General features: G+C 39.7%; 1 protein-coding gene across 4 annotated transcripts; it reads right to left on the reverse strand.

Annotated features, from left to right (window-relative positions):
- Nucleotides 1-16,605: 16,605 nt before the first annotated feature.
- TASP1 (taspase 1) lies at nt 16,606-95,357 on the reverse strand. Of its 4 annotated transcripts, none has more exons than XM_027748044.2 (14): nt 95,298-95,357; nt 92,045-92,262; nt 90,332-90,399; nt 88,976-89,044; nt 81,328-81,448; nt 80,068-80,152; nt 74,409-74,473; nt 64,053-64,159; nt 57,118-57,237; nt 56,109-56,187; nt 41,601-41,711; nt 31,191-31,301; nt 27,438-27,511; nt 16,606-18,087 (listed from the first exon to the last, which is right to left on the reverse strand). In XM_027748044.2, the coding sequence occupies exons 2-14, from the start codon at nt 92,187-92,189 to the stop codon at nt 17,992-17,994; spliced, it is 1,251 nt and encodes a 416-aa protein (XP_027603845.1). In that variant the 5' UTR covers nt 92,190-92,262; nt 95,298-95,357; the 3' UTR covers nt 16,606-17,991. The 4 variants fall into 4 exon arrangements, with proteins under 4 accessions (XP_027603845.1, XP_027603842.1, XP_027603843.1 ...); XM_027748041.2 differs by having other exon boundaries at nt 74,394-74,473; XM_027748042.2 differs by lacking the exon at nt 95,298-95,357 and adding an exon at nt 94,866-94,952 and having other exon boundaries at nt 74,394-74,473.
- Between the last annotated feature and the right edge of the window lie 8,893 nt (nt 95,358-104,250).

The following is a 104,250-nucleotide window of genomic DNA, read 5'->3' on the forward strand; positions in this document are numbered from 1 at the left end:
CATCCCTGAGCCTGGAGCAGAATGAGGATGTGGCACCTAATGGAGCTCTGATCACTAATCCAGCCTAAATCTCCCTCATAGGTGCTGGAGAATATCTGACTTACACCAGCCATGGATTTAGCCCAGGACTGCAAATCCTAAGTAATACTCATCCCAGCTTTGCACTTCTTCTGGAAAAGAGCCGTGAATCACTGAAGTGGAGCCTTGCAGAGGAAATCCTCAGCCACAACAAAAAGATTTCATGCTTTATCTCCCCCTCTCAAGTATTTTAGCAGACAGACGGAGGATTTTCCTCCCAGTGACAACAATAACTACGCTCATTGAAGAAAAATATGTGGAACAGGAAGACCTGCATTCCTTGTGTGAAAAATAAGAGTGGTCTGTGCCAACTGCATTTTTCAGGAACAGCTCATCCATATGAAGAAATGGCTGCTGTGATAGTGTCCGGACCAGCGAGGCCAACGGTAACGTGCTGCATAACTGACAGATGGCAAAAGCAGAGAGAAAAACATGGCTTGGTCTTTGTTTATTCCTAAGTTTCCATTACTAATATTCCTCTTCGATTCACATTTGAATGACTTGCGTCTTCCCTGCTCCCACTGCTTTGTGCAGCAATTGTGTCTCATTCCTGAATGCATCGTTCCCAAAAGCTTTGTTAGTTTGTGTTCTAGAGTCCCCTTGAAATCACCCCGATGTCTTGGGCTCTTCAGGGCATGGATTTGGAAAGCTTGAAGTTGTTTAGGTGTGTGCTTAATTTCATCTGTCCCTAAATTAATTCAGCTTGCCCAAAGGATGTGGCTTAAATGCAGTCTGGTAGTCCAGACAAGACCTCTATTGGATTTGATGATGATAAGTAGTATTAATAATTATTATAATTACTTATAATTATTACTTTTAAGAGAGAATTTAAAGAGGGTAATAAAGAGCTGGGAATATTTGTTAATCTCTTCTAGAGGGGGAAAAGACTGACAAGGACATCAGCCTCACATATGAGGTAAGGAACGCCCAGATTTTACAAAATCAGGTAGTTAAAAAGCAAGGAGAACACATTTCCCACTCTCTACCTGACCACTGTCACCTTCTGATCAGGAGCCCATGGATGTTTCCCAATTCCAGACCTCCTGATGGCACCGGTGCTTCTCTCACATCCAGTGGTTCTGCTCAAGTCATCCATGGCTGTGACAGCAAAGGGCAGCGCCTCCTTTAGACAAGGGTGCCGTGACTTGTTCCCATCGTGCTGGATCTGCAGGACACATAGGGCAAAACCAAAGGTAGAAGAAGAGAGAAGAGACATCCAAGTGTAAAGTGTTGGGATGCAGTGGAGGAGTGGCAGCACAGGGGCTGTGCACATCATCCCGTGGCCGGGATCTCCCGGGACCATGGAGGAGGCATCCGGCGCCAGCTGAAGGAGCAGGGGCTGAGCTGTGCCAGTCTCACCGTGTAAAAACACTCAGCTCCCTTTCAGCCATTAAAATGAATGAAGAGCAAGACTGTTTGGATAAACATCAGCCAAAAGAAACCTTGGAGGCAGTTAGAAAGCTACTGCTTCATACAATATAGACCACGTTTCCAAACACAAATATTACATTTGGCAGAGACACTCCTTTGCTTCATGAGTTATGTTGCACTTTTTGTTATGTTTAAGTTTGTGCAAGAGGTATAAATAGCTGGGCTGGTATTAAATGAGCTTTTTTTTTTTTTTTTTTTTTTTTTTTTTTTCCAAAATTTCAAAATGGTCTCAGCTCTTCGTGGAACAAACACACACTATATTCTTGTGCCTGAATTTTTGTTGCTAATTACAGAAAGCACCATGCAACTGAAAAACAATGTTGGAGAGCCAGACATGAAAAATACATCTTTCCTTTATGAAGTCATTTTTTCAGCGAGCTGTCTGGAGGAGGGCATCTGGATCACCAGATAATTTACTTGTGTGCATACATGCTTAGTGGGCTCACAAAGCAATCAGTCTCAGCCCCAAGTCCCCGCTGAGGGAGACTGAGACAGAGGGACCTAGTTGTGGTTTTTGGTCACAACTGCTTTGGTTGATGCTGTATTCCCCAAAAGCAGAGATAGCAGGCAGTCCTGACTATGGACCTGTAGACACAAGATAACACTTTCTACTCCAGCTCCTGTAGCAAACCGCAGTGGCCATCCATGCCTCTCCACCTCATCATGAGAAGATACCACAACCTGGAGACCAAAAGGCACCCTAAGCCCATTTTGGGTGAATTCAGGCAGAGACACACCTGGGGTTGGAAACAAAATTCTTCAGTGAGAGGAGCGAGTTGCTCTAGGTGGTTATTCATCCCAAACTCAAACACAACCACATACTGATCACCAGAACATGATATGCTGGAGGCCAAAAGGCACTTTTATTTGCTCTTCGATAAATCTGAGTGTGCACAAACATGAGAGCACAGCAGGGCCCTCACTAGCCAGATCCCCCACTTAGAGATCCCAGCCATGGCCAGGAACTGACACTGTTTCTTTATCAACATGATGGCAATGTCTACCTGGTTTAACCAATTCCTACATGAATGGATAAAAAAGTTACTTTTAAAGATGGATATATAGTGAACTACCCAACAAGGATGCCAAATAAAATGACTGTCTAAGACAAATCAGAGAGAGGAGTGCAAATACAGCATTAATTTAGTGTTGCAGCTTCAGACAGCACAAAGGGTTGTCTATTCCCACTGAAAGTAATATTTGTTTTCATTAAAAAAATTACTAAATATTCCCAAGTATTTTTAAGTGTTACAAGACCACCATACCAATAGAGCAGACATCACCTGAAAATAGGAGATCAGTGCTTGATGATTAAACTTTCTGCAGTCCATAGATGTTGGAACAGCATTAAGTCAAATACTCAAAGTACAAAATGAAACACAAAGCCATTTTCTCCTCTAAGACCTCATGTTTTTGCTGATGGCCAGACCCTCTCACCAGGAGCAGATGAGTGTGCATTGCAGCATGTGTTTATAAATAGCTCATTGACTATTCTTCTGGTTATTTCCACTTGTACCAATATAGGGAAAAATATTGGTCACCACTGATTCAGTGGCTGATGGAACAGAGTAAGAATTACTTTTAAAACCCCACAGAAATGTTGGTAATTTTAGCTCCTGACAGCACTCTCTGGGACTTGTTGAGCATTTCAGGAAGTGTCTGACCAGTAATAGTCATCCTACAGCACTGTGGCCAATCTCAAGTGAAAGGCCACCACTCACCTCATAATCAATGGTTCTTGAACTCATTTTCAGCTCACATTTTTGGCTGTGAGAAGCAGCCTGTTTTTCAGCCAACATGATAATCCCCAGAAAATATACTTAGAAAGAGCTGACTTAGACTTATTTACCTCTTACTCTGTGTACTCATTTTCCACGAAAACAGCATCTCCCAAAACAAAGGTGTGGGACAAAGCAAACATGCTGTGAACTAGAGAAGAGCCATTCCCTGTATTTGCTTGCTGCTATTCCTCACTTGGAAAAATGTGTATTTTTAACACCACAGAATTAGTACAGGGTGGTGAGCCTTAAGCTGTCAGTAGAGGCTGCCAAATGAGCCAGTGTCCCTTGTGTTGGTGAGTAAACAGGGGTTACAAGGGCTGAACAAACAAACAAACAGAGTGGGCAGGGGTGTCTTGGACTCCTGCATACGTCAATGGTGTAGGAGTCAAGAGAAACCCTGTGCTATTTTCTCTCTGCTTTCACACCAGACACTGATACAGGTGTCTGAGGTCCTTATTTGGACTGGTGAGATCAGCTTAGTTACCTGTTTTGCTGGGGTTAAACCCATCCAAAGATCATCCCACTTGCATTAGTACTGAAGCAGCACAACATGAAGGAAATTCGGCCTCTGGATGAATTACTCTGGTCAGTGAGATTCCTCTACAATCCAGGCAGACGTAGGCCCATCAGAGCAGCAAAATGTATTAGCACAGTTTCATACTTCTTAACAAGTGTTGCTTGCATGGAGCTGGAGCTGGGAGTCCTCCTGTCCAACCATGGGCACAGTCAGACAAACCTGGCTGAATTTTATCAACGAACCAGTGTACAATCCACAGACCACCCTGTATGAATGGTGTAAGTTCTGTGCCTGCCCACGCACGGTGACTCCGAATATTCTCTTCTCAATAACTTCCCTGGGAAGTTAAATGCAAATCAGTCTTGTGCCACCTCTCTGACGGTGGCCTTGCCAGCTGAGCTCAGACAAACCTCCCTGCATTCATATGGAGAAATAAAAATGCCAGCCTTCAGCTCCTTCCTCCAACCTGCCCACAAAAAGCCTACCAGAATTTCTGCTAAAATTAAAACCTTACTCATGCATAAAGGAGGGGAAAAAAGGAGACTGAGGAAAACACACCACAATGTACATAGACTTGGCAAACACCAGCCTTGGTTTCTGCGTGGGGAACAGGACAGCCCAGCCAGGGTAAGTCCCTGGGCAATCTTACAGCTATATTTATGGTTGTTGTGATTCTGCTGAAGAGTTTGTTTTCCCACTCACACAATATTCCACACCTTCTTACTCCATCTTCACCCCAAATCCAAGACTGTGCATTTACTTTGAAGGTTGATCCCAAGGCCTGTTTCTTCTCCCTGGCTAAGACAGTTCTGTTAAGAAAGATTAATGCCTTAAATACACTTTGTCTTTGCTTTTTATATTTACTGTGGACTTAAGAGATTAAAGCTCTTTATTCAGATTTTTTAAAGCGTAAAAGCATCATTGTATTAAATACACCCATCCAAAGAAATAACTGCTTTCACTGGCATACTGTTACCATAAAATCTCTGTGAATGACCTACAGTACTGCTGACTGAGATTCTCACACAGGCAACAAGGATAAAGAGTATGCCATGCAGAGGGATGTATCTTTTTTAAGTCATGATCTAAAAGTAGAAGAAAAGCAACAAACTGTTTTTTGTTGACATCCTGAGGTTTTTCTCCCCCCTTCTCTGTGTAAAATAAACAGATGAAATCAGCCCATAGCCTCCTTCCATCACAAAGTGGATCCACAGTCAAGAAATAGATGTGGGACTCTCATTCCCTCATGTTTGCAGGGGCACGATGTTTGTTTTCCAAGGGGAGGGAGCTTCCCTCCCCCCCCCCCCCCCCCCCCCCCCCCCCCGTCCCATGCACAGACATTCCTCTGGCCATGCACTCGTGGGTACCATCACTCCTGCACCTCTAACTGGCTGCAGATTGTGCCTAACCTGAGGAGGACTAGGAGGTTTTGCCTGGAGTGGTTCCATTGGGAAGCTCTGCTGCCTGCCCAGGTGGGCCTATTGAGGAGTTTGAAAAATGTTTCCCTGCATAACTCATTATTCAACCAAAGCCAAGCACTCACCTTCTTTATCCTCCTGAACACTGTTCCTGCTCCTGCACCAGGGACACGGGTTTATTTGGGTTACTTGAGTTTAGTGATCTGCCAAAAAGCTCCCAAAAGTCCTGCATTTTGTGGAGGCTGACAGTCCTACGCAAACACGGGAGCTGCACGGCCGAGCCAGGGATGGGCATCAACCCCTGGGATGCCTGACAGCCCCTCACGTTTCCTGCACTTCCTACCATCCCATGGCACCACGTGGCTCCAAACTCCAGCATGTTCATGAGTCAGGGACATTTCTAGGGGAGAGCACAGAGAGTATGAGGCAGCTGTGATTTAGCTGGTGAGGAAGCAGTGATTTATAATAACATTTGAAGCAGGCCATTAAATATGACCCCCTCATTGCAAACCCCATGCTGAGCAAGATATTTTCTTGTAAATGATTTACCAGCAAGCTTTTCATACTTTTGCCTAGTAGGTTTTCCATAACCCAAGTCAGGCTCTCTCACATTTCCCAAGCCCTGATAGTAGCTTTGCTTCAAACTGTGAAGTCATCTCAAGGCTGCTGCAAATTGGTTGGGACAGCTCAGCAAAGAGGCAGAATTTGGGGCTGTTTGTGGGACACAGGTGCTTTCTCTGCCCCAGTTCTGTGACAAGACATATAAAAAAATCCCAGGAGGTTATTCTTGGGGCACCAAGCTAACTTCTGTTCAGTTTTCTCTGTCTGCCCTTGCTGGATCTCAGTGGATGATCTGCCATTGCCAGATCCCATCTGCCTTGAAAAGCTCAGGAAGGATTTCTGCTGAGGGCTGCTGTTCTTCCCGGGATGGCTGTACCCACACTCCATCCAGGGCAACTCACACCGTGCCAGAGGGCAGCACTGTGGGCAGCAGGTCAAAGAAGGTGATTCTGCCCCTCTGCTTTTCACTGGTGAAACCCTACCTGGAGTGTTGTATCCAGCTCTGGGATCCTCAACACAAGGAATGATATAGACTTGTTGGACAGGAGGATGTAAAGATGATCAGAAGGCTGAAGCACCTCTCCTATGGGGACAGGCTGAGAGAATTGGGATTGTTCAGCCTGGAAAAGATAAGGTTCCAGGGAGACCTTTTAGCACCTTCCAGTACCTGAAGAGAAGTTCTGAGAAAGAGAGGGACAAACTTTGTAGTAGAGCCTGCTATGATAGGACAGGGGATAATGGTTTTAAACTGAAGGAGGGTTTATTTAGATTAGACACAAGGAAGAAATTTTTTACAATGAAGGTGGTGAGGCACTGGCACAGGTTGCCCAGAGAAGCTGTGGATGCCCCATCCTTGGAAACATTCAAGGTCAGGTTGGATGGGGCTTTAAGCAACCTGATCTAATAGAAGATGTCTCCACTCACTGCAGAGGGGTCAGACTAGATGAGCTTTAAAGATCCCTTCCAAACCAAATCATTCTATGATTCCGTGATAACAGAGCACATGGAGGTGTTCTCCTTGGTGGGGAAACCTAAAATCCTGCTTGCCCATCCTCCTCTGGGAGTGGCCATCATCAACATGACTCACTAGATACACCTTTCCCAGAGAAATCTGGGAAACTGAAGCAAGCGCCGCAGTGTTCATATCCCACTTTTTCCATCATGAGTAAGTTATACTCAAGTCCTTCTGAGAGACATTTATAGTTTTGCAACCTCCCATCGTCCAATCCAAACTCCCACTGAAGTCCATGGAAGCAATCTATCTTGTGTTATGTCAGCTCTGGGCCAGGCTTCAGTCTCCAAAGGACAATCACAGCTGAAGATAAGCAAACAAGCTACACAGTTTTGTTTGGTTTTGCCTTTTAAGTATAATTTTTCATCTGTGTAACTAGAACTGTTCCTTCACAAATGAGGCTGGATCATATTGCATGCCGCATTAGAGAGCATGAGAAACAAAATGTTTGCATTTATTTAGCTGGCAGATTGCTTTCACCTTTTATGGAGGGGGAAAAGGCCTCTATCAAAAAATCAGAATATTTACTCTCATCATAAAGAATACTGATATTCTGTACATCTGATGTCCCTTAAAGAAGATACTTTAAAAATGAATAATAAGCAGCATTAAAGAATAAATAAATATTTAGATAAAATATATATAGAATATATATAGAAAATAGGATAGAAAATATATATATATATATACAAATATATAATATAAATATATAATATAAATAATAAAATTAATAAAGTCTCCTTCTTGCATTAGGGCCAGACCACATATAAGAGGTATCAATACTGAAAACATCCAATGTTTCATGTCAAGCACTGGATGCTCTGTAAGCATACCTACACCACAAGCAGCAGGGAGAAGACAACACTTCCAGGAAGGCGGATTTGGGAAGCAGAGACTCATACAAACCATACAAGGGAAAACTATTTGCTTGTGAGCAAGTTTGTAACCTTCATTTTTTAAATTGTTCCAGCTTTTGGACTATTACAGGCAGCTGAAGCCACCCTGGTCGATGCCAGTCTCATTCCTGCCTAGTGCAATCCATGCAGCTGCTCAAACACAGCCACGGAGCTGAGCCCAGCATGTCTGGAGCCGCCAGGGAGATGACTGAATGTACTGGCACTCAGCAGTGGGCTTTAAGTCCTTGAAAACAGAGAGATGTGTTGAATTTCAAACTCCCCAAGCAACACAGTTCTTGCACAGACCGCTTTATTCTCGGTGTCTTTAGGAAGGCAGGGTTTAGGAAGCAGCCTTGCTCCCTACGGATGGTGTGCCAGGCAGTCACAGAGCAACCACAGCTCCTGGCTCTCACCTCCAGAACAACACGAAGGCTTAATCCTGTAGGTGGATTCCCAACAGCCAGGGGAGAAAACACCGCAGAGGATTTATATACGGAGGCACAACAGGCTGATGCTCTGCCCAGCTCGGATACTTTCACTCCCAAACTTGTCGCGGCGGGGCAGAAGGGGGTATGGAGTCGCAAGATGTGATATTACTTCCTACATGTGTTGGTTCCAACGCTGAAACCGTGTCACTGTCTGTGGTACCCTCCTGTGGCCAGGTCCGACATAGCAACCGCCGTGCCACCTGCCACGCTTATTCCAGAGCAACCTCCGTGCACTTGGAATCGTAGAGTCATGGAACGGTTTGGGTTGGAAGGGACCTTTACAGGTCATCTAGTCCAATCCCCCTACAGTGAGCAGGGACACCTTCAACCAGACCAGGTTGGTCAGAGCCCCATCCAGTCTGAGCTTGAATGTTTCCAGGGATGGGGCATCCACAGCTTCTCTGGACAACCTGTGCCAGTGTTTCACCACCCTCAAATTGTAAAAAACTTCGCCCACATGGCTTCCTTGCCACCTTCACCCCTACGATCTCCACCGCACGTGTTCATCCACGGCAACTCCCAAGCCACCCACAGCACTGCTCCATCCCCAGCAATCCCCACGCCGTCCTTGGCCCCTGGTTTCTGAGCACAGCCCTCAGGGAGATCCCACGGGGCCGGGCCTGCCCCAGCACAGGGCACACCAGCTCCTGGCTCTGCTGCTCAGAGGAACGGAGCTGCTCCCAGTCGGACAGCTGTGCGGGAATGGCTCCTGCCTCTTTCCACGTCTGACGATCCAGCTGCTCCTGCAGCCCCTCCCTGTCTGTGTGCACGGGCAGGGCCCATGAGCTCCTACGGCCATTCCACATTGCCAGCCACCGCCACCTCTTCTGCTTCCAGCAAGAATAGCCAACACTCAGCCCTTGCCAGGCGGCTGCTGCTGCGCCCCGTGCGGCAAGTTTGGGCTGAAAAACGAAAGGAAACGGTGTGGGGACACAAGGTGTGTGTTTCCCTCCTCATCACTGCCCAGATCTGCAGCAGGTTCAGCAGGCACGTGGCACTCTTGATTTTGGAGGATGCTTAATTTGCAAGGGACTCCAGGGATGCAGGAGTTTTCCCCACTGGTTTCGGAGCCCGGAAAATGGTGCCCCATGCCCATCATCTCCTTTATAGTCCAAGCAGAAAGGCTGTTCTTGTTGCTGATGGATTTGGGGGCGGGAATTATTTTTTTTTTTTAGCCTTTTCCCGATGTGGCAACGCGGTGCCAACAGATGGAGCTGTGCAGAGCGGAGACCGCTCGCTTTGGCAGAGCACGGAGGACGCAGCGGCCGAGCATGGAATTCTAATTAGTAAGCATAATGAGAGATGAATCATCTCCAAGGAGGATACAAACTCTATTTACTATGCTAAAGTGAAAAATAAGTCTGTCAACAAAGCTATAGGCCAGAATGGGAGAATCCCAGGATTTCTCCATCCCTGCATGTGAGGATGTTCTGCCCCAGAGGAGAGAAAGGGCTCATCACAGCCCTTCAGCAGACGCTGGAGCCTCACAGTCCTGAGCTGGACTCACATCATCACTCACCAGAGCATCACATCAAAAGGATATATCGTGCAGGACTTGATGCAGGACTTCTTCCTTCCCCTCAGCCTAATCCCAGACTTCAAAGCCTGGACACACAGGCATGTCACAGAGCTTCCACCCACCATCTCCCCGGAGTCAGATCAAAGTCCTCAACCCTCTTCCCTAACCCGAGGCCACAAATGCAGTATGAAGCCTCCATAGGTCCCCAGCAACCAGGAAAGCAGGGATGCAGGAGCAGCAGCCTATCAGGAGGGCAGGAAAAAGGAAGGTGTCAACAGCAGGACAGTGTCAACAGGACAATGAATTCAAGAGCTGCACTGTTTCACCAGGGAACGAGCTGGGAGGAAAAGTCCACTGTCAACTGTTACTGCATTTATTTTCCTGGCAAGATGGACTGAAACAAAATGTACTTGGTATCCTTCTTGGTACATACTAACACAAACAAGGTTTTGCAGCCTATCTGCCTGTGAAATAGAAATAATTAGAATATTTCAGATGAGGAGATGTCAGCTTTCATTTGAAAGACTTTAGCCTCTGTTATTTTCAGGTAAGAAGAATTTATTGGTTTCAAGGCAGGGAAAAGGGCTTGTATCTTCCTTCCAGCCACATGAAAGGTTTCAGCAAAGAAGCAGCAAAACCTTATGTGGTCTTTCTAAGACTAGTTCCAAAAAGCCACTGTATCTACTTTTATGTTATGGATACAGGATTTCTCATGTCAAAATTACCTGCATTGTTCTTTGCAAAAGGACTGCAAGGAGCAACATCTTTGATGGAGAATTTGCAGGACAGAAAAAATAAACTCACCAGTACAGAAAGCAGGTATGGATCCTTTTGTCCCCTTCACCAGTTCCCCTGGTGCCAGCAGGGATGCACTGCTTTCTTCAGGTGATATTCAGTGTAAGCCTGGCACTGTATTATTGTGTAGGTGATCTTTACCAGTTGTGAAAACTCTGAGAAATAAAAAAGGCAAATAAGCTGGTGAAAATAAATGGAAATAAAACCCCAAAACTTTTGCACCAAGCTGGAAGGTTCTTATTTGTGAATCAAGCTGTTCTGTAATCACTGGATCAAACAATTCCTGGTTTCTTCCAGATTTGTACCAGCTGGAGCTCACAGCAACCTACATTTTAGCCCTAACTGGAAAAAAGGTCCTGTGTGAAGGCTTTCTTGGGCATGGATCCTCGAGGGACTCATTAGTCTCATTTCAATTCAGGAACTTAATGTATTTCCTTATTCTTTGTAGCCACATACATTCATTTCACTGGGAAGATCGAACTGAAACAAGTGATGGTGTTAAAGGATGAGAAAAGAAAGAGGAAGAGAGAAGAGGGGAGAGAACAGAACATAAAGATGGACATGAATAAAGACAGCACATGCACATATAATCCAGGAGTACACTGGCCTGAAAAACCTGCATCTAGGATCTCCAAATGAATAGGTGATCACTCTTACTAGCTAGCCTGGCCACCATTATTCCTAAAAAAATAAACAATAACCCACATTAAAATGTAGTCTTTGAAGTCTCTCTTATTTAAATGAATTTGTGACTTTAGAGATACCTAAATTGTGAATACTTTAGCAAGGCAAAAGAAAAGGCATCTTGGTTTCAAAACTCAAAACAAGTAAAGTAGAAAAGTACCAAAGGAAGAAAACAGCATTAGCTCATACCTGAACTTAAAACTCTGTCTGAGTCACATTTTGGACAACAGGATAATTCAGTTGCCTTCTATCCCTTGTAGATTGCTTTTAATGGTGAACTTTATGCTGAGTTTCTGTTCATCATTTATAGTTGGATGTTTCCTTATTTTTGAGTTCTCTTCTAATTCAGCTACCTCCTTTATATTGGTCAAACTTCTCGAAAATTACTTGGGAATAACTATTCTTTTGATGTACAAAGAAGACACTCAAAATTATGCTTTCTCTAACCATTCATCCTTTTCCTTGAGGAATAAATTGGACTGCAGTTCTCCAACTGTAACAGTTTGCAAATCATCTATCATACAGCACTTCCTGCTGTGCCATGGCATTGCCTTTTGGTTGGAGAAAACTTTCTTTCACGGACATTACATTACACATTAATACAATAAACATGAGGTTTGAAACAACCTCCACAGACAGACAATTGGTTTCAAAGGCCGTCATGGCACAACGTTGACCATTAATTAACTCAAGCCTCAGCCTGCTCTTATCTCCCCAGAGGAGTTTGTTGCCTCCAAACTTTAGAAATCGTACCTTCATCAGATCAAGAACTGCACTGCACTAGGACCGATTCCCGTAAAATCACAAATGGAATTCCATAAACATAGTGGTATTTTCCCTACAACATCCATGGTGAATTGTTAGCAGTTACTTGCAGGGATGCACTGGAAGCTGTAAGACCAACATCCAACATGATGAAGAATCACATGAGTGCAATGAGGGGGGCAGTTTCATTTTATACCTGATTTAACCTCAGCTAAAAGCAGGTTATCCTGTCTTCCCAACACCTTTTCCAGCTGTGCAGTCCCATGTTTCCTTTAAGTTATCATGCAGTTGGGCACAAAAAATCAGTCCACTGGCCCAAGAGAAAACCAAGCTACCAGAAGAGTATCCCCTGCAATGTTTTTCTTTCGGATTTAGTCCTGAAGGGAATTGTGGGTGCACTTGCAGCTGATACTGGCAGTGCATTGGCCTTGGCCAGCTTGCAGTGCCCACCCAGCCACTCTCTCCCTTCTCCTCCTCAAAAGGACAGTGGGGATTTGGGGGGGGGGGGGGGGGGGGGGGCGTAAATTAGGATGAAAAATTAATGGGTTGAGGTTACAAAGGGGAGATCTCCTGCCAAGTGCCATCACTGGCAAAACATACTCAACTTGGGGAAAACTAATTTGATTTATAGCCAGTTAAAACAGGTTTGGATAGTGACAGACAAAGGCAAATTAAAACACCACCTTCCCCCACATCCTCTTTCCCAGGCTCAACATTACCCCCTTAGCCCCAAATCCTCCACCCTCTCCTGTAAGAGGGGCTGGCAGGGCTGTTTCTCATATTTTGTTTTTCTCACTCCTCGTTGCTCACCCCTCTCCTCACAGTCCACACCTCGACACCTGCCCACAGTACAGTACCAGAGATAAAATAGATTACTCTTAGCTGCAAAAAGAAGCAACATTTTAAAATATGGACAATTTGATCTCAATTTTAAATTGAATCTCCTCAAGCCAATGGGCAGTGGAGCCGGGAGATGTCCCACACTGCGTCACACTGCCTGGAGGTATCAGTCAGACACAACTCACATTTTAAGGAAATACTTCTAAAACCTATGTTCAATAGGATTTCTATCACAGGTGCAATACATACAGACGGTGTTACAGTTCAGGCTGGGTTTGTGGCTTACTGGCACTTAACCCTGGACACTGGTTTTGCCACAGGCAAGCTGTACTACAGCAAAAGGGAATCCTTGCCCAGGATTGTGCTGTGATGGTATTTGTTGATACAATTCACACACATGCACCTGAAGTGAAACCAGGCCTGCAGAAATTATCAACTTTAGGAAAACTCTGTAAATTTTAAAACAATGCTGACAGCCCTTGGCTAGTGAAGAGCTCCTTTTGGAGCAGTCACTGCTTGGCTGCAGCAGATTATTTGCCCAGAGGAGTTTGCGGTTTGATTCTTCCACTTGGCTTGTTTGAGTCCTGCACACCCACCAGATATTCCCAGATAATCCAAAAAAATAAGTATGAGTCACCAAAACATCTCAACACCACCTCATTTCCGAAGCCTCCAGCGTTGTCATTAAGGGACTAATAATTCTGAGTCCTCTAATACCTCCAAGGGTGACATCCTGGCTCCACTGAAGCCGCCGGCCGAGCGCCAAGTGACCTCACTGGGGGTGGGATCTCACCTCAAACACTTTGCTTCCTGAAAACTGCACGGAACAACTTTGAAAGGCTTTTTGATTAGAAAGATGAGCTTTTTATTTTTGGTTTGCCTATGTAGATATTTACAGCAATATAAATGAGTTTCACTGAGACTTCTCAGTTAAAGGAGGTTGTGATGGTTAAGACCCAAAGCCATAGGAAAGCAGGTCTCACTCTATCTGCTGCTCACGTGCTCGCCAACATATTTGATTTGGTTCATTAGGCAGGGAGTGGGTAACAAGACAGACATTTATTGTATTGAAATAACAATTAAATTATGCTAATGGTCTTTATGGGGATTTATCCCCCAGGTCATGTGGAAGATAAATGCTGTGTCACTAGGATCTAAACCAATAAAAGTGTACAAGTGCTCCTTATGTCTGTGTTATCTTGCAACGGAGTGAATAATCAAGCACAGGGCTAATATGCAGCACAACCTCCCACAAGTTATCCTGTAAAAAATGAGTAAAAAGAAAAAAGTTTTATTCATCAGTAGTGCTGTCTTCAGACCCACTAAAGTCGTCCTTTGCCAAAAGCTTCCACATAAAATCTCAAGATAATCTCCTGCAAGTTACAGGTTCTCAGCATTTCCAGCAGATCTGAACTCTGGCCATTCTCAGTCCACCTGCAAGGCATCTACAAAATGCTCTGCTGACACTCCATGGAGGCTTCAACTCTCCATGTCTCTCATAAGCCCTCACCTGAAAACCAGCTTCTTTTCCTAAGTCATATTTTAACCTGAAAGGTGGCTCTCTACTGAATTAGAGTGGGATTGCAGCCAGCCAGAATTACATGGAACCCCAATGCTGTTAGAATGGCAAACCTTTTGAGCCCGAGGAGATGCTTTTGAAATAGGGCTGCACATGGACTGTAGGTGGTGTTCAGTTCTTTGCACACATAACACTATAAAACCTGGCCATACAATTCACTGTCTTCAAACAGATAAATCCTGCTACCACTGAATGACTGGAAGTCTTAGTGTATCACAGAAATCATAGTGAAATTCCAAGTTTCCATTTTTAAAAATGTGTAAATACATACTTGAGAGCTTCCCATCTAACCCTGCATCATTCTGCTCAAAACTGAGCCACAAAGACCATCCAGTTGCACCATCACCACATCACTGAAATGCTGCACCTCCAATGCCATTATCACCAGTATTTTTGATGTTTGTTTCTATACTCTGCTTTTAACTTACATTTTAAGTAACAACAGCAGTCACCCCAACCTTGCTAATTACCCTGGATTTATTACCAGCTTTATTTCCTCTTAGGCTTCCTTCTCCTTTTCACAGCATCTTCCATGCAGCTGAATGGCTGCAGTCTCCTTAAATCAGGCCCCCTCCTCCTCCTCAGTCAAATCTCTCATAGATCACTGTTTCCAGAGGTTAATTTACAAGCAGAGAATACACAAAATGGAATTCCCATCACCCCTAAACGGTTTCAGTGCAACAAGCCTCTTTTCCATGACTTGCTCAACGGCAGCCCTCTGAAGTCACACACTGCAGGGCCATGCTGTTAAGGTCCAGGAGCAAAGGAAGACACAAAATGGGTTCTATGTCAGGTTTAGTTTAGGCTATTACAAGCTTTAAGCAGCAAAATTTATTATGTCTGAAGACTTGACTACTGTGGCACCAACCTGTCTGTTACAAAATACTCCAGGACACGTAATTGTGTGTTTGAGTATAAAACCAACAGTATTCAATTTGTTTGTATTTATATGCATTTCATCTGCTGGCCCTTCCTTTATAATTTTAGCCAGCTCTTGCTGTCAAGTGTGTAATTTCCTCTTGGGCTGTATCTGCTTACGCCAGTGGCAATGGTTACTCATCACATACAGGAGTTTACAGACCATGTCATTGCAGTGTCCATCCTCAACATTTCCTTTTCATAAGCCTCTTTTAAGATCAAAATAGAACTAGGAGCAGAATTAGACCCATAATTAAGACCTTTCACTGGTTTAAGTAGGAGTGAATGATAGGAAATTCCCATCTTCACAATAATTGATACCAATATTTACATGTTCTAAGACAGTTTCCTTTTCATAAGTGCCTTAGGTAGAAAGTCAGCTCTGCACCTAGCTTATGTTCTGCACCTTGCCTGGGATTCTCAAGATAAGATAATCCTTTTTTTTCCATTTCTCTTCTACCTAAACAGGAGAAAAAGTTGGACAATGAAAAGGTAAACTGCTCAATTTCAAACAACTAATTCCTAAGTAGCTTCCTGAAGAAGCCTGGCTTTTTTCACCAAAAAATCCCAAAACGAAAAACCAAACAAAGAAATAAAAACAAAACCCCCAAAACAAAATAAAAAAACAAACACAACTCCCCCCCCAGAAAAACCCCCAACTGATTGTAGTATTATATAGATGCAAAAGCAAAGTAAAAGCAAAACACAAAAATAAAACTCCTATGCTGGAATCCAAATCTCCATAAAGAGATATTAAGCAAGTAAGAGGAAGAAACAATTTGCACATTTACATTTTGTAAGCCATTCTGTCACACTTACTTCATGAAAAAGTAAATTCACACCAAAGTCTCTATGACATCATGATGGAATAGCACTTTTATCAGGAAAACACGCTAACACTGTTCCTTTAGCTTTTCCAATAACAAGGCCACTTTCAAATGTGGGTATGTACAAATATAATCTTCAATTTTTCACTCACCACACCATGAAGTGCCCACACAATCATTAAATGCTGCCTGTCAGAGCAGTTTTAATGGCTGTGACAGCACAGATTCTTTGCTTCAACATTTCTGAAGTGCTGTGGGACAGTTCATTTTATCACCCCACAAGTGTATCGCTGAGGATCCAGTCTGGTTACTTCAGCACAAACTATTTCAAGACTGGTGCATTTCCCCTGCAACCTGGAAAGCCCCTGTTTTGTATTATTTACAGAACTGTATCAAAATATCTTCAACTACAGGACAACTTTGATGTCACAATTAAAAAACCACACAGAGGTGACAGCATCTCGATGTATGCTGTAGTATAACAGTGAAAATGAACTCAGGCTATTAAAAAAAATTTATTCTTTTCCATGAAAGATTGGTTCTACAATCAATATAACCATTTCATGAGTCAAGTATGTCTGTTATAGGCAGGCACAACATTACAAATCAGGCAAGTACAATGCCCAGTTAAGCGAATACAGTCGGAATATCTATTCATCCACTATTTCTGAAAACAGAATTATCAAATATCCACCAGGGAAAAAGATGAACTATTTTAACTTCTCTTTGGCATACTTATCAGGACAATGAATGAATTACAAAAGTCTTCTATTGCTGCCAGTGCTGTGAAGGAAAAAGGACTTCAGTGGAAGGCTGTACGTCAGAACTCACTTTCAGGACTCGTGGCAAACACCATTTCAGCTGCCAACGCTTCACGAGGCAGACAAGGATTATATTGTTTTAAAACTGCAGTTTTGTCGAAGGTATCAAAAGAGTTACAGTAAATTTATGCACAGTACATACATATTACACACAGTTATATAAATACCCATGCTGTGGGCTGGACTTGAGGAAGTTGCTTTACCCAACACCAAAGCTCAGTACCAGCCCTCCCAGCAGCCACTGAATACACATTGCACTTCGCATCCAGTAATATGTTCATTTCTGTACCTCTCTTAAAAATAGATTTAAAACAGAAGCGAAGAATAATATCCAATCTTTCCATAAACTTTGTTTTCTTATTTACACTGTAATATTCCATTATACATAAAGACTGCATTACACATTATCTTCATATAGCTTTTTGTAATACATACAGCTTGGAGCTATTAACATCTTAGTTTGGGAACAAGAGATATGACCTATAAGACTATTTTAAAAAAAAACAATTTGAGCCTTAATTTTGCTCTAGTTTGTTTCACTGAAACCACTTCTTTGAACAGAAAAAAAAATCCTCCTTATTGGGGAGGAAAAAAAAACCAACTCATGGTTAAACTACTCCGGATTTCCTTAAACCACTAAAAACTTAGAAACCATAATCATTTTTTTGCATAATTACAGAGCCACTTCAAAGGCCTGTAACTTTTAAACTCAGAACATGTATGACAATTGTGACCGTATCTTGAAATTAAATAATTATTTTTTTTTATACTTTCGGTTATTTTTCAAACATAAACCAATGAAAACACAGTTGTTGATCATACATGATCTGTGCACAACTGGGGAGAGTTCCTATTTTATTAGGGGAAAAAATGAACATGCACACACCCCCATTCACAGAGTGAGAACATAAACTACAGCAGCACTTGTCTCAAGTTATGGTGCACGTGGTTGCAATACGGAGTATAAAACAAGAGCAGAATTTCCAACATCTGTTAAAACACAAAAACCAACCCCTTATTGTACAAAAAGTCATTCACATTCTTTGCAATGAAGTGAGGAATCAGCTGCTCTCTGGACTCTCCAGCCTGCAAACTCCTCCTTCTATTGCCACGGACTGTCCTGCCACAGCTCCGGGAGGAAGCCTTGAAATGTGAGTCTGTGGAAAAGTCAAGAGAGTATTAATGACTGAGAAGAGGCAAAATTATGCAGGGCAAAGTAATAAGTATTGAATAATTAAGCTCTTCCATCACTGAAGTCTGAGGACAAACTACGAAGCAACTTGAAAAGCTGCAAACAACTGAGTTTGCTTTTCTATTCTCTTTGCATTAATGTTTAACATACACAAAAAAGGACCATGACAGATGCGTAGAAGAGGTAAACTGGATGACCCAGTGCACTGAAAGTAGAAAGGAGTATCTATAATGAACACAAAAGAATAATTCTGGCATTTAATGGTTTATAAGTTTGTTCCTTAGGGAGATTCAGAAGAGTTTAGTACAGAAATATGCCTAACAGAAACCTTGGACACAAACTAAATAAACTAACACTTCAGAGCATAAGGCAACTGCAATGATCAGGATGGAAAGAGGAAACTTCCCTGCATAAAATACCTACTTGTCCTCCTCAAAACCTCCAAATACTTCCTGTTACCAACTATCAAATGAATCAACCCAGAAAACAATTGTGTTTCTGCCAATAGGCATCTTTTTTTCATGGAGAAATTTTAAAAGCCTTTGAGATGGCTCTGGAGCATTTTAGCCAGAAAGTGGGCACGTGTGTCTGTGTACACAAAACTTCAGCTTAAAACTCAGTTGTAACTCAGTGAGTTTTATTACTGAGGGGCAAAAGCACCCACCTATGAAAAGGTACTTTGACTCATGGTTAAAAGTAATGAGTTTTTATCCCCCTTGCAAATGCTTTTACACTGTGAAAACTGCTCATGTTACATTAAATTAGGAACTAGAAATGATTCCTACTGTGGTATAAAGCTCACAGCAGAGAAGTTGCTGGCATTTAGAAATTACAGCTTCCTGGAAGTGCAGCCCACCACATATTTAAGTGTTTGTACACACATTATCCCATTTAAAAGATTTAAATATTGCAAAACGTGTACTTTGCAATGAGGCAATGGCTTCTGACAAGAAGCATAGATGGAAGAGTTCAGTAAGAATAACTTACTAATGAGTAGAAAGTGATTTAAAACTGTAACCACAGTTCATTGCATTGAAGAGGCACTTTGTGTCTCAGAGGCAGCTTCTTTTAATTCCTTTCTTGATAAGGGTATCCTGGTGTCTGCTCTTAGGTGGTCTTGTTTTCAGTTAAATTACACAGTGAGACTTAATTAAAAACATTTTAATGTTTTTATTTTACTGCTAAAACTTTGATCTCTGGCCTTTCTGCTTGATATATGAACATCTTCCTACTTTCAGAACAATTTCAGTTACAACTGTGATTTACCACTACAAGAAGAAAAGACTTCTTTCCCCCAAAATGTAACTGACAATTTTCTGTAAATGTTATTTCATAAATTTAAAGGGAGAAAAAAAAGGAAGAAAATCAAGTGGAAGAAGGGTATTGTTTATTTTTATGACTGACATATCCAAGATATGTTTCCAGGTCTGTGAATATTTCTAAATGAGAAGTGGGACAGGATGACAGTATAAAAAGCAGCAATGTTTGATGGGCACACTATCAAGTTTCCTCAGAGGAAGAATGCTACCCATTTGTTTAGTGAGATACTGCAATTAAAGCAAACCAATAAGTTAATCCTAGTAAGTTTCTGAGCAAGGAAAGGAAAATACATAAGAGGGGATAAGCAGGCAGTCACTATCTATCAATGCATTAGCAAGCAGTTCTGCTTAAATAGCTGTCCAAAACACAACTCCTATACAAAACCCCATTTCCTACAAAAGGAAAAACACGTTTCCCACACAAAAGACCCCAAACCACCATACACCAGCATCTGTACACTTGCATTTACAGAAACACCCAACCACATCTAACAGAACCTTTCTCAAAGCCTTTACTTGCATCCTGTTTCTTTGCATACTTTATGCAATGGAGTAAATACAGATGCTGGTTTACACTGACTACTTTTTATTACTTTCACCCATGGCTGCCTTATGTAGAACAAAAAAGAGGCAGATCTAAGATGATAGTGTTTAAAATATGTTACTTAATAAGTAATTTGAAAGGATAACACTGCCATGTCAAGACAACTTCAGAAAACTCCCGAGTGAATTCTTACAATTATATCTCCCTTGTTCTTAACCATAAGAACAAACTTCAGTAAACAAAAAGAAACATCAAAGAAGAGTGGTTAATATTTTTAAATTAACCACAGAGCTTATTTGTACAGTTTGTTACATTTTTATATCCCAACATCATATTTTACATTGAGTCCAGATTGTATAGTCAATTAAGTTTAGATTTTAAAAACATAAAAATAAAAAAGCAAACAAAAAAGAACAACAGTGGAAAGGTTTTAATTGAACTCGATTAGTGTGTCAGCTTTACAAGTTGAATTGACCCACACCTGGAAGAAATTGTGCCTGGGAGCACCAAAAAAGGAAAATAAATGGTTTTCCTAAATTAATCCTCCACTCAGGTTCAGGGAAGCCTCTCTTTGAGGAAACGATACGCCACGGAAAGGTAGATTAGGAATGACGGGGCCATCCATACCTTCAGCTCCACAAACAGGTTTTACTGCCCCAAGAATATTCTGATTTGATTTGCTTTCCCAGAGAAAAGTGAGGTTGGTGAGGGGCAGTAGGAGCTGAGGTACCAACAGCTGGGTCACCAGTCATTCATCCCAGATTTTTGCTGCAGCTTAAAGAAGGAACCTCGTGCCTACAGTTCCAAAGGAAAAGAAGGCAAATGCTGGATGAAACATTTGATTTTGCTTCCCAACCCTCCATAAAGCACAAACAAGCTCACCAACCTTCAGACACTGATTCTTGCTCCGTGTACTTGCCTTCCAAACTCACGGTGCTTCGCTCTTTCCCTCCTAACCAAACCAAAATCATGGAGTCACCAAACCCAAGTGCTGCAGACCCTGGAATGTTACTCTCTCTCAGTGCCTTTTGATGCAACACTGCAAAGTTCCCATGACCCTTCAAGTCCAAAACTAAGAGGTCTTTCTGCCCTGGAATAGATGTTAACTGCTACATGTTTTCATCTTTTCATCGTGAACATTTGATCTACTTTTCCAGTTACATATTTTTTGTGTACCCTTTTTTTTTTAAATAAATAAATACTACAAGTTGTGCCAAGACTTACTTCATGTCTCATATACAAGGATTCTGAAACAACCTTGAGATCAACTAATATCAAAAAGATATTTTTTTAAAAAAAGATCTAGTCTCCTCCTTTTATTCACATAAAATATTAGTTTGTCACAACAACTTTGGGTGGTTTTCTTTCATTAAAAGCATAAATACAGTGCAAAATGAATATAAAATTCAAGCAAAAGACAGACAGTGCTACATGAGAAAGCTGAAGTCAATCAAACACTGCCAAGAGGACAGAGTACAACTACCAGATGGCAGCACATTCAGTTCTTAAGCAAATCTAGGGAGTATTTCATGTGTTTAGCTCTCTTATTACATGCTCAGGATGTGCTTTAGACAGAATAATTTATAAAACAAACTTTTTCCATTCATTACACTATTGAGATGAAATAATGAAAGACCAAGGACATCATATCCTTAAGGAAATTGCTTTCTACAACTCTGCTCCTTAAAAAAAGAGTATCACCATATTCTTTAGAAATCTGGAGCTTTCTAGCTGGGTACACTCTTCCACCATGAGAACCATCTGGCCATACATTCTCAATTTATTTTCTAAGCAGTAACAGCCCATTTTGGCAGCAGCTCTGCTGCTCTGTCTCCTGGGAAGCTCCTCTCCAACCTAGTTTGTGTGTACACCTGTAGTGTGACAGGAGAAGGTGCCCTGCAAAACACTGGAAACTGCTGCTATCTCAATATCCCATGTGCAACTCCTTTGGTGAAATCTCAATAAAGAAATAAAGGGGAAAAAATAAAAAGAGAGGCTCCAGAATATTGTCCTTCTTGGCAAATGACAGAAAGAAAGACACACTGATGGGGCGTTTCTGGCTGTCAGGCACTGAAAATACTGATTCTACACACAGGTTGCTCATGAAGTTAATGGTTTTCCAAGCTCAGACTCGTTCTCTGTGTTAAATACATTACTATAAACTATTTATATATCCAACCAAATCACTTATACATGTATTAAGACAGTCTAAAGCCACAAACCAACCCATCGTCTGTTCAGCTCAGTGTCCCAGGGTTTTGTAGAGGTGTTCTAAAATACTGCTATGTGTCTTCAAATGTGATCTGTACCATCCTGAACTGCAGGTGCCAAGTCAGGCTATTGCACTAATATTTGCATAGCTGGATATACAATCCCACCTCCCCTGCTCCATTCTAAAACACGTCAGCCAGATACAAGGACAGTTCTAGAACTACTGGTTTTATGCAAGAACTGAACCCAAAAAACTGAACCTATCTTCTCATCTCAGAGCCCAGAATTTCCACCAAGGTCTACGAGCCAAACATTTTAACTGGCATCTCAGCACTGAAGGTTATTTCCAATAAATAGAAAAACCTTATTTTTATGAGAGAACTGGATGCTCCACTGTATGCACAGAGTTCTTTTCAAACAAAAATTTCTGACTGATTCCCCAGTCTCCAGACAAGAGTGCAGATTAAGGAAAATTAGGTATAACAGTGACATATATTTTCCTGTCTCATGAAGTTAAAAGACTGTCTCTGTAGTCTGAAATGAATGACTGAATTATTTGACTTCGTATTTCTGTTCACCAAACAGGCTCAGTAAATTTTTCCACTCATTTTCAAATTAGAATTAGGATTCTTCCAAGATGTGTTTCTTCACCCAACTAGCACTGGATAACTGCTCTTCTCCTGACAAAGGGCTTTTCACAGACCTTTCAGTCACAAAGCAAAATACAGAAGCTCATCCTGAAACCAGTGTTTGTCACATGTATCACCTCAAACACAGAGGGAAGGACTCGTGCTAAATTCTTCAGCATCAGTAAAGCTGAATAAATCTGATGACAACACCTGACATCTCCACAGGAAAAATGAATTGGAAATGGTCTCCCTGTCCACCATGTTTCCTCATACTGGAAAGTGAAATGAACTGTCAAAGATAAAAGTTTCTGTTTGCATATGGCAACCACAACATCTGGTGTGGACAGCATCCGCTGCTGATGGATGTTTTCAAACACAGCAAAATGCAACACTCTCCACTACTGTTACACCATGTCCTGCAAAGTAACTTGAATTTGGCTCATTAGAAAATGGAAAGCATGGCACATGTAGCTTTGCATTATTAAAACCTGCCATAACATAAAGCTTAGCAATTCATGCTGTAAGAACTGTGTATCTGCCAGAGAGAGATTTAAACTGGCAACTGGATTGGATTACGTTCAATATTGCAACTAGATTTTCAGAAATTCACTGTCTAGGTCATCTAGCTGTTAGAAAAACTAAAACCTATGAGGTTGAACTACAAGGATATCTCAAAAGTATTGCAACGTTTAAAATAATTGCAAAAGTTTGCATCACTTATACACAGACCATAGAGCAAAGTTATGTATATTAAGAAAGATAGTGAGTTGACAAATTATTTCAAATACCTGCACTTTGCTGGTATTGAGATTGGACCTTTTACTGGAAAAAAAGCACTCTGACTTCAAATGCTAAAGAAAACACTGCGGAAGTGCCTATTTTCAAGCAAAAATATCAGCCACCACACAGAGAGCCACTACTCTCAATCACCATGGCAAGACACTTGTGAGATCCAGGAAAAAATAAGTATCCTGGTCACTTAGACTTTCTGCACACAGAATATTGCAGGACTCGAGCAAACAAATACTGTGCAGACCCTGTCTGAGCTAAAAGGGCTCCTGCTGGGTTATGCAGAGATACACTACATTAAATAAAAAAAAAGGCTGCCCACCCATGGGCAGAAGGTCCAAGAGATGCAGGTGGCATGAGAACTCACATTGCAGGCACACATTGCACTGTCATTTGAGACTGAAGGACTTATTTTCCTTTGCAGCATCCTCCACTGGGCAGCAGACAAGGAACAATAAGACATGAAGACTATGTCACCAAGAAGAGTCAATTAACTTATGCAACCTACCCACTAATACTCCTTCCTTCCCATTCCCTATTTACATTTAAAATCACATTATGGTGAGTTCAAGGGATTATTTCTTCCCAAATTACATGGCAAACCCTGGCACCGAGTGATTATGAAGCTGGTTGTGCCAAGAGGGATGACAAGAACAAAAGAATCCAGCTGAACCAGCAAGGACATGCCTTGATCAGCTGCTTGTGGCAGTGATGTAAGGGCTCAAGGGCATGAAAATCTGAGGAAAGCCAACGGGACATCCACTATGCAGGTGATAAAGATGACACTGCCAGAGTTATCAGTGGTGGAGGAGCTGAAATGCTTCCAGCATCAAGGAAAAATAATAAGCCATGCAACGAGAGGTGACTGTGTCAGCAAAAAGGTGCAAACTTAGTTCATCTGGCAAGTCTCCATGGGATTTTTAAAGTAACATTCAACCCAAGCATTTTAATCCAACGGGGAATGGTGACTTTTCCAAGCAACTGGCTTTCCAAAGAAATAGTGGAAACTGCAGGCTCAGCCATTTGATGCTGGTGAGTTATCATTCAGGCTGCCTGGGTTGTAGGTGACTGCCCAGCTGCAGAACCCAGTCTTCCCTAAACTGGGAGGAAACAAACCCCTGTTGCGAGGATACTTCCAAATCAGTACTTGGGAGAGCTCACGGTGTTAAAATCCAGAAGCACCAGCAGGTCAGGATGTACAAACCACTTCAAGTCTCCCATTCCACTTTCCTGTCCCTCTGTTCTTTTGAGGAGTTGCTGAGAGTTAATTGGCCGAGTGTGTCTCCACATCTTGAGCACACCAGTGTCTGCAGGTGAGCTGGTATCCAGCTTGTAAGTATTTGTCTTGTAAGAAAGGCATCCTGCATCTCCACAGTCTCCATCTGGGGTTGAGAACCACCACTTGCTGGGTTCTATTATGAATTACATTAACCTCCCATACCCAAAGAACCACACTATAAAGCAGGATACTTTTGTCCTTAGTATGTACCCCTTTATATAATTAAGATTCTAATATTAGTCTAATTAATAGCAGTAGACACTAAAAAACCTTCTCACTTTCTAAAAGTCTTGCTTTTGTTTTCATGTGCATTAAATTAAACCAGTCCAAAATCAGCCACTGTGACAACCCCTCAACTTAAGAATAAAACTCAAGTCCTAGACTGATGAAAGAAATAAAACCTGAAGCTCTTTACCACCCTAGAAAAACAGGAAAGCAAACGTTTCCTTACAAGTTGCTGCCTGATCATTTTGTTATGATCCTCATAAACAAGTGATATTTTATACTTTTATGGATTCTTATCCCATTATTCTTTCATGGCAAGCACTCAAAATTAACTGTACCAAAACAGTTACTCTATGAAAGAACAGATTTTTTTTTTTCACTTGCAATACATTGTGTTCTATTTCAAGCCCAGTTTTCCATCTATAACTTAGTCCTAGCTGTAGCAGAACAAAATTCCAGCTTTTATGACAGAAGACTTTTTTTGATCAATAGAAGTCAGCAGCAAAAGCGTTTGTGGTTTTTCTCTGGAAAGCATTTGTGGCCACAGACTCAAAGGAGGAAGAAAGGGAGGAGGATTAACTCTTCAATGAAGGTCAAAAACGTAATTTAAAAGTGAACCAAGAAGAGCAGCTGTGTCTGTCAGCACAATCAGGATTACCAGCTGGAGAATTTACCAGCAGTATGAAAACAATGCACACCAGATGTCAAATGTTGCAACTGTGAGTAGGGAAACATCTCTGGGCATGGCACTGTCATGCTAGTACTCATTACCAGACAGATTTCATATTCAGCATTTGGTTATTAATTAGACAGACACTACCAGGAAGAAAAAATAACATTTTGAGCCTCACAGTGTAAGCCAGAGGCAGGTGTGCACACTGGAAACATTTAACATCTCACGGTTCTTCTTTAACTGCAAACACAAGACAATGATTTTAAAACCAACTAGCCAATACTAGAACATCCACAGCTGAGCTTGCTTTAGTTTCTCTCAGCTCAATCTGAACTTTAAGCTTCAGTTTGGGCTTTTTTCAAATAAATCTGAAATAAATATTAAGAAAAGAAGTAAAATCACACTCTCTTCCATGAATAGTTATCTGGAAAGAACTGTACATAAGTTATGAATGCAAATACTTCACTAACACCTCTACCAGCACTTCCTTCACCAGCTGCTTGTTATCTTTGTCTTTATGGGGCATTCTTAGCTTTTTTTCCTACATATTTTACTCCAGGAGGATGAACTCATACATTCCCAGTCCTTCAAACAGTGTGTTACACCATTTTTTGTTGTTTAAAATATCTGATGTAGACTTCCTGCTTTTGTACATTCTTTGATTACCTTGCTTGCATACTCCTTCATATTTATCTCTCAAATTAAACACAGAAAATAGAGGGGGAAAAAAAAAGAAAAATAAGAGAGAGAGAGAGAGAAGGGCTGGGGTTTTGTAGTTCTCTCCCCCTCCATGGCTGATGACTAAACTTTCTTCTTCAGCAGATACTTCTTCCAGCTCATTCCCCCTTCCTCTAACAAGTTCTGAACTCTTCATTCTCAGTCTTGAATGATTATGGCTGCACATGTATAAATGTCTACAGAAACTATGATTCTGCCTTTGCTTGCAGCTTCCTCCACCTCCATTCTCATTGTCCAAACACCTCTCCCAAATGCTCTACTTTCTACACTGCAGTACCTTTTTCTCCCTTCAATGCTCCATTTCCAGGAATAGATGGCTTATCCACTTACTTAATCCCTACTCCTTGATCTTGATGTTAAGGAATTTTCCAGCTTCCATTGCTAAATTCAAGTTTAACATATTATTTCCTTCGTTAAAAATAAATTATCAGGCCCCAAGAAACTGAAAACATGGATGCTAATATCCACATTATTTATCATAGAGGCTATTCTGGGAATTGTTTGAAGTTTGTTTTACAACTTCCTTGATGGGATGGTGCAATTGCTTTATCTGAAGGAAGACATGCCCACAGAAAAATACAGTACCACCCTAAATAGCCAGTAAAACTGAATCAAGCTGGATAAAGTTATTCAAATACAATTACTGTCAGCAGAGGGAATGGACATGTGTTTGTGACACCTTATCCTGAATAAAACATATGTTAGCATAGGGTTGTTACCTGCTGCAATTAAAAAAAAAGGAATTAGAAATGCCCAATCAATTGATACATTTAACTGCTTATGCACCCATTACTTTTTCCACTCTATTAAAGATAGAAATTTCTTATATATCTCATTATTATTAATTCAAATTCTCCTTAGTTTCTGCACTCTTTCTAATCTATTAAAACCTATTCCTCATAGCTTACCTTAGCTTTGCCGTCCTGTGCAGACATATATCCTACACACATGCTCTCTGTTGTATGGCTCCACAGAAACTCCACTATAAAGGAAAATGAAAGAATTCACAAAAAATGCCTTGGATTAAAATATAAGACGTAATTTAACAAGATTGGAATCTTGAGGAACAAATACAGCTTAAAATATCTCTTGGGAAAGGACAAAAAGCAGACTTGAAGAATGAAAACTACTTACCAGAATAATTCAATCTCATAAGAAACAGCTATCAAACAAACCAGATTTTCCTCCACTATCCGCAGTCACACACTGCAGAACTAATACCCAGAATGAGAACGTTACTTCAACGATCTGGAGCCTCCAAGATGAGAAACTGCAGTTAAAAGATAGGACTAATTTCTAAAATAGGTGCCTGTTCCAACCGCAAAGTAAAAGCTGATACAATTTTCATTTGCTTGCCTTGAACCCAGACAAAAGCACACCAAACCAGCAGAAACCCAGATGGCCTACAAGGATTCTGTAGAATTGACACACTGTGAACAGAACAGCCAGTTACAAGCTTTTTTTTTCACAGAACTGAGCATAAATATACACACAGTATATAACTACCAATGGCTAAATGGAGATTTGTGGTTTAGCTGCACAAGTAAGATACAGGAAAACATGCAGAAGTAGTCAAGCCTGCAATATGGGAGCTGAAGGTATAAAGCAGGCAGGAAAGACATCTGGTGAAAGCCAAACTATCCTGCAGAAAAAGCAGGAGAGGCATCTGAGGGAAGCAGAGCAACACTACACAATAAGTAAGAAAGATTCCTGGCAAAATTAGAGCAAGACCTGGATCCAAAAGTATCCTGAAGTACAACAGCACATGCAATCACCCCCTTCCTTTGTGGAGAGCTTAAGGAGCACCAAAGGTAAGAGAGGAAAAGAAAGATGGAGAAGAAACAAGATCATTTTGATTTTGTCTTCCCCATCAAAGCACTCTCAGATCTGATCACGTGGACCTCCAGCACCAGCCATACAGCCTCAGGTCTCTGGGACTGCACTCATAGCTAATTTAGGATATAAATTAACAAACTGTTGGTTAAAGACCAACTGTTGTGTTTGCAGTGATAATGAATCACTGCTCACATGTGTTGTTAATGCCTGTTAATGCAGTGAGGTGTTGTCCAGAAGTCTGAAAGCGGCCTGATTTATCAATTATTTAACAGTCCATTCCAGTGATCTTTAATTCCCTGACACATACACAGTTATCTTTTCACAGACACATACTCCTACTCGGCTGCAACACAAATTCAGAGTAAAAGCACATTATTCATACGTTCAGCTCTCAGTCACTGGAAGCTTTATAAATTGCCACACGGTTTTCTTGGTCATTTTTCTCTGTGTTCATTAAGTACATAATTTGGAAGGGGGAAAAAGAGAGAACAGTTGATCAGAATTCAGGGCATTACCCAGAATTCTGTAAAAGGTTTAAAAAATGCACTGAAATATAAATTCCTCCTCTGGATTACAAGAGTGTCTTACACGAATCACACAGGATGTCATGAACAGACATTTCCACATACTTCTTTTGAGAGTGACTGCAAAAAGCATCATTAGATGGGTTTAAAACTCTTACTCCTTCCTATTCCTCATGTTCCTTTAAGATGGCTGGGGAAGGTCACAGTGTGCTGAGCACACTCCTGGCTTTGAACCACTTCTCCTTGCATAGCAATTAACCCCCAGTGGGGGATCAAAGTTTAGACTTGAAGATTCTGACAGATATGTAGATACCATCATAAAAGAAAAATGAACTTCACTGAGGTTTGGGCTTTGCTCCCCCGTAATAGATTCAGGGCTGGCATCACCAAAGGTTAGTCAAAAGCTTTCAGACAGGGAAACATATTTTGTGCAGTGGAAGGGCATTCAGTGGGGCCAACCTCTCCCTGACACCCTGAAGGGTCAACTGCCAGTGAAAGCATTTATTTTTTGGAGACAAATTTAATCTTATCATTCAGTTTTGAGAAGATGAGGAATGGGTCTGCCTTTGATAACTCTAGATATAGTATTCTACAATTTTAATAATTTTCTCCTTCTCTATTATCCACCAAAGGTATCCTGTATGAGCCATGGTTATTGTTAGCTATTACAAGCAGTGGAACTACAATGAAAATTATAAATTACGTGTGAAATGTCTTCAGGTAAGTATATTTTCAACCATTTAATAAATCATTTCCTTGCAATTTGTTTCAATATTAAAAAAAAAAGAAATAAAAAATATGATCCCTGTAACAAAGACATGAGATTTCCTTATTCTGTACACTAAATTTTTTAGTATTGACCAACTTCTTTTCAGTACAAGCAACACAAATACTACATATGTTTAGTTGTGCATTAACTCAGGAAATGTCTGTGGTACAGAAAAAATACTGTGATACAGTTTACCTGAATCTTATTTCAGTGGAAAGAAAATGAAGAATCAATGGATAAATAGTCTTTACTTATGATGTACCACGTATGGGGATTTTCTTCATTAATTTTTGAGGAAAAAATGCCAAAGCTCCATTAATAGAACACATTTTCTTACGTGAATGACGAACATTAAATGAATAGAAAAAAATTCTCTCACTTCCAAACGTAAGAAACTGAAGGTTAAGTTGATCTTGTTCTGACTTAAACTTGTATTTTCATTTTCTTAACTCTTTTTTAATGGCAGAATTTATGTTGCAGATGCTTTTCCACTAGATTGATGTCACAGTTGGGTAAATAATAATAAAGCAGAGTATTATACAAAGGAAAAACACTGAAATTCTGGTTACAGAACACAAATATATATTAGACAGGTCGATGTGACCCAACAGCATGACCAGACACACATGCCCACATCTGAGGAGCACCACAGGAAAGGAGATGGCACAAGTGTCAGCCTGAAGTAATTCAGTCCCAAATTCCTTCCCCTAAAGAGGTTTTACTGCCTCTGGGTTGTATTTCTACCCAGCTCTGCTCATAACGTGCAGCCTTTGGTGTTTTTTAGGTGTTTCTCCCAGACAAACCACATGGCAGTGTTCTGTAATACACTTGTTCTGCTGTAAAGCACTGAGGGAGATGAGGGTTGCATTTCCAGGACAGAAACAGGGCTGAAGGGTTATAAAGCCCTTTTTAACCACATAGATACTGGTGGAGGCAAAGTACAGTTTCCTGCTGATCCCAATATGAGCAGCAAACACTCCTGGTGGGTGCAAATGCAAACAGTAAACTGTGACTTATCTGAGCAGGTTTTCCTGGGCATTACAAAGGATTTTTAACCATAAAACAACTTCCCTTCCAAATTTTGAGTGTATCCTCCAAATGTTCACATTTTGTCCTGCAAAATGAGGAACGAGGGACTTTTAAGAAAGCCTTTAAACCACCGAGAAGCACTAAGCAGTCATATGTATTACCCCCAGCTAAAAATGCAACTTTTCCTATGAGGAACATATCCTACCTTGCCACAAGCAACTCATTTCTGTGCCATGGTTTTAGAAGGATCCTACAGAACACTCTGGATCACAACTCTGCTTAGAAATAACAAGTCAGAAAGAACACTCTTTTCCATGGTTTTAGTAAGATTAGCCTTGTTTGTTCCCTATTTCACTGTCCAGATTTTTATCATTTCCAATTCAATTCCTTTTTGTTTTCTCTGTGGCTTTAAAACACTGGTGAATGTGCAAAGGCAGTTTTTACTTCACCTTTCACTCTGAGTTAGCACCTAGCTCAGGGAAAGATGAAGGAGGATTTCTTACCTAGTAAAGTTGGTTTTTCCTGGGATGATTCAGGCTCTGCTGAACACCTGCAAGACCGAAGGACTATCACCCCTCCGAGCACACCATCTTCATTGGCTAGAAAAGGGGAACCTGGGCAAAAGTGGTGGGGAGAATTATTTGTTTCTAATGAATGATTTTCTAAATTTTAATCTACTAATCTACCAGTAATCAAAAAAAAAGGTAAAAGAGCTACACAGAATAAAACAAACACGTTGGAAATTGCATTTGTGAGGGCAAACCCATTTTTTCATGGATCAAGGAAGGTGTAACAATGAAAAACAGAGTGTCAACTTGAAAAAAAATTAACTCAGTATTTAGTTCTTTCTGTACTAAAATTAATATAAAGATGGCCACATGTGGAAAATATCAAGCAAATCTGTGTCATTTTTACAGTTTATTCATTTCCCCCCAATTTAAAGCCCTTTGTACAGAGACACCATCAAAATGCTGTAGTGCCTTCCTTCCTGTTTTATGAATATGAGCAGAAAGCCAAAACATATCCTACTTTTTAGAGTGGCTTTTCTGTTGTTAATTTAAGACGTACAATACAAAACATCTATCAGAAGCTGGGAAATTTTTCAAGTTAGCTGAATCAAGTCTAATTATTCTTTCTCTGGTTTGTAATTTGAAATAAGATTCCTATAGTTTTGAACGTGGAAACAATGGTGTAATTTATAAACAACTTAAAATGTCTTGAGCAACAAAACTAATCAAGTTCTTACACTTAAGCCCATTGAGATCCTTGTCACACATTTGCAATACACTGTGATTCAAAATTGAGCATACAATTGCAACAGGCATTTCATACAATTCTTTTTGATTACTTTCTTTTAAATAAATTAGTATACCATGCCTAGTGCACAGACACTGTAATTTGCTGGCCACAAGAACTTTAGAGCAGATCTTCTCATCAGACTCCTTTAACTTGCCCACAGCTATTTGTATGATTAAAATTACTCCTTTAATGCAAATAACAACAGCAAAACAGCCCAATAAAAACCAACTTCAAGCTTTGCCATAAGGAAAACTAAACCTTTATCGTCTTTTCTCTCAACATAAGAGCAGCCACATTCACAAGTGATAAAGGTGGTCATTACAACAGAAGCCCACACTTCAGGAAAATAATAAATAAATAATAAAATTACAAGTAATGTCTTATTTGATCTAATACAAACAGATATTATCTTTAAAGCAGCACTTGCTTTGTACAAGAACTATTATTAGGTACCAGTCAGACCTCCTGTATTACTCATTCAGGACTGTGACCAAACCCCTGTGAACCAAGAATCCAGGCCGTGATAAGAGAATAGATAACAAAAGAGGAAAATATGTCTGGTTAAAATATAAGGGTGAGGCCTGGGAACCTGTAAAGAGTTTTACCACCCAAATCAAAACCTTTCACTCCATGCTTTCCAAGGTGCTAATGATATCTCTTATACTTTCACTGCACCAACCAAGTGCTGGCTGATATAACATGATTTCTGCAAGCAAATGAATTAAAAAAAAAAAATAAAAGTGGTTTTCTTCATAGGGGACATGTATTCTTTAATCTTTACTTCAGAAACTCAGGTACTTCAAAGACAGTGTCTTAACCCAAACTTGGTCTGCAGACCTAATTTTACACTCTACTGCACAAATAATTTAGGCTCTTAGCCTAAAAAGGTTTGGTTTGTTTTTCAATAAGCAACTTCTCCTCCTCTTTCAAGGGCTGAGAAAGATGCTTTCAAGGTTGTAGTGAAAAATACTAATCATCTTTTAAGTTAGAATCGTTAAAAATGTTCTACTTCAGCAGAACACAGCCAGCAAACACAGTACATATCTAAGGCCACGGTAAAACACTAAAACTGAATGAATGCACACAAAACCAGACAGCAACTACTGATTATAGACTTGGTGCCACTGAAGTCTTCTTCTAGAAATGCTTGCATTTGGTTAGCCATTTTTTTAAGGGGTTTCTTTCTCCCACCCTCTGAAAAGAACAAATGAAAGAAAAGCTTGTAAATAAGCCAATCACATATTTTTCCAGTATTTTATCAACTATGTGCCATCATCACAAATTTTCACTAATCTGAATAACTTGCACATGCTCTTTTTAAACCTTAAGAGAAGACTCGGCAGTATATTTCTTTCCATTCAGAGGGTCTGAAGGAAAATACGTAGCGCTACATTGTTATCAGAATTCTTTCATTTTTACAGGGATTTTGGTGCAAGAGCAAAACATTCACCTTCAGTGAAACACAGAATAAAAAAACCCAGCAATCACTCAAAGCATGTGTTTTGTGAGACTTATTTTAAAAAGTGGGTTTAAATAAATAATTTAAAACTGGAGCTTCAAGCACATTAGACAAAGTCTTGAGCTTACAGGTTCATCCAAAGAGATGCTCTACCTCTGCATGCACAACAACTGCCAGGAGAACCCCAGTTCTGTCAGCCTAAATAGCATTTATTTTTTGACATTAAACATGGTGGGCACTGTATTGCCCTAAATATGTACACAGTTTTTTCTGAACCAAGACTTCCTTCAATGATTATGCGCCATGAAAGCTTTATTATTGGTCCAAAAAAGCCAAAGGCTTTGAAATCCATGCTAAACACTCAAAAGCTAGAAAAACTAGCTGTATTAATTCAGCTGAAGTACACTGTCACCCTACTGTTATTTCAACTAGAAAACTCCAGAAGAGGAGTAATTTAATAGCACTGCCCATGTTAAAAGTGGGACAAAAGTTTTAACTTCAGCACTCATAAAACACACCAGATGAGTAAGACACTGACTTCTTTAGGAATGACACAAGTTGGGCCCTTGGAGTAAGGGCAAATGTTGGTTATGACACATGAAACCAGGTCATGCTGCACTAACTCAGTAAGAACTGACCTTACCAGTAATACTGGGGTGAGATGGAGATGGGTAAAATGGTTTGAAGTGACTTGCAGTGGGTCATTTGAACGGAATATTGAACCAGATTTCTTAACAGTTTGTGTTATGCAAACAAAGCAAAGATGATGGGATGCATTATCTCTCCTACAGACAAAAACACAGCAGTGCTGCCCTTTGGGTCTTCTACACCATTTTATCATCACCTGCAGAATGAACAGGTGGGGAAAGTCTGAAAAAAGAACAGATCAGCTAAACCATCTCAGTACAAAATCAGCAACAACAGAGTGTGTTGTCTCCAATTCACTGGTGAAATTTTGGGGAGTCAATCTCAGAACAGTGTCAGTAAAATCCACTTGACTAGAGTAATAATATTACAGTATTCTACATTATAGTAAATTCAGACTGTTTCCCCTCTCTTAAAAATCAGCCTCTAAGCCAAATTAAATACACACTGAACAGCACATTCTTTAAAACAGAGAAAGTATTTTATTTTCCAATTAAAGCCATTTTTCAAAAACGTTAAAAGAGGGATTCAAATATATTAACTTTTTAAAACAAAGATCTTTCTAGATATGCAAACTTATTACTGAGGATTACAATTATGCTGACGAGTGTATGTTAACACAGCAATACAGTGCATATTAGGAGGTCTATGGTAAGCAAAATTCCAGACAGCTGAATGCAATGCATCCATCATTAAATCTGTAAAAATAACAACACAAAAGCAGTATTATACTTTATTTCTACACAGAATCTATCCACTGTACATAGGAACTAACCTGAGTGTTCTCAAAACACTGTGAATTCAAAGGTTAAGAACATATTTCATTAATTTAGGTCTAAAACTCATTTTGCTACAGTCAACCCATTGAGAAAAAGAAATAATAGTGCAGACTTCTGTAAAAAATAACAATATAGGTAATGACATTTTTTCATATACCTTCCATTTAATTAGTATTTCTAGAGGACGAGAAAAGGTGCAACTGAAATACTGCCAGGTATATTAAAGGCAGAATGGTTTCTCATTAGGAGGAAAAAGTGATCTGGCTCCCACGCTCCTACACCATTTTTGTTCTCCCTGTACTCTTCAGAATGATAGATCTTGCTGTACAAATTAAAAATTCAGTAAAATAAAAATCAAAATATGCCTGCTAGCCAAAAATATTGTTTTCCACTGCAATAAAATAGAACTGCTAGACAAATCTTTGATCTAATAGCGTGCTAATGGCAACACTACAAAAACCTGGGGCTTTTAATACCCTTTTAACTCTCATGAAAGCCATTGTTCCTTTCCCAGTTACACTGGCATACCACTGAGGAATGTGGCACGAAAAATCCAGAGTAGAATTTCAACTGCAGCACTAACTAATAATGCCATATCAGATGAAAGGGGTAGGAAAAACCAAACAAAATCCATATTTCACTAGTTTTGGCTTAATCCTCACCTCCCCCAGTCACAAAACTGTATTTTACAGAATATAGTTCCCTCCTTCAAAGCTCAACTCTTCTGTTATTGCTACCTGACATATAGAAAGCATTAAAAAGTTTTTGTTTACATATTTTGTACTTCATTAATATGCAGTAATGGTCTCTTAAAAAGAAGCAAACAGTCTTCAGAGCAACTCCACGTTCACTGATCCCATCAAGTTCTGCAAGAGCCACCAGAACTGAACACCACGACCCAGGTTCAGCTGCTGACCAGGAGAATAGAACTTAAAGATTTCAGGAGTGTTAAAGCAAATAATGGGTTCAACATTCACCCTTGCTCTGGAGGAACTACAGCTACAAGTGAAAAACACTTTTTCTTTGACATCTCTTCTCCATTACACCTCTCTCCCATTGCTTCCTCCAGAGCAGGCGACCCATGTGAGTGGTTCCCCTCAGATCCTGTGCCTTTTTTCCCCATTTGTAGCTACTGCACTGATCCACTCTAGCACAGGTTCGACACCAAGCTGTGAGAGAAGTGTTTTATTTACACTGCCCCAGCTGAAGGATGAACCAGCTGCTCATCAGATGTTTTCCATTCATACTCTTCCACAGCAGAGAAACCATTACCAGCTCCGTTGTTTACATGAGCTTTCAAAGGCTTAAGACTTTGGTCTCAACACTGACTGTGGGGTGGTGTAACCAATTAAGTGCTTCAGCATCCCCCAGTTTTAACAGCTAAACAGTTCTAAACCTCCTTGTGCTACAGCATGAGGGAAATTTAGACTTTATCAGGACAACAATCTATAGATCACCTACACTTTGTAGGCTTTGTGTACAAAATGTGCTGAAAGTGAAGCTGTTTGCCACTCTGCTTCTGCTTTCTATCCCCCTAGACTCCAAGATAACAACTGAAATAAACATTAGAGGAATATAAGAAGCACTAAACGAAGCCTGCTTTTAATTTCATGCACCATTATTTGCTAAATGTTTAAGCACAAGCTGCCTGAAAGCAGAGGTTTTTATATTTCACAGTAAGTTAAAACATCTATTTAGAATTTTTAAAGAAGCTGCAAGTGAAAGTACCTGCACTTTAAAACTTCACAGGGTTAAATAATTAAATTAAATACTAGAGGATACCACCGACCAATAAAACCCCAATGCTCCTGACACAGAGAAGCACAGGCAGGACCTAGACAAACCCTTGTGTAACATCACCATGTTGTGTTAAGTTTCTAGATGGTTTGACTGTACAGATAATGAAGATTGTACAATAATGCAGATGGCAGATTCTGTCTACCATCAAATACAAACTTGTGAAATAAAATAGGTTATGTGAAACTTCAGGATCACCTCATTCTCTTCTCAAATCTTCTCCTCTGTGTCACGGAGAAGCATAAAAGCCCTTCCATAACTTGCTTCCTCTGTTACAAAACCACAAAGGATACTACAAGGCTTGGAGTGATGCAGCACCAAAATATAAAGTAACAATAACACTGTGCAATGCCAGTCACTGGCAGTCTTGTAACTGTTAAAGTTTGAGGCTTTTTCCTCCCAACAAGCATAACTAATAATCAGGAAATTCGTATTCTATGATTCCTAACTCTCCAAACTCCTGCTCAGAAGAGAAGAATTTGACGCTAAATTTCTAAAAAGAAAGTTTCAGTGTTATCCTTCTGCTATTACCTTTCTGCAGACTTTGCTTGTTTGTCAACTGAAACACAATTTAAAAATACAAGAATAGAGAGGCATATTTCCATTAAGGAAAGAAAAAATATCAGGTTCTAACTATTTCTTTCAGCTCATTATTTCCTAATACCTTATAAGAAGCTTTAAAGCACAATTGGTAACACTGCCATTGTTAAAAGCCCAGATTTCCCACCAGTGAGATGACACAAACATTTACTCTAAGTCTACATTCTGCAAACTTGGCTGCATTTGAAAGGAATGATGAGTAACCAAATCCTCTGTTCTCCTGTTTGGAAGGTATTTGTGTTTACAGAACACCATTCTTCAACTGAGAACCAAGCCTTTTGTGCTCTTTGACTAAAGATACGGAGCCCGTTTGCTTTACAAAAAATCTAAATTTAATTTCTCTCACCTCCAATTCAACCATCAGTTGTGCATTATCCATAGTAAGCTGGCTCTGAGAAAGGATGAGAGAAGTACATCTGACATGAGTTTGCTCATCACCTGCTGTTTAAGCAGCACTCACTGCTTAAGCCAGGCATTCCCAAGCTGGAAGGATTCCCAGGGCTCCGCAGAGACTCGGAGAGTTCTGTAAACAGGAAGCACCAATCTGGTGGCAACTGCCAAAATCAGCTGTTCATCCCTCTGATACAAGTAAGGCACATTTTGATTTCTAACAAAACATTCTAGCTCAGCTTTGTTATAGGCTGAGTTTTTTTCAGCCTTGGTCCCTTATAATTCTGGTGAAAGTTTGACAGGATCACAAAACAGGGCTTTAAGGAAGGCAAGAGAAGAATCCATGCAACCAGTAAGGAGTCTATCAGCCCACTTGATCCTATTGTTTCACAACATTAAGAAATCCTGCATCACACCACAGACCCTGAGCTATCAACCAGCACTTTGTCTATGAAAATTCACAGGAAAAAAAATCCTGTTTAGTATAAGCCTATTGTTTGAAGCACAATGCACATTTTCAACCCTTTCACTGTATTTGCCAGACATAACTTTGCTCTCACAGAATCACAGAATGGGTCAGGTTGGAAGGAACCATAGTGGGTCATCTGGTCTCACCTCCCTGCTCAGGCAAGGTTATCTTAGAGCACATGGCACAGAATTGCCTCCAGACGATTCTGGAGTATCTCCAGCGAGGGAAGATTCCACAATCTCTCTGGGCAATCTGTCACTCACACAGTAAAGAAGTTCTTCCTCATGTTCAGGTGGAACTTCCTGTGCATCAGTTCCTGCCCACTGCCTCCTGTTCCAGTGGTTGGCACCACCGAGCAGAGCCTGGCTCCATTCTCTTGGCACACCCCCTTTAGACATTTATACACAGTGATGAGGTCCCCTCTCAGTCGTCTCTTCTCAAGGCTGAACAGCCCCAGCTCCCTCAGCCCTTCTTCCTAAGAGAGATGGCTCCAGTCCCCCAGTCATCCTCCTTGCCCTCCACTGGACCTGTTTCAGGAGCTCCCTGTCTCTCTTGTACTGAGGTGCCCAGAACTGGACACAGCCCTTCAGATGTGCCTCACTAGGGCTGAGCAGAGGGGCAGGATCACCTCTGTCCACCTACTGGCAACGCTCTTCCTAACACCCCCCAAGGACACCATTGGCTTTCTTGGCCCTCAGGACACACTGCTGGCTCATGGACAGCTTGTTGTCCACCAGGATCCCCAAGTCTTTCTCTGCAGAGCTGCTTTCCAGCAGATCACTCCCAGCCTGTCCTGGTGCTTGGGGTTATTCCTCCCCAAGTGCAGGACCCTGCATTTGCCTTTGCTGCATTTCAGACAGTTCTTCTCTGCCCATCCCTGCAACCTGCGAGGTCCTTCTGAAGGGCAGCACAGCCCTCTGGGGTATCAGCCACTCCTCCCACCTTTGTGTCAGCAGTGAACGTGCTGAGGAGGCATCTACCCCCTCATTCATGTCATTAAAGAACAACTTAAACAGTACTGGGCCCAGTACAGAATCCTGGGGGACACCACTACTGACAGGCCTCCAACTGGACTCTGTGCCACTGATCACAGCCCTCTGGGATGTGCCACTCAGCCAGCTCTCAATCCACCTCACTGTCCACTCGTCCAACCCACACTTCCTGAGTTTGCCTATGAATCTTCAGAATTGCCAAGATCCCCCAAAATTACACTACTGGCTACAAACTCAGTACTATGTCACATGTAAACAGTAAGATATATCTGGATTTTGAAGTCTTCCTCCATCAGTTTTCATTCACAGGACAGCGGAGGGCAAAGTAGATTTTATGCTTTCTAATCAAAACGCAGCATCCAAGCACTTCACCTTCACAGAGACCACAGCTGGCTGCATCTTTCTTTTTTCCCACATCAGCACTGCCCCAAAGTACAACTGAGCAGATACTACACATTCCTGCTGTCAGGCAACCAAAGCTTGCAGCGATAAGTTTCTAAAAATACAAGCCAGGTCTGTCCCTAATTAAAATATGAAACTTGAAAAAGGAATTACAAAGCAGCTTTTTCAAATTTTCTTATCATGAAAACCACTAATTTGATCCTGTCTCTCATTCTTTTCACTTTCCCTTCTTTTGTTTGGATAAGTCTGTTTTCCCAAGGCAATAAGACATCACACTGTTAGCCTGGTATCTGTCTGTGCAGCTCCTCTTTCTCTGCAACTGATAGCTTCAGGTATAACAAAAACTTCAGCAACATTTAATATGTTCTTATCTCCAACAGAAATATTTTTACATTTCCAGTAAAGAATACAATGTATATATCACATAGTAGCCAGTTAACATTTAAAATGAAAACATCTGCTATGCAAACTGGTGGCAAAACATGTTTGCATTAAACAGCAAACGAAGAATTGCATTTTTGCTCACTGTTACCAAAAAGAACAGAGAAAACCAACTTAAAGAAGGCACCTCAACTAAAAAGTTTGATTTTTTTTGGTTTTTTAATCAGCCAGTTTCTATGAATTACTTCATCAGTTGCTTTCCATTTTTTGTGTGTATGTACTAATATGAAATTTTATAAAGATATGTACAGTTAGTGCTTGCTTTTAAGTACTCTTACCACAAACAGCACAATAAATTTTGAGAGTGTGGACTAAAGATCTGACTTGCCTGAAGTTAGGCCAGTTCCATAGAATACCTACAAAAAGTAGCAAAGTTATCACAAGTTTCCTTACTAAAGGTTTCTCTTGGGTATACAAATTCCTGATTTTGTGCCATTGTGCACTGGAATGAGTGATTAAATATAAAAAGTTAAATTTTTGCTGCTTGGATTAGGATCTTTTTGGGCAACACACACTAAGGTTTTTCTGCATTCTTACAGCACCTAGAAATGGATATATAAATACAATATAATATATATACTATATATATACAGACATATATATACAATATAACATAAAATATAAAGTGTAGCCTTCCAATGTGAGGATGATTTCCCTCAGTCAAATGTAATGTTGTCAGAAGCACAGTTTAACATGGATTCAACATTATAAACATAAATAAAGAAACTGCAATGCATTGCTTGCCAAGACCAAGGGCATCAGTCCCTGGGACCCAAAAAGGTGTGCACGTGTCCCTCTTTCAGCTCTAATTAAAATACCATAAAAATGAGCTTTGGCAACACAGTGTACAAGAAGTACTGTGTTGTCTGCAAGAAATTTTGAAGGTGAAAATTGTCTGCGGACTCTAAAGCTTCAAAAATTTTAAGGGCTATAAAGACAGTGCAAATCAACATATATGCCAGAAGCCTCCTTGGAATCTAGGCTGTTTTCAAAAGTTCAAGCTTGTATGGATATTTGAAAATGACACATGACAAATGACACATGAAAATGACGAATTTGTATTTGGATTACAGCTTGAAGAAAGAAAAAAAGATCTATATTCACAAGAAGTTAAACACAGATTGTGCAATTCTCTCTAATCAAGGAAAAAATTGGGTTTTGAATGGAGTCTACTTCACTTTTGCAAGAAATTAATCTCATCATGTAGATAGCAAATCAGAATCTGTCTGTTTAAAGCACTTAATTAGAACATGAGATGGTTTTGAGGTCTGCTATTTTTAAAAGGGTTAACATGATGAATAATTTTTACTAATGCTCCTAAAACCACCAATTCTAAAATATGCAATTGTACACCACAGCCCCATGATTCAGGCAGGAAATTCTTTCTTCAAACCTCTCCGGGTATTCTATGACTCACATAACAATTGAGATATTTCCAAGGGTTTTCCTTTAGATTTCCTAAAATATTCTTCTGTAGTTTAACATTTTTCAGATGTAACACAACACTAAATCCCAAGCCAACTGCAACACAAGACTTTAACAGAAATCATAAAAATAAGCGTCTTAATTTTGTTTAATAGTGTTACTTGCATTTTAAACAATGTTGGGCAACTTTCAGGCAATGAGGACCATATACTTACCAATAAACTTGTTTTGCATAGTCTCTAGGAGAGCTTGGTGGGCATCTTCTGTTTGCAAAGCACATGAACATTCTCTGGCCAGTATGGTTCGGACAAGGTGCTCTCCACAACCTAAAAACACATTAAGATTGGGAATAGTCAAAATATAGGTGTCACTATGAAGAAACTCTGTCATTAATTTATATCATTACATTAATCTGGCTGTAATTACCAAAAATAAGGACGTTTTCTTCACAGCAATGCATATGACGAGCTTCTGCCATATTTTTTTTTATTTTTTAAAAAAAGCGTGGCACTGAGTCACATGAAAATTCCACCGTTTTTCTCACAACTCTCCTGAAATTTCTACTGCACAAATTCATAAAATAAAAAGGGTACAGTGAGACTTTCTCTGACTTGTCACCTTTATCCAGACAGAATCCACTTACTCATCATTCTCCCAGCAATGATCCCTGCATGCAAGTCTTCAAACCAAGAACATCTTCAGTGAACGCCACACTAACTCCTTCTGCACGACAGAATCTTCCACTTAGTCCACATGATCTAGCCTTTTGTCAGCAAAGGAATACATGAATTCACCCATCCTTTTTCTGCCAGAGTGCCTGCTCACTGCACTACTGATATAAATTCCTGTAATTTTTAGAGGTTTAAGAAACTAAAAAGCTTCTGCAAACAACCACTCATTGCCTCAGTGCTTTCTGTATCACCTGAAACCTACTGAGGATGAAGACAAGCAGGTCATTACTGCTACTCTTATTCTGCAGGAACACTTTCACACCTGCTATTTTTTCTCCTACACTCTTTTCCATTCCTGTGCTGTGCTTTGGGACACGATGAGGCCAAATGGTACCGTGCATGTTTATTGGATCAACATTTTTTTTGGACAGGAAAACCCTCTGGTGATACCTTCTGCATATAGACAAAGGTCATTATACTAATTATGCCTCCAGTTTGTTGACATTTTTCCTCAATGGCAAGGAAGCAGACAAAGCAGCTGGAAAAGGGCTAAGCAAGAGCCAGTTAAACTGTGTTATCCAGTTAGGAAAGAAGGAGAAACACAACTAATGTACAGCTACAATGTAACAATGATTTCAAATTATCTAATTTGGGTGACAACAGTTTGATCAGATTTGTAACTTCAGAGTATATCCGGGCCTAAAACTGCATTAGACACCAGAATACATAGAGAAATCAAATACAATGAATTCCCAATTATATGTAAATATTTCTAGCGTATTTCTCATTTCTCATTAAACATGACATGGTGATGCAAGCACTGTGCTGGTTCCTTAAAAAAAATATATGTATAATCCAGTTGGACTTATTAGCTCAGGTACAGAATTACATAAATACACCTACTCAGCTTCCAGAAACAATTTATGGCTGGAAACAATCTAGTTGCTTCCACATGGCAGGGAGCTGGAGCCAGTAGGACATCAGGCCTAGGCTGGCTTCAGACAAAGGCAGCTCAATCTCCACGGATAACATTCACTTTACTGGAAGCACTAACAAGCCCAGAACAGAGAGAACTCTGAGACACTGACTGAAGCCAGCCTAGATGTGGCATAAAGAAAAATGTAATAAGTAAACCCAAGCCAAAGTGGCCCCAGTGCAGCCTGTTGAGTGTCTCATTGTGCTTCCCAACATGCTGAGTTTAGAGCACGGACTGGTCTGGGCACAACACGGCACAAAACCACGTTGGCAGGTCTAGTGCTGTGTCTTGGAGCTACTCATAGATTGGTTTCTTGTTCTTCTCACCACTTTTAAACCTTAATTAACATGGCAAGCTACTCAAAAAAAACCCTCTCTTTCTGTTTACTTGTCACACAATTATACCCTCCCCCTTGAATGCACAGTAAGTTTACAAACACTGTTCTTCAAAAATTGCTAATACAAAAGGAAAACAAAAAAATTACCCCACTCACTCCTAATTTCCAAAATTAGGAAAAAAAACCAACAAAAAACCCTCAGGAGCATTATGGATCCATTAGATCGGGGATCAGACTGATGAAAAATTGTGTGCATGTGTCCCAAAATCTTGCTACGTTCAATCATCAAAATAATACCTTAGTCTTCAGTTATATTCTCCTGTGTCTCCTGATTAATACAATTCAGCTCAACTGAATTGTTTGAAGTGGGGCACTTTGGCACTGAATCTACATACACTTGGCACAACAGAAAGACAAAAAAATCCTCTGTATAGCAAACAGATTGAGTAAAAGCAGCTACAGAGGAAAAGGAAAGAGCTGAAATACTACAACAATTACACAGCCAAGGGAGGCAGTTCTCGAGAGCACAAGGGGAAAAGTGTTTTCATTGAGAGCATCGAGAGACAAGAGAAGGGTCCTGGTGGGGAGATAATCTTCAAGAGGCTCCTGCAATAGAGCATCCTCAGCAGCTGCTTACAGCCTGTCCATTCACTGCCTCATGACACTCACGCTCAAAAGCTTCTGTCCACAATAAAATTGAGAGTTATCTACTACTTATTCCAGGCAAAGAACATGGAGGGGGAGGGGGAAGCCACAAGATGCATTTTACCCATAGATCACAACCTGGATATCACTTTTTTTGAACTAAGAAACTTTAATCACTACAAAGTTTTGCTGTGAAGAACAAAACTAAATAAGCGTGTGCTCCAGCAAAAACTGAGCAAGTTGATTTTTTTCTTGAAAAGGACCTGTTAATATCTCTATATATAACACTTATACCCTATATGAGGCAAGAAGCACAGGACTGAGAATGGGAATCAAACAAATGAGACACAGAAATGAGAGTGAGCCTATGCGTGTCCTATGCATCAAGTAATAAAAACAGATGTTACTACTTCACAATTTTAAAGTATTTCCTAAACTGGCATCAAAAAGACAATAGCCATTTTTTAGCATGACGTAGAATGTTATTTATCCCCCAAGAGAATGACTTTATTGAAGAGTTCCCATAACATCAAGTCTGCTCCAAAAAAACATTCAGAGAGAGAAAACTTAATCTGGGTTAAGAACAGCTGCAGCCCACTGATGTGATCCAGGATCAACCACAAAGAAAGCAGCTTTGCAGTTCTACTAACACATCACACATCTCTACATCCCCACAGACAAAGTCATTTCTTTATGTCATACTTATGTCAACTTATAAGGCAGCAAACTTACAGACGACTGCTGCTGGCAGTGTATGCAAAAATCTTTCAACACATCACATGCTGGCAATCTGCAGGGACAGATAACTAAGGAAAATAATTCCCCCTTTTGGAAAAGAAAAATTTGTTACTGCAGTTTTTGATGTAGGAACATCTATTTTTGAACAAGAAAAAGAAAAAAAACCAAAACAACTAAGCAGTGTTTTACATACTTTGACCAGATAAAGGCTGAGAAAAAGAATTACCCTAATTATTCCAATGGAATTACCCTTTCTATTATCTCAAGTCAGAACCAAACTGTCTTGCAGGTTTAGCAGATCTATCTGTCTCTGTAGCCTACAACACTGGAGATAATACTAGGACTAGACACAAAATGAACGTACACATTAGTACAGGAATCAAAACTGATTTATATCTTACAATATAAAGCTGTGGGTTCAAATTTATAGTTCTAGTCACTTGTAATCTAACCACCACATTAGCCAACTTCCGAAAAACTTGCATTAACACGACCCAAGAGCACCAACTGCAGTGAAAGCTACTTAAACACATTTCCAAATCATGCACACAAGCTGATGAAAATGTAAATCTGGTTCATTTGCTTAACTACCTCACATTATACTACATTTAACTGCACGTGTTTATATACTTGGCGGTTTTTTCACTGAATAAAACTAAACCCAAAACAACAGGGACTCCCACTAAGAATTTTTCAATTCTACATTAAAGACTCAAATATATTTGTTTTAGTAACTTTCCTGTAAACAGAGTTTAAATCATTTTACTATCCTCTCCCAGTTACAAGGATGACTTCTTTGGTAACCTGAAGCTCATTATATTTCAGAGACAAATATTTTGCAATGACAGACCAGCACTTCCCTAAGACTTCACACACGAGTGACTCAAATGGAGATGACTAGCTGGAAAAATTTACTGGGTTAAATTAGTGCTTCTCACTGAAATAACTGTTTCATATAGCAAACAAATTATTTTCCTAACACAGTCATATTTTGCAAACACCATGTTTCCTATTCATAACCCCTCCAATGACAAAAATACTACTGTTGGAACTGCTGCTGTCCATGTTTACAGGACTAAGTATAATTAACTGCCCTCCTCTGGGATCACTACTGGCAAAGGGGGCAATGTTTCTACAGGAAATGTATAGTCTATATAGTTTATTTTGATAAATCATGCCTGACATACTCGGTGGCCTTCTACAATGGGGTTACAGTTGTGGTGGGTTAGGGAGGAGCAACTGGTGTCATCTGCCTGGACTTGTGCAAAACATTTGAAGGCATCCCATACAACACCCTCGTCTCTACGTTGGAGAGACATGGATCTGATGGATGGACTGCTTGATGGATAAGGAATTGGCTGGATGCTGCAGTCCATGGCTTGATGTCCAAGCAGACTCCAGTGATGAGTGGTGCAATAAGAGGACAAGGGGAATGGTTTTAAACCGAAGGAGAGTAGATTTACATTAGCGATAGGACAAAATTCTTTGCTGTGGTGAGGCCCTGGCACAGGTTGCCCAGAGAAGCTGTGGATGCCCCATCCCTGGAAGTGTTCAAGGCCAGGCTGGATGGGGTTTTGAGCAACCTGATCTAGTGGGAGGTGTCCCTGCCCACGGCAGGGGGGTTGGAACTAGACAAGCTTTAGGGTCGCTCACAACCCAAACCATTCTCTGATTCTATGAAAAATAAATACATACACACATACATGCAAAGACAGGTATTTTGATGCAAGTTTCTAGCCTCCTACGTGAAAGGGAAAGAATTAAACAGATTCCTAAAGCTTCAGAGGTCTATGGCAAGGGAAGGAAAGAATGACAAGGCTTGACAACCACAACACATTTATTTTGCAGTCAAACCGACACACTTGGTGAGAACCAGAATTTTACAAACAAACAAAAACCACAAACAAACAAAACGCATCATAAAGATCCCAAACAACCCGTCTTCAACCAGAAGCTCCTACCCCTGCCTGAAAACTACTTGAAGATCATACAGAAAACCACCAGCCACTGTGCTGCAGGGTCAGGCCCATTCTATGCATTTCAATTAGTGTTTATCTAAATGTATATAATGGGTTTTCAGCTTTAAGTCTTTCTGAAGGTTTCATTCTGTTGAGCTTGGTGGTAAACGAAGCCAATGTTAATTCAACAGCATAGCATTGGAGGGGTATGTGCTGCAGCTGGTTGTGAAAATGTCAGTGCTGAACTGAGAAAACAGACAAGACATTTAAGCTAAAACTTAAAATTTTGTATTTTTTTCTTCCTAAGCAATTTTTTAATAGCTAATTAACTTGCTAGTTTGCCTTTGCACAGCTTCCACAACAACCAAATTACTAGTTGTTTTGTTTTTGCGAGGTTTTTATTTTTTAAGATTGTTAACATCTTCAATTTTCAGCTATTTGATACTATTTTAAAATACAGACTAATCTAAAGGTAAGGTCAAAAAATCTGAGTTATAATGTTTACATTTCAATCTTTCTGTACCAAACAGTAACTAACAGTTCATACTTCATCCAAACCTTAACTTGCCATAGACATCAGTCCTTCATTTGAGCTTCATTCAAGAAACTAAATCACTGCTTTCCCCTCAGCATAGTGACTTCTCAAGTAGATTTCTAATGCTTGAAATAACCACAACAAGAGGAGAAAGAACCCAGCACAACACAAGCTGAACATCCCATACAATGTGTGCTCTGCATCCTATAATGTCCCTCCAGTGGGACCAAGATGGCAAAGGGAAGGACGGTCTTGTGCAGAGCAAGGGCCTCCGAGCAGCGTGTCAGAGAGAAATTGTTTTTCTGCTCCTTTTGATGGGAGATGCTTTCAAGTCAGGAAATTAGAAGCAGGTGTGCCAGAGGGCACACACACATACATGCAGCACACTGAAAAACACGCGTTTCCAATTTGCAGACATGAAAGAGGCTCCTGTTGAATGGAAGGAGAAATGAAAATGTAGCTGCTTTCTGCGAGCCATAAGCAGGGAGCTTATGGAGCTCTGACAAGCTGCTGGAGCCCCGGTCTAGCTAGTGAAACACACAGTACCTCCACACAAAGTGCTGGAACTTGGTTTAAAGGAGTGTAAAATGGAAACTTGCATTACTCACAGCCAAGAATGGAAAAATTAATCTGGTTTACTCCAATGCCAAAGTATGAGTCTTCTCTTTTCAGAAGCTACAAGTTACAGGTTATCTGTATTGTATTATCTATACAGCAGAGTCTGAACATGGTCCTGTTGTTTCAGCTTTGATATTGTTATTTTCAGTTCAGTGGTAGTACCTTAAGTGTCAGCTAACAAGAAGTACTATTGCTGCTTTATTTCCTGAATAATTTCTAGTTATGCCTAATGGAAACACGGTGAAACTGTATTTTATATCATTTCCAACATCTCTAGAAAGAGCTGACTAATGACTTGCAAGTCAGCAATTTTAAAAAACAAAATAGAGTACAATAAAAATATCTGTCTGGCAAGATACTGATGCAGTTAGTTACATATTAAAATAAAAATTTAATGTATAATTCAGAAAAGACATAAAATGGCCAGTCTAACAGAATGCACTGCAGTATTAAATTAAAGTTGCATAACTTTCAGCTTTTTGTACTCCTATCAGCTGCTGTATCTTGTCTTCATACTAGCAGGGGAAATTTTTAACTTACTGACCTGCTGCCAGGAAGAACACCTGCAAACAAAGTCCTGTCCAATTCCTAAAGCATTGATCCTACAGGGATCAATGGAGCACATTCCTGCTGCAGACAGAATATCCTTAGATGATTTACCTACTAAGAATATGCAATGGAAATCTTCCAAAAGTTTGAAACTTTAGTAAATTTGGGTAAGTTTCAAAGATAACAAAAGACAAATTCAACATCCAGACAAACTGTCTATAAAGTATCTTCTCTAAGGAAAGGTGGGAAAACACTTACTATGTCTCTAAGTTTTTAATATAGGCAAAATAAACTAAAATCACTCTGAAGAACAACTCATTCAGCTTTTCTACAATTTTACACATGAGAAAAAAAACGGTTAAAGATGTACAATATGCCAAATGCATGAATCCTTTACTTCTAAATAGTGGGAAATGGCAGGTAGCTTTATAATAAAGCTATTTGTTTGAATTATTAATGAGAATTTCTGATGTACCTCCAAGGGAGGTTAGAATGAAGAAAAAAACTTGGGTTCCTTAAAAAGGACGTGCTTTTAACATTCTTCTTTACATTTAACGTATTTTGAAGGACTCATTTCAGTCAAACTGAAAAGAGAAAAGCAACACTTTTTTACTTTGCCTGCCTTGAGAAGCTTTGCTGCTACTGATCTCTTGCTAAAAATACTACATCTCTTGAAACTACATCACTTTTGTCATATAAAACTTAGAGGAAAGAAGCAAGACAGTAGCTTATGCGTTAGTTACTTCAATATATTCATTTACTCCCAATCACAGAGAAGTGTTTAAGACATAAAAAGAGAGTTCGGTTTGCCCCTGTCTCCAATTCAATTTATATCCCTGCACCTATTTCAAGCCCAATTAAAGTTTCAAGAGGCAATAAGCCCTCTTTGATTATTGCATCCATCCAGTCCTGCTTCCCAACGGCTCTTCCAAAGGCAATTCAAACAACCACTGATAATTTTGAGGACAAACCCCTCAGCACTGACCACTGTGTTCAACTGACTGCTTCTCAACGCTACCATTCCCACAAATCATCTCTGCCTCTTGCATCCTTTCCCTTTTCCCAGCCTCATGGTGGTGGTGAGTTAGTTCAGACACCACATGCTACAGCACTGAAGCCTCTGAAAGGCATCTGGACACAAAGGCTTCAGAGGTAAATACTGATCTGTCTGGAGATAGACCTCTTCTTCCTCTACCCTCTGGTTCATGGGAACAATGACATAACTCTTCTCCATATGCAGCTGCTTCATCTGTGATGCATTAGGTTACCTATTATTCCCCAAACCTTACAGGACCAGACTGATTTTGAGAGATAATACATATTTCTACAAAGAGATCAACTGTATCATAATATCCATCTCACACAGCGTAGCTCAAACAATCTGTTCAGGATACAAGGTTTGCATGTGAAATTCCTCTGGGCATTTGGAGCGTGGACTCAGAAGGACACAGGCCAGACACACAATGCTGCACTTGTGTGTTATCTCAGGCCTAATGACACATGTGAGGTTGAAGCAAGATTTATAATTACATCATAAATGTAATTCACTGGCACAGGTTGCCCAGAGAAGCTGAGGATGGTCCAATCCTGGAAGTGTTCAAGGGCAAGCTGGATGGGGCTCTGGTCTTGTGTAAGTAGTCCCTGCCCATAGCAGGGGGGCTGGAACAAGATGGTCTTTAAGGTCCCCTTCAACACAAACCAGTCTATGATTCTACAAAACAACACCTGGCCAGGTATCCACCACAGGATCCTTGTACACCCACAACTGCCCTCAACACCCGGAGATGACAGAGCCGTGTATCTGCATTACAAGTCCACTCATCTGCATTGAAGCTTCCCTGAAAAATGTTTACTCTGTGAATTTCCACATCACTGTGGTTTGTGTCAAGAACGCGTTTTCAAGTAAGAATCTACAGATCAGTGGCTTCCATAAGGAGATCAAAATGTTGGCTGTGACCATAGCTCAACAACCATTCTCATGAGCACAGGCCATCTCTCCACAGATGTCATTCCCATTCCATCCTATCCCACATTACCTGTTCCGTTTTACCTGCAAAAGCAACCACGAGACACGCAGTGGACTGGAAAAAAGAAGAGATATGAACAAAAACAAGAAGTCTGAGCAGGAAAAGGTGGGAGAAGGAAGAGTGAATATACTTATTTCCTTATTGATGTGGATTTCAAAACCAAGAGAACCCTCCTTGAGGAGAGGGCTTCACTAGATCTCCAGAGGTTCCTTCCAAGCTAAATGATTCTGTGCTTCCTCACAACACAAAGTGTGCTATTTTTCCCTCAGGAATGATGCATCATATATACATATGTATATCTAACACAGTTTTTAAACTATTTTGATGTAAACTCTAAAATGCCTTTATCAGAACAGAGGCCACTGCTTTTGATCAAAGACCTTAACAGTCTTTTAGGATCTGGGTGAATTCACCAACACAAGACACTGTTAAGGGAGCTGGGCACATTATCCTTCTTTACAGAGAATAAATGAAGTCTATACATGTATATACACTGCTGTTACCTGTGTCTGATTCAGTCAGGAACAGGCTCTGGGCAGTGGAGAAGAGCAAGGCATCACTGAAAGACTTTTCCCAGACTGAATCTTCAACCACACCTCATAAGTAAATCTCCATAAATCTGATATCCCTGCTACCTTCTCAATAAAACACAACTTTGGGCTCAGTCCTGCTGAATGAGCTCAATATATTACAAGACTTCAATCCTTCTTCTTTAGGGTTATAAACCATGATTAAGTCCTATTTAAATTCTTCCTAGGACATCCTACATGCCTTTCTTGTATCAAATATTCTCCTCAAATGGATTTTAATAGAAGCTGGAGACTTTGCAGCTTGTGTCATAGAATTTCTGCATTTTGTAACTAATGCAAGACCTTACGTCTGCCTTCAGAAATGCAATATTAAAGGTTTGCTGGCTTTAATGACTGATGCCTAGACACAAAGCACATCCCCACACACGAGGAATGGATAAGTACATTTTTACTACCTACTGTTGCAAAGCTAGAAAAAGAAATGCAACACATCAGTCTCCACACTTCCACTCAAAAATTCCACCTATAGATGCCTTTCAAAGCCTCATGCATTAGCTGTTACTGTAACTTTGGTATTTATCTTTGTATTTCTAGTTAAGGTACTGTATATCCAGACAGAACTATGACTTTTCAACTTATCTCTCAGGAAAGACACAGACTCTTACCCCAGTAGTATTACTTTTGGCACAGTTAGTGGATGAATATTCACAACCATCACGGATATTCCAACTGGGGAGGAGATTCAATGTCACACTTGATATTGTTTTGAATGAGAAGAATATGCACAAAGCCTTTGATTCCTATTATGTTCAGGAAAAAATAGGAAATGTTTTCTTAAAGTACAGCCAAAAAAACGGACTATTGTTTCTCCTGCGGTTGGGTTTTGTTCACAAATGTTTTCCCTCCAAATAATACCCATCTTCCTGTGTTTACATTCATATACCAACAAAAAACAGCCACTAAAGAGTTCCAAGTGGCCTTAGAAGTGTGGGTTTGGCCTCTTTTTTTGGGGAGGTGGTGGGGGTGCTTAAAGGGCAGGCTGTTTTGTTTGTGTCTGTGTGCACACATGCATGTAAAAGCTTTTAGGCACCAGAGATTTGGCTTCTCCTACACGCTGATCCAAAAACCAGTTCAGCTCTTACTTACATTTACACTAAATAAAGGCCACTGGTCATGCTCATTCATTTAAGAAGCTTTCACTCAGTCTCTACCATCATTCTTGCATGGAATGGCACTTGTATTATGCTGTTAGATGTCACAGTTAAGACTTCTCAGGTATCTTGGCTATGCCAAGATACTGCAAAATTCTCTGGATTTCTTGTATTTTAATACTGGTTTCGAGACACTTAGAGAATACTTGTAATGCTTATCCTTCGGGTGCCAATAAAGTCCCACAGTCATTTTTTTCCTAAAAAAAATATTAATTTTTATATAATCCAGAGTTTGTATGTCAAAATCTCTCCAAAAGTTGATAGAAAGAAATCAGAAAGATTTTACTTGTTTGCACAGAGACTGATTTTAGACTGAGAGTTACAGAATAAACCTTGAATTTCAGGCCCTTTATATTCATTCCTATGTTCTACCATCTCCCCCATCCTGTCTTTAGAAAGTCTTCATCTTTTGACTTCAGCTGTCCCAGGCCCTGTTAAACTATAACCATAAAATATGAGTTTTACAATATCCTGTATTTTATAAACCTTGAAGTAACTTTTGAAAAGCCAAAAAAAATAAAACCTAAGACAGTGTGGTTAAACAACAAGGCCAAGTGACTGTTCGAGGTATAAAATTACCGTTCAAGAAGTTGAAGTCATGCCCAAACAAGTTCAGAACCACCACCTTTGGCACATTCAATATAAAATCATGACAAAAATAGCCAAAAATATTCAAGAAACAACTTGCTAAAAGGCATAAGAACTAATAGCAAATCCTGCCTGAAGAGGCAGAAGCAGAAGCCTGCCAGCAGCCACAGGGCCAGCAGAAGATCCAAAATGTCTTCAAATAATACACAACCACTGAAAGAAAGTTACAGGAACTTGGAAGTACTTTAAATGAAGTAGTTGTATGGCAATGTCTTCTCCCTCCTCCCTCCTTTTTTAATGAGGCAGGTACTGAAAGACATGTCTCCAACTGAAGCTTCAACAGAAGGATTTTAGAACAAAATTAATAAAAATTCAAGAATAAACCCTACTGTGTTTTTACTGTGGCATTTAAACTAACACTTTTCCTTCTCCAAGAAAGCTTCTACAAAGGTAAACCACCACAGAATAAGAAAAACATTCCCAGCAAAATTTAAATAACTGCAAGTTGTTTCTTAAATAACTGTTCTTTTAAGAACAAAAAGAAATGAGAAATCTTGAGAAGTCACCCTGACCTGTCAAAAACAAGTATATCTCCAGCTTCTAAACTCCCAGTATCACATACTGCTAGAAGCTTGGATAATGCAGTGGAGGTGCTTTTCCCAGTCCTGTACTTTTCCTTGGAGACCTGCAAACACCCTCTATATCTGAAACAGGCCACCAAACTACCTAGAGCTCTGGTTCGACCCAGTGTGTCCATTCCACATGGATTTCCATGTGCAAGAGTTTGTACTCCTTCGAATTACTAGTCCAAACTCTCCTTTCACCACAAGTTTTCCCCAGACTGTTCAATCTCTTGCTGACCTTCCAGACCTAAAGACATGAGTAATTTCATAAGTAAGGAATCAAAACAGCTTACAAAACCTGTCCCTTAAAAACTGTTTGTAGCAAACTAACATCAAAGAACATCCTTTCCATGATTGATTATAGAGCCTGATATAACTAACTCTCAAAGACTGAATTTCTATCCACATCTATCACTAAAAACAGTTTAAAAAGTCTAAACCAACACAAAATGTGAAAATTTTTATTTCCCAAAGAATACTGAAGTTAAATTATTTGGTTTAAGATCTAGTAATAACTTTGAGCATAAAAAAAGAATTACTTGGAGAAAAAGATTTGTGCCAAATTTACCACTTAAAGATAAATTAAAAGGAAGAGACATGGGAAATTAAAACAATATCACATTGAGAAACCCATAGAAATCCAAAATGATTGTAAATTTCTGTTACTTTATGTGCACATTTTAAATGCTTTTACATACAGGTGTAAATGTGCATAAAATGGCACATGAAATGAACGTGCACAGAGAAAACAGAGTTTTTACTTATACATAACATGCAAGTTTCATTTGTTGCCTTTTTTTAAAAATATACATCCACATAAAACTCATTTAGAAACCTAATGAGAGGGGTATAACCATATTACAAATAGAGTCTAGTCTGATTTGAGCTACACCAGTGGTGATCTTCTCCAAGGAAGCACTGTCAACCCTGGAGCTTTCCAAATCAAAGCATCTTCTAGACTTTAGACAGTACCTTTATTTTCTAAAAATATCATTTAACAATGATGTATGTTAATGTATCATTTTCTTGCTGAGCCATGGCAGTTTCACCTGAATATTTGCAGATGTTTATGCCCCGTTCCCAACTCCTCTTATGATCCAGCCAAGTACTAAGTTTCATTCTTTCAACTTTTCCTATAACTTAATTTTTCCATCCCTTTACTCCTTAATTAAATTCATGGTTCACATTGTTGGATGTTCATATTTTAAACAAGAGTCAGGCATCAATATATTTTAAAACTGCACTAAACATAAAGTACATTATAAAATAAAACATTATGAGCTTCTGAAAATGGAAAAAAGAATGGTATTGATTACAGAGGAGTTCTCACTTCCTGTAAACATTTCTATCTCTCTCTCTCTCTCTCTCTCTCACAGACATACACACATTTACTTTAAAGGAAAACCAGAAACAAGAGTTTAATTAAACACCACTAGTCTGAATTTCAAATCAGGGAATAAACAGATGGCCACGCTTCATAGAGCACCAGCAGGCCACTTCAATTAACTGGGACTGGGATCAGGGTCATGTCATGGGAGCTAGAAGATGTGAACCAAATAAACATACATATATATGTGTGTGATAGTTATAAATAGTATAACATTAAAGTATTTACCACCATATAAAACTGGTACCAGCAAAAAGGGAGGAGGCTTCTATTTAAGGCCATCATTAAACCCAGACATCTCCTCCAAGTGCATCAGTACTTGCACAGACTTCAAATCCAGCTGACTTTGTAAAGAAGAGCTTAAAAAAAACTAAATAAAGGTGTCCTTCTCAGCTTTTCTACAAAAAATCTCTAGTACTGGACTTATACTCTCCAATTAATAGGGTCCCCAATATTCAGATATATTTCCATACATAGGTAAGCATTTATTAAACTAAAATCAGTATTACAGTAAAATCAATTCCTTGAGTAAAATCATCTTCTGACACTTCTGTGTTCAGCAGAACTTTCCCCTGAGTCAGTACTAAGAAGGATATTTGCTATGACTGACATTGAACTTAAGGGTGAACACCTACACAAATTTTCAATAGTGCAAGAGGTGTAAATGCAGGGGAAATTAGAAAGGTCTAAGACTCCAAAAGCAACATAGGATATTTCTGATGCTCTTGAGCCTCTCAAATTTTAATTCTACACCCTGATACCTTGCTGCCCCCACTATTTCTGTATCAGGACCAACTCTGCAATGCCCATGGGATGCCACTGACATCACCTAAATCTGAACTCTGCAGATTTCCTTCACCTCTCCCTGTACTGCAAGCTGATAACTCTGACCCTTATTCTAATAATTTGGTTTTACCTTTTCACTTTCCTTTTAAAAAGAAAAGAGAGATGAACAAATTCATTTAAATATTCACTGGAAATAGGAATTACGTATTTTGGAGGGAAAAATGCTGTTTGTAGCATTTCTGTATCCAAAGGACTCTCAAATTATCTTACAGAAGGCTTCACAGAAGAATTCTGCATTTAACACAATATTGGGTTTCTTCACAGGAAAGGTTCCTAAATATATAAATACAGCACATCTTGGATTTAAAGACAGTACTGACATATATTTATATGCAAATGAATGATACAAATGTGGAACATAGTCTGGAAATAATGTTGATATTTGAATCCACCATTCACAGAAATAATTTATTTGGAATTTGCAAATTAATTACATTATGGAAAGATAGCAACTTTGTTAAATATTTATAAAAGTAGTAAATACCTGAAGTACTCACAGCAGTGGAGTAAGGGGTATGAGCTCCTGTATTTTCAGCCCAGCAGCCACAACCATAAAGAGCTGCCTAAGGAAAGAAGTGCATTGTTCATAAATTTTAAGTATGCAAGATTTGTGGTTTGTTCCCTTTCCTTAAAAAAAAAAAAAAATCAACAAAAAATCTCAAACCAACAACAACAAAAAAAGAAACCCAAGAAAAATCTATTAATACAAAAAATAAGAAAGAACATCATCATTGTATTGCAATTCCAATCCCTTTTGCTACATCCTCTTTTACTCTTCTTCAGATCTGAGTGTTTGTCACAGACCTATGGTATTTTAACCTAACTTACCAGAAAAGGAGGGTACAGATATCCCTGTTCATATAGAATCTCTTTCACTCTGCTATTCCAAAAACCCCAAAAACTCTTAAATACATTTCAACAGAAAACTGCTTTTAGGGCAGTGGCAAAAGTTAACCAAAAATACAGCTATGCAGCTACAGAGGATAACATTTTTGATGCACCTCAAAATTCCCTCACCTAATAACAGTAAGGTGACACACAAGAAATATAAGTATCATAAATATTAATAACATTAATAATAAATAGAAATAGAAATTATTTATAAACATAATAATAAGTAAAAGTAGCACATCACAAATACCTTCTGTGTTAATGCCTTTGTCACTTCCACCAATTCACAAGATCATATAAAAATAAATTAGGACATCTTTCCTAAATATTGAGGGAAATCTTATTTTAAGACTCTTAAGCATTTAAGAGACTATTTGTGGTATTAAGGAGGTATTTAAGCCCAAGAAATTAACTTATTAATATCTCTGGCAAAAGGTAACTCACTACAGAACATCCTCTTACCCATCAATGTTTTACTACACTGATGGAGGACACTAAGAACAAAAACTGCATTTCAGTGAAGTGAAAATGCCTTCAGTGGAGAACAACAGTTTGCTGTCACTGAATGGCCAATACCAACTAAAATATTGCCTAATAATCACCTGACCAACTCTTCCAGGATGCTTCAGTGCTAAACCTCCACTGGAGACAGCAGCAGCAACATTCCCTTCTTGGTCAACAACAACTGCGCCAACTGTATCCAACGTTCCTGAGTCGTTCTCCTGCAGGACACACAAACAGGAACAACTAGTAAAAACAGTATATTAGAGGCAGATGATACTTAGGAGTGTGCAAAGTACAGTAGACAAAACCAATCACAGGCCTAGCAACAAAATGGATTTGTTTTCATGCACATTGTACCCGCTGTGCTGCCATAAATCTTCATAAAATGCTCTCTTGCCTCAGACAGGACCCAAAGAAAAAGAAGGTAACAAGAACGTAATAACCATCTCAGAACTCATCCAATGCTTAAATCACCTGCCTTTACTCACAAAAGTGCCAAAAATACTCTTTTTTTTAGTGGTGGCCACTTGTCCGCTAAGAAGTGATTCAGCAACTTATTCCAAAGATCTCATATCAAAAGGCCTTTCCCAAAAGCTTCAAGATGGAATTTTCAGAGGCTCTGATCTTTAAAGATGTATGATTAAAAAAACAAACACACAAAACAACAGCAAGAAAAACCAAAACAAAATCAAGAAGCAGTTTACCATGTAAAGAGAAAATTCTGATATTCTGAGTGAAACAATAAACAGAAGCCTTGAGAAAAAATCTCCCCTGGGTCAGATTCTTTCACCAAGATTTTTTTCTCAGTTCAGGAATCTTTAGTGGGTGAAACAATTTAACTTTTGCTCATTAAAAAAGTGTCCTTTACCATCATTTCTGAGGTAGATCTCCCCCCCTAGGAGCAGGGGTCTTCCAGCATTCATTCCTGACTCAAGCTCTCCGTCTGCTGTTCCACAAACACTTCTGCTCTTTCCCCTTGGATCTTTGTGCCCTTCCCCTCTTCCTCAGTACACCATGTTCAGTCACTCTTAAAGAAGGAGCAGTTTTCCCCACTCTGCCTGGGTTTTCCCTGGATTCCCCTCTCTGCAGAACCCAGGGCAAGGCACCCTGACTTCATGCCCAACCACACACACAGCATGCAGTGTACAGAAAATAAAACCAATGAACAAAACTCATCCATCATCCATCACATACTCCAAAGGTGCACACTGCTGCTGCACAAGCCTCAAGCCTCTTATATAAATTTACTTGACAAAGGATATTAAGCTTTTCATATAAATGTGAATTTTTTGCACTAGGATCCAGAGGGAGGAAGAAAAAAAAATACACCCAACTACTCAACTTCAAATTAGTAAGTTCTCATTATCAATTAGAATTTCCAATGTCACTTATCAAGAAGAATTTTTAGGACTCCTACACTGATGATACTCTGGCCACACTGAAGAGAAAACACTTGAGTTAATACTTTGTCAGTCTTAAAAGGAAAAATATGCAGTGCAGCACTACAGTATCTTTCAAGCAACTGGAACTCCTGAGTGTCATCCCCAGCTTTCATCCAGAGTAACAGTAAGTTTTTTCTCTGCACCTACATCTAGATCTTCCTTAGCAAGTTCTACTCTCAGAAGTTGGCACTGACCATACTCAATATTAAAACAAGCAGATGGATGTCTCAACAGCATAGCAGAGAAACTCCTTAAAAGAAGAGGGGTGAGAAGTTATAGACCCAGGGTCTTAACTGGCACTGGGAAGAAGAGCAAGTTAAAAAGCAGAGGAAGGAAAAAACTAGGACAAGGAGAGGCAAAAGGAGTTTTGAGGACTGGAACAAAGGGGATAAGGAAAGAGCATGCCCCCTTGATTGAAAAGATGAATGAAAATTAAGCAACCCCTCCCTAACATCTCGTGTGCAACTGTATTTCTCAGCTCTCCAGACTTGCAGACATGGTCTAACTGAGGTAACATGAACCCAGTCTGAACAATACTTATCAGTGGATTCAAAAGTTCTTAAGCAGCAGAGCAGGCTGCTCACTGGAGGTGCAGACTCCCATCCTTGAGAGGTTTTCAAGATCAGACTGGACAAAGCTTTTCCCTATGTGAATTCTCCTATAATTTCTACATAGAGAAGAACTACTAATATGATACAGGTTTTGTTGTCCCTCCCCTGCCCCCTTTTATCAAAGGAAGTTATACCCTCAACGAGAAACTTGATTAATAGACAACTACAGATATCAAAATCAAGCCTGTCAAAGTTAGGAAATACCAGAATTAAGGCCACCTGTGCAATCTTAATTCCTATTAAAATCAAACATTTAGGGCTTCTATAATGAACAGAAATACATCTCAGAAGGATGATCAGTAAGTTTTTCATATCATCTGACAGCCTAGGAAAAAAATGTTTGCAGCCTTCTTTGCCTCATGTGTAAAAGTATCTGCTCAATCTGCCATCCATCTTCTGCCTTAGCTCTCACAGACAAAATATTTGCCTTCAGTACCTCCATTACTAATTTCTTCCTTAAAAAGATATTTTAATCAAAAATCCACAAGCATTTACAAGTATATGCTAGATGGAAACTTTCTTCACCGTTATTTCATTTCAAAGAAGATCTATTTCCCATCAGTATGTGCCATCAATTCAGTGGTAATTTGCTTGCTTTGGCTTATTTTATTTTTAAATGGGGCAACTAAGGAGGTCGGAAACCTTTTCTAAGGGAAGCATTTTTAAGGGAAGGTTGTGTTGGCCCACACAACCCTCTGAAGTAAATCTGCATCAGTCAAGCAAAGGAATTCCATATTTTCCTTCTCAGTAACATAACTTTGTCAGGGTTTTTTTTGTGTGTTCAGAAAAAGATTCACTGATATACAGATGATGTTATATTTATCCTTGCTCAGCAAACTGAAAACCAGTGGGGACCAGTTCTACTCCATATCCCATGGGAAAAATACACTGTCAGATCTATTCTAGACTTACTCTGTTTGCTCCCATTTCAACATTACTGACTTGACACACTTACAAGTAACATCACAAATCAATTCTATAGTTTAGGACTAAAAATCTAATACATATGTAAACTGTACTGACAACCCTATGACTTCTGAACCAGTAAATGAAGAGTTTGTCACAATTTAACAAAGGAACTTCCTGTGTATCTCCACACAAAAAGGCATCACGTGCCTGAGGAGTTCCAGGAAGAATACACCTGGTGAGAAGACTTTCAGTGTCACACATTTCATCTCTTCAGACCATAAGGATGTTGAAGAATACATAATCCTGTCAAGCCAGTATCAGGATAATCAAAACAAGTATGTTAAACACAATTCACGAAGACTAAAATAAGCCCAAACTTTACATGGGTCCAACAGGGATTAAATAAGACCCAGTTTGCTTGCCCTTATCTTTTTATGTATTTGATTTATTAATTTAGCACCTTAGATTTAAGAATTTTTTGAGTTCTCTAAGGAAACTTGATTATTACTTGGTGATATCTGCTAATGAATTCCATATCTGACCTCAGTTAATAATTTATACAAGCAGGTCCACTGCAAAAGCAGTTTGGGGGGGTTTAATGATGTAGTATTGCAATATAAAAATCATCTATTATGTAGTTAATATTTTGCATGGAAACAACCAAAGGTCAATGTGCAAAGTAAGACCTCACATTACTTAATTAATTTGCACCTTGTGACAGTAAAGGAAGTTAATTTCATGAAACCATGGTCCAAATACTCAAACTTTGCTAAGAACATGGATTCAAAGCAGGAAGATGTTCATCTGCACAAATGTAGAGTTCTGTCAAGTGTTTTGGAAATCTCATCCTTCCCTTTTCCTGCACATAAAAACCCCATAAACAGTCATCATTATAAAAGCCCCTAAGGAAGGAATTAACGATTTAGGAGAGCTCTACCCAGTGCCCACTAGAAGATTCTACACCCAGGGCCTTTTCTCACAGAATTCCAGAACAATTACCATCAAAACTTATCTATGAGTATAACTGACAAAATAACAAATTAATCAGATTGAAGTAATTAACATCTATATGCTATTACCCAATCATCTAATCATACAAAGCTCTATGAACAACCCCAGCCTTCCCAGCTTAACAGTAGTTTGGTGTATAAAGAGAACATTTTGTCTGACTTCCACACGCAAGATGAGGGAATTATTTCATGCCATATTTCCAGAAATGAGTTCTGTTGTTTTGGTTTGGTTTTGTTTTCACTAGAATGAATGAAAAGTATTCAGGTTTCTTTTCCCATATTAAATGGATTTTGAAGTGTACTTCTGAAGTCTATGAAGTATTATTATCAAAGGCCATTTCAGCACGAATGTGGGATGGAAAATTTCTTTCTTTTTTTAAGGAATAGGAAATATATAAAATTCAAATTCCTGTTCAAAATGCAACATTAAATAAGACAGAGTAGGACTGCCATAGTTGATTGCTACACTTACTATTACCTGCACATAAACATTTTCTAAATATATTCAGTCTTAATACAGTAGCTGAAGACCATGAAACTGTTGATTCCATTCATATAATTCAAACTGGGGTACAAATACTTGGTTATATACGTTAAACAAGATAAAAACCAAACCAGTTTTATTAAAACTCAAACTAAATAATGTTATTTATGGAGTTAAATAACTTGCCTATAAAATACTAACTTATAAACACTAATCTATACCAAAAAAATCATGTGTACTGGAAGTTCTTAGTGCCACTTATTGAAATAAAGGAGAGGACAACTCCTCTTACAAGTAACTTCAGCAGAGCTGTAAAAGAAGTTTGTAATAGTAGAAGGCAAAATAAAATTAGGGCTCTTAGCCAAACTCTTCTAAGTTTTTTTCAATGACAATTTCCTCTGGTAAAAGACAGGCTCAGAGTAAGAAGACAAACATTTACTTCTGGTATTTACTGGTGCTTGGGGAGAAGAACTCGAGAATGGCATCTGGCTGAATGAACACATCATAGTCATTCCCCCTATGAGTTTGTTTAGTTAATTCACACACAAAAATTATTTCTTAACTGTGTAAATGAGTAAGACTCTACAACTTGAAGTCTAAATTTTTACACCTTCAAAATGGTGAAGTTATTACTGGATCTTCCTGTGTGCAATCATACAAACCCCCTGCAAACCCTGCATTGGGTCAACAATGAAAAACAGAGCAAAGAGAAAATTCCATTTAGTCAGGAAATAAAAGTCCTTTAGTAATTTACACTGCCAAGTTTTTCCATACAAGCTTTGACAAATTTAAATAGTCTCTCATTCTTCTTGAATGAGAGAGAGTTTTATTGAAAACTAATTTTTAAAAGTGTATTTTCTTTTTTAGCTGGTGACATTTAACAGCAGCTAAAACTTCCAAGTAATTTCAGTCTTTTTGGTCTGCAACACTACCTCTCCACACCAGCCTTTTTGTTATGATCTCCTTTCAACTTCACCTTTGTTAACATCCTTTCTACCTTGCTCTTCTCCCAGCTTGCAGTACTGGTAACAGAGGGACATAAGCTCAGCTGCAGCACAGAGTCAAACTAGATAATAAAACAGCCCTGAACTCCTGCTGAAAAGGACATTCTGCAGCTCCAGAGAGGAACAGCAAATAAAAAAGTTACATGACTATCTATCAATTAAAGGCTAGCTTTGACAAGAAGATTGACTTTTAATTATTCAAATATTTAAATGGTTCTAAATTAATTCTTTTTAAACCTTTTCTGAAGAGTTCAGCTTTGGCAGTGTGAGTTTTGGGACGACAAATCACGTGCCTCATCCTTGCTAAATGACCTTTTTCCACTAGCTTGGAGAGAATTATTCTATTTTTTTTGTTGTTGCTGTTAATTTGATTTTCTGAAGGGGAAAACAGACAGCATGTGCCCAGCAAGCTGACAAACCCAGTGTGTGGTGTTACTGGATTACTTACCAGCGAGTAGAGAGCTCTATTTGATAATCTCCTTTACCTACCACCACTGGCCTTTGGGGATCTCCCACAAGTGCTGCACAGGACTCTGGAGCCCTTGAAATTTCAAATTGCAGGTTGGTAAGCTCATGCATTGGCATTTGTTTCAAGCATTGACTTGCCCCTTATTACATGAACATGGATACTGTACAGAGACCCCTCCTCCCTCAGCTACACTTCAACATTTAGTTTCTCAAAGAGGTGTGTGAAGTAAACAGGGAAGATTCCAAACAAATAACTAACTTCCCCCACCCCCTGCAATCCTTAACTTTCTTTACAGGTCTTATCTCCTTGAAAATCAAAAAATTAGCACCATGCTAGGGAAGACTTCTAGTCTAAGAACACAGAAGAAAACTGCTGAATTTATCACTAGTTTGCACTCGCACGGACTACAGAGAATACAGCTTTTTGTCAATTCTCTGGGATTTATACATTATTTATACCTACACACTGGTCAGACAGCTTATCAAAGTGGCCAATCTGAAAAGCCCACAGGCCCCAAATAAAGCACAGGCATTTAATTTAATGAGCTATACTCATTTAACACAAATACTGTGACTGACACTCTCACAGGTAACAAAGGCTCTACATTCAAACTAGGAGGGGAACAGAGGGAATCCTGGTAGTTTTGTAGCACAAGTAATATGGGCCAGGTCAATGCTAGATGCATGCACAGATGCACATGTTTACCTACCTGATATTTCAAATTTCACCAATTCCAGTTCCATAATGCAGCGCGCTCAGGAAACATTAAAAAGTGGGAAACAGTGACAGAGATCCCAAGCTAAAGAAAACGTTTTGGTAAATAATTATCCGTTTGTGTTTACATTTGTCATATTTCCAGTTCAAAAGGAGCAAAAGTATTTTTCTTAGCATAAACAAAGGTACAAAGTGACGGTTTGGTTTTCAAAATAGCAAGGCAGAAAGTTTCAACTGCAATAAGTTATCACTGTATCATCTAAACACTGGGATGGCCAAGGAGAAGTGGCTTCTGAGGCTACCTTAATCTTACTTATCATATATGACAAATTTATTAGCAGTCAGCTGTAAGTTTAGGATGACACAACAGAATGTGAAACAGGAGCTAACCTTTTCATTTGATTGTCTTCTTTTCTTTAGTTGAATGAGATCTGTTTCCACCTTTTCGGCCAACTCCAGCTTCCTCTTGTTCCTCTTAAAAGCTGCTAAACTAAACCCTATAAAAATAGTTCAAAAGCAATAACTAAGTAAAATTTACTTAATTTAAGCAAATACTGATAAGTTGACATTTTGAAGGACATATCCCCCACTTCTTCACTGACGCAAAAAGCATCAATAAAAAAGCCAACAACTAAGTATTTAATTTTCAGTACAAAATGTTTACATCTTTTCCTAAGTTAAGAAGCTCTACTATTGTTGAGCAACAGTGATGAATAAAATATCTCGCAGAAACACACATGGAAGCTGTACTGGTCTAAATCTCTCTGTTTGGCAAAGCAGCAGCACTGCACAGAAAGGAACAGAATAAGTGGCTTGTGTTAAAATTATTGTTTTTGACTGCTGACAAGTAAATAGATACCATGTGAGCTCATTCTGATATCCATAAACTTAGGCTACTATTTTATTACCTTAATTGCATATGTGTATGCTTACCCATATATATTTAAAGCCACACAATAGTCTAGCAATAGTTTTATGTTCCATAATCCAACACAGTCTAAAGACCACCTAGGTCTTGAAAAGGCAAACATGTATTTTCCACATCTAAGTCCCACATTCAGAAAGGAAGTGTTCTCTAAAGTGGAGTGAAAAATAAAATTGTTATGCTTAGGAGACCAAAATGACATGTTCCCATTTTAGAAGTTTCAGTTCATGAAAAAATTGCATATATTGATACGTTTAGTTTAAATTAGTTTTGACTCTATATTATGTACAGATTGTTTTAACATCCTCTGTAAAATGTAAAGAGATGGGGGAAAAATGTCTTTTGTCACTTGTTTAATCACACCAAATCAAGCTATTGGGAGAGCAGAGTAATTTGAATTTGTGACTTACACAAGGAAGGTTTTCTACTTAAACTTCAAAAAATGGCATTTTAAATGAAATTCTGAATATAGCTACATCACTATTATTCAGAAGACTGGAACAGCTGCATGAACAGTCTAGGAATAAAGTCAATATTGCAGAGCCAGCAGAACACAAAGCTTTCATTTACAATTCTCAAAGTAACAGACAGTGAACATTTTACTTCTTTGAAACTTCTCCATGCAGGTGCCAAATTCACCTAGTGAACTCTCCTTTAAACCTGTTTTTAAGTATATAAAACTGGACCTTAAACTACCCACAGTTATTCAAGTACATAACCTAAAAGTAATGAGAAAGCTGGCATTTCTCTCCAAAAACCTAATGAATACCAGTTTCTTAAAACTGCAAACACATATTAATCTGCCATCACCAAGAAAGGAACTTGTTCTAATATACAGAGCTGATTAATGCAGCTACTTTAGACAACACATTTCTACATTTGAAATGAGGTCCAAGAGGTAAAACCCAAACACTTGATAAGGGGGAGCAGGTAAAGAATCATTTTAGTCAAGGACTAATTGGGAGTGGGGAGAAATAAATAACAGGCCTCACACAGAATCGAGAACTTGTTAAACAGAAGCTTCCCAAATAAACCAAGCCAGGACATTGTTTTTAACAGATTTTTTAAACAGGAGAACTTCTAAGTTGACGTGAGTTCACCAAGCACAGCAAATACCTGTGGGCAGAGCCACAGTGTGGGTGAGTAGGAATGGTGTGTGGCCTTGGTCCTCCTCAAAAGCAGGTATTACACCGGGAAAAATATGCCTAAGCCTGTTACCTGCTGCTGGCACTGCCTCCTGCCAAGTCATAAAAAAGGTGTATCTGGAGAGGCAAAACAAACAGGAGGGTGCAGGAGCCCAGACAGGCAAACCTGAACATGAGCAGCTTTCCTTGCACTCCAGAACCCAATATTAGCAGTGTCCTGAAACCTTCTGCAGTATTTGCATGTTCCCCAGTTCAAAATGTAGAGGAGACATGGACTAGTTCCAAGCTGCTCTTCCAGCTGCACAGTGCTGCTATAAGGCCTCTTAGCAACTCCACTCCAACTACTCCTTGGAGTATTTATCCTGTTTCACTCACTTAAATCCTCAGTCCTTTGCTAAGCAATTAATTTTCAGAGTTTACCTTGAGCTTTAAGATTCTGTTTTTCCACAACAAAAAACATCCTGAAGATTTGCTTTGGAGGATCTAATTGTGAACAGCAACTTCTTAACGTGTATTGTTAATTCAAACTGGTATCAATAAGTTGGGAAATATAGGGCAGAAACCAGGTCACTATTAACAAGGAAGTTTATCTATCTTGGTCAGACAGGCAAGATGAAGAAAGTTTTCTGGTAACATACAATGATGTAGGTTGGAAGAGATTTTATGAGGTTGTTTAGTCCAATCTCGCCCCAAGAAAACAAATCCAGTTTAAAAGGACTGCATAAAAACCTGTCAAGTTTGAGTATCTTCAGAGATAAGAGATTTCACGACTCCTCCGGGTCTCTGCTCCAGTATTTGACCAATCTCAGGTTTAAACAAATAATGTATTAATTCATACTCTTCACTTTTATTCAGTTTATCAGACCTTTCCACCCTGTGAGGGAAAGTCAATCCAGTCAGACATCCCCTAGAAGGGAAATTCTTGTGCTCACACTACATTCAGCTTCAGGATAGTTATTAGGATTAACTTTCATCTGAAAGGTGAAGATTTTGTTTTAGCAAGGACTGATGAGTAACGGCCTTTTGATATTAAAAAGAAAATAATTACTACCAGTAATTATTAATTCCTCTTCGCAGGATAAACCAGCTAATACCTCTAAAGTGCCCCAAAAACTGTGAAATAAAGGAGCAGTTTATAAATCAAAACTGAACAATTTTTTCCTCTGACATAGTTATGCCCAACCTCAGTTAAAAATAAAATGTCTTGAATCTTAAATTTGAATTTTTCTCTCCAGAATAAGGGAATAAAGACCAAAGCAAGTGAAAGGCTGCCTACCCTCAGTTTATTCCCGTGTTTGTGATGTTCTACCTATGTAAAACCACTATAAAGGCCACTAAAATAAGCAGCACTCTGGTTGCTTTGTCTTGCTCTACTAGTGACAAAAGAAACTGAAAAACCCAAGTGAGCATCAAACTAAACAAATGAAAGATGAAATTAGAGTTTTCTGAAAACATCCTCTAAGTTTGGTCCTTGACAGAGAATATATTATGGGGTTTTAAGTTCAATAAAAAACATTTCATGGACTAAAATACAATCCAGGATTCAAATATGCTTAGTTGACAATGCACACACAACATGGAAAAATAACCCACTGCAAATTTATTTTGAAATTAAGTAGTACACAGAGAAGGAAAATTCCTACACACAGTTTGAGTTCATAATTCACATTAAATCTAAAACAAAACCTCAACTTTGTGGTGCAAGGACGCTACGAAATTTCACTTGTCCTTAATGACAGTATAGAAACCACTCTCACCTTCTCCAACAAGACAGCATATTCCAAGCTTGAGAAGAGGAAAGGGACACAACACAGTGATGAAGACAGGCATGTTTTCCTAAAGCAAATGCAATATAGCTACATCAGCCTGATGTTACCTGGGGCCAAGGAGAAAGGGAAGTAAGAGAGGCAGAGATTACTGACTGGGGAGGAAGTCACAAAGAGAGGTAAGGGAGCAGATGGAATTTTAGTTTGAAAAATTACTGACTCACAGCCCAGAGGTACTGTTGTTGGAAATCTATGGAAAGGTATTTAGTAAAACATTCTTTGATTGTGCTCAAGAATTTAAAAGTTCAGTTGCAAATCAAGTAAGTGCTTTCAGATAAAAACCCCTGGCAGTAATCCCTACCCAGTAACAGCATGGATGCTCAAACTCATGCTTAGAAGAGATGAGTTTTGGGAGTCACAGAATACAACCAGCTATTCTGTCCTGCTCCCTCATTTTTGCACCTACTGGCATAAAGAAAACTACTTCAGAGCTGCTAGGAGAGAAAGAAGAAAAAAAAAGGACAAAAAATCCCATAGCTTTACAAAATAACTGTCTGCTCATCTTAAAGTGCCATGCCCAGGCCTCATTCAGATTAAAGACTTAACAGCTGACAAGAGAACTAAACATTGTTAACCAAACTATTAAAATATTATTAAATAAAAGTATTATTAAAAGCTCAGCACCTCAGTCTCACATTTATGGCACTTATCACATGTCCCTGCAATGCAGCATGAGGTGATTCTTTAAGAACGAATGAATAATCACCAAGGACCTGAAAACACCTTCCCAGTCCTCCACATTCTCTCCCTGTGGAGAATGTTCAGTGGCTGAGCACAGAACAGGTGGAAGTAGCTCCTGCTCAACACCCCTGGCCTGCAGGAGAGGTTGGTATTACGGGATGTGTTGTCAGAATGTGCACTTGAGAATATGATGTATTATCTGTAAATGCAGAAGAAAAATCTCCCAGGCACATTGTGCTCAAAGCTAAGACTGTTACAGATGTTCCCATTATCAAAAGGTTTTTGTATTCCTGGGTACCCTGATGAGAAAGGGCTACAAGGCCTTCATTACACAGTTAATTAGCACAAGGTTCATCTCCTAAACTAGCACGGCTAGATAATAAATGCAGCTTTTTCACAGGCTTTTTTCAACGTTATCACCACATAACAGAAAGAGATGAGAAAATAATTTTCACCAAGCAGGTCAGTGGAAGAAAAAGAAACAGATCATTAGTCTCTGAGTCAGGTCAGAGATGTCATCTGTGTGCCACCTGATTGATATAAAACTTGCACATCATCTACTCATTTCTTGTACTAATGCTGCTGGCACTCTGATCATTCCCTTAACTCTTTTTACTGTTACACTACATACAAATAAAAATTTAATCAAAAATCTTGACAGTTCTATGAGATAATGATACAGTGACTAAGTAAATGAAAGACAACTGTACTCCCCATTCTACACAGCTTTTCAGAACTTCTTCTTAGTCACCTTTCAAAGCCCATCAGAAATGATCCAGAGAACAGAGGTAAGAGAAAAATTATTAGAGAGAAAATCAGACTTGTTCTACTCATGAAGTCCTTGAAACTACCGAATTGTACATACAGAAAAAAATGCAAGACTAAGGCACTATTTTTCTTTAAATAATGGTACTATTGATACACATCTACTAATTAATTCTAGCCCTGTGTACTTTAAACAGCCTGTAGCTGACAGGCTGTTTATTATAACACACTATCATTTCTTGCCCAAAGTTAATGCAAAACATTTTCAGGAAAAAGCCCATGTTTCCTTAAAATCTCCATGCTTTTTTTACCACATCTATTCCCTTCCATATTTTCAGGCTACATTAAAGACTCAGAAAATATTTAAGTGAACAATTAAGTTCCAAATATAGAAGTAGCAAATACAAATTTCTAGCACCTCTAAACTGCAAATCAAGTTCAGGATGATACTCAAACGTTCCTGGTTACACTGGGAACACAAACACCATATCCAAGGTTTCTATTACAGTCATTAAAAATTATTACGCAACCTGTACGCAGTTCAGCAGTCCTTGTTTAAAAGCAAACTGTAAATTGAAAATACTAAGAAAAGTCTACGAATATTTTTGAATCTTTAAAGTGCAGACCAATCATATAGCACCCCCTGGCAGACAGTTCTTAGAGTCAACTGAAAGAGCCAGAAAGCTTTCTGCATTTTATCTTTCTATTCCATATTAAAAGAGAATGCAACTATTGGAGAGAAGAAAATTAAAAAGGAATATACTAGCAAATTAGTTAACCCACAGGAATTCAAATGATCCTGTGAAGAATTCTGTTGAGCAGTTGCTAAAATAAATGGCACAAATGAAAACAGGCAGATGAAAATAAATTTCATTTTAACAAAGCTATTTTAAATGACAAATTAACACCACTTAGGCTTGTGTTGGGACTAAAAGACTACTAGTGCTACTTCCCATGTTGTCACACTTCGACAGAGACTGCAACATGAATGGGAAAAAAAGGCACTTGTCATCAAAAGCATATTAAAAAAAATAAGCTACCTCTCTCAGAGCACTGCTCTATAGATCTGTACTTCATAACAAGAACTCAGGGTAAACTGGTGCTGGACAAACCATTTCTTAGTACTTTCTGGAAGAAACCTTTCCTGCACCATGGAAATTTTCATTCAAAGCATCTTCTAGGTATTTTGGCCCAACTTTTTTCCTGGGTAACTTACAGCCATTCTCTTGGTTGCACTTGGCTGTTCAGATTGGTAAGTGAAACTACAATATTATGTACAAATCCAGGGAGGATTTACATCATGTATTCAGATTAATCAAGCTTCCTAATCAAATCCCCCTAAACCCTTGAGGTTCTCTCCAGATCACTTCCATTCTCCCCCTAAAAACAACAGAACAAAACATGGTGTGAGCCCCTGCCCTGAGGCACTGACTGGACCCCATAGCACAGTTCCAGTAATATGGCAAATGGTTTTCTTAATGCAGTAATGATGAAGTGAGGAGAGAACTGGGAGTGGGGGAAGTTTTGGGGGTTTGGAGGATAGACAGGCAATACTGGGGGGTTGGGAGATATAGGGTGTCACTAGAAGTATAACAGTCTGCATGACACTTATCTAGAAAGGGCTCTCCCTAAATTAAAGAATCCAAGAGCCATAAGATAAAAGGGAATTTCCTTGCATGCACACAATTGGTTAAAAAATGAAAACAAAGTATGAGTGTAAAGGGCCTGTTACGAGTGGAATTCCAAACCAGCCGACAGTAGCACTGACTCTGTTCAACAAGATGTGACTTTACTGGGGACATTAAGTTATTCAAGGTAATAAGAGGACTTGACCAAAGAAGGATTTGGAGTAGAAACCTGACAATAAAGCTGCAGCTTTTATTCATCAAGTCTTAAAGTAATGAGAATTAGTTTTTTTGCAGGTACTGAAACTAATACAGGTTCAAGAGGAAGCAACAATCTCATGGCAGAAAATGCCACTGTTTGCCTCCACGTATGCCAGAATCACTCAGGAGTCAGGAATTTAGAGTCTGGGATAACATAAGGGATAGAAGAAGTGAAGTATATATTTGCTCTGTTCTTACATTCTTCCTTAAGCATAATTTGTGGCTACTCTTGGATTCCAGTTATCCAATCACGTGGATCCACTGCAGCTATTTTTGTTCTTACATAACAATTTACTGAAGTGCTTACACTCACCTCCACAGTTCCAAGTTTGCTGCATGAGTAGTTGCCTTCCTTCTCTCTCCCTCCAAACACTTAACATTGTAAGCACTAAAAGATGCTGTCTTACACCACATTAAATTCATCAAATCAATTAATTAGCATCTACTACTGGCTGAACAGACAATTTCAGATAAGTGTTTTGGTTATTACTAGTGCAGGCACAGATATTGGCAGCTGAAGATGTACCTCAAATGTTGCATATTTAAAGTGTATTTTTAATATTTGTAAGAGATTGCATTATGCAGTCATTTAGAATTTCTAAATTGTAATTCCACTCTTAGCACTTAGATTACACTTTCAAACCAGTCTCACTAGCACAGGGTAACAAAGCACTGGGATAAGCCAGTATGGGCTCTGTATTGGCAGGCATCAGGCTCTAGTATAGGCAGGAATTAATAAATTCAGCTTCCTTGCAGGCTGTGGGCAATACAGGCAGATCACATTTCAGGTGTTGTTTTATTTTAAACCACCCACTCCGTGCACCGGAAAGCCACCAGATTCCTACAGACGGTAGAAATCCCATTTCCTCACATACTTGGCAAACTGGAGAAGACAAAGCAGGTGAGCCTTGACATAACCTTGACGTAGTTCAACAAGTAAAGTGGTTTAAAACATGCTTCAGTTTGGTGCTGAGATACTTTGATGATAGTTCTGAGGGAATTATGGAGCGTGATGGCAAAGCTAATCCTGCCACTTTCTTTGTTACTGACAACAGGGTGAGCCCCATCCCTGCAAAACGACCCCCAGTCCCAGCTTTACAGCATGTGGAACATTGCTCTTCCCATCTCAGGTCTGGGAAAAGGGAGACAGGATAACACAACTTCAAGAATATATTTTCCACGTGCAGAGGAGCCAAAACATGCTCCTAGTTCCTCCTGTTAATACCTACTATAAGAACACGTCTAAATCTGGATTTGGGTTTTGGGGGGTTGGGTGTGGTTTCTTTGTAATTCAGTTATTACACGTATTCTTCTGGTGTTTGGCAATTAGTTCAGCTCTTCTTTGACAGAGCTATTCATCAGTCACGGAATTTCCAGTTAATTTACCCCCAGTTCTCCATGCAAACTCTACCCCAGCAATTGTAGCAAGCACAATCGAAAGGTCTCCCTTCATTTGAAGTTTGTTACATTATTTAACACAACAGCTCGCTTCAGATGACATCTCTTCGTGGTTGCTTGGAAACAACATTCTCTTTAATTGTTTCTTAAGGTATCTAACCATCCCTTCCATGGTCACACTGGATAAATCTTTAGCTTTCTTACATGTAACCTGTGAGAGAGTTTCCAATTTTTCAGCTCTGACAATCCCATGTTGTCACACATGATTACTTTCCAGTCCCACTGACCAGAGGTCAATGTGACACAAAACTAGTTTTGCTAAGGATTGGGATGAAAACCATCATAACATTTTCTACAAATGATTTTTCACGTTTCTGTTTGCTCTTTCTTGCTGCTCTGTTGTTTTTTCAAAAGAAAAGAAACAAGAAACACTACCATTAACGATTATACTGCAAAATTAACGTGTCAGTCCTAGTTGTTTCAACTGTTCTGATGCAAATTGTTTTGTTAAATAGAAGTATGCTGAATGCACTGAGTAGACAAAAAAAAAAAGTGGTATTTTGGAGCTTGGTTATTCTTCTAATGTTTCTCCAACAAAAATTCATAGTCTGGATCAGGCAAACCAAAGTAGCAGTAGTCACTGTTATTTTTAAGGTGCAACAGGTAGATTTGCTCTGACCAGGGTACATTTTAACTAGGAGAGGCATCATCTGGCAATTAATGTCACAACCTAATCATCTCTGTCACAACAGAAACACATTGGTACTAGAAACAATGGAGACTTGTGCATGCAAACAGAATTAGTTAGGAGATCTCCTTTCTAAAGCATCTCCTATACTACTTTCCTACAAAGTAAAAAAAAAAAAAAAACAAACACAAAGATCCCAAAGCTTTAAGTATTTTTACTTTTTCTAAAGCCATAGAAATAAAGATGTTCTGCTTAGCTGATCCCAACAGTTGTTCTGCAAATGCTGTTTTGGACAGCACATGGATAGGGCAAAAGTTTCAGTCATGTGGAGCCAGAAATGAAACCTTTCTGTTCAAAATGAAATGTACCATGAATATGTATGAAAACTGGCATGATCAAGGAAAACAGTGCCACTGTTTCAGGGGTTACACTTAAGCATTGAGTATTAGCAGCTCTGAACTGCAATTTCTAGATATTTATCTACATTTAGAATTAGACCCAAAAAAAGGCTTAATGGGAGTTCTGGGCTTCAGTCTCTGACTTAGGGACTAGTCAACTGTTTTAAGTAGTAATAGTGTTTACTGTAAAATAAAGAAACATTCTGTAATCTTCTGTGTCCTCCTCCTTTGGGTAATGGCCTCTGATTTTTCCTGCATAACCTCAACAGGCAGCACAGGGCACATTCACCCCTGCAACAAACTACAGAGTAGTAACAGCACTTTCCAAAAGGCAGGGGGGCTGGAGAAGGGAAGGAAGGGGAGCCACATCCTCCTTTCCATGGGTAAGTGCACTGATTTGTAGCCTAGTTTATAGATGGTGTATAATCACTTCTTTTATTTTAAGACAAAAAGCTCTCCTAAGAGACTACTACTAATATACAGCACAATTCAAGTCTGTTTTCTGGGCTGGGTTATTCCATCATATAGTGAGGCCTATCTAGGTTAAAAAAAAAAAAGGCAAATTAATTTGACAGCCTGTTTAGACCAGAGCAGTTCTGGACAAAGACTCAGAGATGGGTGTAACTACAGAATCTGAGAGTCAAACTGGCACCTGCCCAATTGTGATACATGGCTATCTGGTGCTTTTAGGATCCAAGATGGATCACAACTGGAGACCTGCAGGACTGAGCTGTTAAAGAACCTACATTTTGGTAAAAAAATAGGTCCATCATTGGATTTAGTTCTAGAATCACAGATTCACTTCAATTATATGTTGCTAAAATGCAGCTGAAGTAACAGTTCAAAGTTTTTTCTATTTAGATACTTAAATTAGTAAACTTAAACCACCCTTATATACCATAACATCATAAAGCTAGTGGAATGTTAGGAACAGTGAATGGATGTGCACCACAAAAGCTGAGGCACCATCTAAAATTACTCTGTCCTGTTCTTCCTACTGACACCACCAGTTTACTCACTTGTAGCCATGATACCTGGAGGACATGCGGGTATCCCGTGATCAACTGCCCATCTGTAAGCTCCTTCACCAACTAAAAAGCTAGGAGACACAGAAGAGGGAGTTTAAACAAAGCCATATAACAAAATCCCCCTTTTCTTGCAATTATTTTTCCTATTTGGTTTGGTCATTTTTAAATTGTAAGCTATGTTTCATAGAACTGTCAGCTACAATTACACTTGGCAACCTTATGTATTTTCATAATGACTATGCAGCTCTGACATTGGGTTTATTACTGGATAAAAACAAGTGCTATTAAATTTGAAATTCATTACCAAATAGCACAAGCTTTCAACTGCAGCTAAAACAGGACCAAGCCTGTCTAAGACTCTTGCTCTCTGTAACAACTTAGCAAGATCCTGAAGACCAAGAACATGGGATGAATGAGGTGAGAATGGTACTTTGGGAAAAGTCAGCCAGTGTAACAGGAATATCAAGAAGTATTTCAAGAAGTACAACACAGGCTAAAAATTAAGCTTATTTAGAAGGACTAAGGCCTATTTCATGGAGTTTTTATCAAGCATTTGCAAATGAAGCTAGCCTACTGAATTTTTAATATACTTGTAAAAAAACCCCAACCATCTGAGAAGTTTTTTTTCTAATCACTACTGAACACTTTAGAGTAGTGAGAAAGCACACACTGCTGTGACAATGAGTGAGAGCAAAACACAGACATGGAATTCTTAGGGAGAGGGGAAAAAAAAGCAAGCCTCAATTATCTCTGTTGCTTGCCCTTAAAGAAATTCATCTTATTGCCTGAAAAGGGGATGTAGGAGCTGGAAACCAGGCAGTGCCAGAAAGACACTGTGTAACACAATAAAGGACAATTATTTCCAATCTTTTTTCAAAAGCGGGCTATGAAGTTAAGAATAACACAACTGCTTAATGGACATGAGAAGTAAAGACTGAGGATTTACAGCAATTAGAAAAGTTTACAGAAATACCAGACTAACGAAAAAAACAGTCCCTGGGACCATGTAGTTCTACAGCTTCTGAGACCATTATTCATACAGCAAATTTGTTGACATTAACACTGCTGGAAGTTTTCTTGACAGTGCTGTATCTGACACCTGCAGCTTCCAGTATGTAGTATTTTAAGATGGTACTTTCTATCTTTCTATGATTTAACCAACACAAGAGGTGTGTCCAGTCTTTCCATACAAAAGTCTCAAAAAAGGTTTATCCAGATGAGAATTTGAATTTATTAAATGCATATTTCTTACCATTGATAGTGCAGCTCCAGATAAGAATTATTCTTGTTGCAAGATACTGTAGCATAAGTTATTGGGTACCTTGGGAGAACTCAAGTATCTCCTATTAGGTGAGTGCTCAAAAAACAACCTGGCACTTTCATCAACATAAGAGAAAAATGCAAACTGTAGCCAAACCTAATTAAGTGGTATTCTTCATTGACTAAAAGAAGGTGGTTTTGGTCTTTAAAGTTTTCTCTCAACAATACATTCTTGGGAAGTAAATAAGCACTTGCAGTTCAAAACAATTTACACAGACAGGAAGGTTAAGTAGAGAAAGCATCAAGCTCAAACATTAGGAGTTTTATATGTGGTAACTTGAATAGCACAGCTCACTCAGAAACATTGTGTTTTACAAACAGTCTCACAACTGCCTTTTTAATACTTAAAAACACAGAAAAAGTCACTAGTAATCATGAGAGTGCAAAAAAGCACCCAAGAATGTCTCATAATTTAAGTGATATGACTTTTACTTTGTTCACATTTCAGTCCTTAATTCCTAGATTCCTTTCCTTCTTTAAGATGGGTACATCTTAAGATTTGCACTTCTGGTCCCAAAGAACAGTTAGATTAGTTGAAGCAGAAAACTAACTAAGGCTCCATAACACCACAGAGATCATCCACTTTTTTTCAGCTATTCAGATGTCTTGAAAAGACATTGTAATCATAGAAAAGTTAAAATAAACTGTTTACAGGACAAATAACATCAGAATCTCAGTGCTTTGTTGCCTGTACATAAAAATAAATGTACAGACAAGCTTAATTTATTGGGGGCGAGGGAGAAGAGGGAATAAAGCCCTTTAGAAAGCAGTCAAAACCACCCTGAGTTTCAAAAGCCTTTAGGCTAATTCAAAATACAATTTTCCAAAGGGGGGGAAAAAACCAAAAAACATAAACAAAGCATGAATGGGTTTGTTCTCTGCTACTCTGAGAGCTGGTTCTGCACAAATAAGATATAAAGATCTTTCTTGCAAATATATCAGAGTAGTCTGTAGTTGTTACAGAACACACAGAAGATGAAAACATCCTCCCAGCAAGGAGCCAGTGCTTGCACATGCCTTCCAGTTCCAGGCATGCTAGACCATGAAAATGCAAGTGAAGGTCTCTAAAATGGTCTTTTCAGAGAATTTTCTCCAAGAACTTGGTTTTCCTGGTGCTGTTTGCTCCAAACAGGACCATTTAATAGGGGCTGTAGGGAGACAGGTCACACCAAGCTAAACAGAAGGTGGTTTGGTTCATTAAAGGTGGTCAAGGCAATCCTGGATGTAACAAATTCGCTTTGTTATGTTTTATTATAAAATGCAGCAAATCACTCTGAAATAATTGATACAAAGAAGAATTTGCTCTGAAGAAATACAGAACAGAGATAAAAGGGGGTGCAAGTCTTCCTTCACTCCAGGCACTTCCTTGACTGTGCACAGCCCTACAAGTTACATAGTTTATATATTCTGCACAAAATACGGTAAAATTGAAGCAATTACAAATCCTTGTATATTTAAATGGAAAAAAAACCAAAACCAAAACAAACAAACAAAAAACTAAGGAGAAATTCTTTCCCATATGGGTTAATATTAATACTGAAAAAGGAATATGGGCATGGACTTGATGTCAGTAGTACTAAGGAGTTCTAAGAAAGGACACATTTAGGTGTGTTTGTGCTATCCTGCAAATCTTACAAATCTACATTTAACAGCAAGCAGATGTAAATAAGCCTTTTTTCCTTAGAAAGGTCAAGGTTTCAGTGTAAGAAGTAGAAAATCTTCAAGCTTATTACTACAAAACATCTAATCCATTATAAAGTGACTAAAGATCACTGCCAAAGATTCATCCAGTTTGTCACTATGCTATTAAAATAGTGCTTTCTTTGGTAAAGTTATACAACAAACAGGAATATCTTACAGCAGAATACGTAAGATTTATGAGTATTTTCTGTTCCTGCATGAGAGAAAATCCTGCCAATGCTGAGCAGAATAAAACAAGGCAGTAAGATGTAAGGACCTTAGAGGTTTCAAGAAATGCACTCATGCATTCAGGGATACTCTAAACTTTTTAAATTCTAATTTGGGTAGTGGAATTCTGTGTTTCAAACAACACAACTAGAGACTGATCCAGAAGGACACACTCTACACAGCAATTTACAGCAAACTGGATACATCAGTTCAGACACTTAATCACTCCTTGCCATCTCTGAATAAATCAATTCACACTCATCAGAATTTCTTCTACTGAAAATTAGAAATACACCACTTTGAATTGGTTTTGAACTCACTATAAGAACAGACCCTGGACAGGTACAAGCAGGCCAAGCAAACTGACTTCATGTGTTCTTTTATAGAGAAAAACCTCCATAATCCCACTTTTACTAATCTCACAGCTCCTGAATTTTTCTTGTGTGGTCATGTGCCAAACATTCTGTCCAGAAAACATTAAGCCAGCTTATATCATACTATAGGAACAGTCTCTACCACAGGTCTCTTTAACAAACAGTGTCTGGAATACTCCCCAGTACACTATTTGCCGATGACAAAGAAGATGAAAATTGCACATCTTCACAAATAAAAAGCAGTTACTAAACTCCTGACACTTGCTAGGAATGCCCAAACATGGCTGTTCTCTTGTCATTGAGCTATATGTGTTCCCAGCTTGTGCAGGAATGCACCTCAGTCCCAAAAGCAACAAAGGCGAGGCACGAAATCATCCACAGCCACCACCATCAGTGACCACGAGCTCTGTCACCTGAACTTGGGACACCCTGTGTGTACAAAGCAAGCCCAAAGCACAACCCATCACATCCCCACTTGGACTGATCGTTTCCAGGGTAACAAATTTGCTCTACCAAAATATGCATTCAAAAATCCAGGGTGGGAAAAAGGAAATGAAAATATTTCTTAGGTAACCCAGGTGCACCAATAAACTGCATGTGTTGGCTCCAAGTACAGCTCATCTCTGACTTTGAGATTTTGAGTTCCTCTGTCTTTGAGAGTATTTGATAGCCAAGACCTTGCACAGTCTTTGAAAGATTTAGTTTTGTTCTTTGAGGGCAAGAGGGTGTAGGTTTTTTTCCATTCAGTTATTTTTAAAACTATAGCAGCATAAACGAGGTCATGAAGTCACAGTGAACATGCTAAAATGCCCAAGTGCTCTTCCTCACAATAATTCTAGAATGCTGCGATGTTACAGGCAAAACAATCCCAAGTGCTTGCTCCTGTAGTGACTTCAGTACTAGTTCTGGAACACCAAAAAAACCACCCCATTTGACACTCTAATCTAATTCAGGTAAGCCTCAGTTTCTTCTGACAGACAAAGAAATGAGCTAATAGCAATTGAAATTAAAGTTCCTATTTCTTAGTAAACCTCTCTGTAGTTACTCTCTGCTTTCTCCATTAAAGAAAAGAGTTTTAAATGCAAAATCTGTCTGTTAAAGGTTTGGTTTCAAGCTGGCTGGTTTTGATCTGTGAACTTCCTTTGCAGCACAACAGAACACTGAAATCCTGCTCTTCCTCACTGTTTAAACTGGAATACTATACCACCCAGCTATGAACTACTTTGCTAATTTTACAGAATAACACAGTAAGGAAAGCAAAATTTGTGAATCTAAATATATATATTTTAAAATACCAAAATTCTGGTTTAATACTTCTGCAAATACTGACCATTAGTTAGAAAAAAGGCAGCAAGTTCTGCCACAGGTGACAGACAATAGCAGTCAATTAATATGAATGAATTATTCAAGTTCTCTACCTGTCAATTTAAACTGCTAATGAGAATAAGATGGTTTTAAGAATAATCAGTTCTGACATTTCTTGCATTCTTTCCAAAATGATGCAATAATATTTAAAGTTACAATGCATTTAATAGTTCCCTCTTCCATCTAAGTATCACACCCATTTCAGTAAGAGAGTGCTTGTTTTCATTTTTGTTGTAAATACTATTAAATCTATCTTTAAAATAAGAGAAAGTTACTAAACAGTGCACATTTCCACACTACAGCCACAAAATAAAGCCACAAAGGCAGCAAAGTAGGACTATTTTTTATACTTGTTAAAAACCTTGTTGCTTTTTTTAAAGGTACACAGAGGCAAAGGCAGTAAAATTGCCCTTTAACCTTGATGTGTTTTGGGATTTTTCAAAATGCTACAGTAGCAAATGTAAGGATTGAGTATTACAACTAGAAATAATCACACAGACAGAAACTATCACAAAGTTGATGTTGCCATCTATTCCCAATACATCCTTCTACCCAGGACTTCATCGAGCGCACCAGATATTTCAAGATCAGAGCACAAAGCTTATCTCCTTTTCAAAGGCTGGTAAGATAAAACCTTCAAATATGGCATGCATGGAGACCAAAGACCAAAGAAAAGTCAAGCAGAACAAAGCAATTACCAAGGTGGAATTCTGCCAGCAGAGAGTTTTCCCTTCTGCCCTTCACATAACAATCTATTTGCAACCGAAACTGGATTCTTGATTCCTGAAAAGTTAGCAAAAAATGGGAACAAAACATTAAAATATTTTTCCACAGAGCACTGCAGTGTTCATTTTGGCAATGGAAGTCAGATTCTTTTAATTTCCAAGGGTTTGTCAAGCCATTAAGAGACACCTTATGTTATGTTTCAATGTAGTAACTACCTTCTCAGTTTTTCCCTCACATCCTGTCAGTAGTGACAAAGCCTTCCAGTCAACACCTCCCCCACATTTATTTAAAAAAAAAAGAAAGAACCACACTGAAATTGTAGGAGTGATCTCCCACCACAGAAATCTCAAGTTAAATCTATTGTATTCTAAAGGCTAAAGATGTTTTATGGGCATTAATTTTTCAAGATGGAAAGAGTTTGCATTTGGACCTATCGGGCCAGAACAGGGATTATAGGATTCAGGCTTAGCTTTCTCTCACTCCCTCATTTCCTCCTTCCCCATGGTTGGAAGGATACATTTTTTAACAAACAGGTCTTGAAACACTTAATTTTACTATTTATTTTAGATTTATATCTACATGAGGAAGCTATTACCACAGTTTAGAACTATTCTAGGATAAAGAACAAAGCTTGAAAACTTGTCAGAAAAGCTATTCAAAAGTAACAGCTAAGACTGTTCATGTACTTCAACAAAACCTCAACAATCCCTATTTGGGACTGTATATCTATATTTGTTTTGTACTGAAAGCTAAAACTAGACAAAAAAAGAGAAACACACTAGTTCTCAGATTAAATAAGTCCCATATGCAAATAAATGATTGAATTATATACCAGTAACTTCTTTGAGAAGGCTGAGAACAAAAACAAATACAAAGCCTAATTTAAATGCCTGTAATATTTTTTAACAATTGAATTTTATTATGAAGTTATCGTTCTACAAATTCATCTCAGCAAACTCAGCCCCCTTGTGAATATTGTGTGGTATCATATAACTGTTCTGCACCAAAGGATTCTCAGTGAACTAATAAGCCAACATGTTACATAAAGCAAATTAACACGAATCAGCATTTTAGGGGGCAGGAATGCCTCTCCATTTTCTAAAAGGCTAGAATTTATTTAAACAGGGTAAAATTTACCATGTGTCCCCTCCTTCAAAACAGTAACAAAAAAGAACAAAACTGATCTTTGCACCTAAATCAGTATTTAGCTTTATAATACATAGTTAACATACCACTCAGTGCTCCAACTGCTCCAAAATTTAATGACTTTCCATCCATTATACTGGCATCACATTCTATCTCACCCAGAAGGTTTAGGTTAGATCCCAATCCTGCGTTTGTGAAAGGAGAATCCTAAAAATAAGAACAAAACATTGTAAGGCCACATCCATAACAGACTAGATTGATCAAAACCTCTGTATAATTGATCCGAAAACCCTGGTCATGGTGCAGGGCATTTTCTTATTTTAGCAGTTTGATCTTCCACAACAAAAACAAGGGCACTTTGAACAGAGCATCTGAAATCACTGCAATGGATACCTCTCACCCTCTATAGGGTATGATAACACTAATATAAAAACCAGTCACCCAACAATTTATGATCATTTCTATTCAAGCAAAAGCCTTACAATCGTTCAATATTTAATTAATTAATGAATGAATTAATCTAATAATCACTGCACAGACCACAGTGTACCTTTCAGCCTCCCAGGTATGACACTGCTGCAAAACAGAACTGTACTTTTTCTGAACATGTTAACCTATGACTGCAGCTCTGCAAGTAGAAGTGAAGAAATGGCATCACTAACAAACCACTCTCTAAAATTCCTATTTGACCATCAGCATAAGGACAGTCACTACTGTGGTCTGGAAGTTTCTCGACTAAAAACCAAGATTTATTTCATGGCAAGTACGGAACAACATTCAGCAGCATCATAAACCTAACTCCTCTTTTATTAGCACCTTCTGTGGCTTTTAACAAACCCAAGGTTCTCAAACAATAAAAGTTTTGCATGCTAGAATTACACCCCATTTTCACCCACCCATTTCATCAGAGCATCCCCATGACTTTAAAACCACAAAATTTCCAAGTGGTACACTTCAAAAGTCTCACTGCCAGCTCAATATAATCCCCCAGCTCAATATAATCCCCTCTTTCTAGATGCAAGCACAAAAGGAATACAGGACAAAGAAAACAGCCAAACAGTACAACTTCAGAGAGATGTGCAGGCTTTCAGTTTTCACTTGTTTAAATTACAACCAGTGTAAAAACCTGATGTGACAAAGAGTTGTCTAGACCACAAGTGAACATGTCAGTGAAATGAGATGGTCATACTTCTACAGTACACGTAATAAAGGCTGAATCAGGAAACAAATTATTGGAAACAGCTCAAAGTTCTGTCTTAAGTGTTAAGGGAACTGGTTTGGTTTTGTACATACTGATTTGCAACAAATTCAAAGGAACAAAAGAGAGAGGAGCGCACAGAAATGAAAAATAAATCTGATGTCAGCTAGCCTTTGTTAACTTTCAAATGAGCAAGTAGTGAGTAAATTCAAAATCTGTTTTGCAAGACGCTGACTCTAATTTACAGAGACATTTTAAGATTTCTTAGCGTTTGAGTCACTAAAATGCTACCTTCCTGAAGAATCATGAGTACATAATAGATAATACATAATCATGAAACTCCTTTATTTTCTGCTTTTTCCTTCTGAAGCAGCATAAGATTTTATTCCACTTTACCCCATCCTATTTTAATCCACAACAGTTCTTCCAGTTCACTGCATATATTCATTCTGTTGCTCATTTTGACAGCAAAGCCTCACAGCAAATGAATAAATTTGAAAAGATTTTAGGATAACGAAACATTTGCAGTTAAGCGTGGCACAAATAACTTTCCCTAAAAGGGGAAGGGAGGGGGAGAATATGTTTTTAAAAAAAAAAAAGATGGCCTAGAAAAGGCAGAAAACTCCGAGTAGCCACTGGCTTAACTGACTTCATTGCTCCCCAGGCTCTACAAGTACGAAGAAAATTAAGTTGGTGAAGTTTAGGAAAAAAGGAGCAGAGAAGTGATGGAAGGAATTGAAAGTGAATGGTGAATGGTACTTGGAGGATACAGCAAAACCAGGAATGCTCAGGATGAACAATGCTTGTCCAAGTTCCTGGCCCCGGGGTAATCAGAGTGCAAAGACCTGTGAGCCTGGAGACAAATCCCTAATGTTCTGTTCCAAAGACATTCACTCAGGGTGTTATACTCAAGAACATCAGCAAGGGGAAGAACTTTGTGCTCCACAGATTCGCCACAAAGCAGAGACAGCTGTTATTTTAGAGCAGATGTCATGGACAAATAAGGGGCATAAGAAGGACCCATGAGAGGAGAAGTTTAAATACAGGTCCAGAATCTTCTGCAGTCAAGACACAAAGCTCTCTACCAGCTGATAAAGGTAATAATCAAAAGAGAGGAGGGAAAAAATACAGGATATGGAATGGTACTAGTTCCTTTTATGTCTCAAGATCTAGATGTGCTTTGACACCTTGGCACAGCACCTTCACTGGCACAAAACCAAGAGATACTTTACTCAGAGGATCTCAAGACAAAAGGAATGCCATCTGTTTCTCTCTACAGAATATTTACCAGAATACTACAGAATGTTTAATAAATAACAATTCTACATCGAACTGAGATGTCTCTTTGGTGGCATAACTCTCATATTAGGACTCAGAAGGAATCTTACCAGTACAATCAGTCACAACATGAGTAACTTCTCCAGTGAAAAGAAACAAAGACCAAATTCCAAGCACCTGTTCAAAATTTCTGTGGAGTTTCACTTAGCTTTACAATCAGACTGCACTCAAGACAGTCTCAGAATTGCCCAGAGGAAGGTGGTCTAACTTCACACATCTGAAAGGCAATCTGAAAACAGCTTTAAAAGTGCAGGAACTGGGTGTGAACCCATGGAATTTCTGATATCTACCTGAGTGTCTCTGAGGTGAGATAAAAGCCTTTGAAACGAGGTAGGAAAAAAACTTTATAAAAAATGGAAACAAATTCACACCTACTGCTATGAATAGGCAAGGACATGAAATACACCACAAAAATACAAATCTCTTTTTGAAAATATGAATCTCTGCAAAGTCTGACCAAAAGATTTCAAGACTCTGATATACAAATGGAGGAATACAACTTATGAACTTATGAAAATTAAGGTGTATTTTGAAATGAAAATTCAAAACCTTCAAGGAATGCAGAAACATTAAAAGAGAAGCATGAAGGCTTTCAAAGAGGGAAGAAACAAACTGAGCTACCTGAAGAATTCTCTTCATACCCTCAGACAGAAAAATGCAGCAGTGCAAGAACTGACTACCATAAAATCGGGAAGAACCAACTAAAGCATGTGTCCAAGAAGAGGGAGGATGGGAGAGGAGAAAAAGGTTTAATACAAAAGGTATCTTCAGGAATATACTTTTTTATTTCAAACCACAAGCAGTGATCAGCCTTTGTATTTCCAAGGAGGCTGAAAAAGAAGAGTAAGCAAACCAAGCATCAGCTTTGCATGTTAACAGCAAGCCCTGCTACCACAGAAGAGGAGGAAAGAAGAGGCAAACAAATAACTATTCAAAGCATTTTAACAAAATATAAGCCTTTAATTATTTGAAAAATACTAAACTACGTGGCAATTATTCCACCACTGAAGTATCTCTAACTTACCATGTAAAGCTGTAGCAAAGGAGGTAACAGGAAGCTTTAGGATGTGAAACAGGAGTTTCATTTTCCCAAGTTACCCATCTTGCAAAAACTCAAGCTACTGAGGGTATTGTTTTTATTTTTAGAATCCTTTTTACTTCGAGACCCATTTATAAATGTTCTGGCAGCAAACACAGGGATCTTGGCGTTTCTAGCTGCAGTCAAAGCTGGAATGCTCAAAGAAGTTAATCAACTCTAACACTTATATCTCAGCAAATAGTTAAAATGCTCTGCTTTCAATGGATTTTAAAGAACATTCCATCCATCTTTGATACAGTTTTGTCCATGGCTTATTTGCGACTTTAAAAGCAAATTCAAAGTCTACAGGTATTTATTTTTGTACAGTAGAACTTGAAAATTTATTTTGCTGTGGGAGTTTAGTGCCAACAATCAATATTCTACATGGATGAGCCACGTCCCTTTCAATTACACCAGCTAAAATGCTTTTAAAAGGACACTTTTGTCACAGATTACTGTCAGTCACTCTGCTGCAAAACATCACAGTATTGCTTTTAGCCAGTATTAACAACTTCCAGTTGATTACCCATTAAAAGTTCATCTTTGGTAGCTGCCTTAATGCAACAAGGCTGCTTCTTGAAACAGAAGTCCTTGGGACTAAGATTATATACTCAGAAATCTTAAGCACTAGAAAAATAATAAATAAAGCACCAAACAAGTTCCTTTGTTGCAAAATCTTGCTTACAGTCACACAAACCCTCTGCTTGAATATAACAGGTACAGAATAACCTTTGCACTGATCCACAATAACAAAAAAAAGGCAAAATAAACTGAGCAATTTCAGCAGCAAGGAGACAGAAACCCAAAATGTGACACCCGTTTTCCCCACAGATCATATTAATTTCCAATTTAAATGATGTTCATAAAGAACATTCTAGTGAAGTCAGGTAAAAAAAACAAGTGATCTACACATATATTAATCAAGGATTAGACTAAATTTAGGAAACAATTTGAAATCTTCGTCAGTTCCTGTCTCCAGTACCTGATCAGTACTTTGTGAAGTGCTCAATAGTCAAAGAAAAGCTTGGATTTGGACATTTTTCTCACAACCACACATACAGGCAAATCAGCACGTGGTTTTGCTGAAAACAGCAAGTTTCAAGCAGGGTGTGTGGAGGGAGACCTCAACCTTCCCCCCCAAAAAGCTGCCCAAATAATCCCTCTGTGTTTCAAGAGAAACTCAGACTTCTATGGTGGCTGACAGCAAGAGTGCAGAAATCAATGGTACTGCAATAATATCTTTGTAGAAGCACATGGTGTAAATGATGAGTCTCAAGAAGTACCTTGTCCAGACCCTTTTTATTACCAAAAACTGAAAGAGGTAAAACGTTCAATTGTTTCTTTGCAATGGCAGTGTTCACAAACTGGAAAACATGAACAGCCTTTAATCAACTTATCAAATGCAGCTGATGCTTATGAAGAACAGCCCAGTCATTTTAACAGTATTCTGGGTCAGTCTTGTTACTTTGCAAAAGAAATGCACCTTTTCTCTAGTAAACTATCACCAATACTATCACCAATATTATCTCAATCACAGAAAACCCCCTCACTTGAGATTCACACAGTCCAACAAAGACAGGCTGTTCCTTCTCCACTTAGAGCCTGAAAAATAAAACAAAACACAGACAGCATACCACAAGCAAACTGTCAGCTTGCTCATAAAAGATCAAGAGCAAATCTTGAGCCCCAACAAGTCTTTGAAGTGATGCCTCTTGGATTAGCTGAGATTCTGTGTAATGGGGGTTGTGTAATTGAGCGGAACTGAGGAAAGAAATTCATCTTCTGTGAGACTTCCACAAAAAGAGATTTGTGCCTTGCAAAGACCACACATTTTTGGAATACAGCATTCAAAGCCCGAGAGAACTGTAAAAGTGATTAAATATTTCAGATAAAGTCACAGCAATGTGTTCTACAGAAACCAAAATATCAAGAAGTTACACACAGTGCTTTACAATGGGATCTGTTATCAGGTTATGCAAACTTCTGTTGTTCTGTATCTTCATCTGTATTACAGGGACACAAGTAAACAAACACTGTTTCATGCAGATTTTTTGTTATGTGTTTACCAACTTAAAATGCTAAAGCACAAACAAAAGGGTGTGATAGCTCATCAACATAAACATACATTCTTACCAATAAAATTTTGTAGTTGATGGGAAAAACTATTCTGTTTGCTTTGTTGTCTTGTTTTCCACAGAGCAACAGAACAAACACCAGAACTAAATCAGAAGATGCAGCTCCAGAAACGACAAGAGATGTCTGGAGGTGATGTTCAGAATGAGGTGAGTAGATACAAACCTTTACATATTTTGGAAGCTGCTCATTTAGAAGTTTCCCATACCAGATCCAAAAGACTGCCACTGCAAATCACAGTGTTTTGAGTATAAATTTGATTTTTCCTCGATGTAACTGCATAGTCACATACTTTAACCTAAAAGAAGCCCAAATCCCAAACCCAATATTCTCTATTCCAGTAACAGACAGAACAACCCCCAATTAAAAGGTTATATAAATCAACAAATAAATGAAAGCAAATAATTACATTAATGACAGCAATACAACCTGAACAAAATAACATTTAACTTTAAAAAGGAAAAAAAATAGGGCTTGTACAACAGCATATATAAAAGTACTACCAAAGACAATTATAAAACCAGAAACTGGAATTATGGCAGGCATCAGAACAATAGCAACAAGACAGATAAGGAGAAAAAGGTTTCTGATTGCAGTAATTTCATAAAAAGTTTTTAATTTCATCTTAAAGCCGTAACTTCTTCCACAGATGTTACTTCAGAGTATTTAAATCTACTAAAGTAAAAGAAAAGTCTCCTGGGGATAACAAAAACAGATCAAATATTTACCCCAGGCACAGCTGCAAAGAGATACAGAACTGTTGGGTTAAGCTTCTTAAAATATGTTTTCTTCTGTGTAGCTCAGGAACACGATAAAAATCACAACCCAAAGTGAGTTTTTATTTTTGTTTTCCACTGAGGGAGCCGACACACAAAACAGCCTTGTGGAGGAACAGCAGCCTCAGTCAGCTTAGGGAAGTGCACTGGAAATAATTCCACTGGAGATATCCCTGTTTTCCCTGGGTTATATTCTAATGTGTGAGATAACACATGAAAGTGGGTTTGAAGAGCTCAGTGCAGACCAGCAGTGGTGCTGAAAGCCAAGAACCTTGCCAAGGGAACAGTGTGACTGCAGCCCTGGCTCCCAGGCAGCATGTCTAACACATACTGAAGTGTGTACTCACTGCCTGCCTCACACCAGCCCCACCGAGGACACTCGTGAACACTTTCCCAACACATGTGTAAGCAAATCCACTGCTAATCCTCTTGGAATACTACCAGGAATTCCAAACCCAGGAAATTATTTTTACAGCACAACACTTACCTTGCCTTCCTCCTTTGCTAATAAAGTTGGAGGGGAAGAAGCAATTACTGCTTACAGAAGAGGAATACCTGTTTCCATCATTACTGTCCTGAGGGATTAGTGGACCTGGGACAATAACCAAACTGCCCTATTTATATCCCAGAAATGTTTAGCTTTACTCACTTCCACATTATTTCACTGGGACCTTCACTGAAGTCAGATGCCATAAAAATCTCACCACTCCAAAAAGACACTTTGCCAAAAACCTCCCATACAGCTGCTCATCAAGACTTTCTATCTTAATTAACAAGTGCCATTTTGAAATAAAAGCATTACTTGTCCTATTCCTCTGCACATATTTTGTCATTAAAATCAGAACCAGTAGGATGATTTTTCTTCCCTTTCTAAGAAGCAGAGCCAGAACTGTCCATCTGTAGCTCAGTAAGTCAGAAATAAAGTTCCCTACAAAGTGTTAAACAATTCTTTAATAACTGCATTTATTTTTAAAGAGTAAAGACTATCTAAGATGACAATCAAATTGCACCAACTAGACAACTTTTATTCAGTTTTCATTTTTAGAAATTATTTAAATACATTTACTCCAAAACAGAGTGGAAAAGCAAAATATAAAATTAGTGCAGCATAAAAGTGGAAATCTCAGTAAATTTCCCACTTAACACCTTCCTACAGAAAAATCTGGTAATGCACCCATGGGACTTATTTACTACTAGTCAGAAATTCATACCTCTAATTCTATAAGTGCTGCAGTCACTGCATCTGTGGCAAGAGCACCAGCCTGGAGCTTTTCAATTGCCTGTAAAACAGAATTTTCAGTTGATGATTAAGGAATTCTAATTTTCTGTGACTGAGCCTTACATTTTCCCAGTCTTGTACAAAACGAAATCTTCACCAAATTAGCTTAAAACGTTAAGAGGGCATAAAAACAAGAGGCACTGGAAATAAGTCAGTATGAACCACGTGAGGGCAGATCTGAAAGTTGGATTGTACTACCCTGACACTGAGACACTGCATTTAGTAGCAGACTCCTGCATGGTCAAATTTATACGAAAATAACTTTTTATATTACATATAAGTCCTCAAACACTTGATGCTTCAGCCAACAAGTTTCAAATTTTCCTTCCAAGGTTCAACAAAAATTCCTAGTACCATTTATTGCAATTACAGTCAAACTGAAGAAAATTAACAAGCTCATCTGAAAGCCAAAACACACGAATGAATCAAATAAGACAATGTTATCTTCAAATTACAGACACACACAACAATGAACTTCTAATAGTATTTTAAGATCCATTTTGGACAAGACATGACAGTCAAGTTCCCTCAGGGAACCCCAGGAAACAACTGTGGCTTCATCTTCAGCTGCAAGACCTGCAACTGTTTGTTCTTCACAGAAATTATTTATGTTGGCTACTCAGCTTAAGGAGCCACACAGAATTTCAAATTACACTTAAATTCAACAGCATTTTGTCACATAATTAGCTGGAAAATGACTTTCACCAGGGCTAATGCACAACTTCAACGAAGCCAGTGCTATGTCTGGGTGATTTGTGAGGCTTCCCATTACAAAATTAGATTGGTATTAGGATTGAGCAACAGAACTGTAATACAAAGTGATAATTATCAGAGGCCAGTTCTGAGACTCTTCTAAAGAGTCTGCCAAGCTCCCAGCTCCTGCTCCCTGGAGAAAGCAAAAGACATTAAAAATTTTGGAGAGAGGTCTTCCAGCTACTCATTCAACACGTAGTACACAGGGCTTTGCCAGCTCCAAACCTAAATTCTTGGAAGAGATTAAAAAATATTGGCTTCAATGGAAATGGAAATCTTGTCATTTCTCCCTTTCCAGCTTTGATATTTTTTTGTTTTGTTTTTCCTGTTTCTACCTCCTTTCCTATTAAGATGTTAAGAGCTATCAAGAAGAAAGTAATTCTAGGAACTCCTGCATTTATGGAGCAACCTGGATGCTGGAGTTTAAATAAATTCCAAAAAAGAGTGGACATGGATGAAATCCAAGCACAGATACCATACTTAGCTCCAGAATTACTAGAGGCTCAGGAATACTGCAGGAAGCTGTAGGACATACCTTCTGACAGGCTCTTTTGCACACATGCTTGTACTCTTTAGCTTTGGATTCGGAATGATAACCTGCACCTACAGTTAAGGAAGAAGATAAAACTGTTAAATTACCTGTCAAACTGCAGCCTTACAGTTCACACAGGCAGGTACAGCCTTCCTTATTCTGGATTACATTGGCATTTCCCTTTTGTACCAATGATTGACAACTTTATGCATTCCAACACTGACTCAAGCACACCCAGTAAAACACAGCATATATCCAGAAACACATAGGTATAAATCACAGCATCAAACAACCTCTTCCTATAAACACTTTGCACGAGATTTCAGTATCACTCATTCTTGGAGTATTTCCGGCACAGCTTTTTTATTTACTTTTTTATTTTACTTAGAACCCTTGATTTTATGTTAAAGTCCAATTTTCCTTTCACCACTGATGTGCAAGTTTGCAATTATCATTCTGCTCATCTTCTCATGTTCATTCCACATTTTTTAGAGCCTGTTGCTCCTGCTTTAGAACCAGGGGAGTTGCTTGAAGTAGAGATCATACAAATTTTTCATCTAATTTTGAGTCTTCATGTCTATTCCATTGCATCAAATCATTCTGCCCTATTTTGTAGCCACTGCCCCTAATTCCATACCTGAAAAACCCACTATTTGACTAAATGCAGCATCAAAAAAACAACTGCCATGACTGCACACTGATCTTGAAATTCTACTTCTGTTTTACTGGTTTTTGAACTTAAAGATGTGCTTGCATTTATCTCGGCTTCACTTTTCTCACTATTAGAAACATTAGTTTTGAGAAACTCTATTAAATTAAAACTACCAGTAATGTACAATATATTGAACACTTCTATCTGCTCTTAAAATAGAATACTAGGGTCATCAAATATCAACTCAGAATAAAATTGAGGGGTTTGGGGGTTTTTTTAACCTTAATAATTTTATAAAGCAAGTAGCATGTTGGTTTTTCAAATAATTTAGGCATTACCTTGCTCAGTTTCACCTCATGTCATCACACATACGGTAAAAACAAATATACAGATGTAAGCATTACTAGTATTTTTATGTTAATAGTATTTAAGAAAGAACATATCAGAAATTAGGAGCAAGACACACTAACACATCATTTTTGCATCAGATATGAGTAGAGGACCACTGCATCACATGTGGAAATAATAAATAGTAACTCATTTAAATATGATCAAAAATTAAATAAAATCAAAAATTGGACTTGAAAGAAAAATTTCAAAAGGGCAAAACAAAGTGAACAGCCTAAAGAGGTTGCAGAAAGCCTTAAGCAGATTATCCTCATGGACAAGTTAGACAAGAAACAAGAACTTTAATGAAACAGCTATGTTTGACCCTTCCATAGGGTAAAGAAACACACTGAAAGATCTCTTCCACTTTGTAGGCTTCCCATACTTAGCAGACAACTGCAGAATTTGATGTTTTATAACCATTTAAATTCGGGGATTTTCTTCGTCAAGGAGAAAAAAAAAAATACTACTCAGAACACCCAAATAGCCACATTTTGGTTAACAGTCTCCCATGCAACTTCCAACTGAACTCTCCACTCCCAGACTTGCACACAAAGTTAATGTCACTTCATGAACACATCAGTAGTCCAAAGATACTATAAAATCTGTGCTGATATTTAGTTTGATATCAAAGTATGCACTGTTTTCATTCCAGCTGTTCTGCTTCCACATCTTACCTGCATGGACAAGCACAAATCCCACTCGTTTCCCTCTTTGGGTTTGCTTTGCTTCGGGCTCTTTGACCACCACTTTTACAGCTGTAACCTGAGATGACTTGGAAGGTAACACTTCTACTGAGCTTATCCCCTTCTCCATGATCATACATTGGGATCACCATCTTCTATCGGGAAGGAGCACACTTCCACGCAGAAATAAACTCTGGAGGGGAATCATCCTAAAAGCAAATCACGCGCGTATGTTAGAAACTGATTTCAGGAGATGGATTTCACACAAATAGCCTCAAAAAGAGCTTCTGGAGGAGAGGTTTGAAACACAGAGCGTGGCTCTTGAAAGAAGTTCTGCCTCTTCCCTAGCTAAAAGTATTAATGAAACTTAAAATAATCCAACTCCATGTTTCAAGCTCAAATCAACCTTTTTGCTATGATATAACGTGAACCTAGTAATCTTCCTAGACACTGTAAGGAACTGTTAATATAAGTTTTGCTTTCCATGGTGTCCTTTTAATCAACAATACAACTTATTTCTCCTCCCATCATGTCTAACTAGCACATGAGCAACCCTTTAAAATGCCACACCTTTTTCTTTCTTTTGCAGGGAATAGCTGTTTATTCCTATAATGAACTCCTTCTATACTTTTATAATTCCTCACTAATTTGCAGCAGGAAAAAAAAAAGAGAAATTAACTTTTTTTAATGGCAAAGTGTTTCTAAAACAAAGCCAAATAAGCCTAAAACAGTGAAACAATGTTTGCACAGGTAAGTAGAGCCACCGTGATTACTAGTGAACCACAACATGCTTAAGTCAAGCTCAAACAATTTATTAACTCTATTTGGTTTTGATCTTCACCCTTGAGATGTTTACAGAATGTAATGTTTATAGAAAGCTAATTGAAACATTGTCAGCATTTCCTAGTACCTCAAACAAAAAAGTTAAAATGCAGAATGATGTATTTATCATAAGTCACCAAACAAACTCACTGTATTTACTGCTCCTCTTCCCTACCGCCTAATACATGTTAATCCTGACACAAAACCATTTGTCTAGTTCAGCAGGTAAAAAAAAAACAACAGGGATATTCTACATGTTGAATTAATTCAGGGAGTGAAAATGCATGCAGTGTTAATGCATGAAGGAAGAAAATCTCTAAAACATACTAAAATATGTTATATATTAAGAATTAGATGAACTTTAGGGTCCCTTCCAGTCCAAGCCACTCTGACTCTATAACTTTATATTCCAGTATGATGTGCATCACCCTACCACCTTGAAAAGGGCTTTGTAACCCAAGAACACTGGAAAGTGAACAGGAGTGGAAAAAATGAGATGTTTTAATGCATGAGACTTAAACCACTGACTTTGCAAATGCTCTACAGCTTCCTCCAGTAATTAAACACCACCCCATTTAAAGAACCAAAACTATGCAAACAATGTTTAGCACTGGCACAGAACAAACAGGCTGGTTTACCACAACTATCCTTTTGATAACAAGAATTAGCACAGCTTTGGAGGAAGTTATTTATTTACCCTCACTTCTTCTTAAATGCTAAACATACATAAGTACCTTCATACATTCATAAATTTACATTTCAGGATTAAATAAGAACTTATTGTTATAATTATATATGAACTGATACAAAATTGAAGACCACTATAATATATAGACTCTACAGAGAGAAAAAAAGCATTTATGGACTACATCCAATTGTAATGGTCTCCTGTATAAACCTCAGTGCTAAAATGAAAGTACTAATCACTGTATTTACTTCCTTTTTGCTAATAATAGTGAAGGAAGCTTCAGCAACCATTGCTACAGGCAATAAGTCTGTTTCCTACAAACTTCTTTCTCTTTGGCACAGACTTCAGTAAAGTGACAGGAACAAGTAAGGAATTTACACTGGAGCAAAAATGGGAGAAACAGTGTGGTGGTAAGGTAAGTAATAATTACGGGTTTGAAAAGGCAGACATCACCCAAAGTTACTAACAGCAGAACTGCAGGCTGAAAACTCTAATTAGACACTGATTTTAAGAGATTAATTTCACACAAGTAACTTCAGAAAGAACTACTGAAAGAGAGGTTTGAGCCTTTCCAACGTGAGTCTGATGATGTGCCTATTTTTACCAGATGACATATAGCCAACCTATCTCAGTAATTCCCTTCAGCCCGTAACACTTCCTGCACGTCACCCCGATTTTGTCAAACCACTTCCATCTCAAAATATTCTTCATGCCCATTTACATTTCATTCAAAAAACTGCTGCTTCCACTTTGTGAGGTCCTGTTGGACCCATCCTTTCCCCTTCAAGCTCCCTCTAGGATTTATCAGTTGGACCCATCCTTTCCCTTTCAAGCTCCCTCCAGGATTTATCAGTTGGACCCATCCTTTCCCTTTCAAGCTCCCTCTAGGATTTATCAGTTGGACCCATCCTTTCCCTTTCAAGCTCCCTCTAGGATTTATCAGTTGGACCCATCCTTTCCCTTTCAAGCTCCCTCTAGGATTTATCAGTTGGACCCATCCTATGCCTTTCAAGCTCCCTCTAGGATTTATCAGTTGGACCCATCCTATGCCTTTCAAGCTCCCTCTAGGATTTATCAGTTGGACCCATCCTATGCCTTTCAAGCTCCCTCTAGGATTTATCAGTTGGACCCATCCTATGCCTTTCAAGCTCCTTCTAGGATTTATCGCTGCTCCATCCTGGCTGTCACACTTTCACCACTCCGTATGACACCGCTCCCTGCTCTACACCCGCCCACTACAGAAGCGCTGGAGGAACACACACTGGTCCGCCTCCCGAAGAACGTGAACCAAGGAGATTTTACCAAAGCACCCCAAGGCCCCTGTGGCACTGCAGAAGTAACTTTGGATCCCAAACACAGACCCCCGCGGGTGTCCCCCCGAGGCCGCAGGGTGCCGCGGGCACGGGGCGAGGGGAGCTCCGGGCCGGGCAGATCCCGCGCTCCCGCGTCCCCCATCCCGATCCCGCCGCCCGGCTCGTGACGTCACGCGGGCCCGCGGCTGTGACGTCACTCGGGGCAGCCCCCGCAGCTGCCGGCGCGCGGACCGCCCGAGCGCGAGCCCGAGCCCGCGGCCGCCTCGCGCCGCGGCCCGTGCCCGGCGCGCGGGGCCCCGCGGGGAGGGCGCGCGGGAGAGGCCGCGCCGGGGGAGGCGGGAGCGGCGGGAGCGGCGGGAGCGGCGGGGCGGGTCGGGGCGGCCCCGCGTCCCTGCGTTCGCTCGCTCGCTCACTCACTCACCCTGCGCCGCCGCCATCCGTCCGCTCGTTGCCCCGGTGAGCATGAGGCGGCCCGCCCCTGCCCCGCCACCATTGGGCGAGCCGCGCCCGGCGGCCGGAAAGGGCGGCCCCGCTGATCGGCGTCCCGGGGGGCGAATGGCGCGGCGAGGGCGGGGCCCGGCAGCGCGGGAATGGGGCCGGGCCCGCGGCCGCCCTCGCTCCGTCAGCGGCGGCGAGTACCGGGATCAGCCTCCGGACACACCAGCCCGGCCCCACAGGGGTGTTTTGTGCCTCAGGGAGGTGGAAAGCGGCCTCCGGTTTTTCTACGGTGCGTCCCAAAACAATATACGTGTATATCAATATCCATGTATATAATACCAATATCCATAAATATCATACCAATACGCATATATATCAATATACTTATGCACCATACCAATATACATATATATCAATATCTGCATATATCAATATCTGCATATATCAATACCCATATACATCATATCCATGTCCACATATTTTATCAATATACATATGTATCAATATACATATGTATCAATATACATATGTCATATCAATATGTATCAAACTATACATATTTATATGCAATTTACTTATATCAATATGTAATATACATATATAAATGCACATATATATAATAACAGTATGCATATATATCATCATTTATATCAAGCAACGTAAATATGCAATATATATCATAACCTGTATCATACAATATGCAATATATACATACATAAATACGCAATATACATATATACCATGTCATTTTACATACATATCACATCAGTGTGCACTAAACATATATATATGTTTCCTGCTGTATACACACATATGACTTCTGATAGCTGCTCAAAGCTAAACTTATTGATTGCAAACAAATATATTTCATAGTAGACCTGTCAGGAAATTCTCACAACTATCAGGTATTTTCCATCTTCCTGCTTCAATGGGCATTTGAGTATTGTGTGCTGCCAGAGAAATCCTAAATTCCTATTGATTTATGATAATTTGCTGTAAAGGAGACTCAGCATCATTTCCTGAGGCCGCCTTCCCAGGATAAAGGGCAGATGTATCTGAACCCCATTTCCCTGATACCTTCTCAGATGATCATTACCATCAGTCCTGGGACCCAGTGAGACACTTAAGTATCCCAGTGCACACTGACCACAGTTCCCAAAGTGCCTTCACACCTCTGGCTCCTGCTCCTTCCATCACTTCCTTGAAATGACTCCAAATGTCCTTAGAATTTACTTATATTGTAGAGTACATTTATCTTAACTGACATCTCAAATTTTCATTTGTAAAGCTCAACCTTTTAGAGTTGAATAATATCAAGACAAGGTTGCTCTTCTTGCAGAATTCACTAAAGAGGTTTCCTTTCACTGAGAAGTGATAGGATATATTTTATATAAAATATTATCCTGACTCCTCTAGATGAAGCTGATTTCGACTCTTCCCCATTTTTGTTTCCCTAGAAGTGAGCCCAGCATGTAGTTGTTACACTAGTTCCTGCAACAGTGGACAGTTATTAATTGTTCTCTGCAAACAAGCTGTCAGGAAATCACCTGTGCTTCAGCCAAACTACATCTTTGAAGGGAATTTTTGCAAATTAAATTTCTGTGCTACTTCTCTGACAACGATTTCATTCACTACTTACAAAAACTATCTTTTTCATAAATTTTTTAATAATTATAAATAATAAATAATAAATGTATCATGCAGTATATTGCTCCATTTGCCCATCAGGTGTTCTTTCCTCAATCAGAGAAAAGTGCTGTCTCTTCATCCAAGTCTTTCTTGTTCCCTCCCCTCTGGAGCACGTCCTGGAGCAGGCAGCGGCAGCGCAGGTGCCTCAGGTAGTTCATGAGGGACACGGGGTTTTCCCTCTGCCGGCCGATCCCCTCGTCGCTGAGGTGGGAACCTTCCACCAGGCAGCAGGTCCTTGGCCACGCCGAGGGTGTCCAGCCCTTCTCCTGGGAGACGCAGGGCAGGGAGCACGATGGAAGGGGCAGAGGGGCCTGAGAGCCCTCTGGCTGGGCTTGGGCTCTGGGGGAGCTGGGGCCTGGCTGGGCTGCCCCAGGCAGCAGGATGCCTGGAGCAGGTCACAGGCAGGCTCTGTCTTGTGGCCCTTGTGGCTCAGCCAGTCCTCGGTTCCTCCTGGGAGGAAGGAGGCTGAGCCCAGCTCTGCCTCTGGCCTTGGGTGCAGGGCTGGGGCAGAGGCAGAGAGCCCTCGGTGCCTGCCCAGGCTTTGCTCTCCACAGGGGCTGTCAGTCCTCACCCTACACATCGCAGCCCCAGGCCGTGGTGTGTCCTGGCACCATCCCAGCTGCCTGACCCCATCCCTCACCTCTCTCCGTGGCCTCTTGGCTTTTCTCCAGAGGCGGCGTCCAAGCCAAAGCGCGGCCACCAGCAGGGACGAGGCCAAGCAGCCACAGCCGAGCACCTTCAGGGGCCACAGGCCGGCACTGCCTGTGCCAGCGCCAGCGCCCGGCTGCTGCAGGGCCTGGGCAGGCACATCCAGCCCGGCCGAGACCCTGATGGGACGGCTGCCAGCGCCGGGGGTGCCGGGGAGGGGCGATGCTGCACAGAGCCCCTGGAGCAGGGAGAGCCCCAGGAGCAGGGAGAGCCCCGTGTGGAGCATCACGGTGCTGCTGCGATCCCCCACCAGCACCTTGAGCTGAGCTCAGGTGTCACCAGCGGCACCCACAGGGTCTGTGCAGTAGGAGGGTGGTGGCCTCAGTTGTTGTTCCTCGCACACTGTGATGTCTTAAGTCCATTGCCTGGCAGCCAGAGGGCTGGGAAATGGAATGTGAGGGTGGCATGAGAGGGTGGTGGCATCAGAGAGAGCACAGAGGTGACACCAAATATGCTGTGATGTCACAAGGCCATTTCCAGTCAGCCAGTGGGCTGGGAAGTTCACGGCAAGGCCAGAAGGTTTGAGCAGGTGGCTGTCGCAGCTGCTCTGTCTCACCCTGTCATCACTTTTGAAAAAGAACATAGAGATGCCACTTAAACACTAACGAGCAGCATAAGCTGCACACTGATAATCCTAATTAGGCCTTTGCATATACTTGGGTCTCAGGATGTGTTTATTTTTACCAGAGAACATATAGTCAACCTATCTCAATAATTTCATAACACTTTCTGTACATCAATTTTGTCAAACCACTTCCATCTTAAAATATTCATGTCCATTTACATTTCATTCAAAAAACTGCTGCTTCCACTTTGTAAGATCACATTGGACCCATCCCTTCCCTTTCAAGCTGCTTCTAAGATTTATCAGTTCTCCTTCTTGCCTGTAATACTTTCTTCACTCTGGATCTCGTCCCTCCTTGTTACAGAGGTCACTGTTCTACATGTGTACAGCTACAGACACAGTGGAGAAATACATACTAGTCTGCCTCCTGAAGAACATGAGCCAAAATGATTTAAGAAATTGGGGGTGCTGGTGGGTGAGAGGCTGGACATGAGCTGGCAATGTGCACATGCAGCCCAGAAACCAACTGTGTCCTGGGCTGCATCCAAAGCAGTGTGGGCAGCAGGGGAGGGGGGGATTCTACTCCTCTGCTCTGGTGAGACCCCACCTGCAGTGCTGCCTCCAGGAAGAACATGGATCTGCTGGAGTGAGTCCAGAGGAGGTCACCGAGTTGATTAGAAGGATGGAGCACCTCTGCTATGGGGAAAGGCTGAGAGAATTGGGATTGTTGAACCTGGAAAAGAGAAGGCTTTGGGGTGACTTAATTGCTGCCTTCCAGTACCTGAAGGGAGCTGACAAGAGAGATGGAGAGAGACTATTTACAAGGGCCTGGAGTGACAGGGCAAGGTGAACGGCTTCACACTGACAGAAAGTAGAGTTAGATTAGAGATTAGGAGGAAGTTCTTTGCTGTGAGGGTAGTGAGGCCCTGGCACAGGTTCCCTGGAGAAGCTGTGGATGCCCCATCTCTGGAAGCATCCAAGGCCAGGCTGGATGGGGCTTGGAGAAACCTGGTCTAGTGGAAGGTGTCCCTGCCCACGGCAGGGGGGTTGGACTGGCTGAGCTTTAACATTCTGTCCAACCCAGACCATTTTACGATTCTGTGATTTTACCAAATAAGCCCAAAGCACTTATTGCAGTGAAAACAAACAAACAAACAAACAAACAACAACTTTGAATATTAAACAAGTGCTCCGGGAAAAACAAAGACGAGGCTGCTCAGCCGCTCGCAGCTCCCACAGGGCCGAGCCGAGCAGTGCCCGAAGCCCCTCACGGAGCGGCCACGGAGCGATCGGAGGCCAGGGGCGGGCAGAGCCAACACTCCCGTGTCTGTATCTCAGCACCAGCGACACGGGGGGGAGTTTGTTTCTAAGCGGTTTCGGGTTTTGCAGCGAGGCCGGAGCCGGGCGGGCCCCGGGGCGCTCCCGCCGCCGGGCCCGTGACGTCACCGGGGAGCCCGCGCGCGGCCCCCTCATGGCGCCGCCCTCACGGCCCTCACGGGTCCTGCTTCCCCCGGCACGGCTGTCCATCACCGCCCAAAATACATTTCACAGTTACTAATATCTGCTAACAAATTTGCTTACACTTCTTGCCGCCATCACCGCCTAAGACAAGCACCTTTTGCTCTCGTGTTTGCGGTGAACACACTTCAGCCTGTGGCCACCGTTTTGTGCACAGGTTGTATTGTATATTAATAACAGGAACTTGAGCACTGACCTGGCAAGAAACGAATAAAAAATCAGATAATGCTTTGGGTTGGAAGGGACTTTAAAGATTATCCAGTTCCACCCCCACTGCCGTGGACAGGGACACCTGGAATCTTTTCACCCCTAAATTTTACTTCATCTCCACCACATCCTAGTCTTCCTCCATAGGATCTTCCCCAGGAATTCTGAAGCCTCCTTCCTGGCCTGCCTTATAATCACCGAAACTCCTTCTATGGCTTTTTCCCCCCCCAATAAAAATGTGCTTCCATTAACTTTTGCATTATTGACTTTTTTTTTTTTTCCCCAAAGAGACAGCCTTAGATTTTTTTTAGCGATGCAAAAAATTGTCAGGAACAAATGCAAGTCTTTTTCAACACAAGTTTTTGGCGTACAAAACTATGTGGCTTGTGGAGAGCGGCTTTTGTCTTCCACATTACCAGGTGCTTCCTCTTCTGTTGGATAAAACTACAAGGAAATCATGTGAAGTCCACAAACCCTTAGAAAATCTTTGGCCTCCTTTCACAGATTTTAACGCGAGGTCCAAATCCCAGTTGCGAGTTGCTCTGTTGCCAACTTTTTTCCTCATTAAAATCCTGGTTATTCTTGACAGTGATGCTGGAGTGAACCAACAAAGGTTCCACAAAGTACTTTTTTTTCTGCCTCTCATATGTCAGTAGATACATTTGAGCTAGGACAGTCTGATTTGCAAGGGGAGGGAAAGGTGGGTGTTGTGGAAATGTTGCAACGCATTTGCCTTCTGGCTTCAGCCTTTCTTTGACAACACTGGCCACTACCAAAGCAGCTTTGACGTGACCTTGTGTATTCATCTCTCTGTCCTGTGTAAGGTCCTGTGCACCTTCCACTCCCCATTTTCCCTTTCACTGTCCAGCTCTCCATCTGTCAGCTGAGAGGCAGCACAGCATGTGGCTGACTCTCAGCTATGCATATTTTCACTTGACCCTTCTGTCAAACCTCCTGGAAGTTGGCAGCAGGTTCAAATTATGAAGATAGGGCTGTCAGGCTGATGGATGGACAGCCTGATCATGGAGCCCTTCTTCCTTTAGGGAGGAAAGCAAAAACCTTATCAGTGTTTGGTCCAATGCTGTTCTCCAGGAGAGCTGGATTTCAAATCCAAATATCTGTTTTCACTTGTTTTTTGATGCCTTTACTTAACTTGTCCCTTGCTGTCAGTGACAGTTTCCAAACTGGCCAAACATTTATTGGTTTTTTTCCTATCTTCTGGTCCTTGCTCTTCTCTAGATTTGTGGTGCTAATCCAATAAAAATGTGATCTCATTCTGTAAATCATTCCTCAGCATACAGGTTTGACGTGAAAAGCTTTCTTTATTCCTTTTACAAAGATTCCAGCTGTGTTTTAATGCCTGGTTTTGTTTTTGTTCTATTTCTTGTTGATTATCTTAGATTTCTTTGAAGCAGCCTCTACTGGGTTTACTTCCTAATTTGATAAAAAGCTTATCTTCTGCTTTAATTTATTTTGGATAAAAGTGGCTGTTGAAGTCCAGAGACTTCAGTGAGGCTTTACAAAAGATGTTACAGGCAAGAAATAGGTGAACATTTGGTTTGGGAGCTTTCAGTGCTTTTGGACACCTGCTAAAGGGCAGAGATGTTGGGGAAAGGCAGTAGAAGAGGAGAAGACTCACATCCCTTTCCTATTCCTTTTAACCCAGATAAGAGACATCCTTAAACAATCAATTCAAGACATTTTAATGCTTTAATGAAGAATTTGTCTGGGAAGTGGCCACGTGGAAAAGAAAAAAGGCAAGCACATAGAAACACAGCTCTATATCAGTCATTCCAGTTTAATTTAGGAACTTTTGGCTCATTTCTTCAGTCAACAGAAAAAGAAGCTGGATGAACAAATAAATACAAACAGGAACTGTTATCTGAATGATTGCACGTACAAGAAGAATAGGAACTGAAGGCTGGAATCAATCCATTCAAATACCACATCATTAATCCCCCTGAAAGACTGGCTGATCTTTGCAGGTAGCATAAATAAGCCTGCAATTCTCCTCCAGGAATGCTTGTTGTTTCCTCTGCATATGAAGAGGCCCCTCCTTTGACTTCTAGCCAATTTTTACGTTTGTAAATTTTACTTAATGTCTTTTCCAGATAATGAGGCACTTCACATGAGGAAAATACTCCAGCATCCTGGACCTGTCTGTGTAGCATTCCAGGCACTCCCGGCTGCTCAACGCCCACACACGGTTGTTTCCAACGCTTGTTCCATGGCATCCCAAACAGATCTGACTCGGTGTGATTGCGATCTGTCGGCCAGCTTTCAGGGTTCTGACTACATGGGGGCCAAATCATAAGACATGGGACTTTTGAGAAATGAAACTTCAAATATGCACTCACCAGTTGTTGCCAAAATAACCACTAGTAGCAAATCCCTGCGAGGTTTTGTCTTTATTCCTTAAAAAGTGAGTTCTGTGAGTGCTGGGTACGTAGTGGCCACTGCAGCAGGACAGTCACCTCCCATCAACTGCTACAGCAAATCAGGAAGCCAGGACTCGCACAAAAGTGGTTGTCAGAGATCATTCCTCTTCATGCCCACACAAAGCAGGGTGCAGGTTTAAAGCTGACAACTTTAAAATACGTATTTTGGCCAAACAGGCCAAGCTGGTGACTAAGTAACTCCTGAACTGGGCTTTCTACACGGGTTTGATCATTCCATTATTTTTATGGGGTTTGACCTGCATGGTTGCTTTCTGCAGCTCTCCGTGGGTAATGATTTAGTCCAAGCCAGAGTTGTTTTATTGCACTCAAGGTATGATACAGTTTCAGTAGGGCAGTTTTCACAACATCCTCCTCTTCAAATTCTGTGATACTGGTCCAATTGCAACAGAGAGACTCCAGGATTCCTAAGTTGACTGTGAAGCTTTAAGAAAAATTGGCAGAAATTATTCGCTTACTGGGGAAGTTCTGATCTTCAAGATGTGAAATAAGGGGAAAAAAATTCCACTGTCATCCCTCAGACAAGCTCATGAGCTCTATCAGCGAATTCACATTTTGGTGAGGTTGAGATCAGTACAAAAATCAATGCAGGTTTATTTTAGGACAAAATTTGCACTTCTAAACTACATCTCTTAATACATGACTAAGTTCGTTACTGTTACCCTTCTCCTGCATTTTGAACATTTTGTCTTTCAAAACATTTAACTCACAGCAAAATAAGGCAGTTAGTCTGTGGCAAAATCATCTTTCACATGTACTGTGCTGACATCGTTTTGGTTCCTAGGCACTTTTGTTTCCTCATACAAAACTCTAAAATTCACCAAATGAGAAATATGTGAAAAAATTGCTGTAACTTCTGGTTGGTTCAGGAATTATGGACCTTCTTTCCCCTCTCTGGCTGTAAGGACACCCTTCGCATCAACTCTTGCCCAACACCAGAGGCATTGCTCATCACTGCATAGCCTCTCAGGCTCTCTCCCTGCTGATGCTGCTCAGAACTCTATAAGGAAAAGATCAGCCTGTCCCAAAATCCTCCTAAGCCCAAGGCAGCTCATGCACCTAATTGAGTGCCCAGGCTCTGACCTAAGGGGAAAAGCAGACAGGAGAACCAGGAAGGGAAGTATCTTATGCTTGAGGGGTTTGCATTCCACAGAAATTATTTTAATCTTAATCCCCTGTAGCAATCACAGCCACCCTAAACCAGTCACTTGGCTGTTCTTAGTCCTTTTGGTAACCATTTCTGTTCAGATTTATATTTGCCACGGACAAACTGCCAGAGGTGGCTCAGACACACACACACATTGTTGACTGCAGTGGGCAGTTTTTCTGTTCAGACTTAAAATGTCCATCTTTCACTCGTGCCATTGGAAATCCCTGCAGACACTGTCTGCCTCAGTTGTCCTTTCCCTCCTTCCTTGTCCCAGAAATATTAAAAGGGAAAGAAAGGTCTAAGTGCACCGGGCAGGATTTCAGGGCAAAGCCAAGGGATTTGTGCAGTGCCAAGATCACGGGACACAATCCAGGAGCATTTGCCCATGAAAATGTGGCAACCAGCCTTTGGATTGGGTGTCTCTGGAGAGGAGCAGGGTTTGCCAGTGGGCTCACTGGAGGCTACAAGCAATGTTGTTTAAAACTCACAGTCTTGCATGGCTGAAATACAGAGCTGGAACAGTCCTGAGTGGGGATTAGTCATACACTAGTGATGAGGGGGATAGAAAGTAATAATGACTTTAAATGACATTAATCTAGAGTGGATCCAGAACCCAAAAATACTCCCATTTATCATATTTTAT

The sequence above is a fragment of the Pipra filicauda genome, unplaced genomic scaffold (assembly GCF_003945595.2).
Source record: "Pipra filicauda isolate LSUMZ 115617 unplaced genomic scaffold, ASM394559v2 scaffold77_size3566232_pilon, whole genome shotgun sequence".
Lineage (NCBI taxonomy): Eukaryota > Metazoa > Chordata > Aves > Passeriformes > Pipridae > Pipra > Pipra filicauda.

Excerpts from the sequence above, each read along its gene's own strand:
- TASP1 (XM_027748041.2), bottom strand. The coding sequence starts at position 92,189 with ATGATCATGGAGAAGGGGATAAGCTCAGTAGAAGTGTTACCTTCCAAG. Across the intron at positions 64,160-74,393 it reads TCCAGGTATCATGGCTACAA|GGTTTAGTTTAGCAGCTTTT; the intron begins GTGAGTAAACTG and ends CTATTTTTATAG. Across the intron at positions 18,088-27,437 it reads CACAGGACGGCAAAGCTAAG|ACTCACATTTCAAGGCTTCC; the intron begins GTAAGCTATGAG and ends ACTTTTCCACAG.